The 144,179-nt window shown below is 39.5% G+C and overlaps 1 protein-coding gene across 1 annotated transcript; it reads left to right on the top strand.

The window, feature by feature from the left end:
* Nucleotides 1–72,700: 72,700 nt before the first annotated feature.
* On the top strand, nucleotides 72,701–143,732 carry tnmd (tenomodulin). The gene is made up of 7 exons (XM_080289565.1): nucleotides 72,701–72,855; nucleotides 80,045–80,179; nucleotides 123,862–124,002; nucleotides 129,952–130,059; nucleotides 135,443–135,605; nucleotides 138,587–138,681; nucleotides 142,660–143,732. The coding sequence occupies exons 1-7, from the start codon at nucleotides 72,808–72,810 to the stop codon at nucleotides 142,867–142,869; spliced, it is 900 nt and encodes a 299-aa protein (XP_080145691.1). The 5' UTR covers nucleotides 72,701–72,807; the 3' UTR covers nucleotides 142,870–143,732.
* Nucleotides 143,733–144,179: the final 447 nt, after the last annotated feature.

Raw genomic sequence — 144,179 nt, 5'->3', positions numbered from 1 at the left:
AAACTGTGGTATGGGGGTCACTTTTCTTTCTTGTGCAGCACTTTTCTATTTTTTCACTCATCTCAGAAAAACACTGTTTGTGTATAAGGATCATAGCTTCCTGGAAAAGAGAAATGGGAGAGCAGTTGCAGAATAATCTGTTCCACCATCTAGACACATGGTTGATTCCATGTGGTAAACCTTACTGACAGATCCTTGGAGTAAGAGTAAAAGGAAAGGTATTAGGCAATGACATGTGAAATAGAGGGCAGACTGTCGAGCCCCCTGCATTGCAGATGTACTCCACTGCGCAATAGTGGACAGACAACGCTGAACAAGGCAGTGTGAAGACACTGTTTTAGTGTATTTGGTAAAGACCCTTTACAAAAATCTTCTGAATTATAGCTTCAAGCTTGCCACAAGAGGAAACTTATAACCTGATATTAACAAAAATTTGTGTAAACAAAAGGACAAATGATAATGTGAAATGATCAATCTGACATTTTCTAACTACAAAGCATTCAGAATGTGCATTTTCTATACTGAGGAGGTTATGGCAACTTGACAATTATTGTTTTATTGCTGCAGTGATATAGTTCGCTATTCCCAGCTTTCTATTAGGGCAGAATAATTTCAAGTTGTAGATTTTTAGTTCAGTTTGGATTAAACTTTAATGATCCCTGCAGGGAAACTGGGTTGTTTCAGCTAAGGAGAATAAGATATAGCTAATAATAATAATGATGCAACAGAGAGCACTGGGAATAATTCAATAAGTCACCACAAGCTGAACTTGCAGAACATAATAGGGGGGATGAATAAAAATCATAGAGTGTGTGCAATGGAGGGTTGATGTGGATGTCCCTTGTATTGCTTTTTATTCTGACTATAGGCGAATAAGTGCAGCCACAAAGTTTTTTCAGGAATATAAATATGTATGTGCGAATATAAGTCAGTGTCATCATGTTTAAGATACAGTGTCAAAGAGGATATATTTTCTTTTTTATCAGAGTATCTCATTATGTAATGCACATCACAAGAAATTGCTGTAGTCTGCACAGCTCCAGTATAATACAAGCCATCTCTGGTGACTTGGGGAGAATGCAGGACGAGTGGGTTCTGTCTTTGGGATTTGCAACCGAAGTATCAGCCCTTGCTTTCTTACAGCACACTGTTGCAGAATCCCTCTCAATCCCCCTCATGGTGGAACAAAGATTTTGCAGTGCAGCTCACATTAAGTCAGCAGGAAAAACCAACAAAAAGGCACGGCTCCTCCAGCGCCTTCTGTCTTTTCTGCAGGAAACAGACCAATGGCTCTATTAAAGCAGCAGCGGCACACACCCTGGGTAAAATAGCTGTCAGATTTGTCACTTTCAAATGACATACCTATTAGAAGCTAATAAAACCCCTGAGCTAAGTTGAGCCAGCCGACACAAATCAAGGCTACAATTCAGCAGAAGGGTGAGATGTTGAGGTGAAAGAGAGGAGAATATTTCTTCGCTTTTGTGTAAGCTTTTGTTTGCCTGTTCGGTTGCTGTCAAGTTAGACAATGCAGTTCCCGGAGAGTCTAATCGATGCTGCAAATGTCAAAGACTGGCTATGGTTGCATGAGGCCAAAACATGACTCGCTGTGTGGTGTTGTTATCTGCTGGACAAGGACTTTGACAGCTGATGCCTAGTCCTGGGGTATGAGCCAACATCTACAGGCTAAGCTTTGTCTTATACAGTGAAGTCTTCTTATCCACTCGATGCCAGTGATCCCCCTAATCTAAAAGGTGCTGTTAATCAGGAAAATCTCTCTCCTCTGCCTTCTTCTCTGTGTGAGGTACGTGTATCAGTAACAGCAAAGCTTTTGTCAATAAGTGGCAGGTATGTTAGCCATGTAATTTGGCAAGCATTGGATTTACAGTTGTAGAGCTTTGTAATTACTGCTCAGACACAGTTGCTTTCATTTTGGTGGTAATTATGTTTGTTCTTTGAAATCTTCATCACATTGATTTGTTTACATAAGCTGGAATCTATGCACACATGCACGCCCATTCACAAACATACACGCTCAAATCCATTGTAATTCAGGGAGTATCTACAGTTTAGATTGCAGTGTCATGTCATTAAGACAGCCCCCTCCCAAGGGTACCATTATTGTACAGATGCACAGTAAAATACACACACACACACACAAAGAGAGTGAGGATACATTAATTGGGTTTACTCAAGAGAGTAGTATTTAAAATGCATTGTACTGAAGACCAAAATCGAACTCCCAAGCCTTCACTGTTGTGACGTAAGTTTTCAATATATCATTGTAGATTTTATCGCTGCAATAAAAGTAGATTGGTCACAGTACAAAAGTCTTTTCTAAAGCAAATAAAATTTCACTAGCATTGAATTAACAATGGGAGTATATAAATTTAATCAATCAATACATTGATTAGCAATTATACAATGGCGGCAGACCTGAGCATAAAAAGAGTGAGGACTAAACTGACCATGAAAATAGACGTGCAACAATGAGCTAGGTATTAAGGAAAATTAAGATTTTGTGATGCACTACTCCATAAAATTAAAGGAACACTTTGAAAACACATCATATCTCAATGGGGATATAATGATACGGACTTTACAATTCATTGTTTAATGAAAATGAATATGAAAGACACCTCAAAAATCGTATGGCAGATCAGTCTATTTTGCCCAAATTTCACTGCAGCAACTTAAAATTTTACTTGGTAGTTTGTATGTGCTTGTATGTATGCCTGACAACGCATGCTCAGTGAGACTAAGAGCATGCGTCCATTCCATCCCTCAAGAATGGATAGTGTCCTGAGGGATCTCCTCCCAGATCTGGACCATGGCCGCATGAGCTTCTGGAAAGTCTGAGGTGCAACCCGAGTATCAGATCGACCAAAACGTAATGTCTAGATTCAGGTCAGACAAACGCGGGGGACAGTCAAGTTGTATCAGTTCCTTCATCCTCAATATATGAGGCTGGGCGTTGTCATTCAGCAGGAGGAAACCAGGACCCTGACAATGGGTCCAAGAATTTCATCCTGATAACTAATGGCACTCAGGGTGCCTCTGCCTAGTGTCTAGAGGTCTGTGCCTCAATCCATGGATATGCCTTCCCTGACCGTCACTGACCCACCACCGGTCATGCTGAACAACGCTCACGTTCTTGTAGCGTTCTGGGATACTCAGTCTGTTGCTCCTTGAACAAAGGAGCAGAGACCAGCCCTTCTGATGGGTTTACTTACACTGAGACCTTGTTGCTAAGATGTCATTACCTACTAGAAAGAAACAGTGCAGCAACAAATCTTCCAAGCTTGAGTTCTTGGGAGTTAATGGTTCTACTACGGCATGTTGGGAGGAATAACAGAAATCAAGCTTAAAAACACATACATACCATGCCTTTGTCCTTAATTATATTTTATTTTCAAGATATATTAACTGAAAAAGTTAGACTACTGCTTACAAAACTTTGAAGTTACATTTCATTCTGTTTTGATTTGATGAAGTGAAAACCATTTACATGATTTAGATAGTTAATATAAAAGCTCATCATTAGCTCATCTTTATGTGCTTCTTTGTGTCTTTTAATGTATACTCTAGTTCAAAATATTTTTCAACAACAGTGCCTCGGGATTACCAAATACAACGAAAGAACATCCATTCTATCTCTATCTGTTCTATCCCAGACTTTTAGTGCCAAAGAGAGAAACAACTGGCCTGTTGCTATCCATCTCTTCCTGTACTTGAGGGGCTCTAGGTGATAAATTCAACTCTTACCAAAGCCCACTGGCAAGACACCAAGCACATGTTGTCCCAGAACAAATGCTTTTAAAGTGTATATTGTTCAGATTTTAGTGTTGTGTTCAGCATCTGGTACCTGCTTCAATCACTGGACTGTCATATTATTATCTGTCATTGCTTCCTCTAGACTGCAGGCTGGCTGATTACACCATCTCCTGCTACACTTTTCCCCCAAAAGTGAAACTTCAAGCTTTCAGCTTTGTGCCTAAATATTGCAGGGATTCTACAAATCAAAGAACTCCAAGAAACTGTCTTTCAAATAACGGTTAAAATGAATTTACTGTTATGGTGTGGTTATGTTTAACCTAAAAAGATTCCCAACATGTTTCAGCTTTCAGCTTTCATTAGGGACAGATTTCACTGAAACAATGGCAATCTTTCCTGTTGGTGTTCCAAAGATACCAGGAGTCTTGAAACATAGTTTAAAACAGAATCTATATGTAGAGACATTGTTTTAGTTCACAATATTTATCAAGTTTCCATAAGCAATAGTTTGTAATTAGTATTATTGTTTGGTCAAGGTAAGTCATTATTAAAATTCTTCAAATATTAAAATACATAGATTATACACCAGTGTTGTTTTATTAGGGTAGCATGGTGCTGCAGTGGTCAGCATTGTTACAAGAAGTTTCTGGGTTCAAATCGCTATCTGAGTTTATCAGGGCATTTCTATGTGGAGTTTATATGTTCTCCTTAGTTTTTAAAATATGACCTGTCGATGCCTAACTTTTACAAAACAGGTAGGAATCAAAGTGTCCTGCAAAGCTTTATTATAACTGTTTCGAATTAAGCCTAAATATGCCGATAGATTTTTTATTCATCTCACCTCACAGTTGTTCTTTGTTGGTAATAAAAACAAGCAAATAATAACTAACTTGTTTTCATTATTTTCATTTTGGTTGTGTAATTTAATAAAATGCAACAAAAGGTGTCACTGTGATGAAAATGGCAAGTTCATGTACTCAATATTCATAAGTAGCGCACTGCAAAGTAGTCGTATGTGGTAATTATTTACATCTATTAGTAATGTTAATGCTAGCTATGGTATCTTCATGAGAAGGTTTGAATATGTATGTATGTATATATGTATATGTATATGTAGGAGCATCAAGAAAATCTACCCTACCAGACCAGAAGATGGAAAGTGGAGGACGTGGAGGGGAAGAAAGAAATCAAGAAACCCAAAAACACATTAAACAGGGCCAGACATGAGCTGTGATCTACATCTCTTGCTAGGCCAAGTTTGAGGAGAGCATTCAAATATTCTCCAAAGGCTTGTCTTTTGCCCCAGCATACTATGTGTGAAGGAATCAGATAGCAAGATTGATTTGTTTTGCTTCTAAATTAATTTGCACCTCGAGGCTTGGTATAAGTGAACTCCCACTGCATCTACAAGTTCCATAGACACCGGTCAGATGAAATCTTTTAACATTAGACTACACTATCAAACTAAAAGTGCTTTTGCCCGCTTGACCAAAGAGCTGCGTTAAATACATTTGCAAATTAAGTTAATTTTGATATAGAAATTTTATTTCAGAACAAAAGGCCACCAAAATATTTTAAAGAAAAATGTGTCCTAGAATAATTGTCAAATGATGAAAGAATTTCTATCAAGAAAGCAGACGAAGCTAGCACCATTGAGGTCTGGATAAGGACATGTATATTCAGCTCATTGGCACTAATTAACACTGAATAAATATGTTGACTTAAATTAGGACTTGGACATCTCACTGCATTTTTATAAACCTTGCTTGTCTTTTGGGGTGCATTTATATTATTTGTAATTAGTCCTAATGTTTTTTTCATTCTTCTTCTTTTTCTATCTACATGTTGACTCTTTATACTTAGACTTTACTTTGTCTGAGATTGAAGACTTTTATCAGTGGAACGGCACTAGAAAAGAGTTCTATTTTCACATTGTGCATGCTGAAATCCACTGGAGTTTGTTTCTTTTAGGTTAAACAAGATTATGCCAATAAAATAAAGGCATTTAGAGTTATTTAAAAGCTGACTTTTAAGTTTAGATTTTCAAGTTTATATGAATCCCTTCCAAAGAGCACCAAAGTTTTGAAATGAAGAAGTCAGCAAATGTACAAGTAATTATAATTAGCCAAAAGTTCAAGTTTCAGTGTGGACCTAATGCTCAGTTTTCTATTTCCCCCCCTGCTCTTGGCTCTGTATAATGTCAATGAAAGCAGATATCACTCAAATGGACACACATATCCAACCACCAGTTTTAAATCTTTAGTTTAAAAGGGGCAGTCGATCACAAGAAAGTTGGTTTTCTCATTGTAATTTTGGGCTGTTCATTATTTTGATCCATTATTTTTCCAGGGTGGCATGATGGTGGAATGTACAGCAAACTTCAGGGATAGTCCATTAAATTTTAAGGAGACTCAGTTTTCTCAAACAAAGCAATATCATAAAATAACACAGTCATTATAATTCAATGCAATATATTTTGAAATAGCCTAATAGTTTTATCATTGTCTGTAGTCAACAACTAGCTCTCAAGTAAAGAAAACAACATTTAATTCAATAGTAATTCAATTATTTTGACTGTGAATTTTCTCTTATAATAAAATAAAATTATTTTACAGTCAAAATAAAAAAAACTTTGAGAAAGTGGTGTTGCATAATTTAAAGAAATCCAGTTTTCTTTGTGCCTAAGTATGTTTCACACGTACATGATCTCAGGATATATTACCGCTTTCTACGTATTGACGAACTTTTTTCCTTACTTTAAAAAACTGTTTCTCTTTCATCTCTAAATGTTCTCTTAATTTAGAGATAATCAATATTCTGCATACAGCCTTAAATATTTAAAAACATTCCCACTAATATCTGGTTAGATGTCCCTTAGCAAGTTCCACCGCGACCAGAGGGTTTTTGGTAGCCATCAGCAAGCTTCTGGTGTAATTCTGGCTACATAGTTGATGACCTGGCCACAGACAGAAGAAGATGGATGGATGGATATTTGAAGACTCTTCTTGGCACAATTTGCCAATTTCATTTAAATTGGTTTCCTGGCATGGAAACTCATCCCCATTAAAAATGGGGGCTTTTGAGTTTGGGGGCTTTTGGAAGTTTTTATTATAAGTATTCATTTTAAGCCCAGTTTAGATGTGTGTTTGGCATCATTGTCCTGTTGGAACATCCAAGCTTCAACCATCTAGCTTTTGATTTGAGATAAAGTTGAAGGATTTGGATGCAGTTCTTTTAATTCATTCTTCATTAATCTATTGTCTATGCAAATATTCACATGTGAACAATTGGCATTATATTGGCCAAACTACACAGGTGGGTCTCCAGGTGTCTGTGTCTTTGTCTGCAGTAGTATAATCACCACGTGAAGGCGTATTCTCTGACATGTACTTACTTATTTACCTGATACAAATTGAACTAGAATTTTAAGCATTGGATATAAATTTAGCATGCTCAACCACCCACAAGCTTTTAAACACAATAAATTCACTCAACATCTGCTTGATGTCTTTGCAAAGAGACCATCTTCTCCCTTGTCCATCCTGCATCAACCTCTCAGGAGACCCCTTGCCACCTGTGACAAATGCAAACACACACACACACACACACACACACATATTGCCTTTCCTCCACATGAATAATGCATATTCAGGCAGTTGGTAGTGAGCTAATGAGTCAATTGCTTAGCGAGCATGGAGAGACAGACACTGGTGCGCTATGATGGTTATACCAACCTGTCCTTTTGCTCAGATTGTACTCGGCACCAGATGTCCAAGGTGCAGGGTGATGAATTATGGGTCATCCTTCTCGCCCCTGTTCTGCAGTGTCACCACATAGGAGGCAAGAGCATGTGGTTTGGCGCATGTGGTTATGTGTATGTGTGTCTGTCTTTGCTCAAGAATGGAGAACCATTTGTGTGTGCATCCTACTAAAGGTTGGGATCATTTAACTGCAATTCTTTAGCTCTGCTTAGGGCTTATGCTATTTCCCTTTGCAACTGAAACTTAAGCATTTGTACTGCAGGACAATTGGGGAAAAGATGTCTGTGTTGGTGATCATACGAAGTAACCAAAATGTAGTCTGTAAGTCTACAAAGAAATGATCAGCTGTGAATATGTGATTATCTTTGATGATCCATCTGACTTTCCCCCCCCTCTGTTTTACAGCCTATGATCATGTTTAAAAGAACATATCTGACCTATTTAATCAAAGGAGCAATGCTTACAATAACAGAATGGCTTATCAACTCTTGACACAATTTGAGAGATAATAAAAGACACAAATGATTTCAGGATATTTATGCCAAGAAACAGCACAAGCCACGACCACAGATACAGTACAGTTAGAGGATTTAAAGTGTGACCAAAGCAACTATTGAAGTCACAAAGTGCTTGTGACAATTGAAGCTGATTCCCTTCCCAAGTCCACTTAGCCACTTTAACAGTCTTTCAGAGTAGAGAAAACTTCTTCCAGTGTCAGAGCGAAACACTGTGTAAAGAGCAAGATTTCATTAATAATCCTTTCAAAGTGAAATGTCTGCCTTTGCAGTTTTAGTGCGATCCTACTGACAGTCAGGGCAGACTTGGAGGCCAAGTTGTAATTGGGGTGCTTGAGCCAGGATATAATGCTGCAAGAAACCGTTAAGCATATTTAAACTTAGTCAAGTGCATTTTGTGAGGAGATTTTTCTAACCACACTATACATGGTTCATCAAGCAGCTACATTAGGTTTCCGTCATGATTCAGTATATTTTTCTTTCTCACTGTGTGCTTTTAGGGTTTTGTTTGAAATTACTGTAGTTGTACAAAAATCAGGAAGCACAGATGAGGCATGAGTTTAAAAATGTTAGAGACTGAAGCAGCTGTTTTCAAATATATGTCTAGAATAATCCAATCCTTTAGTTCTTTGTATCATGAATTATGTTTTCTTGATTTGTTACTTTTTGTTAATTGTACATTGTTCAGAAAGCATGAGCAATAACTCCAGTCCTATTGTAAAAGCATCAGTGAATGCCACTGACATGGCTTTTAGTCTAACCATACACAATACGTCTAATTGTGCTACCACACTAACAATTAGTGGAGAATCTCCCATGTAAATATGCTCTGCGCCACAATGTCTGGCTCCGCCTGACCGAGCTTTATTAGCTTTAGGTGCCAGGAAGATGTGAATATTGATTAGCAAACTGCTTCATTTAGCTCACTCCAAATATCTACATTCTCCTGATTCATAATTCAAAGAAGACATTTAGATGAGCACTGATAAATGCAAATATTCCCTAATAGATAGGACTGCCAAAATAATAATTGCTAACAAAATAATCCAACACTGGCCTTGGTTATACAAAAAAAGCGGTTACATACTCTCCTGCTGTAACCTCGACAGTTTTGCACAAATTAATTTAGAAAATTGTAAGGGTTTTACAAACCCACATAATGAGTCACTATTTGAAGAGATAGTTCTGTGTCAATAGAGATTTACTGTCGCCTATGATTTCATTATGCATGCAACAGTCATTCAAAACTCACACAATCAACATGGCCTTTATCTGTCTATTTACTTTGATTTTTGTAAATGGGGTTCTTGATGCTCCACCACCCTTCAGTCTGAGCCAAATCAATGGTAGCTAACATCATATGATTCATGGCTTCACTGTAGAACTTTATCACAAGGGTACTTAATTACTTAGCGCTTCCCACTGAAAGGACAAACTAGCACAGAAGATTTGTCAGTTGTCTCATACACAGTCATTGAAAAGTACTGCTAATTAATTATAACTAATTTACACTGGTGCTCTTGATAAAGCAATTTCAAAAAGCAGGTTTCAGAATAGTCCTTAAAAGCGTGGATTAGATTTGTTATTAGAAATGCAGGATGGTATTAATGAAAAATACATCTTTTGAAAAATGTGTATTATATGATAAATAGTCATTCTCACAGTTTTTCACAGTGTTCCTTATATATGAATAATTTGTGCAAGTATCATACCTTACTGTTTCTGGCTCACTAATTCAACAGAGGCTCTCCCTCTACTTAAGACCTTTGCTCCAGTGCTGAGAGCAGTTGAACTGGGATTCAGCAATCGTTCAACCACACTAAAACTTGTCGGGTTACAAATGCCACTGAAGGATGAATTATTGCCTTAGTTTGATATGCATCTCTGACCTTTCCAGGTTAGTTGGACTGCACTATATTATAGCTCTTTTTTAGGTTGCAATTAGAGTTAATATAATTATGCAATGCTATGTTTTGATTATTTTTAATTACTAAAACATTTTTTAAACAAGGAGTAATAATTGAATGCCACACTTTCAGAAGAAAGGAGAGCTTGGCATTATTTAAATATATCTATTCATTATATTTTTATTATATTTAGTTTAGTTGTTTGCTGTTAACATTTGCTGCGGGACAGTGTTTATGAACAAAAATGCAGTATGAGTCATCAGCAACTCCGTGAAGCCACACTTAGGTGAAGTGCTCCATTGAGTGAAATGCTAATGTTAGCATAACAATATGTTTGTAATGACAATGCTAATACGAATAATGGGACAAAAGGTGGTGAAACAGAATCTCCAATCCCTACAGTGGAGATTCACTGGGTGGTGATTTGATCCCCAGTCAAGTATTCTTTGGGGAGACAAATTAAAGTTGTACATTTGCAGAGTGATAGTTATTAGGTTTGTTTTTTTTCATTCATTTGTTTTCAAGTTTAAGTTTAGTTTCACTTAATTTTAACAAATTCTATGTAGACATTCTATTCTCAAAATCAAATTCATCAAAGCCTCCTGATGCTTGTTGTGCTGACCACACATGCCTCTGACTTTATATTGGAAGGTAAAGTCCTTACAATGTTGAAAACTCCAACAAACCATGTCATACAAACATTTACTTGACAAAAGTAAATGAAATAAAAAAATCCCCTTTAACAAGGAAAAATCTTCAGCAAAACTATGCTTAAGTGGGGCAGCCGTCTCTCATGACTGGTTGTATAGATATAGATATTTATTCATATGAAATTTAAATCTCAATGTTTCTATTGCGGCAAATGCAATTCATCTTGAGAGGTGCGTGAAAGTCTTCATTAATTTTCAAAGTGACACACATGCACCCACGTGGTTTTGCACAAAGAAAATTAAGTGGCTCACCGTTGTCAGTAGGCTTTGTCCTTAAGTTTCATGGCAATGAAAATGAATAGTTTTTTAAGCTATTTAATGAACTTGCAGGCTGACAAACCAACACATTGTGTAACCAACTCTCTTGTCTCTTTTGTGTGCATTGGACATGCCAAACAGATGCTTTTATGAAAAAATGACTGCCAAGTTTTTTGAACCACCGTCATGAAAGATAATCAAAGCTGCACCTCTAACCAGAAAATGAACAACTGAATTAAAATGTTTTGAATAAAAATGCACCCTAATACAAAGAAAGACCAGCACAAAAGGATGATTGCAGGAATCATATCATGTTGCAAATGACACCACAATGACAAGAAAAAAGTAGTTTCAATGAGCGGCCCAGTCAGTAAATATTTAATTCAAGTTCCTGAAGTGCTTTTTTCTTTTAGTTCTCAGAGTCATCAGATGATTCTGGGTCAATACTCGCCTCGAGCAGTAGAATTTTTGTCATACTTAATGACATGAAAAAATTGCTTTAACCAAAAAGGGGCTTACAGTTCCACAAATGCTCACAGTTTTACTTTGATATGCCCGCATGCTGTGGGATCAAGCTAAATAATTCATCATCAAAACATATATCATACATATGCTGAAAATCAATTTATTGTTTCACCAGTTAATTTCGATACATTTCAATGACCATCAATTTTTGATAGTGACAGTAATAATTACTGAAGTTGTCATTGCTGCAGTGTTTTGTTTTGCATTTCAAACCAGGTCCTTCAAAACAGTATTGCCACTACTTTGATGCAACTTGCCAATGTCCCTTATAAACCAGCACCAGCTTCTTGCCTGAGATCACTGAAAGAAGCAAAAATAATACAAAAAAACACAATTTAGGCCACAATTTAGGCCAATGGCAGGAGGGCACAATGTTTACATCATAATTATTAATCAAATATCTTTTTAAATGATATTACTGCTCATGGACGTTATCTATTGCTATCTATTACTCACCATATGAGTATGAGACACCACAATTGTGTCTCATTTATTTAATGAACAAATCCAACTGAATCAAAATGATTCATCTGTTTTGTCAAAGGTCAAAGGTTTTTAAATGAATAAAAATAATTTAAATACTTCGCATCTCAGATATTTATCATTGTATAATTAGAGTGAGCCTTATTTATCTGAGAAACTTTCCAAAGGCCCAGATTTTAAATGCAGTATTTGCATTGACATACCACCTTGCTGTACTTCAACATAGGTTTTTACAGTAGAAATGGGCTTGACGTGCTTGTAAGTAAACATAAAATACACAACAAGTCAAAATAGCTGAAAATCACTGATGACTTATTATTCTTTAGGATTATATTTTTTTTATATGATTATTACTTTTCCCCCGCATGCTAGTCTCATGCTACCTATTCAAATAACACATATACAAACCAACCTGTGTCAAAGGGTTTAGTGAAATCATGCATATCAGTTGTAAATGTGCTTTTTGTCCTCTAGTATATAAGGTGCAATGCCTTTAGGTCCAAAATTTGTTGGACAAAGACAGAATTTTTGTATTTTGTCTTTGTACGCCATCACAGTGGATTTTAAATGAAACAATCAATACATGTTTGAAGCTTTAATTCAGTTTTAATTCAAGGGGTTTGGACTTAAAGCCCTTTTTAACACAGTCTCCCATTTTCAAAATTGATCGGACAAACTAACTTAATTTTAAATATAACGATTGTTGTTAATATTTGGATGTAAATTCTTTGCATCAATGACTGTGTGAAGTCTAGAACACACAGACATCACCACATGCTGTGTTTCCTCAACTCAGATGCTCTGCCAGGCATTTACTGTAGCCACCTTCAGCTGCTGCTTGTCTGTGGGTCTTTCAGCTCTCAGTTTTGTATTTAATGACTGAAAAGCGTGCTCTATTGGGTTGAGATCAGGTGACTGACTGATTAAAGAATATCCCATTTCTTTGCCTTAAGAACCTCTTGGGTTGTTTTTGCAGTGTGCTGTTGGTTTCTTATCCATTTGCACTGTCCAGTTGATTTGGCAGCATTTGGCTGAATCTGAGCAGAGAATACAGAAATCTGTACACTTCAGAATTCCTCCTACTGCTTCTGTCAGCAGTCACATCATCAATAAACACTATTGACCCAGTTCCATTGGCCACCATACATGCCCATACAATAATGTTACCACCAATATGTTTGCCAGATGGTGGTAACATTTCCTCAGATCATGTGCTTCATCTTTCTTTCTCCATACTTTTCTCTTCCAATAATGTTAATACAAGTTAATCTGGGTTCCATCTGACCAAATAATGATTTTACTAAAATGCACAGGCTCTTTTAGATTTCTTCTGGCCTTCTTGTTCCTGAGCGTAACCAGTGGTTTGCGCCTGGTTGCAAACACTCTCCTTGATTGTAGGCATTCCTTGACTGCATCTCTTGATTGATTCATGAAGGGGTGTCTTCATTGGTTGGATGATTGGTTGTTGGGTTTTTTTGTTTTAGTGAGGGAGCACTTATTTGTACTCACATGCCTTTGACTTACCCTAATTTATAAAATTACAATGAAATCCTGTAAAATACACGTTCAGCACTTCATATATTATGTCTGCCTCATTTGTCATGGATTAGCAAGGGAAGTGACCTCACCAGACAATGAAACTAGTTGTCAGTCATGCGTCCAATTAAGCTTGAGCGTCTGAAAACGGGGGACTAATTCCTGAGCAGGAAAGTCCAGGCAAAAATGAAGTAAAACAAAATGACATGTTTTCCATTCAGGTATGTTAAAAGAATTTATTTTACAGTTATTCAAATATTAGAGTCCAGGAAGTAAAACTTGTTTTAAACAATGTTTTGATGGTGAATTAAATATGAAACATCATTAAAACATCAGTGCACATTATACACAAGATAGCTCCACTTTGGTAACATAAACCCGTCTTCATCAGTTTTGCTTTCTTTTTGACTACTGAGGTTTCATTTCCAGTGATACAAACCTCTCTCTAGTTATGTGATTGGCCTCAATCCAAGATTTTAAAATATTCATACTTCCCATAATTTACTATACCTGGTAATGTAACTTATTGGTTCATGAAAATAATCAAAAGTGTCACAGAACAGTTAAAAAACCCATGGGCCAACTTTTTTTTTTTTAATCAAATCTCTTCCATCCTCCCTGATATCAGAAGCAGTGACTTATCAGCCAGAATAAAAGGAAGAGACAACCTCAGCACTGAAATAGGTTTGCACTAAAGACAGAAAAACCAAGGCCAATATAGATATAAGTTATATGCATTTAAACATTGCTTTCACTTTTGGTTTAGGTCTTTTCACTGATGGTCATGAGGTAAAGTGGATGTATCCAACATTGGTAGTTTATATTTAGAGTCTATGTCAGATTTATATTTTTTACACTCCTCTACAAATGTCTTTTGGTCATTCCTAGCAAAACTTCCTCAAGGTAATATGAAGCTTCTCTATTGGAGCAAGAAAACCAACACACCCCAGGACACGGAGACAGAACCCGAACTTCATTCAGTTGATTTGAAGAGCCTGTTTAGCAGGGTGTGAATTATGGTCCAACAAAGGCAGGCTTTTACACTGACTTATTGACAAAACCTAGCCTTTTCCTGCATTTATGGAGCCAGGCCACACTGGGTGAAGCTGTTTTTATATCTCATCCTCCTCACATTGTTCATGAACAAGGTCATATGCTGCCAGCTCACTGGCCTGATTGGCATGGAAGGCAAATGGTCTTTTGGGGAGGGAATGAGGAGTTCCTGCACATGCACACTTGGCTCATGAACAAGGTGTGGAGCTTACCCACATTCTTTGCTGAGGTTTTAGCAAGAAGAAAGACTGTTTTGGCAGACGGCCCCTTTGACTAAGGCTTCCCCTTGGGTTAAAACGGGAGCAGACAAACGCTTCAAGCACTCAGAACTTGGCTTCAATACAAATCCCACAGAGGAACTCATAAGGCTTCTACCACCGAGTCCCTTTTAGAAAACAGATAAGAAGTCAGTGAGACTCTGCAGTTTGGTTTCACTCTGCACCATGTGGACCACGATGGTGGGCACATGCACCTTCGAGGCAGAGGCTGATCTATTGCCATCCTGCAGAGAGTGCAAAAAATGCAATATGATTATCAAACTCTCAGGAGCAGGTCCAGCTATTTAGACAAAAACACAGCCATGGAGAGTTTGGATCTGGATGAAAGGTTGCTATCTTTGTGTGAGATGAGTTTCCTACTCAAAGGGAGATACAGTATTTCTAAGACAATATGATCAGAAAGCATTACAGCCTCTTACATGCCATTACTTGTGTGAGCATTGGCTATTTACTGGTTAGCTCAGTAAAAAAGGTGCACAGAATGTGACTTTTTATCATTTAATAATTTAAATAATACATCAAATAATAAGATATATGCACAATGCATATATGTCGGAGATGTGAAGGTTTGAGTGTAATGGAATAATGCATCCATAAACAGAAAAGCTGTGTAGTGTAATTTAAATTCATGATGACTAAAGTGTCAAAGCATAAAGGTTTGGGCAAACACCAAAGTAGGGTAGGAATGTGTAACAGCCCTAAAAATAATAAATCAAGTAGAATACACAGAAGCAGTTGAATGCATGTGCTTTCTCTCCTTTTAAAAAAACAGTTCTTGTTCTTTCAAATTCATGACTTAGTTTCATAGTTTTCACAACACTGACTTTTTCTTCTAACTGTACAGGGAGTGCTACAATCCAATACACACCCACAGGGTCAATACAAACTCCCAACAGATGAAGCCAAAAAGATATTAAAACAAGTCCTTTCAACCCCATAAGATTCATGGATGGTTTAACTGCAGTGTGAGTACAGCAGTGGCAGAGCACTCAGTGAAGATGGTAGTGTACCTCCACCTCCAACACATTGGCAATGAAATTGGAAAATATAAACCTATGTATGTGTGGATGAATGGATGTATGGGAGATAGACAGACAGATAGATAGAGATAGAGACATATTTGCAGAATTATATGATCATATCATGTTGCATAGCTGTGGCTGTGCTGAAGAAGAATAACCCATATTGCACATAATCTAATTTATGGCCCAGACTTGAACTGATAGAACATTTCTGGTAGGATCTGAAAACAGCTGTGCATCAAGGTGTGCATCATCATACTCAAAAAGACTTAAGGCTATTAGTCTTGCTATGCGTTTAATATGGCTTTTGTGTTGTTAACATGTTTAATGTTTTGTATTTTCTTCTATTTAATCTCAAAAAGCTCCTAAAACAGTCAGTGATCACTGTTGACCTCCCTCGGCTTTTATTACCGCTAATCATTTATTTAAGCTCAGTTTTTAAAACCTTAGGATGTAACTACAGCCCAGCCCATGCAGCAGTATATGAATGACTAACCTCGTATTGTGGATGGATTATCTCAGTTGTTCTCCTGGCTGAAGTTTGGTCCTTTTACAGCATCCTGCCATGCGATTACATTTGTTCCTGACCACCGAGAACACTCACGTTAACTTTTATCGAGTGGAAAAAAAGTTAGCTTGTTTATATTATGCTAACATAGCTGTGTCGCTAGCGGTCACGTAGCATATCATTAGCTACAGCTTACCAAACTTCAGTAACCCTACAAACGTCACTGCTGTTTAGTTTTCTGTCTTCATTTATGTTGGAAGTGATAACAGAGCTGTACGTTTTAATTTGTTTCCAAAACCCCGCAGTCAGGACATGCTATATTGTATTTAGATAGAAGCTAGCGAGCTAACCTCCTGCTAACTTCTAACTCCGTTAAATGTCATAAATTCCGTTTTCATGGATGCCTGGATGTTAAACTCAATTGTTACACCTGATCATTTTATTAAAGATGAAAGACTTTAGACAGTTTTTCAACTCTCAGTAATGCCATAGTGATCGTTTGATATATGGACCTGCAGCGGAGTTTAGGCCCAGACACGGCTAGTGACCTCAGACTTAACAACCGGATTGGTGCTTCACCCGAGTACCGGGCAAAGGCTGTGATGTCAGAGGCTGGGTCTGTGACTCCCCGCTGTGTGCATATGTCCCTTTCTGTTCTCTTGTTGCCTCTCCTTGTGTTCCATGCCTCCCGAGTCTGTCATGTGTTTTACGTCTACGTGTTCCATGATCATTAAGCTTGTGTTGTCGTGCTTACGTCTCTCCATGTTTCCTGCTTTATTTTGTAAGGTCTATTGTTTCCATGATCAGTGTGCTTAGTTTCACTTACCCCTGTATCGTCATCTTCATTTGTGTCAGCTGTGTTTCCCCAGGTGTTTCCACTTCCCTCATTACCCTTTTGTGTTTTAAGTCCTCCGTCTTCCTCTGTTTATTGTCGGTGTGTCTGTGATGGTTCTGTTCAGGTCATGCTCATGTTTCATTTTCATGCTTTTATCATAGTTTCTTGCATGCTCCTGCTCTGAATCATGTTCATTTCTTTTTGTCATTGTCAGCACAGTCTAGTTTTTCCCAGTTTAGGTTTTAGTTTTAGTTTTTACCCCTGGTCATTTTGCCCTTGTTTTTGGATTTAAATTTTCGGGCTAATAAATGACTCACTTTTTGTTATACATAAGTTTTGTCTTTTCCACGTCTGCTCTTGGGTCCGCACCACAAACGCACCAGCTGCTCAGCGGTGACAGTACGCACTGATCATGAAGGACCAAGTGACAATCAAGAAAGAGATAATTCAGAAGGTGGAATCGGTGTGCAGTGAGTAGTTGAAGCTCCCTGGAAAGGAAGATTGATAGGAAATAGTTTGCCAGTTGAGGGTATGCGTGTCTAGGTTTCCCTGGTTATGGGAGGCGCTACCCCCCCGATCACGGACTTCCTCTTCACTACTTTCCGACTCCGTCCACAGCAGCAGCTGCCCAGGGTGCAGGCTGTATCCCCGCAGCCCTGCTGTCATGCAGTTTCCCCGTCTCCAGCTGTCTCTGAGCCTCGCTCCTTTTCTGGACTCTGGACTCTTCATCTCCACCTCGGTTGGACCTCCTGTTGCCTGCCTCCTTTCTGATGAAGATGTGGTCAGAGGACAAGGAGTTTGCCGCCACGTCACCCTTGGCTCCGGTGGCGTCCATGTCACCAGCACACCTCACTACGGCCCAGTCGGGGACATCATCAGAGCAACTGCCAGGGATGAGTGATTGTGTTTTTTCGTCTCCAGTTAGCTCCAGAACAGGGAGAACGGAGGTAGAGACTCATTTTCCCTGTGACTTGGATTTGAGGGTTACCCGGCATCATGTTCCATCTGCTGGAGGATCAACTGAATCCATCCAGCTACGTCAGCTGTACGCTCAGGAGAACCAGTCCAGCACTTATTCACATCAGCTGGAGGTGTAGCCAAGCCTATACAGCATCCTGTCATGCCGCCACCTGCGGCTGCCATGCCGTCTACAGCTCAACCACCTGCGCCTGCCATGATGTCCCTTGCAGCTGCCACTCTGCCATCAGCTCAACCACCTGCTTACCCTTCCGCAGCTGCATCAGCTCCACAACCTGCAGCTGCCACGCAACAACCTGCTCAGTCGGTTATGGTTTTTATACCGCCGTCTGGTCTTGCCACGCCCACACTCCTCCGCCACTTTCCACATGGTCGTCCTCTGGACCCCCTTTGCCACAGCCACCATCACTAGCCCCGCAGTCAGGCTCTTCATCTGCTCCGTCACCACCACTGGCTCTGCAGTCAGCCTACTGATCTGCTCCGTCACCACCGCTGGCTCTGCCTTCGGCCTCCTGATCTGCTCCGTCGCCTTCGCTGGTCCCCGAACTGTTTTATAATGGACTCTGGTGCCGTCGACCTCCAGGTTGACCTCTCGAACTATAGAATTATGAACTCTAGTGTCGTCAACTTCCGGGCGAACCTCTCGAACTTTGTGATTATGGACTTGTGTGCTGTAGACCTCCGGGTTGTCCCCTGGCATGTTGTTGTTTGGATTTGAATGTGAATACTTTTCTGTGTTCACAGCTTTGTGAATTTTGTTTAGAATTTTCAAGTGAAATATGAATTTAATCCATTTGCACTGGATTTTCTGTCTATGTAAAGGATTTGGCCTGTCCAATAACTCACATATGTTTGTATTAATGGGGCTATCACATTTCACAGGCAGTCATACTTGGCATCTAATTAATTTTTCCCTGGACTATTCATAACCCAGTTCAGCCAGAACTATGTGGGTGCAGCTCTCTCTAAGGACACTGGTGAGCTACATCTGTCAAACACAAACCATACATTTCTCATTACAGCACAATTGAAAATGAAATGGAAATTGCAAACTAAAAGTCACCTTTTCCAATATTTAACATGCTAGTTGGCTTGTCCACTGCTGCTTTAGTGAATCCCATCCAACTATATGGGGAGAGTTGCTGTTCCAAGATTTCCATTTTTGTGCCTGACTCCTTCAGTTCTCTCTCCAAGGACTAAATCCTTGGTCTAATTTATTACTGCTCAAACTCTGTCCCAATACATCACAAAGATGAGAGTTTATTTTTGTAATTTTTGCTGCATTTAAAAGAGCAAAGTGTGAGGCAGTGTGGCAGAACCTTTATGAAACCAGCAGAGGTGACATGTTCCTCCTGGAGCAGCGAGCGAGCTTTCTCAAGTTGGCTGTAAGCATTCGCCACATTATAACTCTATAATGTATGCTAAGCTGTGTCTTTATGAAGGCAGTATTAATGGGTGGGGTCTGTGTAACTGCCTTAAACAAGGGATTAGCCTGTCGCTGATGAGTCGGGACTCTGTGATGGGATTATTTACATTGCTCTGGTGGCAGGGCGCAGGTGTCATTAGAAATACAAATCCCCTAATAAATTTCTGAAATGGGGGGAGTTTCTGAAGTAAGGGGTGGATTGAAGAGAGCGCTCCCTGGAACAATGCTTGTGTCATCTGCAGTCTCACAGAAACGTTAATCTGGCTATATTATGAAGTTGAGAGTTAAAAAGTTTTGCTTCACTTTGTTGCCAGAGTGTTTCTTCATTGGCTGAAAGAGAGACTTAACAATGTTCTAATCAGAGGAAATAATAGCCTAGGCTTCAGATGCTGTGAGTGGCTGAGGCACCTGAGTTACAAACTCTTGAAGGGTAAATACAGTAATCCGATCAAATGACCCCGAGTCCTTTCCCTGTTCTCATAATTCCCTGCTTTTAGCCAGGCGCTGGCTTAGCATCACCTCCCTTGGTAAACGCATATATTAACATGCCTTTAATCCTTAACAGAGGGGTGATGATAACACGTGGACACTTCAGAGAGAACACTTATCCTTTTCTTAAGATTAAGCATCATCGCCTTGACTAATTATGTCCTGTCCATCCAGTAATTAGATATAATTGAGCAACCTTTATGAGATAAGCATATTTACTGGTTGCATTATCAGCTCACATAACAACGGTTAATTTATCTGTTACCATTACTCTCAGTTGAAGGCAGAGGTTTCTTTTATTACGCCAATGTATGAATGCTACACCTTTCTTTTGGTAAAATTAGCTATAGCCGATATTGGGCCTTACTGGACTGAAACTAATGATTTTTTTCATTACAACTAATCAATCTGTTATTTTAGAGTTAATTCACTGGTCTCTGAAATTATCTAATTATCCAGATTTGATTATCTAATGTCTAAAAAGATGTCTTCAAATGTCCAATAGACCAAACCACAATTATTTATCACATTGAAGCAGCTAGAATTAGGGAAAAAAAATTCCCCACAATCCACATTTATCTAATGAAAGATATAAATGATCTTGAAATAAAAAAATAAGCTCATTACTAAATATCAATACATTTATTACTAATAACAATTCAAATGTGTTATTAGTTATTGTCATACATTTAATCTACCGTCACCTTTTCTCTCAGAAATCGCATCTTTTAAAGATGTATAAATAAACACAACTAAATGGTCACACCATGCAAAAAACACATGCAAAGAGTGAAAAAGTTTATTGTAAGAAAAAGCCAGATTCAGTGAGAACATAACTTCCAGCAGTGATTCAGGGTTCTTGTTTTCTTTCTGCTTGAGGTGATGCTGCATTTCTTTGCTGTTCCCAGGCTGGATGGGGTTTACAACTCAGAAAGACACAGTGGGAAAATAAATACACTTCACAGGGGTGAATGGTACCTCATGTACTGAGGAAAATAGTAGGCAGGATATCAGGGTGTTTGGCAGGTAATTTAGCACTCTGTATACAGTGTCAAACTTTACTGTTGGAATAGCTCAGATGTCAGCGTTGTGAGGGTTCCCCCCCTTGCAATTCATGTTTTATTAACTACTGCTCTGCAGCACTGGGAATTTTTGTCATTTGCGCCAGATGATTTAGATCAAGCTTTCACTGATCAGAGCAACTAAATTTACTCGTTACAGTCCTGATGATCAGGCTGTGCTGAAAATCCTGCAGACTCAGCTCAGATCATTCAGAATTTCATATTCATGTTTCACTGTACAAATGTAATTTCTCCTTTTCCTGGTACATATTCAAATTATCCATGAAAGCTTGTGTTAATCAAAGGTCCACTGAGCACTAATGCAAATGGAGAGTTTAATTAAGCTCTACTGTGATAAGTGGGACATCCTGGTAATTAATCAAAACTGACATAATCTTATAGGACCCACAAAAATAATGGTACAAGTTAACATGGATTTCAGATTGTTGCTTAATGCAGTATATCTGTTGGCTAAATGTGATTAGATTTACCTACTTAAACATTTTGCAGACTGTGTGCAGGAGTTAAAATACCACGAAAACCCGAACAGACATTTTATGTATCGTATAATTGCAAAGATAATGGTAGTATGAAATCTCTCATATTGTTTTTAGTTATCACAAATTAGCTAAGGACTAATTCAACATGAGAACTAGACTACTGATGTAATTTCTCCCCAGGAAAATCAACCATACAGTCACTAGATATGTATTTAACAGATCCAAAAACATTTCTCTTGTTCTGCAAGTGGGACTGGATTACAGGATAAGAAAGAACGGGGTACTTTCACATAAATTTCACAGTTCTGGAAATCATTTTCAAAATGTGTGTCGTCATCAACTTGTCCTTTAAAGTAAAAGGAGCAGAAGAAAATCATTTTTTACAGTCAGACTATGAAAGGGATATTCTGTATCATTTATGTGACTGGAAAGAACTGGAAAATCAACCATGCAACATTTGGGTAAAGTGGTCAAAGTGTATATTCAGCAATCATAACAAACACGTTGCATGCAGCTTTACAGTATTTCTCAGTCGAAGAGGGTCAGATTTATTTTTTCTTCTTTTGTTTTCTTTTTTATAGCTAGTTTGTAATAATTGTATTTCTAAGATCAGGCAATGTGATTTTTTGGTGTTTCTAATCATTTATTAACCTTTTAATTATTATTGCACACTTGTTATAAGCGGTTAGATATTTTTGCACGTCCATGTTGTGCTTTAATTGTATTTATTATTATTATTATTATAGCAAAAAAATATAAACTGAAGTGATCATTTAAAATCCTGGAATCAATCATTTTCAGTTTAAAAGACTAAAGAATCTAAAACAGGAAACCTCTTAATCTAAATGCTAAACAGCCAGTCTGCCAAAAATAAAAATAATAGGATTCCAACAAAGACAGTATCTGTTAATATGTTTTATATGTTTTCTCATGAATCAAATCAAATCAAATCAAATCACTTTTATTGTCACATCACATGTGCAGGTACATTGGTACAGCACATGTGAGTGAAATTCTTGTGTGCGAGCTTCACAAGCAACAGAGTTGTGCAAAATACAATAATGTAAACAAGCAAAATACAAGAATGGCTACATCTGAAACTAATAAATATATGTACAATATATAATAGTATATGCATTTCTGGATGTGTATACTAAATATTTTTCTACGTGTGTGTGTGTGTGTGTACACATATTTTACAAATTAAATAGAGTAAACAATAAATAAAATAAATAAAATAAAATATACAGAGTTGAATATGTGCAAAACAGTGGCGTTACTGTACAGTGTGGAGTGCATAATGTTAAAGTTCTAGTAGTGAAGGTGAGGTGTCTATGAAGTGTTCAGCAGTCTGATGGCCTGATGGAAGAAGCTGTCTCTCAGTCTGCTGGTTGGGGACCGGATGCTGCAGAACCTCCTTCCTGATGGAAGCAGTCTGAACAGTTTATGGCTGGGGTGACTGGAGTCCTTGATGATCCTCCCCGCTTTCCTCAGGCACCGCTTCCTGTAGATGTCTTGGAGGGAGGGAAGCTCACCTCCAATTATCCGTTCAGAGCACCGCACTACTCACTGGAGAGCTTTGCAGTTGTAGGCGGTGATGTTGCCATACCAGGTGGTGATGCATCCAGTGAGGATGCTCTCAATGGCACAGTGATGAATGTACAACTGTGGGGTGCAATTGTCAATTATGCATACAGTCGGTAAGTGATCATGTGTACGGTGCAAATAGATTTAAAAAAGTACAAATGCAGCAATGTTGATATTAATAATCCAAAATTTAAATCATGTTTATGTTAATGTGTCCCCATTAGCAACATTGCTTTCGTGTTGTGTTGTATTTCTGATCCCCAAAGTAAACAATAAATATGGTTGGTCACATTAAGGTATTAAGTGCAACATTTTCCTCTAAAAAACAAAATCAAGAAAAGTACCTCAGTCTTGTACTTGAATACAATGACTGAACCCATTTACACCTGCAGATCCATTTAATTAAATGCAGCTGTTAAATGCAGTGCAGATATAGAGGATTTACAAATGAGCCCATATGGTTAGGAATAAAATAAATGTCATAGACATCCCATCAGGACTGTAGAAACAATCTTTGAGTCATCCACTTTTAATCTGTGCAAAAAGCAGTTTGATGTGAATTCTAAATATATATTTAATAAAACAGATGTTGTTATCAATAATTATGGCAGAATACAGGTGTTCGTTGCAAGTGTGGTGCACATTTGATAACCTTTTCATATTAACTTTTCTTGGTGCTAACCTTTAGACAATGTCTGACAGCTCAGATATGTCTCTACTTTTTGTGAGCTAACATTTCTCAGGCTGGGCAATGCAAGTAAAGAGGTAAAGAGATTTTGCTGCAGATGGAGCTAACTCAAGGGCCAAACTGTATTAAAAATGAAAGATTCCAATGCTGTTTCTTTTATGGAGCATCTTGAATGTATTATGAATGTATTGAATGTATTATAACTCTAGATCAGGAATGCTGGCTATGTTCACTCATTGTTTGATAAATTGAATATGACAGACAGTTACTTTATAATGCGGCAAGTATGAAACCATATTACGAAGTTTTTACTTTTTTTTTTTCATGTAAAAATGCTCCTGAAATAAAACAAAAACATAGTAATTAGAGTTTGTATTAAAAAAAATGTGATGAAGGCTCAGTTTGCTTCCCCAACATGATTACATGATATGAAGGGAGTATGTATAAATAGCAAACCACTTCAGGCATGTTTCATATGTCATCTCAATCTCTTTTTGTGTCATTTCGCAGCATTGGAAAAGGTTACTGTTGGGGTTAAGGTCACACTTAGCTTATCCTTAACACAATAAAAGCAAAAAAGTCTTTAAGACGCATGAAAAAAGTATCGACATTTGCCATTTTTAGAATTTTTGATACAAAGCAGTTTGTGCAGGATACAGGTGTGAGGTCCAACACTGATGTTGGTTGACAAGGCCTGGTTCACAGTCTCACTCTAATTCATCCCACAGGCATTCTGTCAGGTTGAGGTAAAGGCCAGTCAAGGTCTTCTACATCAAACTCAACTTATGGACTTCGCTTTGTGCACTGGTGTGCCGTCATGTCGGAACAGAAAGGCCCATCCCCAAACTGTTCCCATAAAGTTCAGAGCATGAAGCTCTGTACACTGTTCTTGAGCTAACAAGCAGGAAAGTAAGAAGGTCTTGAGTTCAAGTCCACCTCCCTATGACTGCATAGAGAATCCGGTGTCATGCATGTTAGCTTAACTGGCAATTCTAAATTGTTTGTCTGTGTGAATTTGAGTGTGAGTGGTTCTGTCTCTCTGTGTTAGCCCTGTGATCGACAGGTGACTTGTCCAGGATGTACCCAGCCTCCTGCCCAATGACAGCTGGGATAGGCTCCACCCTTCATGTGACCCTGAATAAGAAAATGTATGAATGACTCATAAACACATGCCTCTTACCTAAAAGACAGCAGCATTGTTAAAGCTTGAGTTTAGTATTTTTCCATATTTTTCCACACTCTGTCAAGTAAATAAAAATACACAAGCATCTAAAAGAGCTGATTCATTGCAGCTGATAAATAATAATAAAATGAATCTTAAAAGCGATAAAAATGAGGGAACATAACTAATTGTCATTATGGAAATAATAACTATGTAACAGCTTTTTAAATAAATATAAACAGACAAAATCAGACTGAAAATTATGTAACAGGGAATTAAAAAAACAAAAAAAGCATAATATTTAGGAAACATATATAAAATAAATGATAATCCCTCATGTGAAGGTATATACTGAAAACAGTGCACATGCTGGTTTCTGTATGAATGAAACATGGCTGCAATCGTGGTAATATTATGTAACCTATGTACCTTTAACCTCTTATTGAAGAGTAATGAGTAATGATGTTCTGCCGAATTGATTTTCTGTGTCTGCAAGTAAGATCCACTTTCTTAACTGTCCTCACACAGCTTTTACATTAGTGAAGCATACTTAAATTACCTTAAAGTAATCAGATTATTCATTAAGTGTGTTAACGAATAGTCAGAGAAGTAGTGATACTTTTTGGTGTAAGGTTTGTCATTATTTACCATTTCATGTTTCATTGAATAGATCTCGCTATAGCACTCGACCAGAAACTGTCATTGGTAGGTTAAGTAATGTATCAAATGTAGAGTTACTCTTGTCACTTTTATGTATTAAATTAATGAATAAAAGTTAATGGATAGCAATTAATTTTTAGACGTTTGTTACAAGAATATCCATATCTAATATCTAATAACTTCCAGGGTTTTAAAGCATGGCACTTTATTGTTGCTGATTTCTGGTTTGTCCATGCTGTGATCACAGTGTGGTTACATAACCCCTGCATTGTGATTTGCTCAATCAATAAAGCTTTTGTGAACCATCACTTCAATTCATCTGGGTATGTAACATATTAGATAAACCTGGTTTAATAAAGTTCCAGCTCCCAGTGGTTTTGTTGTACAGCAAAACCCATGCTTGATTCATAATTCTTGAAGTTTCTTTAATCAAATTTTGCCAGGAAATTAAGTAGGAACTTAAGCACAGCAGTAGATAATTTTTGCATTTTGCTGCCAATTAGTTAGTTATTACACAGATACCGTGTTCCCAGGTAACAAATCTTTTCACAGTGTTACCTTAAAATGAAAGAAAACATAAAGCACGATGAAGTTCAGAATTATATTTATATAAGTTTTGGAACATTATTATTATTGAAGTTTCGGGTGATTTTGAAAGCTTTAGGCTGATAGTATGACTAATAAGGTGTTCTAACATTACCTCTTTAGTATCATCTAATTCTCCCATTAATAGCACTATATCAGAGAGGTTTGAAAGCTCAGCGCGGCTTTAATAAAACCGCTTCACTGTTATGATACAGAAGTTAAGAAGGATTCGGTTACTAAAGGTTGCTGTATATTTTACTATAACAGTATGATGCTACAAATAAATTGTTTCAACACACTAAATGAAAGCTTTTTATACAACGATTCAAAATATGCACATTAAAAAAAGAAAGAGAGAATTTGGTTATGGTAGAGTATCGTTTTTAGGAGACACAGATCCTCATGAATTTGTCTATTCCCTCCTCTGCTCTTCACTCTTCCTTGATATTCTATCGGTGCCAGCAGTTGCCATAGAAACATAACTTTATTATCCAACTACCCTTTACTACCTTGTGGGAAATATCTTTGTCCGCTTACAATCTAATTATGTTTGTATGAATACTAAACTGGCTCTTGAAAAACTGGTGTCAGATGCAATAGCACAACTTTCCGTGAAAGTACAAATAAAAGAAATTTTTAATGTGTATTTTTAGCAGACTTGCGTCTTTGTCTCCTATTCCCTAAGGAGTATATAATTTTGATTTTAATCTGTTGTACTTCTTCTTTAATTTGATGTGAATAAGCTCCTCTATCATGCCATGCAGAAGGATGTGACCACTTCTGGAGGTTTTTCCATCTTAACACACCCACTTATCACCTGTAGTAACATGTGAAGTGTAAATAAAAAAACAAAGTTATCACTAGGATGTGGAGTAAAATTAATTCTTCCTTATTATTTCCAGATGAACAGAAATTAAAGTGCAGAGTCCTCCTTAACAGACAAATCACAGAAACAGCAACAGCTTTGCACTCCAATTGAAAAATATGGCAAATCACCAAAATGCAAACAGCAAAGTGTGCAGCGAATCCAGTAACATGGAGGAGGGAAGTGATAGACCTAATATGACCTAGAACCAACTAAAAGTTTTGCTGTTAAAGCTCATTGGCAGGCAGTGAGAAGAAACCAAGGCCAAGAGAGAAGAGCCAGAGCTTAGACATCCCAAGAGGGCAGCAGAAGGCAGTAGATGTGAAAATTCCACTTCTTCAGCCTTGTTCTCTCTGAGGCATTTCTTTCTGCCTCTCTCAACAACTGCTTTGCCATCTACTTACTACAACAATACAAAAATGATAATAAACTTTATTTACATGGACTACAGAAGTTTTATAAAAGTTATGTTTTAAAACTCGTGGATTATAAGGAAGATCTCTTTGCTACATTCATGACAGGTGTGTGCTGAAGTCCAAATACTTTCATTGGAAATTGATGGCTCAGCAAGAGACAGCCTGGCTTTTGATCAAAGCATAGCAGCTGACATCTCAACATATGCCGGATGAATTATTAAAAATACAAGTGACCCCTTGTGAAGAAATAAATTGCTGCTCCTCCCGCATACCCATATGCAACACGTCGGGTCTCGAGGCAAAGTAGAGGTTATTTTTTATTAGCTTAAATCAGAACGGCAGCCTGTCACTCCAAACGGATGTGCCATGGAAGGCTGATGCTTGGCTCGACATCTGTAGAAACATTTTACTTCCAATGGGTTTTTTTCAGGAGGGAATAGTATATAAGTCAGAATCATTAAAAACTTCAGTGACAGAGATGGACCACACATTATCACAGATTTTTCAAATGATTTAATCTGAGTTAAAATTGCAAATGTATCAAATACTAATGTAAATAAAAGTTCACATTACCTTGAGCTTACATTTGACTAAATTCAGTAAATACAGAAATGTACCGATTTTCCAAAACTAGGCGGATCTGGTTTGATAAACCTCCGTATCATTTGTAATAACCTAGGAACCTGTATTTGCGGAGAAATAATAACTAAAATATAGCCCCATTGACAGCTGCCCCCCACCCCCGGCTTCCAAAAACACCTTCCTAGGTTATTTAGATTTTATAAGTGCTAAACTTTATCAGGCTCGTTATTATTATTATTAGTAGTATAGTGGCTTTTTCTGTACTATGCAGCTATGCAGTCTACTTTTCATTGTGTGAACCGATGTGCTTTTCTTTCTCTGCCTGGGTTCTTTGCTCTGAAACCTAGAGTGCTGATAGCCTGTATTACTTTTTTCCTTTAATAGTTTTTTCTTCTGTCTGTGATTCCAAAGCAGACAGGTTGCAAAATAAAAGGCATTTCTTTTCTACACTTCTCTATGTATCAGTTTTACACTTAGTGATATTGCATTTTCTCTTTCTTGTTCTTTTCATTGCTGTGTCAAATAACTTACGGTGCAAACAGTGATTTTCTCTGCAACTGATGAAATTAATGAAATAAGGGAGTGTATGCATCCAATCATGGTCAAAAATGGAAAATGGAAATTAGGTTTGAACACTGTGGAATACTTTTATAAGACAGGGAAATCAATACGCACAGTTGTAAAAATCTGAATGTGTATACACATTTCTGTCGTTGTATGTACACAAGGTTTAGAGCCAGATTTTGCACAGTGATAGTGGTAATTTTCAAACATATTCCCATTCCCCCCTCTGTAAATCACCAACTTACTGTGGTGAGCGGTTTATGTGTCCCATTGATCCTGGGTGCTGTGTTGTCAGAAGTTTTTTTGCCCAGTTAGGGTCTCCAAAGCCAAATCAAGGGCCAGAAGAGCAATTCACAAAACTCCTAAGAAGAGAGAACAGTCAAGGGACCCATTTACCCTGCCTTGCACAGGGTTACAGGACCCTGCCCTGGAGCTCAAGGGAGAGCACCTGGTGGCTGTGCCTTAGCCCATGGGGCTTAGTGGCACAGCATGGACCTGCCCTCTTGTGCACACAGTAGGGGTAGGGTGAAATGTTTGTTGGCGATGTATATTTAATATCTTTTGAAAGCTGATGGGAGAGGCCCTTAGGGGTCCACTTGCCAGCTGGTGAAACTAGCTCTTAAAACAAGGGTTCAGGCTCCTTACCTCACTGGTGGGTAATACTTGTATCTGCCCCAGTTTGCTGCACCATCATCACAAGTAGTAGTAGTAGTAGTAGTACCATCATGGTAGTAATCCCCAAACCAGATGTTCGAGGTGTACAGAGCTGTCAAGCTGAAGAGTCCTATCAGATGTGGTTAGTGTGTGGGAGTTGGGAACTCAGGTAAAGTGAGACCCTGGCAGTAGCTGAAGAAAAAAATTTGAGTAGCAAAGGAGTTCGGTGAACAAGACTTTCAGTCAGTCTCGAAGTAATTCTAGCATTTTAAAAAAGTAAAGCTGTGATCTATTCACACTGTGTTCAGTCTGGGTGTGGTGCTGCTTACTTCAACTGAGGATGTAGTCCAGCATTAGAAGAAATACTTTAAGGATCTCTTAAATCTATAGGTTTCCATAGAGAAAGCATGGTCTCGGAGGGACGATGACTGGGGGTCAGGTCACTGAGGTAGTTAAGTCCCTGAGATAGATGGTGATCTCCAACCTTCCCTCTAGAGTAATTGCATTGGGAAGATCTACAGAGGAGAGTCTAGCTATAAGTGGAATTTCAGATTCAATAGGAGCAATGACAAACCCTGGACCAACTCCATCATCTCAAGGATATTCAAGAGTGCATGGGAGTCAGTCTACCCCATCCCTTGGTGTATCTTGTTGGAGCTGCTTCAGAAGATCGGAGTATTTGGCCTTATTCCATGCATGTCCTACCTGGAGGAAGCCCCATTGATGGATGGATGGATGGATTCTAATTATTTATAAGCAGTGGGTAGCATCATATAACCACTAGGGGACAGCTCCTGTTCTTGGGACTCCATCTTTGCCAAGTATTCCTTATGTCCAACGTGTATGTTATTTGGGGTGGTAAAAACAGTTTGAATAGCGTAAACAAACTCATCACTGAATGCATAAACCCAGGATCTTCTTGCTGTGAAACCACAGTGAGTCGTTGTACCATCCAATCCCTGCCTGTATATTTATACCCTCGTCCTGTGAGTGTGACTTCATGTGGAGTGACGCTCTGTAGAGAAGCTTGAGCAGGGGGAGACAGTTTTGGACAAGGGCCAGAGTCAGAGACAGTTGGCAGTTTTACAGTGATCACTTAAATATTCAGATAGTCAGTGCTTAAAGTTCTGGAGATGAAGTGTGTATGTGCATGCGATTACACCTATCATCGTGGAAGTAGCTAGTGGAATGGCTCTTTGGACTAATAAGAACACTTTGGCTGTCGTAGGAGTTTTGACTATGTCTGCTGTCTTTTCCATGCATATATCATAACTAAGTACTAAATACTTAAACGAGAAATGATTGTCCTGTCGGTATGCAGAAGACTGTATTCTGCACGAGTGGTTTTATCTCAGTACAAGTCAAGGTTATTTATCAGTGTTGATAAAATGAACCTTTTTCCAGGTCTCGAAGTTGCTCGATAAATACATATCTGAAACCCGATGTTGGGCATTAATGCAGTGTGGTAACTCTAGTGGAAGACCTCCAACACAGGCACAGAAGTGTACACGATTATAATTTATGCAAAGTGAAAAAATGACCATATGTCTGCCATAAGAGTAATGGTGAAGCCTGAGCTTGCTCACAGAGGGAATTGATTGCCCTTCTGTTGTTAATCAGCAGTTGTTTTAGAGGTTGTGTCAGATGGCACATATTCTGGCTTCATGCTGGAGAAAATATGGGTGTGCATATAAAGATGACTTCATAATCCAAACCAAGTGAACCTAGCAGGAAAATCAAAGGAAGCAACTGGTTTCGTGGATTCAGGATCAGCCACCCTGTCTTTCTGGCTGCCTTTGAAAAGCCTGGAACTGCTAAAAGATGCCTGACAATACTTCAGAGGGAGCTGCCAGAAGCACACCTGTCTCGATGGAGTCAGGCACACTGCTCTCAGACAGGATCAGACAGTAGGCTTCCCAAGATATGGGTGTAAGTGGGTGCAATTTGTAGCCTTGACTGCCATTAGGCTAGAATGCATTTGAAGCCTCCATCACAAATGATCCAGCTCGACTCATCAAATCACCCTTGCAAGTTGTGAAACTGGTGTGAGAATTGTTCACTTTTGCAGCTTCTCTCGGGGCCTCTGTAGGCGGGAAGGCACCTCAACAAATAGATGTGCTATAAATTGTGCGGAGAAAAGGTCTGACAGATGAACAGATGGGTTCAGTATATTACTCTCTCTGCCTGTCCACCTTCTGCTGATGAAGTGAGGTGAGAAGCTCAAGAAGAGGTGAAGGGAAATGATCTGTGTCAATGCATCAGACCAAATTGCTCCTTTACCTGAACATACAAATGAGGCCCAATGGTGTGAGCTATGCCATAGCAATTAAAAATCTCATGCTTTGGGGTTAGATCTCTTCCTGCCTCTGAACTCTCCTGAGTTCAGAGCCCCAGCACAGATAGAATGCAATCTCTAGTGTAACTAATATTTGCAGCCTTATTAAACCAAAGGACTTAAAACAAACAAACAGCTTTGCACAGTCCCAACTGCAAACATATTTGAGGCAGAAGTGTGTTTTAACCAACTTTGATGGAGGTTAAATTATTCAAAGTGAGATAGCAGCTGTTTGCAATTTATTCCTATCATTACCTCACTTTAGAGCTTCTGCTAGTCTCCCATTTTACTATAATTTAAATCTTATAGTGTATATATTATATTACATTTTAATACCAAACCATGTGAGCAAACAACTTGTGTATGCTGAGTTGTTTTGGTTTGGTTATTTGGATTACTGGTCCATTCTTTCTATGTGCTGGATCTTAACTACCATAATTCCCTTCCCCCCAAAAAAGGTTCCTTTTGGACAAGTCATGAAGTAATGAAGTACATGACAACAAACCTGCATAGACTCACAAAGTACAACAAGCAATCAATCATGCATAAAAACAACAACACCTGCCGGGCAGGAAAAGGAGAAGGGGGAAAAAATGCACACTAAAGCCAATTAATTAAAACATTCCCAACAGCACTGGAAGTATTGGAAGTTAGTGAAAGTTCTGCATTCAGTAAAAGTGCAAAACTACTAAAAGCCTAATGCATTGCAGGTGCACTGTCAAAGTACTCATAAAGAAGAATGACTATTGTCAGATTATTAATATAGGTGCATAACAACATGGGAATGTCAATATTGGTAAGATTCTATGAAATAGTCAAACGCTTTAAGTAAATATAACAACAACTATAATAAAAATAGGTATTTTAAAAGTTCAGGATTTATAACATGGATTATAATTACTGGTACTTCCAAACTGTATATAGTTAGAAGACTTGAGTAATTGTACTTGGTACTTTTTGCTACAACTCAATAGAAACTCAAACACAATAAAAAGGATGTGTCAACAAACCTCCAGTGAGAAAACATCATAAACTATAGCTTTAACTATAAATAATACAACAACACTGATGTGGCCACCTCCCCACGCATTTTTACTGTTGTTGGTTTGTTTGTGGGGCTTTTTTAGTTGCTTTTTTAATCTCAGTCATTTAATAGTGTGTCAAAGCCTTGTCCCATATTTTTATTTAATGACCAGTTAACAGCTATAAAGTTAATACGTTGATTGATTCATAATACAGCTATAAATTCAATCTGAAATTGATGAGTAGCAAGCCGTGAGGGAGAAGATGTATCACTCTGTTGGAGGTGCTGGAACTACAAAAACACTGCTGGCAATAGAGTGATGTCGCAGAGTAGCACTTCCTCCCTCCCAAACAAAGGCCCAGTACAGAAATCGGCTTACACAGAGAACAGCAGTCCATTTCATTTTATACAGTCAAGTTACAGACTCGCTCTTGTGCACCTTTAATTTTAGCTGGATGTGAAGCGATATGCTTTCACTCTGTGTTGTTTTAAGGGTGAATAGAGCTGCAACAATAGCAGGGATCATTGTTTCATCAGATTTACTCCAGCACATACTGATCTATTAAAAAACAACCGAATCATTCCTGAAACCAATCCTTGGCAATCGCCTGCATGAGCTCTACTGTTACTTGCAGCACTCAGCCTGATGAAAATAGGTTGGCTTTTTATTTTTTGGAAGTGAACTTGCTGATCTCACACAACCTTTTTCAGACTTGGCCTGCTTCACAGACACATAATGATGTACATTCACATCTGATTCACATCTGGGAGCTACCGTGCACAGAGACATCCTTCTTATATCAGCCACTGAGTCTTCAGTGCAGAGTAGTTAATTGCCTTGCTCAAGGGCAGCTCAACATTAGGTGGTGAGAAAGAGAGGGTATTTCTTGTTCATCCTCCCCTTCAAGGTGCTGGTGGTATCAGGGGTTTAAACCAATAACCTTCCAATCATGGACCTATTTCTATATACTTTAGGCTACTGCAGGCACCAGAAATCTCAGTGCAATTATTGGGTCATGACGATGTGCCTCACAGAATTTTGAATGAGAGCAAAATATGCTTAATTTTCCAACTTTGTCAAATCATTTAAGGAGATGAGGCAGTGAATTTAATCTGCTCGTCATAGGGAACCATTTCACTAATAGCTTCTGACAACTGGAATATCTGTAGCTGACTGAAGGGTTCATCATCAATCTTAAAGGATTGTAACAAACAGGAGGTTGTAGAAATGCTTTTATTTGGAAACGGGTTGAAGATGTTCTACAAATTTCTTCTGGTGGATATTAATGTTGAATATAAACAGTGCGGGATACAAAATTTGCACATGGATTGAGCAAAAAATGTGTTTTCTACGATATAATACAGCAATCTAAACTTGGAAATAGTCTTGCACAAACTTTAAGTAAACTCGCCATCACATTGATGGCTTTCTTATCGGGTCTTGATGAATATATTTCCTTAGAAACTCAGTCTGATAAAGAAAGAAACCGAGCCTATAGTCCGAGGTAAATTGCTCAATCGTGTAAACATAATGCAAATGTTTTCTCTCACTTGAAAACTGAAGCATGCAGTCCGTCTTCAACCAAACTCCATCTATTCAATGATGAAAGTGTGTCTCCCAGTGATGTAGGTGGCTAAGTGAAAATAAAACAGTTATCGTAAAGGTGAAGTGTAAACACAGAAAAATAAATATATGACTGGGTCCAGAACAACATTGTCTGTCATCGCTCGCCAGTGGGTTATGACTGATTTATAGCTGAGTGATAAGGCGAATCAAGAGTGCCAGTGCAGAATACAGCATCCTACCCTATCAGCAAACATGTCAGCTCGCCTCTGTACTTAACAGGGCATACTGGCAGTGAAATAGAAGTTTGTTTGTTGAATTTATCTTTGTACTCGGAGAAGGAGGAGAGAACTCATAATTTCTATACCAAACTGTTACTTCAGCTGACAAGGTCAACAACTACAACAAGACAAAGAAGATTCTGTGGGCTGTCGAGACAAAAGTGACTGAGTGATTGTTGCAGCTACAGTAAAGCCCTTGAACTAAGCACTTAATATTTAATTTGAATCTTTGCCTGGAAAACACATGATTTTCCAGTGAGCCTTTGAAAGCTCCAGATTACTTTTTTAATTACCATATCAGATTGATATAATCATATGCTGTTCTTAATATTTCAGTTTACAGCTGTATATATGTCTGTGTCATGGGGTAATGTAATAAGAGTCTTTGGGATTCACTTAGCTAAAGCAATAACTCAGTTTTGCAACTTAATATTGTCTCTGTGCTCACACGCAATGAGCACATTAAAAAAAACTACTTTTTCAACATTAATAGCACAAGAAGGAAAGCATAATGACTACGTTATTGAATTTGTTGGTTTAATGGCTGACCTAGGCTACGACATGCAGTAAGTTTACACGCCGCACACCGCTGAATTATATCCTGTTAAATTGTGTTAAATTGCCATCATTTAACACAAGATTTCTACCACCACAGATCATTTAGTGGCATTTATTAGCAGCTTTGTGGTGTTAACAATATATTACTTTTTTTTCTAATTGCAGTGTATGTCAGTCAGCACTAATGAATAATGATGTGTGGATGTGAAATGAAACTGAGATTGTTTATTCCTTCGGGTGACATTTACCCAAATGCCACATATCTGCGCTTCTATGAGACATGTGGTATGTAAATGTAATTTCCATATCACTGTACAAATGTCTGGCAAATATCACTAAACAGGACACTTTCTCTGGGGGGTTTTCACTTGCTATACTTAAAATGACCATAAGTGGGAGGTCTGCTTTCTGTATGTCATTTCATTAGTATTTATATGTAGCATGTGAGCACTTATTTATTTTTTGTTTGGTTTGCTTTTTGACTAGTTAAGATAACCAAGTTACATGCCTACAATCTCTGAACTATTCGGCTGGTATTTTGGTTTTATTTTATTGCATTTTTTGCTTTTAACCCACCCCCACAAATACAATAACAATTTACACTCTATAATATTGTTACAAGAATATATATGTGTACGTACCTATATTTTCTGGCATACATTTATGTAGCATTTTAAGCTTGTATTACTGTACACTTTGTCCTATGAAGACATTTTTGTTGATTACATCTGTGTTTTACTTGTTTATAATTAAATATTTCTTAATGAACACGCTTTCCCTTATTATATTGAAGCATATAGGAGGACTAACAGTGGTGGACACATATATTTTGATATTAAACCATATTAGAAACCAATTACTGACTGGTAATACAAAAGCCTGTGAAAGCTAAATAGGGGTTTCAGAGAATACTTCATGAGGAAAAATGTAATAAGCCGACTAAATAGTTCTGAAGATAATGGAAATTTGATTTCCATTATCTTCAGACACCTTGGATTCATCTTATGACCCTTTATATGGATCTCTACCAACATGCTGAGACAAAAATGGCTTTGTCACCTTTCATTACATCACAGATATTAAAAATCTTTAAGAAAACTCTGAAAGTGAAAAATATATTTTAAAGCTATACATGTTTCATTTTTAAAGCTTGTCTATAAATATCTTGTTAAGAAAATATTCACATTTGAGGTAAGATGCAAACACTCCAAAGCCTCAGCTGATGTGCTGTGCTTTGCCGCCCAGTGGCCTAATAAATTTTTATTTTGCTCCAACCCCTATCCAACCGAATAATGTGTGGTTAAATGAAGTAATCATTTTTACTGGAGACATCACTCACGGGAAGATAGCAGGTAGGTATATCACTTCCCACCATATGGTCATGGCTGTCAAGCGTGGGCCAATCAGAAAGCAACAATTTGCCACAGTGTTCCATGTTGTGATTAAATAGTTCCAAGGACGGCTCCGGCACACAGGAAGGCTCTTTGACCAGACTGATACTCATCTCCGGCTACAGATTGGAAGTGGTGGTGGCACAGCTACGTGGCTCTCTCTGTCTGGATTTGTTATGTTATTCTTTCCCATTTTCCCCCACAGGCTCACTGTGCAATAGACTGTTATTTTGGCTTCATGAATATAGAAAATTTCAACTTGACTCTCAACTCTGTTCAAATCATAAAAAGTACAGAAAGAAGTGAGGTATGAATATATTTCCCTGATGGTAAATCATAGAGAAGTGGGCTGTGAATAATACAGTCCCAGAAAATATAGGCTGTTACACAAGCACTTGTTGCAGGACTTTGGTTTAATGAAAAAATAGATCAATATCAGTGACAACGTCCCCCATTTTTACATATTTTACATATTTCTCCCTTTTATAAGAGCCTTTTGGAAACTGCATGTTGCAATTTTTAGATTTATCGTACAACGCTAAATTAGAGTTAATATTATATGACATTTATTTATTTATTTTTGTTGTTGCTGTTCTGTTTTTGCATCATAGTACAGCTAATGATAAGAGTGGAAATCTGAATATGTTGCTATCAGGTAAATACGAGATTTGTTTGTCAGTGACATTGAAAAGTTATTTTGAAAAGAATTTTTCTGCATATTTTCTCCTACAACCTTATATCCTGCCTTGAAAACTGCAGTATGGTGGGCTATTTGTCATTTATGCCTTTTCAGTTAATTCTTTCAGAGATCATGCATTTGTACTCATGCAGTTCAATAAACGCCACCAGACGTGATGTCAGGAATTTCTTACATAGTTTTTTTTTTCTTTTCTCAGTTCAAATTTTTAATCTACTGGAAATAATCTGGATATGTGAATACAAATATCCTATATTTTCCACTTGGTGGTGGCACTGTTGTCTCACAGCAAGAAAGTCCTGGGTTTAAATACGGGGAAATGTCTGTATGGAGTCAACATGTTATCCCTGTGCTTGCGTGAGTCATCTAAAGGTACTCTGGCATCTTCATACATTCCAGAAACATGTATTTGTTAGGTTAATTGGCAATTCTCAATTGGCCATAAGTATGAATGTGAGCTTGAATGGTTGTCTGTCTTTTTATCATATACTGACAACCTGGAGATGACTCACACAGAGGGTACACCTCTCACCTTTTGCCCCATGTCAGGTGGGATAGTGCTCCCCGCAACCCTGAATTAGATAAGTGGAAGAAAAGGAATGGATAGATGGATCTGAATATATTAAAGAGTACGGGATAAAAAAGGTGGTTTGGGAAACTTGCACTTTTTTGACATGCAGTCTGTGTTAAAGGGCTTAAAATAACAGTCCACCCTCACAGGTGTTTTCACACTATACATACAAAAGTACTGGGCCACCTACACATTACACCTACGGGAGCTGCTCAGCCATGGAAACCCATGCCATGAAGCCCAGTGCATGTTTTTGTCCTGATGTGTTAATGCCAGAGGAGGCTTCAAACTCTGCAGTTATTAAGTCACCAGATATATGTGCTTCAACCCTCGGTGACCCTGCCCTGCAACTTTACGTGGTGAGACACTTTGTGGCTGAGTTCCTGTGGCTCCTAAACACTTCCACTTACAGTAGATTGTGGAATATTTAGAGCTCCATTCGAATGACCCATTTTTTCACAAACGCTTGTAAAGGCAGACTGCTCGGCTAGGTGTTTGGTTTTTATACAATCAATGTATAAAATCAGTGGGGCTGAAAAGACTTAACTAAGATGTGTGAAGCATTACTTTTGTCCATAAAGAATATTTGCCAAAATAAATCTCGTATCAGGATATAGGAGAATTGTTCCAGCACTGAGAAATTGACACCTAAACTTTGTGTTGTTTTATCGGGAGTGTTTTTTCACCCTAAAACTACAGCAACACATGTTCTTGAGAGAATCAGTTAGTTCGCGCTTAGTTTTAGCAGTAACATGAACTAGAACCTACGACAGCAATATTCCTGTGTAATGTCATTTTAAGCTCATTTAAATATTGTTTCACAAAGCAAGTGCATAAAAGAATATAAATTGGTCGCCTAAATCTGCAGCTCTCCTCAGTCTTACTGTATGGTATTAAAGTCATTGTTTACCTGTGTGGTCCATTTTCTCTCTCTAAAGCCACATAATGTGGTTTTAATTTTCCAATATTGTTAACATGGTGAGGAATAAACACTATATCTATTACTTAAGTAAAACTGGTAACACCAATAAGTAGAAGTAGTTTTAAAAAACTGCCGGTCAGAATATATATAATATAAATAATATAAATATAATATACATGTGTAAACTGCGTTAACCTGCAAATCAATAGGTAACTACATGTAAAAAAAATAATCCACAAAATGTTATTATTGCAGAAAAATACAAACACATTTATTTAAGAGGAAGTAAATGCACCTAATTACTGTACAGCACGCCCAGAACAGCCAAAGGTTTAATATATTTTAGTTATTATTATTATCGTTGTTTTTGTAAACTACACACACTTTTCATTGTTTCAAGTGCTAAAAATACTGATAATGATCGGCTGCAAATGTTTTCTTATTTCCACCGTGCAATGCCCATTATTTTAAAAGGAAGCACTTGTGTTTCTGTATTATTTAAGTGGCATCAACATGGGATTATTGTGACACCAATAGATACCGGACAACCAACGACATTTTGTCTTCTGTAAATGAAGAGCTCTCTCATCGCCAAACATAGCCTTCTCCTCTGTCATCATCCTTTTTTCCACCACCCACGGGTAATAATCCTCTTCATGTACACTTTCATGTTTTAACATTTCTCAAGTCCTCACTGAAATGTCAGAGTCATGAAGCACACCGACAGTACGTTTGTCACCGCAGGAGGATGCTGCATTCACAATCTTATTACTTAAAATATCTCTGTGCCTGAACTTTGCATTAACCTCCTAAGACCCGAACTCTTCCACGGCATACATTTTTGATTTCTCTTTGATATTTGGGCTGATTGGGACCCAATGAATGTAAAAACAAAGAACGACCAGATTTTTTTTTACCTGATTTTTGTTTCTTAGGAAAAATGAGAGCCACATATAAGGATATTTGTTTAAAATTTCGATAGAACAGTAGCAGTATAATGTCCTCGTAAGTGGATATCAGGCCCTTGTAGAGCAAAATTGAGTATTTTGGTCTAAATAACCCAAAATGTGATGTCCACATATGTGGACGCCAGGAGGTTAATAGTTTGAAATGAAGGTCTCGAGGAGAACCAAAAGATGTATAATAAAACCAACCCTTCAAGATGTTGGTGTGATTGCCTTAATGACCTGCTCGCCCGAGACTATTCAACGCTTAGACTGTGATTTTCTGTTTTCTATAAAGAAAACATCTGTACTACACTGTGCATCATATTAACCGACAGTTTAGAAAGTTCACTGGGGAAAAAAATGTATCTGCACCTCACAGCAGCAAAATATAAATTGATGTGATTCATTGCGGTGATATGCACAGTAAATGATAATCGCTTAGTTCGTGGCAGCTTTACAATATAAGACCACATAAAATATGACTGAATGAAAAACACAGCCAGTATTATCTGTCTGTGAAATCCAGAGATGAGATTAGTGATTTAGTTGAAAGTGAACCCACTATACTCGCGCCCCTCTAAAAATCCATCTGCTGGATTTTTCAGATAAATGGGAGAAACCGTCATTGACACTAAGTGAGATGATTAAAGCGTTTATTGGGGTAGTCAGTGTGAATTTAACCTCTGAAAAGACCTTGCTTAATGTTTTAGGCCAGATAAGTAGCATTAGCCTGAGACAGCTTAACAGTTCAGACCCATGCATGTTATTGGAAATCAGTTTCAAGATGATAGGGGCTGAGAGGGAATATAGGGATACTGAATATCTTATCTGTGAACCTCGGGTGTTTAATGGGCTGCCTATAGGATTATCGCTAGCCTCAGCAGATGTTCATTTCCAAAACATATGTCAAGGCTTAAGTCTGGTGTAAACACTACCACTGGACAGAGTTTATCAGTTTTGGAACAGGCTCCATATTTATTGCCCAGAGCAGGTAAGCTGACTATGTCAGTCTCTGTACAAGCCCTCTCCAACAACTCCTCCATCACCTTGGCATGGGTTGGCATATGTCGAGGATGTTTTTAAGACCTCTTAATATTTTAAGTTCATACGGTTGATTTCAAGCTAATGATTTAAGACTATATTGTTTAGTATCTGAAACCAAAAGCTTTCTGTTTTCTGTGTGTGAGGCATGGATGTGTGTGAAGGCTACATTCCTGCCAGGGGTCAGCTACTGTACCAACTCCCATCTGGCTGCACTTCAGTGAAAGGCTAAAAATCTTCACACAACTGGTACTGCATTTCAGAGATTGCTAAAACGGTTCCACATTTTTTTCCCTACAAGAGTTTCCTCGGTCACATTTAAAAAGCCATTCTGGGGGGGGGGGTTTTCTTGGAAAACCATTTAATGATTCCACAAATAGTCCTCTTTTACAAAGCACAGCCATGCTGCTTCTACATACTACAGTTCATGTTACAGGGAACTTTTAATGATGCTTCAGATAAATTGTCTGCCTCTTCAAAACCTTAATAATACTTCTACTGCTTCATGCAAAGTACTATATCCTCTATCTGTTCAAATTCTAACCAGTGATAGAAACATACTTCATTAGTTACATCATACTGTGTTGAACCCCCTTTTGCTTTCAGAACTGCCTTAATTCTTTGTGGCATAGATTTAGCAAATTGCTGGAAACGTTCCTCAGATATTTTGTTCCATACTGACATGATACTATTATGATCATGATCTTATCTGCACATCCATGATGATGTTCTCCTGGTCTCTCTTTATCTCTGCTGGGTTGAGATCTAGTGGCAAAGTGTTATCCTGCTGAATTATAGCTTCAGTAGCCTTTAGAAGTGACAGGAGTGACACCTGGTGTTGTCTACTCCTGATATAGCCCATCTACTTCAAGGTTCAATGTGCTAAACATTCAGACATGCTCCTTAGCATACCTTGGTTGTAATGAGTGGTTGAGTCGCTGGTGCCTTCCTTTTAGCAGGCCATTTTCTATAAACCTAAAGTGATGGTTGTGAGTTACGTTGAAACCAAGCACACCATTGTTTTTCTTGTGACATTACCAATAAGTTTGATGTGTCACATGGCCCTCTTCCTATTGAAAAAACAAAAGTTGTATCCAAGATGGCCGACTTCTACATGGCCACCATGGTCACCACCCATCTGGAGGAGTTTGCCCCCTCACGTATACTAATGTGCCACAAACAGGACTTTAATATCACCAACCATTCCCATGTTATTACGGTGTATCCATATAAATGGCGCACCCTGTATATGTAATATATAAACCGTTCAGAGGCCACAATCTAAACACTGAAACCATTTACACATGAAATTGCATGTTGACAGGGTCGAACATCATGACAGTCCAAGCAGGAAAAATACAGAGCCCTTGAAACCACATCAAGGGTACCACTATACGTAACATGAACCTTCACACACATAACCCTGACAATTCACGAGTACTTTTACTTTTGCCACATGCTTATTCTTTTGCTTGCAGCCATTGTATGTCTTTAGGAAAAAGTCTTGGTCAGGTGTAAAAACTTCATGGACATGAGGGATGAGTAAAGGCAAAGTTGTTTCCACACCCCGTAATGTCGCAGTCTCTAATAAACCAGGAGAAAGAAATGGTATATGCGATAGAAACAAAAACAATTGGATGTGTCATGAGACACATGGATTATTGTGAATTTCATTGTTTGCATTTACTAGAATTTTTTGCTGATGCTGGCTTTGTTTTTTTCCTAGTTGATCCAACAAAAATAACAAACAGTCATTAAACAAGCTTCCCTCTGCTAGAGTCCATAAAAGATACTACACATTACATGAAGGACATCAAACAGATGGGCAGGACCGAGAGTTTTCGGCTCAGTTTTAGACTTGGCTATAATTTATTGATACTATTACAATGTAACAACCAGTATGGCTCCAAGGAACCGTAAGAGAATTGTATTATTTCATGAGCTTTGGTTCTGGTGTATTTTGCAACATGGTTGGTTGTCTCCTTGGTGTAGTATTACTTTATCTGTAACAGAGGTACCACCACTGAGTGATTCAATGGAAGTTTGAAAAAATAAGTTAAAGGACTGTTAATGAATAAATCTACATTTAAAAAATATGAATGTAATACTAGAACAAAAACAATTATGAATTGAAGCTTTTAACAAATATTATGAGGCTCTAAATGCTGATATAGCTTTTTCCACAGAGTCATGAAGCTCTGTTGTTGTCCAAAAACTATTAAAAAACAGTTTAACCAAACTGTTGCAATGGGACATATGCACCTTCAGTACCACTGCAGCATCTTTTGAGTCAGCCATTGCTATTCTGCTGCCAGAAATACTCACCAGGGTAAAGATGTGAGTTATTTTGTCACTCAAAACAGTCCCCATAATCACTAGTGACCCGTGTTTGCTAAAGCTACAGTCGATCTTGTTTAAAATGAAATTATTTATACTCATACTGTATGTCTAGGAAGGAAACTATGTGTTCTTGAAACTGAGAGACACAGACGCAGACATGTTGCATACTCGGAGCTAAATTAACATATCATTAGCTTTGATCTTTTGGGATTTGTTAACAACAGCAAAGAAGTATCTTTATCCTCTAAGGCTTTAAAATCAGCCTTGTGCAGACAATGAATAAAATGCATAAGCCAATCCCCTTATTAAGTGGACTTTGCATATATGAAGTTAAGCGCAAAATTAATTTCCGAGTACATCATAAAGTATACAAATTTAATGAATAAATAATTTAGACACCAAGAAAAAAATTGCAACGTTTTCAGTTTTATTTCAGAAGTTAGGCGAAAACAAGAATTTAAGTCCAGCACTGAAGAAAAAGCTCAACAGTGCCAGTGTGGTCACATGACATAGCGTTTGTCCAATAAACTTGACAGCGTCGTAGCGCAGCTCAAACACAGAGCGTAGTGGAGATCTTTCAGTCGCTTTGTGTTCTTGATGGCGCCATCGCAGAGCTTGATGTTGCAGTTTTTCCCTCTTTCAATCTGTCTTCCACCAAAGCATATGTTTCTGTCAGTATGACACTTTCAAAGATTTTGCTGCTCAGTAGTATTTCTTTTCAGTGTGCTGCCGAAACCCATGCGTCTGCGTATTTTCATTCCAATTAAATGCAACCCCACCTGACTTCACTAATTAGCACCTGCTTCCTGACAGAAGGTATGAAGTGAACGTTTGGTGTTAGGCTTCTGACAGCAAACCTGGTTACATATGGCCAAAGTCGTAACACAACACTGAGAAGAGTACATGCTTTATTCTACGTCTTGTGGCTCTGTCTTCTATTTTGGTGACAGCTTTAATAAAAATATGACTTGATGACATGAGTACCTAGATTATTATTATTATTATTATTATTATTATTATTATTATTATTATTATTATTATTATTTATAGGCGAAGTAATGACTCATTTCAGTGTTGGTACTGTTGGTACTGATTTAATAATTGATGCCACTGAAAGTCAGTAGCCCGCTCATTCACTTGTTAATTGCCAACATATCTATTCACCACATCAAAAAACTATTCTAAGGAATTTTATGAATATTTATGTTTTCATAGAACAAGTCATTTATCAGAATGTTTTATACCATTTACATTTAAATTGATCCCTACATTCAACCCCCTGCACCCCAAACAAACCTCTTAATTTTGAAATCAGCTCTTTCTAATCCCGTTGCCATATGTTTATAAAATCAAGCACCTAGCCATGCGTTCTGCTCTCACAAAGATTTGTGAAAGAGCGGGTTGTTCTAATGAGCTCACTGAAGTTGAGCGTGTGCTTTAATAGGATGCCACAAGTCAGTTCATGAAGTTTCTTCTCTCTTAGATAAGTACTATTACTGAAAAGTGGATGAGTTGATAGTGTATGTATAACATTATATAGTTATCATTTTCCTCAAAGTAATTTCTCACAATAACTAATACATTTTCATCAAAGGGGGGGATCGCTTGGAAGGACTGAAAATTGTTTACTGAGCTAGAGAAATTAATGTATATGGTGATTAGACTCCGATGACCATTCATGGCACAAAGGAATCTCTGCGGTGTTACGATTTAGGGCAGGAACCTCTGTAGTCAAGACTCTGGTGGTGTTGAAAATGAAGACTAAGGCTTGAATACAGGTCTGGCTGAGGGTGTCTGTGAGGTGGAGATGGGGAGGAGGTGGGTTGCATAAATGAGAATCTGAAAAGACTTAAACCAGGCAAAAGGGAGGCTGACTGACTCAAAGAAAGCGAACAGGAAGATAACTCGACGAGAGTAATGATGATAATATTGAGATTGACAGTGTGGGAAATTGGTAGTGATATAAAGAGCAGAAAAGCAACCTAACGCCCAGGAAAGCAGGCAGATGAGTGATTACAGATTTTCCTTTTGAACTTGCACATAAGATTCATATTGTAGCCAATAAACCAATATGATCAGTAAATTACCAAACACATCAAAACCTTTAATGTTACCTCAATAACAAGTCTATGAAGAGTCTAAAATAGATTAATTTTTGTCCAGCCGACAATAATTAATGAGAATATGATGGCCAAACATATTGCTGCCCCTACCTCTTTGTCAGAATGTGACCAGTGATCCTTAACAACTTCATCCTGCAGAGGCACAGTTCTTCAAAAACAGGCTACTTACTTGTGCGGCAGCTGATAACTCGCATCACCTGTCTTGCATGGAATGAGCTTTGAAATATTCCTCTCACTAGCAGAGCTTTAGCAACAGAATATATGTGGTGAAACACCAGAAGTTGTTGTTTGGTGTCAGTACTTCTGCCGTAGAACTCTATGAAAGGGTTGACAATCATTTTGACCTGTGCTGCTATTGCTATGACACCGGGGCTCAACGAAGGGTCAAATATATCACGTCCATTTTTCTTCATCTTCCAGTATGTGCTCGCTAAGTCATAAACCTGAAGTAATGTTTTCATTTGCCGTGAAATATCTTTCACCTTACACTGCCTCTCAACCAAAAGAGCGCCACTCATGAAACGAAATGACATGTACATCTGAAAGCACTTGGCCTACTTATGATCTTCCGTGGTCAGTGGGAGGATGTCAGAATTTAAATTTAGGTATAGATCTGAACTGATTTTTTTTTTTTGCATGTAAGTAGGCAGTGTACAGTCTTCAGCTACATTTAAACACATCAACAGAACCTGTAGCATAAAAACAGTTACTGTAATCATTAAAGCATCATTCTAAAAATGTGTCGAGCAGATTCAAAGGTCTTTTCACTACCATTCTGGAAAACATTAAGAATGTGATTACTTTATCCGATTAGCAGCTGAGGTCCACTTCAATTTTAGTGACAAATGGTCAGTTAAATAGGGAGATGTAGCATTAATAATATATTACTCCTGTATTAATCTGGGTTCTTTTCCTTTTTATTCTAGTATTTATTTCAAAGTCTCAATGTAATTCCAAGGTCTAAGTTGAATAAGGATAAAAATGCATACAAAGAAGCATATCTTCTGCATAGTGTTGCTATATTATGCCAACAGATTTTCAGAGCCAATCAGCAGGTATAGCAGGATGATTATTCAAATCCACAGAATTGTGGAATTGGACAAATTGAAGTGTCTTTTCACTCGGCTCAGTGCTTCTTATAGTGTCGGGTTAAAATTGGACTACTCATAGGCTAATTGAATAACAGCGTAGAGTGTCTGCACCCAAGACTTACGAAGAGAACTGAATGTTACTACGGACAAAGACGAATAATAATAATCAATTTCAGGGCAAAAAAGGTACCATGGTGCTGCTTTTAAATTCAAATTGAATGGAGCTCTCGAGAGTGGCGTGGTTAAGATCTATATAAACCTCTGTAACTATCTTCTGCTTAAAAAAAAGGCAAATCCTAAAACCTTAATCGAGATCTTTTGTTTGTTAAATCCAAACCTGCATTTTCAAATTAACTCCATATTGTTGCTTTATTCTCGAAGAACTGGACGAGAGCAAAGCAGAGCATCATGCAGACGATTTTATTGCAAATCATATCTGAATTGTCAGGTGCCTGTTAGATGATGTGTAGGTGATTGGTGGCTAGTGTTCAAATAAAAACTCTACTTTTAAGTGTAAAAAAAAGAAGAGAAGAGAATAACTTTTAAACACAAAGCAAACAATATTGTGATTGTTTAAAGCAGGACAAAGGTAAATGGAAAAGAAATGGAAAATGAAAATACAACAGTAGGGGTGTATCACTGGCAATTTATCATTCAGTTGAAATATAGTAAACATAATGCACAGAAAGATGTGACAGTGTATTCTATAAAGACATGAGCCATATAAATAACAAGGAATATGTATAAAATGTTTGAAAGTGTGTCTCTGAGCCAAATGTACGTCATACGCTTTAAATCAGATATCATTTCATATTACTGCATACAAATTTAGAGACCAACTACTTCATTACTCAATATCATTCTCCCTTCTATCTATATTTTCTGAAAAATAGCTAATTTGCAGAAAAAGCATGGAGCAAAAATGTTGCAACAAGGAGTGAGAAAGCCACTGCTGCTTTCCTTTTCTCTTTACAGTGCCAGCAGATGTGTTATTGCAGATGTTTTATTATACACTGTGTCTGATAAGTGTCCACAGTCATTACGATATCATCCATTGGTTTGGTTTCAAACGCATTATTATTGTCATCTTCATCTTGGGTTTTTTAGGGGACTGTGTGTGTGTGTGTGTGTGTGTGTGTGTGTGTGTGTGTGTGTGTGTGTGTGTGTGTGTGTGTGTGTGTGTGTGTGTGTGACCAAACTGAGGTGAAGGGTCCAAGCTGAAATTAACAACTGATGCTGTACCTGGCTTAGCAACCTGCATCATTGGTTAAAACAAAAACAAAAAAACACCTGCTCCATACCTGCTAACTTACAAAAGAAAACCATTACCCAATAAAATACCCAGTATTTATAAAATATATAAAACACTCAGTATTTTAGTACCCAAAACCGAGGCACCGACCTATTGTATTGGCTATCAGTGCAATTAACTGCTGAGCAACCCATGTAATTGTCAGGTAATTGCACTAAAAATGTTTGAAAAGACCACAACCATTTGAATTAGCTTGAGTGACACTTAGTTAACCAGACTGTTCCCACCTGTCCCTCAAAGTAGCTCATAATGATTCATAACTTTAAACATTAAAATAACTGGGGTTAGAAAGTCATGCTCAAGTTGTTTTGAAGAGTAGAGACCAAAACCATTTCTTGTCCCTGGAAGTAAAAATGTTTATTTCTCTCCTAAAGATGGATTTTTAATTTTTATTTATTTTTTAATAAGTGAGCCCCTTGAGTCTGGAACCAGTCTCAAGGCCATTCAAGGAACTATTTCAGGCACTTTTGACCTGTCTTCATCTTTTCATCCCCAGAGGTTGCCACTTGGTTGTCATGTACTGAATCAAGTCGAGAGAGCTAAAGATCCAGCGCATAAACAGTAATAACATTTGGCCAATGGCAGCTGGTTAAAAGGCACCCACCTATTAACACCAAAATATCTACTAGAATAAAAGCACATATATGGTTCACTAAAATCTAATATTCACCTGTGTTTCATGTGTCAGCAGCCCTGCAGTGTAATTGCTGCAGAATGTGTTTTCAACCCCTTTGTGAAAGGGTTAATATATCCGTTTTCAAAGAGGTGTTTGTACATGGTTAGGTATGCATTCAAAAAAAAAGTTAGGAAGAAATGCAATTTATGCTGCTGGTTGCTAAGCAATGCCAGTTTCATGTGCTGCAGCTATTATTGCACACAGAGATGTAGTGTTGTGCTTCAAGTCACGAAAAGAAGTATTGGACTTCCATACTATTTCAATTTGTAATTCTAATTCCAGGAGCAAATTGGTTGTACATGATATTTGCATCATCTTACAAGTTAATGTACCACAGGTGACATGTTTTTGCCTTTCGGCTGCTTTACCTTTCCATCAAAACTCCAGTGTTGATTTTGATTTTTTTAGCTGTATATGTTTTCGTATACACGGGTCCTCAAAAGGAACGCAGTTCTATTCATTGAGTGGCATTTCTATAGAGTGATATTATATTTGCCTTCTCTGCTTGGCCAATATATTATTAAAGCATGTCTCCCAAAAGACCACTCCAGCCACAAGGTTTCTATGGTTACCACCATTGTACCAATACCTTTTATGAGTTCTGTGGACATCGCCTCCTAATTACTTTCAGAGAACAAATCCTCATTTCAAATATATCCAGCTTTATATCTAATCATTATGGGGGATGAAAAAGGTGAGCGCTGTCAAAGGTGGGCTGTAGGTATCACAAAAACACTATGCCCTGTGGTGATTCTGAAGAGTGAGATCAGGAGTGACACAACAAGAAATTTCTCAGGATCACGAGTGCTGAGCTTTAAAATGTCTTTCATATAGTCAATGTTACACGAAGGCACAAGGCAGAGATGCAGCAGACATGATGTGTGTCCTGTGTGGCAACCTTTCTGAAGGAGGGGAAGCAGACTGCTCCACTTCAGTTTATAGAGTTTCTCTTTTCCTATAAAACTCAGCCACACTTGGGGGAAAAATATCTCCTTATCCTATTCGCAGCCAGCGTGACCCAGAAAACCAGACAAATGGTCGTGATTGATATCACCTGCCCTTGTTCCATATTCAAAGAGGGGTTTTTTGCACTCACACAAACTTGCAGTACCTTAACATATACTTGTGTTGTTGCGTATATGGTTTATATTTGTCACAGCAATATATACATGATTATGAATTGAGTCCTGGTGGCTTAAAGAGAGCATTGTCCATCTTACTCATCTTCATTCTTTATTATTTTTGTTGTCACAAATTAGATTACATGGATCATCTCCCTGATCTAGCAGAAAAGTGTTTTTTGACAAGTGATAAATGCATTTCTTTCTTCTCTTTTTATTTGTAGGCAAAGCTGAAAATAGCCCCTCAATAGTATTCCACCATGTGCAACTGTTTTAGACAATATTTAGCTTTTTTTAAAGTGTATGTGTGACCTGTCGTTGCAAAGGAGAGATATTTGTCTCTTTCTTCCCATATCTCATGTCTATTGTGTGCCAATAGACGTACAAAGACACAATACAAAATTGAAACTGTGGGAACAGAACCGTAGCACACTGTAGCAGCTGAAAGTATATATCATGTTTGCTTAGAACAAACTTTACTGACAATATCTTGCGTGACAATAACTTCGAAAGCAACAGCATTATCTAGTTTAAATTCAACCAATAGTCAGTCGATCCTGGCACTTGAACCTTTTGGAGCCTGAAGAGCTACAGGAAACACAATCAACTCCAACCTCAGCTGAGGTAGGAACAACCTGCATTGCTACTAATCTTCCTATACAAGATTTGGTGCGTTATATCTATAACAGCAAAGGTCACAACTCTCCACATTTTCACGTTAGCAAGAAAAGCTGATGGTTAGCCTCCTGAGTATCCAGTTGGCTGCCAACACGGTGCAGCAAAGTTCTGCTGAAATCTGCTGACGGTGCTGAACTTTGTAATGACTATTTTGTAGGGCTTCAGAGTTTGAGGGTTGCATGCTGCCCAGTCCCACTGGAAGAAGTCTGACTAGATCTCAGCCGTGCACAGAAATTGCCTCGCGGACCCACGGTCTACTTTGCTATAATACTGGTGCCATGCCACATACACAAAGCTGCCAATCTCATCATCAAAGCACAGTTTCAATTAAAAATGTCGGAGCACACTTTCCGTGGCGTTAAACCATGCATTCGTTTAGAGGTAAATTTACCCAGTGTGTGTGAGAAAATCAACAATCAGCTTTTTTTCCTTTTAATTAACAGACTCCAAATTGGTTTAAACATTTTCAGCTGTCTGTGTGTTTATTTACTGTGACACTCATAAGTTATCAAAATGAAGTTTGGTTGAAACGAAGATCAATCTGAGAAGGGAGTGATATTTCCTGTCCTTCCTCTGGCAGGTGTTGACATATGTCACAGCTGTGTCTGCAGCTGTGCCTCGTTGTTTCTAATGCAAAAAGACAAAACTCTCCACACCCTCCAACGTTCTTATCACACAGAAAGTCAATCACAAGCCATTATCTCATGAATATTAAAACCATGTTGTGCATCCTAAATAAAGGAATTAAAATGAGGTTATTTTTAATAAATGAATTGCATTAGGGGTGAATTTGTCATCATCCAAGGCCGATGCACTTTCAGGCTCTATAGTTTGGAGCCTGAGCACTTTAAAAAGGAACCAGTGCAGACGTGTGACAAACACACTTTGATCATCATGCTTCAAACCACACTCTAATGTATATTAACCTCACTTCAAGAGTCTAACATTACAGCAGTAAGTAGCGTTCTTAAATACCTGTCAGTACCAAGTTAACCATGTGTCATGCATTTCAAATGAGAATCATTGTCACTTCAGATGAAGTACTTGGAGGTAATGAGCTACAATCAAGATGTGTTGCAATCAGTCACCATTTGAAGGTTCGTTTTCTTTAACATTTCTTCTTTCTTCTTTTTCATTTCAAATTATTGGCTTTTTTCTGCTGTGTGAGATGGTGAATGATGTCGGAATATTTATGTTCTCTGTTGCACTATATACCTTCAAATCTAATATGATTAGATATGTTTCTCTCCTCTTCGCAACTGAACCTTTGCCTTTGTGAGTCTTATAAGACAGGTATTAAAGAATTCAGAAGTGTTTAACAAATTGTCATTTTTCACATGCCTTTATTTGATGCCACGTGTGGAAGTGAGAGCAAACATAACGAGAAATATTTGTATTGGTAATTATGATGTGAGGGCTAGCCCCTCAAGGAATAATAAATAATCTCTGTGGATAGGTTCAACCTGCTTCCTGGATTTTTAAAGAGCCCAGCCCATCTGCATGCGCAAGTAGACACTTATAACTGGCATATAATTATGGACCAAGGATATGGCAACCTTGCCTTGGAGTGTGTATGCCTGGATGATGTGAGACTTGTGAAAGTCAAACAGCTACTTATGAGTTGAAGGTGCATGCCAGCTGACATAAAAAATATGGTTTGTTGGCCTAAGGGCAGCGAAGAAATGTTGATGGGGGAAGCTGGAGGCTTGTGATTACTCCCTGAAGCATGCAGAGCTCCGCATGACGAGCTACCTCGGCATGACTCGGACATCAACAATGACCTCTAGACAATGGTCATACATTAAGACAGCCTCAGTGAAGCTGAGAGACAGAAATGTGCGGAGAAAGAAGGAGGAGGGAGAAGTACTATAACAAGGGGATCAGTTAGAAAAGCAGACAGCTCTATGCTCAATCCACCTCTGTGCATTCGATCAATCACTGTAATACATCCCAGCTGTACCCCAGAGAGTAAACAGTGGGCAAAGATTACAGCAGCTAATGATGGTACCGTTAGAAATATTTTTTTTCCGCTGCTCAATATTTGTTAAAAAAAAATGTCAGAACTATGTTGGCTGAAGTTTCAACACCTAATTTCAGTGGGATGTGCAAGTTTTCTTCAGAGAAAAACCTTCAGACTTGTGTTAAAGTAAAAGATAAACTCGAAATTCAGCATGAATCGGTATGAAAATTCAGTTAAAGTGTCAAATGCTCACTGCAACTTATCTGTGTGTGCTTTTTACTATTCTTTTCCACACTCTCACTTGTATTTCCTTAAACTTATTAAAATGCTTGGCCAAAAAAATACAGATTTAAAGACTGAATTTTTTTCTAAATGTGCACACACACACACACACACACATATATATATATATATATATAACTCTTTGCCTTTTGTGTCTGTGTGGGTATTTCATAATTTTAAGAACTTTTGCTGTAATTATGGTCCAGCATTATAGCATACTTGTGTTCACAGAGGGAGTAACTCAAATGAAGAGGTGTAGGGATGAAAGTAGAAAACTAGGTCGCATGAGAGTATTTTTGATGTTATGTGGAAGGACAGGGAGTCACAAGATGAATCAGTTTCCATACAAACTTTCTGACAGTAATGGCTGGAAATATAGGTCCCTTTCCTTGATATTTGCTTCCACAGCACTCCCGATGTGATTACATGTGCTTCAGCCTCATTTTCTAAGTGATTTTGTTCCTTTATTGGTCCTAAAATTGTTTTTGAGTATTGACAAGATAACAGCCAAAAAAACAAACAAACCACAAAACAGGTTGGGCTTTAATTGGCTTCTCGTGTGGTGTTTATGTTCTTTGGTCATACCACTATGTTTAACACAGTCAAAATAAATCTGAGAAAATTGTGCAAAAAATAAGATGACCAATAAATATCGGCAATATAATGCTAATCATGGTTTAATTATATCACAAAGTAATTACACAGCAATTATAGCTCCTATTATGTCTGAAGGAGGACATTTAAAAGAGAGAATACATATGAGTTGATTAAAATTATACATTAGGTGATTCAATGAGGAAATGTTATAAAGTAAATCGTTTTGTCCCTTTGCATGAAATATAGTTTAATCAGTTTAGTTCCATTTGATTAAATCCTCTGATAAATTGGGAGTGTGTTCCTTCTCCCATGTTCGCACTCTATCTTTGTACCTCTGCTGCACCAAAATTAACTGCTTTAACAGCAAAGTACTACCTGCTATTTCAATGCAACATTTTTCGGAGGTCTATGCACCATGCATTATTATTCTGTGTATACAAGCATAAACACCTTGGTCTGAAATTGGCTTTTCAGTGAGGGTTTTTTTTTTCTGTGCAATCTGCTGCAGGCAGCGAACAGTCAGCTGGTCATCAGAGAAGTCAGAGCAACAACTGCAATGAGGGAGAACTCGATGAAGCAAATTAATATCAGAGCTTCACATAACGGACCTTTGCCAAAAACATACAGAACAACAAAAGTGGGTTTTTTCAGGTTTTGTTTGTTGTTTTTTTCAGTGTTCTTCATGGATGCAGAGTGCCGCAGCCTCGGGCCAGATGATCTTTTATCAAAGAGAGTGACACGTGTCAGCTGGGAAGTTGACCAGCTGAGGAGGAGGAGGGCAAGACTAATAATACACATCCTGCCTCGAGGCAAAAAGCTGTTTATTGCTGTTGTAAGGCATTCAACAGGCTTTTACATCATTACGTTATAATGAGAACCATTATTTTGTTTCAACCAATTTATTAAACATTTTTAAGATGTATTTCCATTTATTATAATCTTTGGAGTATTTTCTTCATTAGCCAATCCATTGTTTTGCAATAAAATAGAAAATCTGAAAAAAAAAATCACACATTTTCTAAAATCATATCATTCAACAAAGCTTTATGTTGAATAACACATTGAGTTATTTATTCAATATATTATGCATTATCTGTTACATTGCTATTAATATTCTACATGTCCACAAGGACCAAAACAGCTATGAGCCTTTGGATCATGCTTGTTCTGAAACAGCTGCACACATCAGCTCTTCTATATCACATCTTCAAGAATCCCAGGCTTGGAACTGGAACATTGCTCTGTAATAAGATAACCACTGGTATTCACTTCACGTGTGTGTGGTTTTAATGTAGAGTCTAAATTAAATATTTGACAACTGAATCAGTTACACCTTGCCATGTTGGATCCCTTTCTACCTTCAAAACTGACTTAACTCTTCATAGCTCAGATTTAGCAAAGTGCTGGAAACATTCCTCTGGGATTTTGGTCCACAATGACATGACAGCATGATGCTGCAGATCTGTTGGTCAAACATCTGTAATATGAATCTCTTTTTCCACTACATCCCAAAAGTGCTGTATTGGATTTAGGTCTGGTGACTGTGGAGATCATTTGAATACCGTGAAGTTTATGATGATCTGACCTTAATGGCACAGAGGGTTATTCTGCTGGAAGCAGCCATCAGTTGATGAGCATATGGGGGCCTTAAAGGGATGGATATTGTTAGCAACAGTATTCAAGTAGGCTGTTGTGTTTAAATGATGCTCAGTTGCTGAATACTAGAAGTTGCTTTCAGCTCTATCTGATTTTTACATCAGATGCCATCCCTAGTGCAGCCCCAAAATATACCTGTATCAAAATAGGAGTCTTTTGGATCTTAAGTAAATGTGTAAACCAACAGACTATGGAGCTGGCCAAAGTTTCCAAAGAAAAGAGCAACAAAGTGAACTGCTGATACAAGGCAGGACAGATTTCTTTCATGCTGGTTATGCCAAATTCTGACCCTATCATCTGCATGTTACAACAGGAATCGAAATTCATCAGACCCGGGAACATTTTCTTCAGTGTTCTCTTCTCAAGTCTTGATGGGCCCGTGTGAGCATCGGTCTCCTATTCTTAGCTGACAGGAGTGATGCATAGTGTGGTCTTCTGCTGCTGTAGCTCATCTGCTTCAAGATTTGACATGCGGCGCTTTCAAAGATACTCTTCTGCACACCTTGGTTGTAACAAGTGGATATTTGAGCTACTGTTACCTTCCTCCCAGCTAGAAGCAGTCTGGCTGTTCTGCTCTCACATCAACAAGACATTTTTGCCCAATGAACTGTCATGCATGGAATATTTTCTCTTGTTTGGACCATTCTCTGTAAATCCTATGGCAGGATGGATCTATGCTTATATAACAAAAAATAACGAAAAAGCTGGCTTCCAGGTGTAGCATACAGCTTTCAGTTAAACAGCTATTATTTTAACATCTGTTCTTTCATTTGCTGCTTTTTCACTTGTAATTGAGATTTCATCAGGAGTTGTTTAGGATTCAGCACCTTGTTAGGCTAGCTACATTTAGAATAAAGATTGGATTCGGTTTAAAAGCAGCTTGGGTGAATGAATATGTTGTGCTGTCATCTAATGTATACTACCAGTTGGATTGCATTATTTTTAAAGTCAGGTTGCATGCAAGAAAAAGTTGTGTCTGTGTCTGCAAACGAATTAAACAGAAGCAGAATTTACCATGGGAGCAATAGGAGAAGGCTAAAGTTTACAAATGGGATATGAGAGCATTTGATGTTACACATTTAATGAAATGACACAAATTGATGCATGATATGTAACAGTTGTTGTGCAGCAAATTATTCTGCTTCTATAACAAAAATATCTTGACGTCAGTGCTCGCAGTCTTTCATATCTTAAGTGGGGGGTCCTGCAGCCAAGGTTCTAGAGAAAATGTTATTCACCACTGAGGTCTACTATTACTGCATATCTGCAATTACAGATAATATCGTACCTTTACTGCCCCTCTTGCAATAGCACTAAGGTCATTTTAATCAAATATTCAGAATCACTGTACATTAAGACTTTATAACACTTAAATACGGATATTAAACAATCAAAAGCCATGGTTAACCTAGCCAGACTATGTAAGTCTTAAATTGCTTCCTGTGTCTTTCTCAAAACTTCTACATGCTAAATTATGACTCCTTCTCAAGTTTTAGGTGAGCACTACAAGTTCAATTACAGACAATGTAATAAATGACTACAACAAGTATTAGATGAGGTTCCTTCCTTTCTGTCTTTGCCAGTGTCATCCATAAGTGCCTTTCCTAACCTTGGTTGGCTGAACATAAATACACAAAGAGCCATTATTTAATTTAAAACTGTAAGCCTAATTTAAAGCGATGAGGTGAATTATCCCTCTCCTGCAAATTAAAATATAGTTGTGTGCTGCCCATTGCTTCAGCTCATGAAAGGAAGAGAAAAATGACTGCATTAAAATAATTTAAAGCCCTTCCATGAATTAAGGTTCTTAGAAAGTAAAGGTCTATTTGAATAGTCCGTGGCCTCCAGAATACATTGATGTAGCGGCAAATCATGATAATTAATATGTGATGAATAGGTCTATTTTGTCCTACTGCTAATAAGCACAAAGATAATTAAGGCTTGTCATCTATTTGTCTTGTGTTACCGCCTATTTTTTTTCTATTACCAGAAACATGGTCACCATAAACCAACTCGTAAAATAACTTTATAAATGTTTGTCATTAATGTGATTTCACAATGACCGCATTATATTGGCAATTTTATCAGCTAAACCAGCCCATCAATTATCAAACTGTTTACATTACCTGGTATTTAAAATAAAAAGCGGACATGGTTTTAAATCAAATTACTCATGAAAATGGAGATTCATATTCTTTGACCACACAGAATAAATTGGCTGTGTTATAGAGGTAGAGGCAGAGTGCAGCTGGTATGTGTACAGCTGGTTTGTAGACTCTTTGCTGGACAAACCAGAGTTTCCGCAAATGCTTTCAATCAAAGTTGCAAGGACTCTTTCAACAGATGCTCTCATAAACCGCCACAGGATGACTGCAGTTTGTGCCAAAAGCAGTGCCCGGGTAATACAGGAAACAAATTCACTGTACAGAAACACAGAGTTCCAATTACTGAAGAAGAACCTTAAAAAAACAGAGCAATGGTAGGACAACACAAATATTTTGTAGTTCACTGCATGCAATATTAATGGTAGAATTCTGCAAGTTGTTAGTTATCCACTATGATCAAAACTGGGACAAACTTCCCTAATTAATACTAAGAAAAATATGCACAATCAGTGGTTGAACGTAACTACATACCGGGTGCTTGCATTGAATATAAACATGGGGTATTTGCTCCATTTAGCTTCATTATACGTTGACTCTGCTACACATCAGAGGTAAAATACTGTACTTTTTTGCTTTACTACATCTAAACATTTTCTGAACCAGTGTCAAGTTAATAGAATTGCTGGGGTTTTTACTTTGGAAGACTTCGATCAATAGATTATAGAATTATTTAAATAGTGGATTTCATTTTTGGGTGATCTCATAATAAATGACCTGAATGACTCTGTGATGAACGTGTCTTTGAGCTCCGTGTCTTTTCTTCTTTACCAACAGCGGAGATAGTGGGTGGATCAGATGAAAGGTCAAATCAGGTATGCTCCAAGTGTAGCTGTTTGTTCCTCTCATGTGTCTACCCTTGAATTTTCCCGTATCAAAAGACACATCTCCATCAACAGAGCCAACACCGTTAATCCATCTCTGCCACTTTTGTTTACTGTTCTGCCCTGTCTCACCTACGTCACCCTACCTCAAGAGACCCCGATGTTAAAGACAGAAACATTTAAAGGCCTTGTCACTTCAGCAGTAACACAGATCCAATTTGTTTCCTCTGATTCATTGCTAAAAAAAAATAAATCGTGGTTCTCTGCTGCTGTATTTTTCAATCTAGATGCGGAGGCTGTATCAGGAAGTACATATTGTACCTTGCCATGGCTGTTATACGTGGGATTTTAGAGGACATTTGGAATATTTAAGATTGACATGAAAAACGTCTTTGAGTCAACTGCTTGCTTCATTCTGATATACTGTGTTTCTGCCATTGTGCTTGTTAATATGTACATAACTGCCCAAGACAGAAAGCCTTTCAGAGTTTATGGGGGCTAATTTTCATAATTGTCCAGTTTTCCGTTGGACTTCTGCAGTCCCCTACAGCGAATAGTTGCTTAGGAACCACTTCCTTCCTCCCATGGAGCCCCTTCGCTGGAGCTCTCTGCATGGTCGCTACTTATCCTTTTTTTTCTTTTTTTTAAACCCTGCAGGGTTTAGTGTTCTGTGTGCTGTTCACCTAGCCCTATTTTAATGTTTGTTTCCAGGAGATTATTAGCATCACTTAGCTAACAGTTGTTTACTTTCATTGCTGAAGATCCAGATGGGTCCACTGCAGGGGATTAAGATTATAGGTATTGATAGCTTTGTGCTATAATCCAATTAAAGCATCACATATGTACATTTCCTGCCTTCATTATCTCATAGAGGCGTGTTTTGTTCAAACTATATGATAGCAAACCTGCAACAGATTGCTCACATTCATTAAAACTGTGCTCGTGCTTGTCATGTTCGATCTAAGAGAAATCGCGTTATCACAGTTATTACTGAATTGCCTGGATACTAGTAAAAGATCACAGTTTGCAAGACGCCGTGAATGCCTAGGTGTCACAGCCCAACAGGTGTAACGGTGATATCACAGCAGAAGATGCTTTCAAAGATCATTTAAACCACGCTCACTTGAGTGGCTCAGCGTTCCTTTTCGCACATTGTGCCAGCAGTGTCACATTGGTTTGTACTTGAAAAAGATCCCGCTCACCAAATTTCACACTTTATAATGTGTGAGAATTTAAATGGCTAAAAGTTGTTGCTCTTCTGCATGTGCCTTTTAAAGCTGATACCTTAGGAAGCTGTTGCCTTCTTGCCTTTCTGACTGTATTGAATTTTAGGGATTTTTTTTCTTTTTCTGTTTGCTTACAGTCGGTTATAATATTTAGTTATATGTCAGCAAAGTTGCTATTTATATAGAATAACTAACTTTTAAAATGCTGTTCCCCTATACTCACTGCTAAGAAAAAGATCTGGATTTTTCCATTAAGTTTGAGTGACTCGCCAGTGCATAGTGTTTGTAACTGTGGCCAGAAATGCTGTTGAAAGTGAATCCACATGAACCACAGCAGTACACTCTCAGAACAGGAAAAAACCCTGTAATAAGAAAGCATTAGATTATAGTTAATGACAAATTATACTAAACATTAAATAATGACATTCATCAATAATGTAAATAACAATGTGCATATGTATGTAGATTTATCATCAGATCCATATACATCAAAATTTCCCACCATTTAAGTGTTTGTTCAAAAAGAAATCCCATTATTTAGATATAGATTTCTTAAGAAAGCAACAGCCATGCAAACTGCCCTCATGCCGTCACACATGCAAATTAGAAATGGATCAAATGACGCCCTGGCTCTGCTGCAATATATAAGAAATATTTAACAAGTTTTATAAAAAGTCATGAATGGTTGACTTCAAATAATTTGATATTGATTGTTGCTGAAGGGATTCATTCTGTTTCTTTATTTTACCAGATGGATGCAGTTGAATCAGCATAATTCATAAGTAATGGAGCCGTGCACAGAATGAATCATTACACCCCTACTGATGGTAATTAATTTTATTAATATTTAATGACCGACAAGAAAATGGTCTCACGCTGCTTTAAGTAGGGAAAGGATGGGAAGTGGAATACAAGTTTTAGTTTAATGGGGTCTAAAACTCTTATGCAATGAAAAGTTGAACTCTACTGATCAGACAGGCTCTTATTTATAACTATTTAGATCAATTACTTCTTTGTTTCCAGTAACACATCAGATGAAAATAATTAGCTACTGATTTATTAAATCATTTATTAAATGAAACATAAATAAAATATTTTCAAATTCCATTTAGTTTAGTCTGTAACATGAGACACAGTGTAATAATTTCTAAACATTTGTTATAGTCAAGGTGTTTGCAATTAGCCTTCTGTCTCTCTCAAAGTTTATTAACCTTTGGTAAATTAGTCGGTTTAATTTCATAATACAAATTTTGAGCTTGTCAGTTTGGTGAAATGTACGTATAAATATGAAATGTGTCTCTATAATAAATGAAAGGCTGTGCGTGTGGGTGTGGATGTTGATGAGAGTTCAGCCAATTACACTCTAAGGTAATGGGAATCCAAAGAGTGGGAACGCTGAGTTTCAAGTCGTGCGGTGTTGATGTTGGATGGGCGGTGCCCATATATTTTCTTTCATAACCTCTAATCACACATGTAGTGAACAAAGGAAACCAGCAGCTGAAAGCAGCCCCCATGCCACTAAGGCTTCTTGAGGGCTGACAAACTTTTCTCCGCAGTAGAAAAATGTACTATGGCAACAGTTTACAAAGCTATTCAAGTAGGAAATCTCCTTAAAACAGTGAGTTGAGGCAGTCTGTATACATTAAGGCCTATGTGTATATTTAGCAGCTAATTCACTGACTTCTACCCTCAAAGTGTGTGAGAGTGCTACCAGATGTGGTTGTTTGAACGCAACCAGCTTTGTCAGTGTCTATTTAATCACTGCAGTGGTTACATGAAAGCAAGTGAATGATGACTTTCACTTTGATTATGAGCATTGGCTAATTCAGTTAGCATTAACTCTGCCCTGCACGCACAGCATGAGCATTTGCTGTTTATTATTGGTGCTATACTGTTACTGTGTTGAGTTTTCTCAAAACAGTGATCTTGTACAACCTGGGTAACCTGGGTTACCACCATTGTTTTGATGACGCTCCATCCATCCATTTTCTTTTGCTTATCCAATTCAAGGTTGCTCAGATTATTGCACTAGACAAAGCTAATCATTTTGCTGTATGTGAACAGCAAATGAATGCAATTTACATATATTTATAGCTCCTTCGGTTACTCAATTACATTTTCTTACTCATTATGCAAGCTTATCACTAAAGGAAAAAAATATTTTGAAAGAAAACTGCACTGGTTCTCCTCACTATTTCATTAAAAAGCATTTTTCTATGCTTTGCCATTATTGTTTGTACAGTGGACTCCATACAGAGCCTGTTTGTTATGTCAGTTTTTAGTTAGTTAACATCTCTTTTCCCATTTTATATAAACAAATATTCATTGCAGTCTAATTAATTGTTAATTTTAACTGCTTAAAATATTATTGACACATGATGGAAACGAATTCGGTTTAGTTATGTATTCTCAGTATACTGTCACTAGGTAACCAGCAATGATTAGCTAAACTGTGGTACTACTGGTTGTACTACACAGTCTGTGAAATACTGGCCAAATTTAAGCAGCAAAATTTCTAGTACTAGGCAGAATTGTGAACACAAAGAGCCCACAGAATAATAAGAGAGCGTAATAATTGAAGCATATCTTCTGCCCTATGTAGAGAATTTCCTATCCCTCTGCACCAAACAAAGCTTCTGAGGCCTGCCGCTAATCACTGCCCTTTACCTGTTGTCATTCATCTAGAGGAGTCAATTGGTCTGCTTCTGCAGGGTGCAGAGGTAATTACAATTTGGCTATGACTTGTGTTTGGCTCTATTGTCTGACTCTGCGGCACACATGCTGGGATATTGGGGGCTTGATGCTCAAAGCTCATTCAGGAGAGTTCCACTTTGACTACGCAACTCAATGTTCCCCCGGAGAGCTCTGCCACTAACTAAACAAAGCTCAGCCAAGATGAGTCAAGATCATCGCAGTGAAAAATACCTGAACCTATTTTTACCTTTCACTCTGAATGCTTTATCTGTCGAAGTACCATTTTCAATACATCCTTAGAAGCAGAATATTTTTCTTTCTCTGCTTCTGTTCCATTTATGGGTGATTGAAAAAAGTTGCATAGCAAGAAGAACAGTTTCACAATATTGCTGTCTAGATAATTTTGCCAGATCTGCCTCTCTTCAAACTCTGATTTGTATTAATATTTAATCGCATTATAAATTGGATGAGGAATACAATTATGTAAGTAAATACACCTGTCCCATCAAGCAAGAAATTGAGAAAATCCCCCAGCAAGTAGCTTTACTCGCAAGGTGAGATTTGGGAAATGAATGTATAAACTGGGGAAGATTTGCAGCACCGTAATCCACATTTCAATTCATCTAGTTCATAGGTATGTCAAATAAACTCCTTACAGATGCATGGTGATACATATATATACACACACACACACATATATATATATATATATATATATATATATATATATATATATATATATATATATATATATATATATATATATATATATATATACATACATATACACACACACACATATATATATGTATATATAACTGATGGGTGCATTTCCGATGACATAGCAGCTGGATAGCGTAGTGGTTAGACTACACGCCTTTGGAGCAGAGGATCGCAAGTTCGATTCTTGCCTGGGGCGTCTGTATCCAGTAAGGGTCCTAAGGCTAGACCCCCTATGCTAAGCAAGCCTACCGCAGACATGAGCGAGACAGATAAATATGAAGGCTACTGGAACAAGAAGGCATCGGTGGGCAAGAGACGAAAACAGGGCGTTGTTGGAATGCTACTATGCAAGTAACCCCGGCGGAAGGGGCTACATGAATAGGATGAGGGACCTATGGATTCTTCGATACCCAACATCCACAATGACGGCGAAACAACTAGTAGCTCAGTGTTCCAACATTCGAAAGAAGGGACTGCTCTCAAGAATACCAGAGGCGCAAAACACCAGCTACTGGTAGACAGAACAATCAGCCGAGACTGCAAGACCAGACTGACCAACCTGTGCACTGCCTGGATTGATTACAAGAAGGCCTATGACTCAATGCCCCACAGCTGGATACTGGAATGCCTAGAATTGTACAAGATCAATGGGACCCTAAGAGCCTTCATCAGGAACTCAATGGGGATGTGGCGTACAACACTAGAGGCCAACTCCAAGCCCATAGCACAAGTCACCATCAAGTGCGGGATCTACCAAGGAGATGCTCTGTCCCCACTGCTGTTCTGCATAGGCCTGAACCCCCTCAGTGAGATCATTAACAAGACTGGCTACGGATACCGACTACGGAACGGAGCAGTTGTACATGGATGACATCAAGCTGTATGCCAAGAGTGAACGAGACATCGATTCACTGATCCACACTACCAGGCTATACAGCAATGACATTGGAATGTCGTTCGGACTGGAGAAGTGTAGTCGGATGGTAACAAAGAGAGGGAAGGTAGTCAGAACTGAGGGGATTGAACTACCAGAAGGCAACATTGCAGACATAGAGGACAGTTACAAGTACTTGGGGATCCCACAGGCGAATGGGAACCATGAAGAGGCCGCTAGAAAAGCTGCAACCACCAAGTACCTGCAGAGGGTCAGGCAAGTCCTGAGGAGTCAGCTGAATGGTAAGAACAAGATCCGGGCCATCAACACATACGCCCTGCCCGTGATCAGGTACCCTGCTGGGGTAATAGGCTGGCCAAAGGAGGAGATAGAAGCCACTGACATAAAGACAAGAAAGCTCCTTACCATGCATGGAGGGTTTCACCCCAAATCCAGCACCCTGAGGCTGTACGCTAAGCGGAAGGAAGGGGGCCGGGGACTGGTGAGTGTCAGCACCACAGTCCAGGATGAGACAACGAACATCCAAGAATACATTAGGAAGATGGCCCCAACTGACCGAGTGCTCAGTGAATACCTCAGGCAGCAGAAACCCAAGAAAGAGGAGGGAGACGAGGAACCATCATGGAAGGACAGGCCCCTGCACGGTATGTACCACCGGCAGATAGAGGAGGTGGCTGATATCCAGAAATCCTACCAGTGGCTGGACAAAGCTGGACTGAAAGACAGCACAGAGGCACTAATCATGGCAGCACAAGAACAAGCTCTGAGCACAAGATCCATAGAGGCTGGGGTCTATCACACCAGGCAAGACCCCAGGTGCAGGCTGTGTAAAGATGCCCCAGAGACAATCCAGCACATAACAGCAGGGTGCAAGATGCTAGCAGGCAAGGCATACATGGAACGCCATAACCAAGTGGCCGGCATAGTGTACAGGAACATCTGTGCCGAGTATAACCTGGAAGTCCCGAGGTCAAAATGGGAGATGCCCCCAAGGGTGGTGGAGAATGACCGAGCTAAGATCCTGTGGGACTTCCAGATACAGACGGACAAAATGGTGGTGGCTAACCAACCGGACATAGTGGTGGTAGACAAACAGAAGAAGACGGCCGTAGTGATCGATGTAGCGGTTCCGAATGACAGCAATATCAGGAAGAAGGAACACGAGAAGCTGGAGAAATACCAAGGGCTCAGAGAAGAGCTCGAGAGGATGTGGAGGGTGAAGGTAACGGTGGTCCCCGTGGTAATCGGAGCACTAGGTGCGGTGACTCCCAAGCTAGGCGAGTGGCTCCAGCAGATCCCGGGAACAACATCGGAGATCTCTGTCCAGAAGAGCGCAGTCCTGGGAACAGCTAAGATACTGCGCAGGACCCTCAAGCTCCCAGGCCTCTGGTAGAGGACCCGAGCTTGAAGGATAAACCGCCCGCAGGGGCGTGCTGGGTGTTTTTTTTATATATATATATATATATATATATATATATATGTATATATAACTGATGGGTGCATTTCCGATGACATAATATTTGACATTGAGAATGCAATTCAGATACTGAGGTCAGCATATCCACATAAAGAAAAGCCTTCAAACTGGTCTAAACGTGACGCTTCCAGTGTGTGTGTATTTTTAACTTTTTTATGACATCAAAAAAGAAAATTTCCTTAAAGTAGCACGAGCTCTGGTTTGTGACCTAAAAGTTCTTGTACACTCTTCATAGAGGTTTTTCGAATGTGTTAAAGATACCATTATATTTTCCATATTTTTGGATGCAAAGGAAGCTTTATTTTATGTTGTTTAAGAGAACCGTGGATATCACTTTTTTTTGGACTGACAACAGCCAGGGACCAACTTGGGATTTTGTTTACTCCACAAAGGACTCTCCTCAACAAAAATCACTTTGAAGCTGGAGTTTCAGCTTGGCTAAAGCTTAAAAGAGGGGCTGAGTCAGCAGGGGCCCTGCCAAGGAGTTAAAAAACCGGAAGATCTAAGTTACATTATATCACTGAGTTCTTTATCTTGACAGTTTAACCAAATGGAGTTCCGGTGCTATTTATTGCTATTCAAGATCTCAGAGACATCATAGTGTAATGTTGATGTTTGTGCTGCCCACTCTCATACTCCCGACTGGACTCAGGCTTGGATAGGTACAAATGTCCCATCTTGTCTTTAAAATAGATATAAAGGTAAAGGGCCTCCTTTTTCAGTGGGTACAGTAAGCTGTACCTTAAATTGGGTAACCAGGTGTTACTTGAGGTGTTAAAAACTCACTAAAAAAAAACTACCATCAGATTCTGCTATATTTGATTTTGATACACTGCAGACTGGGCAAGGGTATATTATCATCGGCTTGTTGTTTAGCATACTGCCACATTCAGAGCTGAAGGTTGTCATAGCAGATTATTATATGTATCAAATTCTCTTTATATACAATTCTTTGGATTCAAATGTTGCTGCTGTGCGCACACGTATACTCATGGCGACCCTGAAATTATGGACCCACCCGACATAAATCCTTGTTTAACTCTTGGTTAGAATTATCCATGAATATGAGTGTGTATTTGCAGATGGACAGATGGAAGCACTCTGCAACCTTATAGTTAGGTATTATGAGACAGAGCACAATTGCTGTTGTCCCATGGAAAACCATCATGATAAAGCATAGAGTATGGCCCACTAAATTGCCATCCCCGTGCCAAGGTCTCCTTTACTTTTTGGCTTTAGTGTCGTGACAGACTGAAAAAAATGTTTCCTCAAATGTACAAGTCATTTAAACAATTCTGTTATATAAAGAAATATATGAAAGGGTTAATCCTACTATGCAAAATAAGGCAACTAGCAAACCAAAACAGCTACACTCTCCAATATGTGGTTAGCTAATCAGTTATTTAAAAGCCAGGTCGAGTCCATTAATATGGACATAAAAAAAGTTGCACCCATATTGACAATAAGTCATGGCAGTAACAACCAAGCTCAAGATGGTGATTTGGCTAATCTTAGCTCAGTTACCACTGCACTTCATCTGGACACAGTCGCCTGCAGTGATGTAATGGTGTAACTCAGGATACTGGCGATGCAGGTGCTAAGCGGCTGATGGAGTCTGAAATGTGTTCAGATAAATTAGGAGCTGATTTGCAGGTCAGTGTAAGTAATTAAAGTTTTGTGGCTTACATAGTTTTCACTAATTGAGTCATTGTGATACTAAACGCTCCAAATGCCCCCTCACCCCCGACCTTTACCCCCACCCTTTCAAGGTTGATTACCTGTTAAGTCACAGAGTTTGTATTTTGGTTTGTTGTTGCACTTTCCTCGATTAGTTCAGTTTTTATCCACTTTCTGCTTCTTTTTTTTGTTCAAGGACTAAATACTACTCCTTGGGTTTAGGAAAAGATCATGGTTTGGGTTAAGCTATGCCCAAGTGATGTGGTCCTGAACAAGCATACACGCTGGCTGGAAGTGAGAACATTGCCTTGACCCACTGCATCACAACAACAACTCCAAAAGCAAAGGACACCTTGTGCATTTTTCTCTGGAATGAGAATGGGCTGGTTGGTCTCACTTGAAAAGCTGTGTTGGAAAACAAATACAGACCTTGCTCCTTTGTATTGACAAGGCGAGTTTCAACTTTTTGCATACTGATGAATTTAGGATGAAAGACTCTGTTTGGAAAAGAATATTTTAATAGATGTTTGTTTTTTTATGCATTGCTATGGATGCATCATTTATACTACTTTTTAAATTTCTGTATTGACTGAATATAAATATATTGGACAGTATATTTTCAGATTTTAGTAAATAATGCTTTTTTTAAGTACAAGGTAAATAGCATTAAATACTGACACATATTTTGATGCTTATGCATTAAAAACAGCATCGGGATTTCATGCGTGAGTGTCGCTTCTTTTCTGGACCTCACCGAGCATTTTTCTCTTAAGATTTTGCAGCATCATATCAGCACAATGTGTCAGGCGTTTTCTACAGTCTACTGAAGAGCCAAGTGACTCCTGGGAAACAGAGTGCTGTGAAACTTCCTGTGCAGAGGTGCACTTCCTTCCCAAAGTCAATGAAGCATGAGGAGAATCCTGAAAGATGACGGACGACTGGAAGCGCTCAGATTTTTCATCTAGACCAAGTCAGAAGCCGTGACTGCCTCTCCACGATGAACCCGGTCTGCCCCACCTCTCCTTCCTCTGAGGTGGTATAGCTGCATCGAGGCAGGAGGCAGATAATGAAATCACACAGAATTATGTGTCACAATTGACCTGTATGGACCTCGTTTCTGTACTCGAAACTAGAATTGAATCCGTCGAGGTGTTTTTGCCTGTGTGAGACAGAGAAATGGAGAACACGAAAAGGGAAATCTCAGCCCTGCTCATTTTCCCCCTACATTTCAATCTCTCTTCAGCATATTCTTTTTGCATCTTTTTCTCCTTTAGCTGTGACAGTCTCTCTTCATGTGGGAAGAGGCTGCTAATGAATGTGGATGTGTGTGATGGAAATGTGTAGGTCTCCAACACAGCTTTCTCTCTGAGTGACAGAAGCTCCACAAGGGTTTAGAAGCTGGCTTAAGAGTTTTTTTTGTTTGTTTTTTTTAAAGCAAACAAGGAACATCTTTTTTCCAGATGGCCACTGCAAAATAGAGAAAACTGTACCAGTGGAAGCGTCTGCCTAAAGTACAAGTTCTTTTGAGCAGAACTATTGCTGTCTGACACAAAACAGTCCATTTATACGAAAAAAAAAGCCACACACAGAATAAAACAAAACTCCCAGAATCCAGCTTGGCCTGTTGGTTTTGTAACGGGCCTCACTGGTGGTTACGGCGCTCAATCTGTGTTTGGAAAAGTGACAAATACAAAATAAAATTTCTATCAAAGCTATCAGGATGGAAGCATGAGGACAGAGTAAATGTTTATTTTGCAAGTCTTACCGGTTTGCTAAGGCTGCTCCTATCAACCTCTGCTCTAATCTTTGAGTATCTGGTGTATACTCCAAACTAAATTGCTGTTTATTCTATTCTGTGGGTGTCAAAGCCTCCGTCTGGTGCTGAATGCTATCAGGGGAATGAGGGTCCCAGGATGCTCAACACTGCTGCTGACACAACACTATTCCTGAAAGCCCTGCCACTTGATTTGCCCAAGCAAAATGTCACAGTAATTGTGAAGATTTCTATCAATGGGAAAGAGCTGACGAGGTCCCACAGCCATCAGATCTGACAGACTTAATATGTGCTCAAATGTTGTCTGCCACACTAAAGGCTTGCAGGTTGACCAATTTTACCCGGAATGTTCCACCTCAGCTGGTATTGACCGAGCCGACGGTTTTCACTTCTGTAAATCTAGTGTGAAGTGGAGCTTTAAGGTTGTGAAATTGTGTTTTTAATAAAACGGGATTACTTCAAAATATTTTATCACACCTTTTAGCTTTTGCTTTGTATGCCATCTCAGATGGCATGAAAACAGACAGTCAGTTCATAGAAATCCCCAAATCATGGGTGTGCTTTGATCCTTCAGTCCTGCAGGATGAGTTCATATAAAATTAGTTGCTTATTTTACATTTTCTGGCATAGAACTGGGAGAAAACATCACTTCATAATGGCAGCGAAATGATAATAAAGCTGAGAAATTTGTTAAAATGTTACTATAAATATCACAACCTGCTGAATAGTTGCTAAGAAATAAGTGAGAAATCGCAACTGATTGGTTACTAATAGGCAGTGTTGGGTAAGTTACTTTAAATTAGTAACTTAGTTACATTACTAGTTACTTCTATCAAAAGTAACTCAGTTACTTCAAGTTACTCGTTACTTTCAAAGTAACTAGTTACTAGGGAAAGTATCTTTGGTTTTACTCAGACTTCTCTTGTTAATGTGTTGCTTCCGTAACTGGATACCCAACAAGATTGCCAGCTTGCTTACTTGCCACAGTGCACTGTGCCACCTACCAATAGAAAGGAAAAAATAATCTGCATATTTCCACGAGAGAAATCCCACGCCTGGACCGTCGTTAACCGCTTACGTCACAGCGTCATGTGCGCTTTTTACATCCAACACAAAAACTGCAGTCGTGGTGCTTTCGATTGTACTCAGAACTCTGAAATTCTGCCTTCTGAATAGGAAGATGTAGGTAACAGCAGACTGCAGATGAGCTGCATACAGAGCTGGACTGGGACAAAAAATCAGCCCGGGCATTTTGACTAGAGAGCGGCCGCCATTATAGGAAAAATCATAAAGCCTTTGAATGAAAATAAACACTGTTGTGACAGTGATGTACACTGTTCTGATGCATCAATCTATCAATCGTTTTTTGTAAGATTCAGATAATTATGTTTTAAAAGCAAGACATTTTAAATGAGAATAAGAAAGAAAAGTATTTCTTTGTGCCCACCTCTCCCTGTTAATACCCTACCTGGCCCCCTGGCAACACTTTGCTAGACCCGCCCCTGCACAGTTACCAGCTGTCAGCTACGTAAAAAAAAGGATCCTGGGGTTATTTGTCTCTCAGAAACAGTTCATAACTTCAACTCATTCATGTCACCTAAAAGGTAAACCTGTTTCTCCATCACCTGTTCAGCTCTGATGATTCAGTAAGGACATCTCCTGGTTTCATCTTCATGTTTCCCTCTCACCACATATCCAAACCGACATCATGACCAGCAGCTTTACAGCTGTGGCTCCAGCAAACATCAGCTGATACTAGAAATTAATATTAAATCAATTCTAACAACAGCTGATCAAGCTTAAACGTGCTGCTGTTGTTTAACGCGACATCCGCTGGTTTCTTCTTTCTGGCGCAAAGTGGGCGATAAACAAACAAGAGAGAAAAGCCGATCAGCTGATCACTGATCAGTCTCATGATTGAAGTAGAAACGGGAGAGGGAGGGTGAGAATGAGAGAAGAAGAGGCAGCTGTGCAGCTCCAGCTTTGTGTCTTTTTTGTTGTAGCTGAAGTACGGGGCAAATTGTGTTCATTTTCACCTCAAAACGAAACGCGTAATATTTTCTCTGAATATGAGACGATTCTGTTTTTTAGGGGACGGTTGGCAACTTTAATAATTAACCTTATGAACAAAATAAAGTTCAACATCAGTAACATCATAGCACCCACCCAGCTGTATAGAAACTCCGTCATGCTAGCTAGTACCCAGTACGAAAAAGTCAGCATAACAAAAATAAACTCCACCCAAACTTGGTTTATATCTGACCCAGAGAGACTGCAGGTCATAACTTCTTACCTGAAGTTCACTTCACCTGACACTCGGACCGGCGGCCGCCTCAGGTCTCTGCTTCTCCTGCCTCTTTCCCTCATCCACCTGCTGGCCTCCACCACTTACTAATGTTACTGAATCTGTGGAAGCTCCGCGATGCCACCACACGAAGTAACGAATAATGAGCCTATCTAAATCCCAGTAACGAGTAACGCGTTCTAGCATCCTCAGTGATGAGTCCCATCAGTGGGGTTTTGAAAGAATATGCTGTCCTGTAATCAACTGCGTACTGCCACTTGGATTAAATCATTTTTAAAGTTATCCCGACTGTCACAGAAAGAAAAAGGACAGTTTGTGTCTGTGTATGAAAGCAAATCAAACATAATCACAGTTTCTAGGGGCCTACGGGAGGAGCAGGAAGAACAGTCTAAAGTTAGTGTTTCCAAATGGGAAATGAGTCATCAGATGTTACAAATGTAATAAAATTATACAAATTATGTTTGCTGTGTAACAGAAGGCACGCAGCAGATTATTCTGTTTCTATGTGTTCACAGCTTTCCATGTGGATTTGTTGTTGTTGTTGTTTATTTGAGTTGGTTTGTTTTTTTGCAGCCACAACTCTGGAGCATTTTTTTCCACACCGTTTGTGGTTCATCTCTAAGGTCTACTCTTACAGCAATGCAGCAATTACAGAAAAAAATCAAACCATTAATATCCTCTTGCAGTATCATTAGGTCAGTTTAATCAAATATTCAAAACCAATGTGCATTAAGAGCTTAGGTAACTCTTAAATTCAACCATCTACAAGGCTAAATGCATTGAATTACCACCAGCTGGTTATGATATTTCCAAAAGGAGCAATTGAATAGGTGTCACTAATAAAATTCCTGATAAAAAGTGTCACTACTGGACATAAATAAACACACATTCCTGTAATGCTTCTCTATGTTTATTTAGGAGTTGAAACTGTTTTGTTTCCAACAGACTTTCAGTGTCATCAAATAATGGTGCTTACACCCAAGACACCTAAAATTGCATGTTTGAGTTCCAAGACTGAAGCAATAATGGGTAATAACAAAGCAAAAAGCTTTTGGTTTCATTTTTAGACCATAAAAAATGGAAAAAAAGTCTAGTCAACCGAACTTACATCCAAACTAGACAAGTAAACGATTTGTGAGTGTTGTTCTGTAGAAACAGAACTGAATGTGATGTTGCACAACTTAAGGTTATTTCTGTCCTCTCATAGACCCGAAATTAACTATTTTTATTAATGTTATTAACCACAGTCTTTCCCAAACAGTTTTGTAATGACAAATTCCAAACTGCCACTGAATGAGTTTGCAGAATACACTGGTTGGGATGGTGTTTTGTTCTTTCTTTGTGTTTATTTGAAGTAAGAACGCAACTAATGGTAATTTTAAAGATAAAAGCTGGGTATTGTATATGCACTTAAGCTCGAAACAAACCATGAATTACAGACAGGAAACTAAAAACCAATGTGAACTATTGACTCAAATTAAGTATTGTGAGCTTTTCCACCACAGCACTAACCAGAAAGCCAAAGAACCTGCAGGAGCAATCGCACACAGTCGCAGTGACACTTTCAAAAACAAATGCTATGGTGAGCCAAACGGCTGAGAGAAATAAATGGGTACATACACGATTATTAAGCACGCCAAGAGCTGTATAAAGTTCTAGGTCGTCCATATTTGAGTAGCTTCAGTTATTCAATAATGTGGCATTTTTAAAGGTGCTTAGTTTGTTATGTCACTAGCTGGAAAGTTTGTAAAAAATTATTTATGAGCAAAGTTTTCAGTGAAGTAAGAGATTTTGAAATGAACAATATTTGCATTTTTATAGACTGTGACGATTTCTCGGATGGAGGAACAGAAGTAATGCAGTGCAGCATGTCTTAAAACATGCCTCGAATCGACCTATGCCTTTGCTTCCTTCCCACTTTCTTTCTGTATGTGCACAAGTGCAAATTATTTTCATTTTATAGGGCTGATTCTTTCGTTATGCTGCTATTCAGTCAGCTCAGCTCTTGTTTGCTAAACCTGTTTTTTGTTTCAGACCCATGACGGGAAAAAAGCAGAGAGAAGGTACTTGAACTCTGTTTGATCCTTCAGACAATAATACAGAAAAAAATATAAATTGTACCAACAATGTACCTACCTACACACATACATTTATCGCCTACAAACTCTATGTCCTCCAACTAAGAATGATTTGAGTGAAACATCACAGTATTTTTCATCCCAGTGTAGTATGTAATTTATTTAACAGAGGGTTTGTGTTTCAGCTTGAAATCTTTTGTGGTTCTTCACCTTTGAAATGAAAAAGGTAGGGAGGAGAGACATCTGCCTTGCTTTTAATGGGTATCACAAATGTTTTAGTAATTCCACTCCATCTGAAACTTCCCTCCCCTTCGGCACCCTCCCAAATTATAGCAATGGAATGAAGCTGAGACTCTTTGCCTTACAGAGCCTTAGTGTTTTCCCCAGCTAAGAGGATCGGAAAGATTCATCCTGTGGCTTTGCATCATGGAGGGTAGCAGTCAATCCAGCAGTCAACAGCTTCTGTGGAAAGATGTGAGTCAGATTTCTTCTTGTTATTGGTTTATAGCAATTAACTGATTATGTTTAATAATTATTGATTTTTTTTTTTAACCCATGTAGAATTTGAGCTCTCTAAAGTCCAAAGAAAAGTTTTATTAGTGACTTCAAAAAAGTAATATAATCATTCAGTATTTCAGATTTAAGTTACCTTTTTTCTTTTTTTTATTCAAGAAGTGTGGCTTGATCTCTTGCTGAGTGATGAGAGTTTTGCCCTGAATATTAAATTTTTCATCTAAATCTTTTTGGATTGGCTTTTCACCTTGGCTTTCTTCTTTTATTTCCACTCTCATATGTAGTCTCATCTGGACCATTTTATTTGCTTTATATCTATAATATCTTTGCCTCTCAAATGAAAGGAGCATACAAATATACACCAAGAAATGTCTTTATTTCAGACTTTATTATAAAGGACCAAGACAGGCAGGATTTTCAGCTCTGAGATCTTTTTTTCTGCTACTTTTTTCTCACACACTTAATTTGTTGGAGAGAACTTGCAACAGAAAATGAGCACAGGGGTAAATACATTCATAGCGGTGTAATATTATATTTTTTTCTATATGTATGACAAAAGTAAACTCTTTTACCGTGCATCAAAGAAATGATGACATTTTGTTCTGCAGATATTCATGATGAATACACAGTACGTGAATAGTTATGATTAAAAGAAATCACCTGTGGCGTCTGACTTGTATTACAGAATTGCTTTAGCAGGAATTAAAATGCTCATATGAGTGTGGCCCAGTGTGATAAACCCCTGCCTCTGCTTGTTGCTTACGTGAGCTACCTTTTCTGTTGTTGTTGTGGGGTTTTTCTCATGAAAGTGCTCACTCTTTGCATGATAACAGCAGGGGGCTCCAGGCACTCTTCCTCACAAAGCTCAAGAGGAATTGCCTGGCTGATTCTGAACTCCTAAACCTTTAAACACTAGTTGGCGGGTGCTGTGCGCTCAGACTGCTTACTCTGTCTCCATCCGTGCCTTTATTTCTGTCTGTCTGTCTGTCTATTCAATCCTACATTCTTCCTCTGAGTATTCGATATTCAAAGCACAGGCAGAGAGGTTTGTCCTCTTGTTAAGTTTCCACTGCTTATGCAACCTGCCACAGGAGACCAGACGATTTCAGCCACCGTTTTTTGTTTTTTTTTCTTTCTGAGAAATTTATATTGCAAGGAATTTCTGGCTCCCTGATAGTAGCTCTCTGCTTTTCATCATGCCCTAGGAATGTGCAACACTTGCACCTCACATTTTTGTGGCTACTGTTTCTAATATGTCAAATAAAAACAGTGGCTATTCAATAATAGCAAAAGTATAATTTAGGTTTATAAGTTATCTTGAATAATGATTTCTGTGTCTTTCCTAAAGTTAAGCTGCTAATGCATTTAGCTACCAGAAATTCAATTCGTCTTCCCGTTAGTCATGCCACATGTATCCTGCAATTTAAAATAAGGAAATAAGACCAGAACAAATGCATTATTTGGAAGAATTGTGGCTAATCTTTTATCAGCATACCAGTCAAAGGTTAAAAAAAGCCATACCACTGTTATTTTTAAATAATTCCTGCATATTATACAGAACCCTTGTATGTTAAAATGCTACCTAATCTGCCAGGGTTAAATGCTATAACAACCACAGCCACAATAGAAAAAGAAAGCTGCTTTATCATCATTTAAAAGACAAGATAAGCAGGATTAATTTTGCAAACTGAAGTTGGTTCTTTTTTTTTGGACATATCTGCTTTTCTGTTGTCCTCTGAGACCTTCAAAAGGGCTCCAGTGTGAATGAGTAGCTTTCATTTTCTCCCTGCCTGAGCTCTGGTGGAACAAAAGCCTGTCTTTATTAATTTGTGGCCTTAAGCTTGGGGAATTGACTACTGCAGGCAGAGTTTTAATTTGAAGAAAAGTTTAATAATTGTAACCTTTCTGTGACATGTGTAGCAATCTGTTCTTCCCTGCGCCTGGCACAGGGATGGCTATATGTTTTTGTCATCAGAATCCTGAGAGGTGGATACATTTTTCGGAGTAGCCAGATGAAATGGCAGCTGTTTGGGTTAAATGCTGTACTTGTAAATAGGAAACTGAGACAAAGAAATGATAGTGGAAGTAGCAAGTTCAGGCATTAAAGCAGACAAACTGCTTCAGAAAATAGCTAGTTCTTTGACAAAAAAAAGGTTTAATGTGCAAACTGTGTACATAAAAATATTAGCAGGAGAAATCAACTCGAGTCCCAAACAGCCTTTTGCAAGAAATATCCAATTGCAGAGCTTCAGCTTATGTTATGTACACCTATAATAGCAGGTTAAAGTTAAGTGAAAATGAGCAAGGCCAACCTTTACAAAACACAAAGAGTGATCTGTTGATCTCAACAAGCTGCTGCAACTAAAAATTTCAGATGTGTTTTCCACCTGTGCTTGTTTCCTGAGCACTGCATAAATTACAACTCTCCCGAGGCCCACCTTCAATTTACTAACTGTTGGGATAAGTAGCTGCAGATTTTCAGTCAGTGACTAAAAAAGCATAGTAGGTAATCCACACCAACCACATAGACATCTCTTTGATCTGTACACTAAAGCAAACACTCTATCACATTTAGTCATTACGAGGGGTTAAAGTGGGATTTGGGAGGCGGGGGGGAGAAACCCTAAGATTGTGTGTGGTGGTGCAGCGTGGGAGAAAGAATCACTTAGAAATCATTCACATTGTAATTTGTGCTGTGAGCTCCAGTAGATTTGTGTTCTGTACAGACAGGCTGACCTGTACTGCTGCTCTGAGGTTTCCTGCTCTTTCTGGATTTAGGCAAATTAATTCAGCGAGCTATAAGTTGAATAATAAGCTGGTACATGAATTGTTATTAACTAATTAAACAAATCTAGCATGAGCTAGAAAATTATGCAAATGCAAATGTCCAGTTCATGAAATAAACGAGCTAATCGTTAAAAAAACACTCATCTTGCTCTCCTGTCATCTCTTTCTTACGTGTTCCCTGCCTCTGAGAGTGAAGTTATTACATATTAACTTCTTTTCTTACAAGCTGATATTATTTGAACTGTTTGCGATTTAGCAACTAGTTCGATGCTGAAGCACAGTAGCCACAACTTTATTGCCATCTGCACCATGAAGGCATGGCAGGGATAAGAAGAAAAAAGGATTTCCTGAAAGTGGGTGAGTCACCACTGAATGGCATTCGTTTATTAATGAGCAAGTCATAAGTTAGTAACTGAGCAGCAGACAAAAAATTAACTTACTCTGCTGTACTATGTATACAATCTGTCTGTCAGATTCAATTACGGATTAACTGAAGGTGCAGGAACAGCATTCCCTTTTTAACCCCCGATCATTAGAGACTGAGCTCAGCTAGGGCACATTTCAGTCTGTGTGTTCTCCAGAAAAGACATGTTATTGTTTTTATACTGTTTTTGACTAGAGTCTGTATTAATATCAAGTAAAAGAGGAGGTTATTTTCAGCCTTTTTCATTATTCTTCTTTTTTTGTATTATTTATATTATTTGTGGCTTATGCTTTGTATTATCAATGCTTCAGTGAAGCTCTGCTCAAACCGGTTTGAGTGGCCAAGTGTAGTGCTGTACATGCTTGGCCGGCCACAGGCCGGGGCTCTTTTGTTTAAAAGCTGGATCCAGGAGACCAAAACAGTCACTGACCTTCCAGCCTACTGGATGATGCCCACTGATGTGGACAAGGTCTACACTGAGGTGGACTACAAGACAGACTCGTCCTCAGGTACAGCTAAAAAAAAAAAAAAAAAAAGGCACATGGTAAGTGCATCTGTGTAGAGAATTGAATGTCAGGGATATGTGCTGGCCGCACAAGTCCGTGTGGGCACAAGCCCACACTTTCTGACCTGTCACCATACTTCAGATTTTGCTCACTCACAACCAGGCTGTTTTTCATTTAAGCCAATGTCCCTACTGCACCTTTGTGACAGTAACAGAGACAGAGGCAGGTGTGGTGAAAGCTCAGAGACAGGTATTCATGCCCTGTTTGGTGGAAATCAAGAGCTGGAATAATAGCATCTTCAAATACCCAATTATATTTGTCCACCACTGTTTCCAGAACTGCTATTGTTAACTGTGAGGAGGGTGTGGGCCCCTGTTAAAACAGCAATTGCCGTCACATTACCATTACATAGAAAGACAGACCTATGTTAGACTAAAAGCTTCATTCAAAGAAATTCATGGTATTTCAGGCATTGTTTGAGAAAGGCTGTTTTATTTAGTGCTGTAACAACTGCATTCTGCAGGCCCGTGCAGATAACAGCGACTTAAACTGGATGCAGAAGTACTACAGCTGTGCCCAAACACAAACTTGGTCAAACTGTTGTAACTTTGTAGTTTGGATGCCGACTGAATGTGTTGTGGTTTGTGTCTTACCAGACGTGGACTTTGACAGCAGCTCTGTCAGAAGGAAAAGCATTTTCACCAAGGTTTTTCTACAGTCTCCACAACACCACAGTCTAAGCCTTTAACCAAGTTACAACTGCAGTGTGCAATTGAGAGGTTCCATCACCTGTTCATAGGACCCAGTTATGCCTCCTCAACAAATGGTTCTAAGCCACATTCAGACTGATGAACTTTTGCATAGTTTGTGTCTTTTATACTTCTTTTGACCTTTTTTAAATTATTTGCCACTTCTTTTATTTGAATTGAAGTGGCATTATTAACCTTTCCATGTAGGTTGCTTTGTAACTTTAATTAAACCTGTTGTATATGTACTATATCAACAACTATAAAAAGATTCTTTATATGAAGGTACTATATGTAGCCTCAGTTCTTCAACCTAGTGATGGTTTTACAGCTTTTGGTTGCATTCATCCATACGTAGAAGAAATTTGATTTTTAACAATATCTTTATTCTTTTAACTAAAGCGAAACTCACCAACACACTCTTCTCAGCTGAAAAATCACCACACTTCCCTTAAAACTCAAGGAGAAAAACGGGTTACCCCATATTGGACCACCTGGTTTTTTGTTTTTGTTTTTTGTCTTTTTCTTTTCTTTTATCTTTTGTCATGGAAATTGTAGTAATGTGTCTGACAGTTTCTAAGGGGTAGAATTTCTTAGAATATGTCCAATAACAGCCAGTTATGATTTAATGATGATTTAACCATTTATTACCTTTTTTCATACAAATGATTGGCAGGCAGAAACACAAAACGCGGCCATGACAGCGCTGAAAAATTTGTCTTTGCTCTCAGTGAAGTAAGTCAACAAACCTGCTAATGGGATCCCAAACTTGTACTACATTGTTGCCATAAACCAGTCACATATTTGCATTTTCTGTATTTCATAAGACAATAATAGCTCCATGAATATATTTTCCCATTCCTTTAATATAGAAACACAAATGTTGCATAATGTTGTTAATGCAGCATATGCAGGTCACATTCATTCATATTTTATGTTATGGTTTTTAATTTCATAACAACACTGGAATATATATTAGCTGTTGCACAGCACAAAGATAATCCCTTCAAGGAAAATCAAAGAACACCATACTGACTTGTAAGGCCACGCTTGTATTTCCTGCATATGCATCGAGTCACCCTCTTTTGTTACTTCTGCGCACATTACTTCTACGCTCTCGCTCATGTCAAATTCATAATCTGCCAATAAAATCTCCAGGTAATAGTTTATGAAGAAGGCCACTGTTCTTAGTCACATGCTTGCCAGTGATATGACTTCCACAGCGTTAGGATGTGATGTCTCCTTGTAGTGTAATGCCAATAAGAAACATTAGGATGTATGTGTGCTTGTAGTGGAAAAAAATCTCTGCTCTAGCTTTCAGATCTGATGCTTTCTAAATGTAAATTTCAAGACAGTCCACAATAACTACTACATGATTGCCAAAAGCATCCACAAAATGATTTGATGTCTGTGTAGCAACTGCACCAGAGTTTCACAGCTGTAGCATCTCTGAAAGTGCTGGACACACTCTTTGTTTCAAGCATAATCCAGCATAAGGTTCACAGAGGAGCATCTATAGAGGTGTATTTTGGGGCCATCTGTGGTATGCAGAGAAGTGCAAACTTGATCTTGTCAGCTGTCAAGAAATACTCTTTATCTACTTCTGGTTGAACTTTTCCTTCAGTATCCTTCTCTCTAACAAGTGATTAATTCCAACCCACCTGTGGCTACATAAACTGTATTCCTGCTGTTCACTGGTGTTGCCCTTTGGTATAACACCCAACTGTGACTTCTGCAAAGATTCATCTGCCTGTGACCTCTGTACAGCTACATCGGGTGGCATGGCTTCATCCATCTTTGATCTCTGGCCAGCGATGTCTGGTGGCATAGCGGGTGCAGTGTTGTTCCCTGGGAGAGCTTGCTATGTATTTGTCCTCCAGTTAAACCGCTCAGTCTGTGTCGCTTTGATTTCTGTTACGCCAAGGTGCATTTCATCGGCTGGTTTGCTTTAAAAAGATATATATATATATATATATTTATGTAGCTAAAGAAAGACCCAGAAAAAACAATCTGTCAGCAAATGTTGCTGAAGTTGATGTTTGATCTTATTACAGCTGCTGCCCACGTTATGTAAAACCTCCTTGTTACTCTCTTACTTGCAAGAGCATTTATGGCATTTGATAACAAAATAAGTATTCAACACTCACATTCATTTGGTTGTTGTTTGTTGCATAATACAGGCAATACAAAAATATGGAATATATATATATATATATATATATATGAAAAATATGTGTTGCTCAAGGTTGCTAGCTGTCACCCTGTGAACTCCATCCCAAACAGGTTTGCATGGAAGACACTGAAATGTCTGCAAACACTCACCATTTACTCTCGAGTCTGTAGTGAAACTTGAAAGCGTGTGACTCAAACCAAAAATGGAGAATGCTCGTCTTCAACCAAGATGATGGGCTTCACCGCTGCAGCCATGTTTCAGTAGACACAACTTTTAGGCTGAAGGCCCACCCACAGCTTCACTACATTTTGCTGAGGAATAGTGGTGTGTGTTTGCAGACAGGTCTGTGTGCTCCATGCAATTTACTTTGAGCTTAGACCAATACCTAGGCCTTTGTTTTTATTCCAAATTGATTTGTTATTGTTCAGTTACCATCAGCAGGTGACTAATATTGCTAATATTTGGGGCATTTATAAATGCATCACATTAATAATCTTAAGTTGGTCTTTTGCAGGTTGAGGCTGGAAAAGGGAAGAAGGCGAAGTACCAAACCTACCAGCGAATTGCTCTGATTCTCGCTCTGGTCTTCCTGGTTTTGGCTCTCTGTGTTTTCAGCCTGAGATATCTGTGGGGCCCCAGCCTGGGGAAGGTAAGACTAAATATCATCTCCGTGATATATGCCAGTCATTAGCCTTATTGCCACCATCTGTGGTAAGTGGATTCTTCATGAGAGACAGATGAAAGCCGCCCTGAGTTTCCACATCAGGTTACATCAAAGAAAAAAAAAACTATGTGAGAAAGGAAAATGGATGGCCACACAAAAGAGCTCGAGGCAGTCTCTGCAGTCTGTATTGTATTCTTGTAGATTAAAAGATGTGTGGGCTATGGAAAAGACAGCTGTGTTTCGCTCTGCTCGTGTTTTGGCTGTCAGATCTGTAATTTTATGAATTCTTGGCCCAAACCACAAACCACTTTTTACTATTGTAAATGTTGCCCTGTTGCATTTATCTGCTTTCTGCTCACACTGTAAATATGGTTTCACAATGACAAACCGTGATAACTCAAAGCTGACCCTAATTGCTGTTGACCAGAGTGGCTGCAGCAGGACTGAAGCCTCTTGGCAATGTAATTGGGATAAACTCTTGTCCTGGCAATTCATCTTGTAAAATCCAATTCAATCACACTTGATGGAGAATATTTTTACTCTCCTCTTTTCCCCTGATTTTCCCAAGGGGCCAAAAAAGCTAATTTACTCGGGCTAGAAGGAAAAGTACAGTACATCAATAATTTCACATCTAGAAATTGGATGCTCTATACATTCTGAGCTCAGCTGGTAACGAGACAGAATGATTTAAATGAAATGATGGTTAAAAATTAGTACATATTTCAGACCTGAAATCATAAGGCTGCTTTGTGTGAACTCTAAATGGCATGAAATGAAGAGAGGGATGTATAGTCTGCTGCTGTTATACCAACATCTTTGTTGATAGCTAATAAACATTAATTCACAACATCCTTTGCCACTGTTCTTCTATGTCTGCTTCCATTGAGGTACAAATTTCAATTGCAGACAGTCCCTTCTAAGCTCAGGTTAAGCAATGTTCAGCTGCACTTCCTGTAAAGACGGTGTTGTCCACGTTCTCTCCTTTCAACATAGATATGAATCACCTTTGAGCCATCTCCTTTGTCCTTGTTAAATATTTCATGCCGGAGGTAGAGCAGTCATTATTTCCACTTTAATAAGCTGTGATCATTCTCACGTGGCACAAAATGTGTTGATGGTAGAGGTTGCCCAGGCGATGAATATCAAACCTGCGGACCCTGGGTTTTGCTTTAATAGGGTCTGGGGGGAGGCTCATTGTCTGGCCTCCGCATCAGGGAGTGAGACACAGTTACTTCAAAAGAGAGTCGCCTGTCTGTCAGATAGGAAGGAAGCTCCCTCAGTCACAGTACAACTCAGTTATGTGTTCATAAAAACAAAACTACAAACACTGCGCTGGAAATAAAGAAATTGATTGAAACAGTGGATTGATGGATGGATTGATTAATTCTCCTGCATCCTCGTAGCAGCCAATGCCTCGGTTCGTGAAAGGGTGTGAGATCATATGCAGCAGGATGCTTTTTGACTCACTAGCTAATCCTGAGCAGCGTCTGGCAGCTATGTGTATAGACCCTGGGCAGCAGAGCACAGCATTAGAAGCCGAGGGGAGGGATCCTAATCTATTTTAGGAAATAGTTGTGTGTGGGAGGGTGGGGAGGTTGTCTTATATGGGGCACAATAAGATCAGCATTCTGGGGATAGCTCAAATTCAGCTTAAGCATAAGGTTTATATGAGAGTGCCCATTTGAAATACATAGGTTTTGATATAGACAAATGCTGCACATGCTTGTACATGTAACTCTGGTTCCCCAGCTGCATGCATATGAGTTCAAATCAAGATTGGCTACAGAGTCTGCACATGCACAAAATTCGCCTCATATCAAATATTCGTGTTTTACCTCAGGCCCAATTTTGTTTTTATACACCTTGATTATTTTGTTGTGAGTTCCACATTTTTGGAAATATTAAATGTAGTGATATCACACACCTCAGGAATGCTGAATGCCACTTGCCTTTCGGTGCTCAAGTAACTAGAACATGCATTTGAATCTTGTTTAAACTCAACAGTGAGGTGAGCATTATCATGTAGGGTCTATTTACTTCTGTATCGTCTGTACTACACCTGCTCTAGGCAGAAGAATGCATCTACCCACAATAAGAGGCTGACATTCAAGACAGGAAGACAGGTTGTAAACAGTGATGGTGTCCCTCTCAGCTGTGCTGTAATGTAAGCTACCTGCATCCTTCTTTTGATTCGTTCTGGTTCGCAACTGCTCACAACTGCTATGGGTTCTCAGGATGTCTGCTGGAGACGGCAGCCCATAGCCCCAAACTTTGACAACACACACAAAGCGAATAAATAACGCTTTAGAGCATAGCAAAAACATCTGTATTTAATTTGGCGGCCTCAACTGTCAATAGTAGGTGAATCAAATCCCAAAGTCCTCCACAGAGATATAAGATTCCTTCTTACGGGCTCATTTTCCACTAATCAATGTTTTCATTAGGAATGTCTTAAAATGTTTTGGAGTTCTTTATCTGCCAACAAAGATACCAATATACGAAATATTAGATAATTTTTTCCGTAAATATTAGTAAGTGACATGTCTTATTTTTCACTATGGGCCAAATATCAAAAGATAAATAAAGCCAGATCAAATTATTTTTTAGGAAACTAGAGCCAGATATGTATTTCGGGTGCAAAACAGCAAGAGTAAACGACTTCCACGTCAACAAAAAGACAAGCATATGCAACTGTTTGACCACAAATTTGTCCTAATAGCTTCATAGTGTGTTAAGTTATCATCAGCTGTTGTGTCAAATATTCAATTAATGTAATTACCCAGTATGGGGGGGATTAAATAAAAAGTCTGATTGCACAGTGTCACCAGAAAACAGAAGTTTAATAATTACTCAGTTTTAAAGTGAGTACAAAACACATTTATGAGGAACTCATTAAAAAAAGATAACACTTTAAAAGTGTAAAGCAAAAGATTCACAAGCAGAAATCGAGTTGGTTGAGAACATTCCTGATGTGGTCTCTTCACAGTTTGAAACCTGTTCTCACTGTTTCCTCCAGCTGTTTTAACAGATCCTGAATATGAGAGGTGCAAAGTAGATGCTCGAATAGCGTCTTGGCGACAGTTAAAATTATACTCGAATGAAAAATACGGCGGAGCACATGATTAAAAACATGTTTTTACTTTTTAATAACCTACAGTGGATGCGCTACTCTTTGTTGGTCACAGCAACAGCTTTGCATTTAACCACCAAAGGAAGCTGAATGCGTGCTCAGATCTTATTGCTATAATACTGGGTAACGTAACTCCCTCACTGTATGTGCTCAGTCGGTAGTGCAAACTATGTACCTTTATTAAAAAAACAAATCCAAAAAGCTACTAAAACACGCATACTTATTACACACCGCATATTACATAGATCGCTGACCTTAGCATTGCAATTAGAAGTCAAAACCACAGCACAGCTTCAGCCATGAACGCTTATGTTGTCACAGTTCACCAAAGGATTGTGACCTTTATGTGGTATAAATAACCGCATAAAGGTAATTTGCTCTGTGCATTGTTTTTCAGTGTGACATGATAACCACTGGAGAGCTTCTTTTAATTACCTGCAAACATATGTTATTACAGAGGCCTGGGGAAGATACCCTGCTATCATTTTCTCTGCCTGTGTGAGCTTGTGTTTGCGATAGAGAGGGAGAGAGAGAGCGAGAGGGCGTGGTTGCGCTTGTCTACATGCGATTGTTTGCGTGTCAGCGTGCATTGTGTGTTTCGGTGTGTAGATTAGGTGCCTCTGCATTCTCTTTTGGCTTACGGCAAAGTTCTGTTTACTATGTGCTCATTATTGTTCTGGGCCACAAGTCTCACTGGGGGATTTTGCCTCCTTGTAAATTAATCCTCTGTTATTACCAGTTTACATCAGCAACTCTGTGAAAATGAAATCTGGCGGTGAATCCAACAGAAAAGTGAGAATAATTTGCCTTAATTAAATTATTTTTATAAACAGTTCCTCTGACAAAAAAAAGGGATTAAACCTAGACAGTGATGTATGCTGTGCATAAAGTCTGTGGCACATAGTATACAAAATCCACATTTTCATGTCATTAAAAGTGATATATTTGGTACTATTTTTAATTCATGAACCACTTTCAGGAAGATTATTTGCAGCCAGCAGCAGACCCAGAGTAATTGTGAGGCTGTAGACATTGTAAACCAGTTTTTCCTGGGGAACCTTGAATGGCTCGCAGGTGCTATTGGTCTGTATGGCAAAACTGCCTGAGAAATACATGAATGTCAAACCAGAGGAAAGTGGTCCATTATTCAAGCTGAAATTGCATTGCTCACCTTGATTCCTTTCCCTCTCTGGTCCCAAGGTAGCTGCTGAGTTGTCGCTCCTGATGGCCTCTTAAAGGCCTCACTGTCAGGACCGGCTTCTTTAATGAACACTGCTGCGCCTGGTGCTTTTCCACTGGTCACAGGTGTATGGCTTTTCAAGGCTGGCCCCCAACCCCCACCCCCTTTGTTTATTTATCGTTCGTAGGCTGTATACACCCAGCAGACCCCACAGTGTCCAGCTGTCAACATGCAGCAGGGGAGGACACACAAGATTTGATCATGATATGTTTTTGTCTTTCTGTCTCGCTGCTGCTTTTTTTCTTATATTTTCTCAATGAATAAAAGAAGACGATGCAAACTTCTCCTCAGGAGTGTAAGGAGTTTGTTTACTCAGTCTGATGCGAAGGAATTATTATTCAGAGGAAGCAACAGGGCTTATCTAAACAGCTGGTTTGGCAGGACCTTTTGGGAGGGCTGCTTCTCAGTCAGTAATCTTTTCTGATTTTACATGTCAGGCTCATTCATTCATTAGCAGGCCAGTGTCCACTGGTGTTTCTCCCTGGCTGTTAAATTAGGCTGCAGTGGGCTCCCTCCTAAGATGATGCATTATGCCTTCTACTTGGGTAAGAGGCGGAGGGTGGGAAGGGTGGCAGACCAGGAAAAACAAAAGAGAGTTGTTTTAAATTGTTTCCAGTGGAGTGCCTGAGGTAGGAAGGCTTCATGGCAGTTGTTACACATTCCTTTCTTCTGGGATGGTGACTGCAACAGAGAGCGTGACAGCATTGCAAAGCCCACCGGGAGTCATTCATTGTGCCAGGGAGCATTTTAGTGTGTTTGTGATTTCATTTTTAGACGCCTGAATAATATTTGTGTAGGAAAGATCAGCATCTTAATTGTCAGCGCTTTATTTTGCCAATACTTCAGCAGCTCATGTGCAGCATTTTGCATGCGCGCCGCGGTGAGTTAACAGACATAAATGCACGCCTTCTTTTTCCACACTCTGTTTCCCCTTCCTCCCTGTCTCACTAGTGTGACTGCCAAGTAGACTCTCTGCTCTGTTGTACAATTTAGAATGTGATTGAGCTTTCACATCCACTTTCACTCTCCCGGTAAGTCTGCATCTCTTCTAGGCTCAACGTGCATTCACAGCCACAATGCTAAAGCAGAAGCTGCAGACTGGAAACACACTGTTCATCTTTCCTTTCGTGATATATTTGAGACTGCAGATAGAGATGTTGCCGTTGTGTCATTACATACTCTGATGAATCATATTTTTAGAAATGAGTTAATCTCAAAATGTCAGCGTGCTCCGCTGTATTTCTGTCAGTAATTTAAAAAGTTGCATTGACTTTTGTAAGTTTTCCCCATTAATCATGCTCAATATGTGAAGAGAGAAGCAGCACCTTTAGGTCCCTGCCTGGTGCATGTCTTTATGTTAAAGAACATTCAAATAACATTAATTGATTGGACCTGTGAAGTGTGTGGAAACATTCAAAGTTGCTCATTTTAATTACATGCACATCTAGATCCACCAGGCTTGCTTTTCATTTTTATTTCGTTTTCCTTCATTGGTGGAAAAAAATGTGTAAAATCAGCAGAACACATTTTTTTAAATTAGGACCTTTCATCCTGTGACACTTCAAGTGTTGACACAGAAAATGAGTAAAGTAAACCAGGCAGCTCAGCTTTCAGGAATGTAATGAAGCTCATTATAATTAGATATTTATGCCAGATTTTATGTAGCCATAAGTCTCGATTTAAAAAACTAATATGCCATTTTACCAGCGGTCTTATGGGCTAACCTATTGTTACAGCTTTAGTTGCATATCTGACAGTTTGAGACCTTCATCTCCAAGGATGGCAGACAAAACTATGGAACACACACACACACACACACACACACACACACACACACACACACACACACACACACACACACACACACACATCTATATATATCTCTATCTATATATATATATATATGTATCTATATATCTAGAGAGACAGAGACAGAGGGAGAGATATACATAAACTTATATATATTATAAGGACATATATATGGGGAGCATGTTAGCAGCAAGCAGTCCAAATTAAACAACACAAATTACTTCATTTGTCAATGCCATCTAGAACAACACATCCAAAAAATTTTGTGATCAGATACTATGAGGAACATCATTTGTCTGTGCCTTCCAAAACCATTACAAATCACAGCTGAAGAATGGATCGCTTTTATGATGTGATAATGCAGTAGCTAAGGCAAGACACTTCAATGGAAAGCAGTAAAATTTTAAAGTAGTATAACACTTTCGCAGTTCGTTATTTGCCTTGAGAGAACATTTTTAGCATGTTTTGCACGCAGTATGAGGTACTAGATCACATGCATTTGCACTTTACCATTAACATTCTTAACACCAGGTTCAGGATACTGGTTTGATTTAGCTAATATGTATCTATAAGTGGAGAATTTGGATTAACAACTTGAAAGATGCTGTCGCCAGACTCAAAAAAAAAATCAATCACAAGTTTGTCACAGAGCCAACACATAGCTATGGACAGCTATTTACACTCACATTCAGACCTACAACAATTCAGAAGCACCAATTACCCTAACGTGCTATTTATTGTGAGAGGAGTACCCACAGAGAACCCACGCAGGCACAGGGACAACACGCAAACTCCACACAGAAAGGCCCTGCTGGCCTTCAGATTTAAACCCAGGACCTTCTGTGGAGGCATAGTGTGTTTGCACTGGTAAACAGTAGTTAGCACTATGCACTATTTACAGTAAATAATGTGTATATATAGCAATAACACAGTGAAATTACTCAGTTGCTTACATTTTTTATCATAATTCTTTTTTTTCTTTTTTCCACACTCTGATAACTTTGGCTGTCATTTTTCTCTCTGTCCTAGACAGACTCTATGTTGTGTGTGTGTGTGTGTGTGTGTGTGTGTGTGTGTGTGTGTGTGTGTGTGTGTGTGTGTGTGTGTGTGTGCTTGCACAATTTAGCTTTGAAAGACTGCACCTGCAGAATAGATAGACAGATATCTGGTAGACATACTTACTGTATTTATGTAGCTCACTATTGCTGTAGAAACACCCAGTGTCATAGGTTTGTCCCCATTACTGGTTAATTAATTATAATTGATACTTATGAAGACACTTGTAAGTATATTTATTAATTAAAATAAAGACGTAAGTCCTTTTGTGAATAACTAGACGTTTTCATACGTTTTATTTTGTAACATTGTTAGGTGTAGCTGTGTGCAGGCAGGAATTGGACCCAAAGTGCAGACTCCGGAGACAGAATTTAAACAAAAAACAGCTTTAATGCTGAACGCAACATGAAAAAACTAGAAAAACCTCAAAATAAACTTACACCGGTGAACAGGCAAAACACACAGCAAAGTAAACGGTAGATCGCGACCCAGACACTAAGAAACACAGGGCTTAAATACACAAAGGGAGCAATCAGGGAATGGGTAACAGGAGGGAAACACAGCTGGGTCAAATCAGAACTGACGAGACCAAAAGAAGCGTAAAGTGAACACACTGAGATAAGACACAGACCTTCAAAGTAAAACAGGAAACGCAAAACACAGACTGAACAAAGACACAGGCTCATAAACAGGCACTGCAAAGGGAACAGAGACGTGGGAACAGGGCAGACACAAACACTGACTGAACACGGGATATAAGAACTTAAGATACGCAAACTAGACAAGGGGATGCAGGTGATAGGGGAGACAGAGCAACTAAAGAAGACAGAGACATAAGCCATAATACAGAACTCAAAGAAACCAAAAGCTAGAAAGTATAAATAATATAATAAACTCAAATGCCCTGGGTCGACGACCCAGGCATCCTAACAGTACCCCCCCCTTAAGGGCTGGCTTCCAGACAGCCCAAACCAAAACATCAAAAAAAACAAAAACAACCCAACCAGGGTGGGCGGCGGGGGAAACAGGATGGAGGGCTCGAAACAAAACAAGGAGCCAGAGACAACAAAACAAAAAAAAAAGTGCAAACACTGGAGCCCGGAAAGCAACAGAACAAAACACAGAAACAAAGTCCAAAACAACAGCACAAAGGCCCAGGAATAGTCCAAAAATAAACAAACAAATGAGCCCATGAAAGGCGCAGAGGCCCAGGCCATAGTCTCAAAAAAAGTTCAGGGGGGCCGGCCCGGAGGCTGACAGCACGATAGTCCAAACCCGGGCAGTTCAGGGGGGCGGCCCGGAGGCTGATGGTCCAAGAGCCCAGAAAACAGTTCAGGAGGCCGGCCAGGCAGAAGGCACCAGTGGCGACGGAGCAGATCAGGAGGCCGGCCGGGCGGGAGGCAGCGACGGCGACGGAGCAGATCAGGAGGCCGGCCGGGCGGGAGGCACCGATGGCGACGTAGTTCAGGAGGCCGTCCATGACAGCAATGACGTCCAGTCATCGGCCGGAGAGGACGTGCAGGACGAGCAGGACGTGCAGGACGAGCAGGACGAGCAGGAAAAGACAGCATGGAGACCTCAGGAGCAGACGAAGCTGAAAACTCGGAGGCCGGACCAGGCGTAGCAGAGGCCGGACCAGGCGTAGCAGAGGCAGAAGGCTGAACAGGCTCCTCGGGCCCTCCAGCTGACGTGGCAGAAGGCTGAACGGGCTCCTCGGGCCCTCCAGCTGACGTGGCAGAAGGCTGAACGGGCTCCTCGGGCCCTCCAGCTGACGTGGCAGAAGGCTGAACGGGCTCCTCGGGCCCTCCAGCTGACGTGGCAGAAGGCTGAACGGGCTCCTCGGGCCCTCCAGCTGACGTGGCAGAAGGCTGAACGGGCTCCTCGGGCCCTCCAGCGGAGACAGGTGGCTGAACGGGCTCCTCGGGCCCTCCAGCGGAGACAGGTGGCTGAACGGGCTCCTCGGGCCCTCCAGCGGAGACAGGTGGCTGAACGGGCTCCTCGGGCCCTCCAGCGGAGACAGGTGGCTGAACGGGCTCCTCGGGCCCTCCAGCGGAGACAGGTGGCTGAACGGGCTCCTCGGGCCCTCCAGCGGAGACAGGTGGCTGAACGGGCTCCTCGGGCCCTCCAGCGGAGACAGGTGGCTGAAGCGGCTCCTCGGACCCTCCAGCAGGAAGAGACGGCTGAAGCGGCTCCTCGGACCCTCCAGCGGAGACAGGTGGCTGAAGCGGTTCCTCGGACCCTCCAGCGGAGACAGGTGGCTGAAGCGGTTCCTCGGACCCTCCAGCGGAGACAGGTGGCTGAAGCGGTTCCTCGGACCCTCCAGCGGAGACAGGTGGCTGAAGCGGTTCCTCGGACCCTCCAGCGGAGACAGGTGACTGAGCAAACAACTGAGGCGGAAACTGAGCAGGTGACTGAGCCGATAGGTGAGCTAATGTTCGAGCTATGGACAGAAGTTTAAGTTGTATTGACTGTTGTAACGATGGCAGTAATGGTGGGTGAGGTGGTGGATGAGCACTAAGCTGAGCTATGTCTTCTGAACCTACGGAAGACTGCTGGACGGGCTCACCCGAGCCTCCAGCGAGGACAGAAACCGGTGCAGGGGCCTGCTGGGCAGTAGCCGCTCCCACCCGCGGAATAGGCACGGGCGCAGAGACTAGCGGAGCCTCAGCTGGCCTGGAAACTGGAGCAGGGACAAACTGGGCCCTAGCCCCCCTCACCCGAGGAACTGATACAGGTGCAGGAGATGGCTGGACCACAGTTGCCCTGGGCGAAGGAGCACCGGAAGGCAAAGGAGCAGGCACACTGAAAACTGGCTCATCAAAAACAGGTGACGACCCTTTCCCTCCACGTTTAACAGTCTGTACAGTCTTCGGTTTAGCAGTGTTCACAATCTCAGAAAAAACAGACTCGGCAAACTCAGGTTTTAATTTGTTCCCACCCCAACGAGCAGACCTCGAACTAAAAATCTCAGACGAATGCTTATTGTGATGAACTAGCGCGGGAGGATTTAAACCAAAACTGGCCTCCCAATCCAAATCCTCGTCGAGAAAAGAAATCCCAAAAGTGTCTGAGGTGAGTTCATAATCTTTACTGATCAACGGCTCAGGTGGAGTTTGGAAAGTGTAGTCCTTTTGACTCACCACCGGAGGTTGCTCAGACGTGCCCATATGACGGCGACGTGAGCGCCGTTTCCTTTGGGCAGAGGTAGCTGGCGGCGTGAGCAACTGAGCCTCCGGTGCACAGAATGGTGACGCTGAGGCCGGAGCGTGAGCGCCTGAAGCCACGCGGAGGACTCCCACCTGAAGCGGCCGCATCTTGAGTGCCAGCGGAGCAACAGGTGGAGACTTCTGACAGCTCCGGGGACCGCCGAGAGCCAGCCGAGTTCCATGAAAAATGCGCCCGACGTCAGGGGTGAGCCATGGCTTCCAGCGGAGTTCCTCCTCCAGCTGGGCAAAGGCTGCTCGGCGTCGCTCCTGAAGTTCAATGTCTGCTGGGTCCATAGTATGGTCGCGATCTTCTGTTAGGTGTAGCTGTGTGCAGGCAGGAATTGGACCCAAAGTGCAGACTCCGGAGACAGAATTTAAACAAAAAACAGCTTTAATGCTGAACGCAACATGAAAAAACTAGAAAAACCTCAAAATAAACTTACACCGGTGAACAGGCAAAACACACAGCAAAGTAAACGGTAGATCGCGACCCAGACACTAAGAAACACAGGGCTTAAATACACAAAGGGAGCAATCAGGGAATGGGTAACAGGAGGGAAACACAGCTGGGTCAAATCAGAACTGACGAGACCAAAAGAAGCGTAAAGTGAACACACTGAGATAAGACACAGACCTTCAAAGTAAAACAGGAAACGCAAAACACAGACTGAACAAAGACACAGGCTCATAAACAGGCACTGCAAAGGGAACAGAGACGTGGGAACAGGGCAGACACAAACACTGACTGAACACGGGATATAAGAACTTAAGATACGCAAACTAGACAAGGGGATGCAGGTGATAGGGGAGACAGAGCAACTAAAGAAGACAGAGACATAAGCCATAATACAGAACTCAAAGAAACCAAAAGCTAGAAAGTATAAATAATATAATAAACTCAAATGCCCTGGGTCGACGACCCAGGCATCCTAACAAACATGAGGCTATTTTCCAATTCAGGGTCCCAGTAGTGATGAAACCTATCACAGCTTTCACACAGTAGGAGGTGGGTCATGTCATCAATCCATCACAGGACTGATGATATGACCTACGCATCACAATTTCAACTCATGCATTAACATGCATGTCTTTGGACTGTGGGGGGAAGCACACATGGAGAGAAAGGCCCCAGGCAGGCCTGAACCAGGAACCCTCTTCTTTTGAGGCAACACTGCACCACCTGCTTGCTGTGGTTTTTTTCCTAACTATTAATTAATTAAGTAGTAATGAAGTGTATTCATTTTAATTTGAACCGAGTGCAAAGTTCCAATATTCATTTCTGAAAATAACACCTTGATAAAATTTTAATCAAGGGTACTATCTTTAGATAATTGCCTGGAACAGTGGCTGCAACGCACTTCAGTGGTTGTTTTAATAATAGCCATCATTAACGCAATCAGTGACACCCGTACTTTCCCCACAATGACAAGTCAAAAGTATCTGGTTTAAAAAGCTCTGTGAGTTATGTTTAATTTGAAATGATGTAGAAACAAAAGTGTTCTCATGCTAGCGAGGATTTAAAGATTTGAATGGGCATGATTTATTCACAAACCAGAATGACATGTAAAGTACGAGATGAGCAGATCTTTGACAGTGAAGGAAGAAAAACTGGTGACGCTCATTAAGCAAACATGTCAGTCAAATCCAGAGGATGAAGAAGCCTATCTTTCTCTCAAAACCTCTGTCAGCCCTTCGTCAGTGTACTGCCTTTGTCACACACAAAAAAGAAGTCTGGCAGTCTGGCCAAAGTTTAACATGTATTTTTCATTTGTAAAACAGAAAGTAATGAGTAAAATGCATAAAAGATATAGTTGTGCTCTCAAATTCGAATTTGATACTTTTGTTACTACTTTGTTTTCTTTCTGATTGCTCAAAAACCTTGTACATTGACACATCGAGGGCCTTGATATCCATTATGCTTCTAAGGGCTTGGGAACCTCTTCCCTTTCAGTTCATTAGAAACTAAATGAAAACAGCCTTTAGTAACCTCGGACAATCCCATTTCATGCTATATGCACTGTATTTTCATGCTGTTAATTCCTCTCAAAATCCGTGTTTGACACACAGCATGCTGTCATTTTAAAAGAGCCATTAAAATTTAACATGCATTATATATTTCAAAGCATTTAATGCACTGAAGTATTTGTGATTTTTTTTTTTCCGCTTCTGAATGTATTCACCACAAGCATGATGGATGACATCTGCTGCTAGGCTGCTGTGTCTCATTTGCCCAGAAATTGTACTTTACTTTGTCAGCTGATGTTGATAGAGCTTGTCGAGATCCTTTTCCTGCGGCAGCAGGACTGACCCACCGACGTGCATGAGCAGTTGCAACATTAGTGGATGAAATGGAAGGTGACTAATTCATGTTAAATATTGGAAGAGTGGGATGGTTGTTTAGACATTTCTGCGAGTACAAACTTGACAGTTCTTTTCTAACTGGTTACACCAAGGCTCTGAGGCTTCTTAGAGTGCGGTGTGTCCTTTTGTCTCTTGCTGAGATAATGTGGCTCTCATTAGCTGTCTGGTAGGAGCAAATAATAGCCTGGGTGAAATGTTGCAGGGTTTAATTAAAACAATGCTGTCGTACACTAAACATTAATATCAAAACTCATTCCTGCTGTGAAAGACTTTTAGGCATGTGCACATGGTCAACTCAAGCTGCTGAAGTTCAAATTGAGCATCAGAACGGGTAAGAAAGGTGATTTAAGTTATTATGAATGTGGCATGGTTGTTGGTGCAGCACTAGCTGGTCTGAGTATTTCAGAAACTGCTGATCTACTGGGTTTTTTCCTGCACAACTGTCCCCAGGATTTACAGAGAATGGTCTGAAAAACAGAGAAAATAACCAGTGGGCTGCAGTTCTCTAGCCAAAATGCCTTGCTGATGCCAGAGGTCAGAGGAGAATAGCCATACTGCTTCTAGTTGATAGGAAGGAAACAGTATTACAATTTATTACAACCAAGGTATGCAGAAGAACATCTCTGAATGCACAATAGCTTCCTGCTGTGGTGACCCCATGTGAATAAGGGAACAGCCAAATGCAGCTTCTAGCATCATTAAAGCACCACAGCCTATCTGAGTACTCTTGCTGAGCGTCTCCATCCCTGAACACATGACCACAGTGTGCCCATCTTCTGACAGCTGCTAGCAGTAGGATGTGTCACAGAGCTCAGATCATCTCAAACTGGTTTCTTGAGCTACCACAGTCACCTGATTTCAGTCCAATAGATCAGGTTTGGGATGTGGTGGAAAGAAAGATTTGCATCATGACTGTGACGCTATCACGTCCATGTGAACCAAATTCTCTGAGGAATTTTCCAGCACCTTTTCGAATCTATGCCATTAAGAACTTAAGCAGTAACAAGGTATACCTAATAAAGTGTCCAGTGAGTGTATTTATAAAGGTATCTTTAAACGGCCTCGAATAAATCATCAATCCATGTTTATTGATAACTGAAAGAGTGGCCTGTCTGTGATTTAGACTCATGCTTTGAAGACGAATCCAAAGGTCGCTGGCATTCATTAATAATTCTCTCTGTCTGTGAAATCAAAGGAAGAGAACAATTAAAAAAACTTTGTAAAACTTGACACCATGACATTTTTCTATCCTAAATTTCAATAAGCACCTTCATTTTCTTTCAAACCATAGCCACGATCCAGGGTCCAGAACACAAGTGGTTATTACAGCACCGATGGCACTGAAGGTCTCATCAGCACAGTATTAATTTTAATCCAAACTGCAATCATTGCCTGGTATTTAGCACTTGTTTCATATGACCATGAGCATTTTCCATATTCTCTTTTTTAAACTTCCATGTCCTACCATGAACAAATGAGAAATACAAGTTGAAGGATAAGTTGTTGAAAATAGGATATCATATCCTCTTCAGGATACAGCATTCTTCCAAATTATACGGAGTGGATTCAAGTTCTGCTTTCAGCCTTAAACAGACAGACTTTTAATCAAGCATTACATGGATTTACTCTAAAAAAACAAAACATCTTCAGATTTACCATGTGGGATTTATCATCTTTCTGTCATTCTCGACAAACTATCAGTGAACCTACAATAGGTCAACACCAAAATCCACATCGGTGCACGACTCAGAGTAATCGGTAAGTTGTCAGCTCTAATTATTGTAAAACTATTCAGTAAGTCTCTAAGTAAATTGCCAATAAGTGTCTCCAATACTTCCAATACTTGATCTGAACTGGCCACAAACAGGTGGTTAATGGAAATGACATTGGCTGTTAGTCAAGCAGAGGCTTTTAATGTTTATACTTTAACCAAAGCAGCCTTTTTACCACAAATGACACGGAACAAGAACCTGATCATTTACCTCAGTCAGAGAAAAACAATCACCTGCTTGTTCCCATATAAGCACATCAAATTCTCTTATTTTCTGCTCCCAGCCAGTGGTAAAAAAGACTAAAAAGTGACTAATTTGCATGTGTTTCACCAGTGGCTAAACACGATTTGGGTTTGATAAAAGATTGTGCTGAAAAAAAAAGGCTGGAAAAAAAAAAACATGTCAAATGATGATGCCCCTGAGTTTTGTGTGTGTGTGTGTGTGGGGGGGGGGGGGGGGGGGTTTAATAGCATGAGACAATGTTAAGCTGTAAAATCACAAACCCACACCATTGGGAGCATAATGTGTTTTGTTCCCCCTGTGGGTCTTCAAAGTATTTTTCAGTGTTATTAAAAAGAAGGGCAGACCAGCACTGACATGCAACCCACACAGGGGCCATGGCAACAGACCAAGAGCTTCTCATCAGTACCCATAGTCTCAGTGTGATAGCCCAGTGTCTCTGCATAGGACTATCACTCCTTCTTTTATTGTGTCTTCAAGGCAGAAGCATGGTGTAAACAATGTTTGAACAATTATGAGCCTCTGTATCTCCCAGCAGCTTTGTTAGGAATTGTTCTAACATGTCTACCTTGTTACAGGCATAGCTAGCTTGATCTGTATGTTGCAAGGTGCAGATGAAGTAGTGCTGGGGGGATTGTGAGTATGTCATATGTGTTGTGATCATTAAAGAAAAGACATGGCCGTGCTCTTGTTGGCAGCACCAATTTGATCATTGTGACTGAACCACAAATGTCTGCCCGACTTTATGCTGTTACTATTTGTAGGAGAAAGAGTCTCTTTGCATTTTTGCAGGGAGCTGAATGTACACTGACTTCTTATTGCTTTCCATGCACTTTTTATGCATAAGTTGGCAGACAGATAAATGCACTACACGCACTACTGATAAATAGCAAGGCGACTATCTATTGTCATCAGCTGGTAAATTGCCAGTGAATTTAAATGTGTCACAACCTCAATACTGGGTGAAGCCGGGCAAATGGAAAGCATTTTTGCTCTTGTGTACAACAAGAAGTTTAGCCTTCATTGACTTTTAGTAGAATGCTATTTTGACTTTTTTTTAATGGCTTAAGTGGGTTAAAAACTTTCCAGGTGCCGTTAATGCCGTTCATCTGGCCAAATTATTGCCCTGCGTCTAAATGATCCAAAGTGCAGCTTTACAGCTCTCACAATCTGTTTCTTAAATGCCACTTAGCTGCTGGATCCCAGAGTGCATGCTTGTTGATTTATTAGGAGGTGGAATGGCTGAAAACCAGCAGGGCGACAAGGAGACGTATCCACTATAGAGGTCACTCCCCTTGTGACTGTCTGCCGTATATTCCAGAAGCTTTGAGTCCGTGCTCGCAATCTTTTGTCTGCCGAGGTCTGTTTCAGATACTGAGATATGCATCTGAATGCATCTGAGTCTCTAGGGGATACCTTTGATGAATATTTCATAAACCACAACAGCCCTTTTATTACAGGAGATTGGTCGTATTCAAATAATGTGTTCACCTCAACAATAAGCAACAGGATTCATTCAGCGCTCCTGACAAGCAGCAGATTGTTCTTCAGCTCGCCACAGTGGTTACTTGGCAGGGAAAGACATAAAGGGAGGATGCAACATTGAACAATGACAGGGAAAAAAAGAGTAATGGCACGATGCAGTCATAGCCCAGGCCTTTGTGTTGTTTAACTTCCTGTCTGTTTTTTACTACTTTTTCCTTGTTGCTGATACTGTGGAATCCATATCTATCTCATGCTGGCTTGTGGAATGTGGAGAAGGTTTCATCATTTGTCATGTCCCACAAAGGTGGTTGAACACAATCATTAAAGGCTGTGTGAAATCCGTCTATTCTCTCTACCATTGGCAGTTGCAGATAAAGAAGTACACCTTTTGGACTTTTTTTTTTTTGTGTTATTAAGATGAAGAGAGAGGAAAAAGGCAGCATCTTCCTTCTAGTTTCAAGTTTTGCTTTAAAGGTATTTTCAAAGTGCATCAAACTTCGGTTTAATCTAAACAAGGGTAGGGCTGCTGTTACATTTCACAGAACATTCGAGTGTTTTTTGAAAACCCCATGTATGCGGCATATTTTTAGAGCAGTAGATTGGGTGTTGTGGATTTTGTAACTGCAAAAACATATGAAATAAGGAAGGAAAATGTGCACTTTTATCAAAGAGTCCCGGAAAAGATCATATTCCCTGAGCTATTGTGCAAGGAAAATATAACCCTTTGTTGTTTTCACCTTGATTTTTATTGAGATCATAGAAACAAACAACACATCGAACAACAATACGTCCCAGTCCCCGAGTTTGTTTCACAATAGTGTGTTGACCAATACTACTGAATAGCTCCCAAAGTCCCCCCTGCTCTCTTCCCTCCTGAATGCAGCTCTACTATGGGCACAGTAGCAGGCATCATGGTGATTTATTGCCAGAGAGAGCTCAAGTTGTTTAAAATGACTGGTGTGATTAGTCATATATGCTTCAGAGCTGAAAAGGGGGGAGCACAGTGCTCCTGTAAATTAACAGCAGCTGCAGACTGTAGTGGTCCACAGCAAGGTGGTCAAATGTGGTAAGCATCAGAGTTGCTGGGGGGACAAGGAGAGAAAGTGGGTCATTACATCCCTTTCAGGTATGAGTAGGCTGACAGGAGCGAGGGGTAGGCTCCGTTCAAGATTCACAGGCTCTGCAATGGATTAAATTTCAGCAATGAAAATAAAGCAGGAGAAGTATGATAGTCTTTGACTTCTGCCAAAATTCCACTTGAGGTTCTGCTCAAATACTCTCCATGAACTATATTCCACAAGCCCTCAGATATCTTTACGCACCATTATTCCTGACAAAAAGGTGCTCTTAGAAGTACTTTTCATTTGGTAACCACATTTTTACATTTTCTTTAAAGTGTTCCTGTTTTTTGTTTGTTTTGGGGGGGCAGTTCAGCCTGAAAATGGGTCTAAAAACATTTCTTCTTCTAGCTGCCTTTATGTTAAATCAACAGAGAACAATGATTTTCATTCTGCTTGCAGTGTTTCTCTGGAGCAAGTATGCTTATTTACTGCATTTTGAAGGTTTAATGAGAAAACTAATACCACTCTTTTGTCTGTGGAATAAGTATAGATCTAATTGCAAGGAATTAGTTTAGCATGAAGACTAATGGCAGAGGGAAATCTGCTTTCCAGAAACACTGGTCATTGTGCAGTCTGCGAAAACAGGAATGTTGTTTGTTGTTGTTTTTACAGATTTTTACTACTAGAGAAAAAGTCATTTGTCTGCGTCTTTGTTTTACAATTCTATACGGCGTAAACAAACAGGATTTACTGGTGCACAAAGCCTCTCAGTATATGATTAGGATACCTATCAAGTTTTTCAATAGTATCACATCTAAGCAGATATATTTTTAGACAGTAGGTGTTGGCAGTGTGATTGGCTTTGGCTTCACACTTTTTTACTGATTGACAGTTGGAGGCCCTAAAATTTGCTGTTGACTGTCATGGGATACCAGCTAAAGCCCTTTCATGTAGGATTATTGTAACTTGGGGATCTTGTGTGATTTACAAATGACCCCATATGTCTGTGTTTCATGCAGGTCACTTGCACAGGATAAGCAAAGTCTGTGATTTACTCAAACCTACTGACACTATCCATATATATATATACACCAAATACTGACTGGAAATCGTCTGCTATACTTCTATAGTATCTTACTAATAATAGGCCGCTACATAATCACTGTTGAGTCTGCTGAAAGACAGCAAAATATTCCTTAATACATGCATGTCATCCATCTCATGGTTCACTCTTCTGATAGATTTGAGCTTGTGCTGTTTATTGATATGAGCATTGAATTTGCCACCAAAGTGCTTTGCAAACTTTCATTTGTAACTGCGAATCGAGCCCAATGGAGCACAAATGAGGCAGAAGAAAGGTGCAAAGAAAACAAAAGAGGTGGGTAAAAAAACAATCCCCTAATTATATCACCTCTGTGTTTGCTGCAATATGATAAATTCATTTGCAGTAGGACTTTTACTTTAAGATTACATCGCAGAGGACATATAATTGCTAAAGATGCCCACTTAATACTAGTCCTATGCAAATAGGAACAATGCACAATTTCAAACAAAAGAAAAAACCCGTTTTTAAAGGTTCAGCAGAAAGTTTTATGAAAAAGGAAATGTTTCATGCCGATAATCTTTTTTCTTTTTTTGTACAAGAACGCTCAATAGCACCCTTTAATTCCAAGACAAAAATTGATTTCACATTTTTCACACCAGCACTCACCATCTCTGCTGTTCTCTTCCAGTATGATATAAACTGATTACGGACATGATCTTGTAAAGTTTGAGCGTTTTTACTGCGAGTGTAAAAACAGCTTATTTCAAGGGGCTGTCTAAATCTTCCCTCAACCTCACACCGTTAAGTATCACAAGTTCGTCGTGTTTAATGACTTTCAGGAGTGTTTCTGCGACAAAAAGCCATAACTCACTTTTTGGTAAATGCACTTTCTATTAACCTTTACTTACACTAAGGTCTGGTTTGTTGAGAATCCCCTGAACGAGATGTATTTCATATCTCTTCTTCTCCCGCAGTGGATTTGTGTGATTATTGAACATCAGTGCAAAACGGCGAGACCAGACAGAAGCTTTTGCTCTTTTCTCCTGTGAGACTGACATTTATCACTTGTGTTTTTGGTTTTCATACACGTGTCTGTGATTAAGCTCCAAAGTAACTCTGCTGGAAATATCTCACAGTGGCATCGCGCTGCCTGTGCTGGCAAGTTAAAATGAGGAAAATGCCCTATCAGACAAGAGACATGTGAGATACATTGCCAGTAGCTGTTTGTTTTAATAGTGTTAATGTGCTTTGGGAAGATGGCTCCATTAAGCTGCTGCATCTTGACACATTGTGGCTTTTTCCTTTGAAAGGCTAATGACCTTAGCATTTTGCTTAACTGGCCTTTGGCACTGGCACCTGTAAAACATTTTATCATCAAATTGATGCTTAAAGTAATTGCTTGGGTAAATTCCCAAAAGCACTTAACACCTCGCGTCAACCTAGTTTTAGCTTTCGGTTTAGTGTTACCTACACCACAAAGCCCAGTGGTGATTTTTGTTTGGAGTAAAATAACATATTAAGTTATGAGTTCAAGCTCAAATAGGCAACAGCATCTAAAACTTCTGCAGAACCAAAGGGGTTATCATCACAATCTCATAGTAGTGAGGACAAGTTTAAACCTCCACTGGTGTTTGTTGGTGCTATTGATAGAACTTCCTGCCGATAAAGAGAAGGCAAGCATGGGCACTGTTACCTAATTACTAGCATGCCCCTATTTACCTCCACATATAACAAAACCGCAGAAAGGCCCATGCTAATTACAATGCAGCAATGTTGCAGTGCCTTACACATGTTTATATTTAGAGCCAGGCCCTAATTTTGCATCCTTTCATTACACACATACTGGGCACACGGATACGGCTTCCAGACAAAAATCCAGACTACATGCTTTGGTTTTCTAATTGGAGGATGGCATTCCTCTGATTTGGCTTCCAGAAAGCTCAGTGTGGCAAATGTTAAGCATATTTTAGAGACTAAATATAAAAACGGACAGATTTGCAACAAACACGCACTTGTTCGAGCCTTAAAATGTGGACAGCTCCCAGGGCAGCTTTTGTTTTTTGTGACCTGGTTTCACAGCACCTTCATAACACCGAACCGCAACACTTGTGCTGCTGATAATTGCTGCACATTTGTGGAGCATTTAACCAACGCTGGTCCAAACTTACTTACTGAAAGACAAAAAAATCAATGAATTAACTGGAAAATCTGCATTCTGGCAACACAAATGCCTTATGTCAGCTCTGGTGATTATCAACACATGATAATCTTAAGTAGTCTTTGACAAAATAGTCCCTGTCAATTAGGATTGTTTTCTAATCCAAAACTATGTGATTTAATAGTAATGTGTGTTATAAAAACAAAAAAGGTTAGATATTGGCTACTTGCTTTCCTTATGCATTTTTAGCTTTTTATATGAATATACATAAAAAGATTTAACAGAGGCAATGCTGATGTATTAATTATCCAATGAAAACAAGAACCTAACCTTCCCTTCAAAACAACTGATACGGCCAAATATTACTTTTTTTCTGTGAGACCAACATTTATCTTTCAAAGGGAATTACATCATATATCAAACATTACAGAGACATCAGAGTCAGTGTTAAATTACCAACAGGCTTTCTGAGATGAGACCGCTCTCCCTGGGATAACAACGGATATTGACATCTTAGGAGGCGGGCTGTTGGCTGCTAAGATGACCAGCTGGTCTCACCCGGCAAGTGAGTCCCTACATCTCATGTCAATGAGACATTGACCACAAATTTTCACAACTAAATGGTTTCCCTTTCTTGTCTTTAGAAAAAGCATTTAAAAAGTATGGTAACCACTACAGAAACAGTTCAATTTTTATCAAATCTTACACTTTGGCTGAGGATGCAAAATGTCCACATCTCTCATTTGAGGATTGTAGAATTTTATTTACAGAATATATTTTTGAAAAAGAAATGAATAGAAAACCTATCTGTTGTTACATTTGCATATGCAAAATGTACTTTCCAGTCCCTGGGGTAATTTGATTGATTGCAGTTTTACTTTAGGGTTACAGGCATCAACCCGCAAGCAGTCCACATACAGTGTGTCATGTATTCAGTGTAGCAAAAGTTAGATACATCCATCATTTTGTCCACCATTTCAAGTTTCTAGCTGATATTTTTTCCAGGAAATTACTTTTAATTTCCTCCCTACACCTCATGAAAAAATGTGTTCCACTGTGTATATCCCAAATTTTTAATTCATGATGTTCAGCAAATATCTGTCAATAAAAATAGAAAAGCACAAGAGTGACTGAGCCCAGTGGCACTGGAAAAATGTAGCATCGAGTAAGCTGAGAAAATACTCCATCAGTACTCGTTTCAGTTTGAAGTTCATTCTGTATATCCCCGTCATCCACTCATATTCACAACCTGGAATAGTTTCTGTCTTCAAAAGCCTAAAAATGAGAAGTTTTCTTGTTAGCTGTTTTCTACTACGCAAAAAAAAGTAAAACCCAATATTACCAAAGTGGTGATTAGGCCGATAAAGCCCTATATGTGGTGATTTTAACACCAGTTATTGGCCTTCAGATATAGCTTTTGGCTGCAGCAGCCGATGTTTGTCATCAGCCAAAAGTGACTCTCAAACAGCTTCATGTTAAAAGCATTTACCTGCCAAAATACAAGGGTTTTATTATAAAGTAATCACAAGATATGCAAGGTGTTTGTCAGCGAGCTTGGCATTTAGGGCCGTCATTAATCAAAAATGCATCTACACAATAAGGCGAGAGTCATTTCTGACAGATCAGTTCATGAGCAATAACACAAGAAGGAGTGGTCACAGCGAGCTGTTAAATAAAGAGCGGCAGGTGACGGGCCTTTACAAAATAACCAACTTTTCCTTTTACTGTGTCCTGCTGCTTGTGTCCTGTGCAGCATAAGATCAGATCACAGCTGCTCAAAGGATGATGGAAAAGGCCAATTATTTTCTAGTTTCTTTATTAAAACAACATTAGTTTGTCCTTCCCTGGATCTCCGACACCTGAAGTGCAAGTGAAGCCATACTCTAATTAATTCCTGTCAAATTTCCTGCTTTTGGCTTCTGGCCCTTTGATTTGTTTCTCTGCTGGTTGCTTTTTTAGTGTAGGTATCTTTAGGCTTCCACCAATTAGAAGGTGTTTCATGTCTCTACACGATGCCTGAGCTCATCTCTGTGGTATCCAGAGTATTTCCCTGATCTGGCCAATATCTAGTAGAGGGGATTAGAAAATCTTCTCCAGGGGGGCAAAATTGACAGGAATGACAACTGAGTTGAAGGAGTCGCTGATTGATGTTAAATCCGATATTGCTCTAAAGTACAGGTTTGCAGAGATGCCGGCAGCTGAATTTGGATATCACTGCGAGGTCAGTGTTGAGGACTCAGTCGTGAGATATTGAAAAGGAGAAAAAAAGATGACTTTTTGAAATGGATGTAATTTTGTGAATGCCAGACTCTGGTTTTATGTAGACCCAAACTTTGTCACAGCTCAGTCATATTTTTAACAAAATATTTAATAAAGAATGGCTCCTTCTTGAAACGCTGACCAGTTTCATAATATAACATAACAACATGACAGAATGACAGCGATGGAAGAAAATGACTCTCTTTTCAAAGCTATCTGCCAAACACCGGCTGCTGTTTATGCGGCTGAACTAATTAAATCAGTTCACAACTCTGGCATCGGCGGGTCACATTTAATGTTATAATAATCACAGCAGCAACTGATATTGCTGTCATTGTGTCGGTATTTATGCTCACTGTGTGTTTTTATCAAAGTGACAGAAAATCCCTTTTGGGTAAATTAAATTACCCAACTTAGGCGATTGGCGTTGAAATATAATTCGTGCATAGGCAGTTTGGGGTTGTTTTTTTATGTGATCTCTGTGGTGGATGTGGTGGTGTCTTCAAAAAAGTGGGGGTGCGCTCCCACCTTTGAACGCTGTACAGTAGGCTGCATGACCAGCGCCTTTAATTTGCGTTTACTGTAGTGGTGCTCACATCCTGTGTCTTGTGTGGTTAAGACAGCACAAGAACCGTGGCTGAGGCCAGTAATGAACAAGAAAACCCAGTCTCCTGCTTCATGTCACTGTTGACTATTTTTAATAAACTCCAAGACCTCCAGTCCTTCCAAAAATCTAATTATCAAGTGCAGTGAGCAACTAAACTCAAGCATAAAAGGCTTAATCATGCTGTTGTTTCCATGAGTGGAGTTTGTATTACAAGAGTGGATAATGGGCAGAAAGCAAATGGAATGCATTTCCAGGAAGCATGCGTTCAATCACATTTTCAATATGCTTGTAGAATTTGAAGCTTTCATACAAAAATACAACAGTAATGGTTGTATTACTTTATTGGGTTGGGGCTTTATTTTGAAAAAAGTCAAGTATGTAAAGCGCAATATAAGCTGCAAGCGAGGAATTATAAGCACACTGAGAAAAGTGTTTCAAAATCATGATTAAGAACTGAGATGATCGGCGCTGTAGTGCACATTTTTGCTTCTTTTGTGTAAAAAGTAGGCACAGCATCCGTCAGCCCACAGTATTTTCTCTGTTTAAAATTCCTCTGCTGTGTTTCATCCTGATTGTGCTGGTGCTAAAAGACTTCTCTCTTCTCTTCTCATTCAACTAAATTGTCATATACAGCATTAAGTGATTCCCATTATTTGCATGTGAATGTAGTAGGGACTGTACACCCACATACTGTATTTCTACTGTTTGCAACATGTTGCACTGCATTGTGCTGTGCTCCTTGTCAGGTTGTCTTCAGCGAGATTAATGTCATGCACTGCCAATGGGCTCATTTTAGCCTGTACAGACTAGGTTGATGACGCATTAGTGAGTGACCAGTATTTTCTAAATTGAATTTATTTTCTGTGCTGGCGCCTGTCCAGAACACGCTGCCTGTACTCGGCAGGCATCACCAAACAGCAGCCTGCATGTGTTTGGCAGCTGGAGAGCATTCCTACTTCATTTATCCAAATTCTGCAGACCTTGGGAGTTGACAGGCTTGCTAATCAGTGTCCACAAGCATAATCCCCATGGTCTCAAGACACCATACAATCCAATCCCCCCCTTTCTCTCTCTGTCTCTTTTCCTCCTTTCTCTATTTTACATATAAAATCTGTTAAAAATCACCTTGCGAGAGGAAATACATCCATAAATATGCATACCGCACGGTGTCTGTAAGAATGTGTTCATATCTGTGAAGGCCATCTGCACTGCTGTTTCTGGGTGAGAACTCCATAGCAGCTGTAATTACTTCCTTGGCGGATCCTCATTTTCAAGTAATATTTCCATAGGAACCAGTTTCTGCTTAATGTGTTTCTTAAGATTCTCCTTGGTTTCCTTTCAAGCCTTTAATTTTCTTTGGCTTCTATAAAAAAAACTTCAGTATATGTATATTTATGATTCTCTTTAATTGCCATTATTCAAGGGGAGGAGTCATTTTTCTGGCAATAACTGTGTTCGCTGTTTGTGAAAGAGGTCAGTTTCTTCAGTTGCAATTTTAAATGTATCTGAGATGTTCCTTTTTCTTTATTCCTGAGGGGGGGGGAAACAGCAGACATTCAGAGTGCTTGGAAGACATTAGCTGTTCTCACGTGATGGCCCCTGTGAGGAGATTTGAGCTCTAAAAAAATGTGTCTGGTGCAGGCTGCCGGAGGACAAAGACCCAGCAACAGAGACAAGGGAACCAGTGAGAGAAAGAAAGCTTCCTCTGCATCACAGAAGAGAAAGCCGGGGTGATCTGGCTCTGCTTTTCTATGCCCAGCTGTTCGAAGTTAAAGCTTTGCAATAAAAAAGACGAGGAGGAAGCCAGATGATTCCTTTTATACCTGAGACAAACACTGCTGTGAATGTTTTTTTCACTTCTGGTTCTTTTAAGCGTTTGCAAACTACTGCAAAAAATATTGACTAATGATAAGAAAATCCTAGAGATAAAGGTACGGACAAAACTTATATGAACTACAGTGAATGTGTGACTGAAATACTCAATCGTTTGACATTGTACAAACAACAGCTACAACAGAGAAGACCTAGAGATGTTAAAGTCTGTGTGACTCAGCGCTCATACAGAACAACTATGTGCAGTTTCATTGAGAGTGCTGCTCAGGGATTTTCTTAAGAATACTTCAAAAAATGTCAGCTTCTTTCAATAGTGAACAGTTAAGTGTTCCATTCAGAGTTTAAAGCAAGCACGGAAAGCATACCATCATTTTTAACCAGCTAAGGTTAGGCGGTGATGTTACGACCCAGTTCAAAAGGCGATAAAATGAAGACTGGCACAAGGACTTTATTTAAACCACTAGTTAGAATCCAGAGGCAATGTGCAAAGAGAAACACAGCTATCCATCCATCGAACCATTTTATGTCACTAATCCAAGTCCAGGTCACAGGAGCAGCAGTCTAAGCAGAGAAGCTCCCTGCCCACCTCTTCCAGCTCCCCAGGGGAGACACCAATGCGTTCCCAAGCCAGCCAACAGATATAATATCTCCAGCATGTCCTCTGTCTGCCCCAGGGGCCTCTTCCAGGTGGGACATGCCCTGTACACCTCACCTAGGAGGTGCCGGGAGGCATCCTAGTCAGATGCTCAAACCACCTCAAATGGCTCCTTATGTGGAGGGCCATATGTGGAAGAGTAGCGGCTGACCGAACTCATCATCCTATCACTTAGGGAGGCCCAGACACCATACAGAGGAAACAAATGTTTGGTTTCTCCTACCCACGATCTAAGTCACTAACCAGAGCTTGTGAGAGCTATAGAGAGGGTGGGAACATAGATCGATTTGACACAAAGCTCTGTTTTCACCACAATAGCCTGGCAGAGCGTCCACATTGCTGCAGACGTTGCTGTGTCTGAAAACACAGAACGCCTATTTTCAGGACTTTTTCTGATGCTGATTAATGTTTGTTTACTCAAATAATAATGTACATTCCTTCAGTTCAGACAAAGAAACTAAAAAAAAGTCAAACTTTTTTTATCACAAAAATTGTACGTTATATTCTTTAAAAAACACATACACTCAGCAGACACCGTTGAAATTCTGACGTCATCTCCCTGGTCCCAAGTGGTCATAGTATAATGTCAAAAACTGATGGACGTGCATCAATATTGTCTCCAGGCTGAATGGAGGTTGAGACAGATTATCGAATCATCCATCTTCTTCCATTTCACCGTCACAGTGGGGGTGGAGCCTATGTGAGCTGTCATAGGGTGAGAGGTTGGGTACACCCTGTACTGCACATAGAGACAGACAACCGTACACACTCACAGCCAATTTAGACTCACCAGTAAAGCTGACATACATGTCTGTGTGCTGTGGAAGGAAGCCACAGTACCACACAGGCACAGGGGGAACATGCAGAGCCCCAGAAGGCGAGTGGATTCAAACCCATGATTGAACGCACACTGTCAGGCAAAAGTTCTGTCACCCCCACCATGTGGACCACCAACACTGCTTTTTATTTAAAAAACACACTGGTATCCTGTCATCTGCTATTAAAGGCAACTTATTATGCTTTTCCTTATTTTTTCTCAAATAGAAATACAGTGAAATCCCATATTAAACGTGGCCAAAGTTTCAAATAATGAGGACGGCATGTGTGCAAGTAATCACTATAAGCCAAAATCCCAGGATTCAGACTGCCCTAAAAGCTCTGTTTCAGACAGCCTTAATAATAATAATGACTCTCCAGAACCATAGTGGCCAGATATTAGAAGATTATAGACTTGAGTTTAAAAGTTTTAATTACAAACCGAACTTTCTGAAGCGAAATTAAATAAATATAAAACATTTTTGCAAAACGGACATTAAAATGTATAATTTTTTGTAGCTGCAATGTTACTTTCTAATGAACTTTTAAAAATGCAACATGTAAAGTCTGCAAATTCACTAATTTCTTGGGCCTTAATTGACTCTTTAGGACCTGTAAGGCAGGTGTTAAAGAGCTGATAAATTCTTTTCATGCCTTAACACATGGGCCCCTCACAGCAGCTGACTGAAATGAAGCTAATTGATGCCTACAAAGCAGAGAAGGACTATAAAAAGATATCAAAGGGCTTCCAGCTTACACTTTCCACTGTATAAAATGTCATTAAGAAATGGTACTGAAGAGCAACTGTGGATGTCGAGGCAAGATCTAGAGGAGCAAGGAAACTGTCAGATAATACTGCTCATCTGAAAGGCAAAGCAAAACCCTCATATGGTGGCAGATGAACTCCCGTGTCAAGAAGGTTTAGCTGGCACAAAAGCGATGATGCACAAACAGCATCTACATGGAAGAGTCATCAAATGGAAACGTAACGAGTGACCTCGTCACAAAAAGTCAGCATGTGAAATATGAAAAGCAACATCTGGACATGCCAGAGAAATTTCAAAATTAGTTCTGTCGTCAGAAAGGTATGCTTGAAATAAATAAGTAGCCGTTTTACTGAAAAGAACACCTTGCCAAGTGGTGTGGAAATATGCTGCTTAAAGGGTACGGTAGTAAGTCGCTCAGAAAAGACGGCTGATGGAAGAAAAAAAAGGAAGCATGGAAACTGGCTGGATTTGAGTATGCGGCCCATACTTCACTTGCAGATCGCAGACTATCTCGAATCAACTTTGAATAATGTGTTCTACAGAAATGTCAAAGGGGTTTTTATGAGTTTGGGGGGTTGTTGTATTTTTTACTTTGAGTTTTAGTTTGAGTTTAACAGTAACTGTGACCGGACAAAGGCAGCAGCTGCTTTGCTTTCTCACTATTTTACAAATCACAGCCACATTAGTTTGAACATGATTCCACATCTCTACTCATAAGATTAGATTTAGGAAAAATCAGTTTAGCCAAGGCTTTTAAATAATGACATTTCTAGTGAGTTGTGGATGAAATGCACAATGTGAGGGTTTTTTTTTTTATTTCATTTTTTTATTTTTTTTGGTAATTGGTAATATATCTTTTGAAAATATTAAATATAAGATATATATAGATTATTTTTCATTTTACATGATTTCTTCATAAAGACCCATCAAACTGAAAGACCGGTTGGAGCTGCACGCTCGGTTGTGCGTAACTATTTTTAAATCTCTGTAGAACTGGAACCACATTTTGCATATAAAACCGTGGAGTTGTACTTACATCTTATGTATTCAGCTTGTCCTCGGTCACGGTTTCCTTCCACATATAACTTTGCAAAAATTGCATAAAAAGCACTTGAAGCAACAAAAATATAATATTCCAGAAAAAGGCTTTGCCGATCCGATCAGCTGTTTGTAACACGTCCTACGTTGGAATAGACGTCAGCGCGAACTATCGCGGAACTCAAATTGCACTGCTGGAAATAGTTTATTTTGATGCACATGCTGTTCTTTTGCAAATTTGCACTATAATATTTATTTTCATTTTTCCTGCAGTATATAAAAATTGGTATCTCAAAAATAAAACTATGAAGAAACTCAAAATAAATTTCCTGCTGTGGGAAACTATTTTGTGCAACTTTTTTGTATTTACAGTTTTGAGGGATAAGCCTCTTAAATTTCTCTAACTAGAAATATATGTTAAAAAAAAACAAATTGTAGTTTATTGCACTTTTTTGCAATTTATGTAGTTATTATGGACTTAATGCATACATATTATTAAAATTTGGGCTATAATGTACGTTGTATTGATGTATAGCAACTTGAAATGCTCCCAAAAATGGCACTACAGCATGTAAAAATATAAAGATAAGCCCTGGGTTTTAAAAGCAGAGACATTTGCGGTCTTGCTTTAACCAAGTGCATTTAATAAACTAAAGCAACCGATTAAACTGTACTATAGTGGTTCATGTATGTTTTATATGTGCATTTCAAATTTTGTCAGAATAACCAAATATTGTCAAGTAACATTTACATTATTTTAATTTTTGACATTTTTAGCATTTAATAGAAACCACAAAAGGACAACATTGCATTTCTCAGCACATGAATATATTACTATCACATGGACCCAGTTGAGCTCAAAGAAAGCACATGTCTGAATGCATATTATATAAAACACAATTCCATGAATTGCAGTCCTTGTCAAACTGAATTTTAAGCCAGCAGTCTGCTGGTGCTTTAAAACCAGCAAGGACTTTATAAGGTCCAGAACCAAAAGGACACGGTGTTCGCTGGTGTGAGTGTCTAAGCTGCTGCCCACTTCGATCTATCACTAGGCAGCCTATGGCTCCCAGGAGACCCAGTGCACTGTGCAGCCCCCGAGCCACCTTTCCCTCCCCGTCCCTCACCACCCACCAACATCACCACCCCGCCATGAGTGACAGGCATCCAGTTCCGCCTGACTGGAGCCCCTATCTTCTAACCCTCAAGGACAACTGAGAGGACATATTGTCATCATCTCATCTTCCTCATTCCCACGGCTGCCTCCTCCATAGGTGCACATATGCTTATGCGCTCTCTTCCCACGCATGCATGCACATACACGCACACGCACGCACACACAGAAACAACTGCAGCCCACTCACCTGTAACAACATCTACGTGACCTTTGCTTAATGTCCTCGAGTGACACACAAGAACCCATTCACACAAACAACCTGCAGGTCTGGCTGTGCCTGCCGCTTCTCATTCACTCCTTTCACTGTGAGTCTGTGTTTGAAACCATCTTGGTGGAGGCTGTTAAGAACCACTTCAGACAGAAACCTTGAACAGAGGAAATAAACAAGGTATTGTCTGTGAAGGCTTCCTCACAGATCGCCTCATGCTCCTGAGCTTGAATGTTTTTCTTGCTGTGGAGATCTGAATTCTTTATCGCTTACTGTACAAGAGTGTAAGGCATCTTGTGAAGTGAGAAAAGACCAGCTGGTTTGGAGGGATGTCATGCATAGTGGAGGGCTGTTTTTCAGATAAATAACAAGGTTTGGTTTGCAGTAATACTCCTTTTGCAATCAGTGTGTATTTCACTATAGTACCATTGGGTTGTTTGCCGTGTAACCTTTAAGGGTTCAAATGCACGTCTCAGTTTTGAAAAATAACATCCAAAGACGTCATCGTATTGTTGTCTCTGCTCCGCGCTCTTATAAAGTAACTCTGCGAGTTGTTTTTGCACTTTAGTGTTCTCTTAGAAGTTGTAACGCTGGTGAGACAACAGGGATTTGAGACTGAACTTCAGATTAGAGGTTGTTGCTTACAGCCACAGAAGGAAACTTCACATGATGACAGGAAACTCTTTTATATTTGAAAATGTCAAATCCCAGATCTCATGAAATAGGATTTCAGAGAGCTCTGTGTGTTTCAAAGAAAAAAAACTGCTTCATTAAGAAAGACAGATTTTTTTAAATAGTGGTCATAACATAACAGGGTAAGGAGAAATATACTTTCTGGGGATAGATGTAAATACACAGCCACATACACATAGACACAGACGCTGCTGTGCAAAAGTCTTGCACCACCCCTCATTTCTTTATATATTTTGTTTCCAGGGAGACAGACTTTCTTGCATTTTTTCATGAGCAATTGTTCCCGGGTCTTTTTCAAGTTTTTCTTTGGGGTTTTTTCTTTCACATATTCTGTTCAGTCCTTCTACCTGACCATTTCCAGAGGTATGTTTTTTGTTTTGTTTGTTTGTTTGTTTGTTTGTTAAGCCACTATTCACACTGACCTATGAATCATTCAAGCATAAAAATGGCACCTAACTCAAGGGACGAACCAGTGTTGTATCTGCATGTAACAGACAACCAATTTTAAATTTTATCTTTAGACACTTGCTGCTTGCTGCAAAAACATATAATTTGTTCCAATTTCTTAGTTGAATCAATGAAAAATGCCAAAAAATAACAGCTTTACAGGCAATAGACATACGTATTACAGTATTTTTGTACCAACAAGGTGATTTTCAAACAGCTTTTAGCTCAAAACTCAGCATGGTGTCCAGTGTGTCCTTAAAATTTTTTGTGAAAACTGAAAAAGTGAAGGAAAACAGAAACAGTGGAAGGCATAAAAGCCCATCAATACTATGTGAAAGTCATGTTCATCAGCAAAATCCTGCCACGTGACCTGAGAGATGCATCTGGCTCTTTAGTTGATCCAGCAACGGTTTGCTGAAGCCTCATCAGATAAGGTCTCACTGGTTTGATTGATTGATTGATTGATTGATTGATTGATTGATTGATTGATTGGTAATTTATTTCAACATGTGAACAATATACAAGTACATTTAGAAAAGAAATGAGAGAAAAAAAATATACTATACAAATTGCATACAAAAAAACATTCTGATTAATTTACATGTTGAAAGGGAGTGGGAAGAAGTATACACTTATTTAATCCCACCCCTGTCCCATAAATTATCAGTGAATATTTAGTCAGCTTCCTTACTGATATAATTTGTAATAAAAATAGTGAACAGATTTCTGATATACTATATACTATAATATCACATCATGAATTTTTTGTTTGTTTGTTTTTAAATAGAGACATTCACTTAATTTAAATATTTTCCTTTTCTTTATAGATCGAGAAGATCATATTTTTATAACTCTTTTTGAACAGTTTTATGTTTGGACATTGCTTTAATTCCATATTCAGTTTGTTCCATAGTTTCACTCCATGAACAGAAACACAAAAGCCTTTTCTTGTAGTACGTACCTTCCCTGTTTTGAAGTTACAAAAACCCCTTAAATTATAACTTCCTTCTTTCAAAAAAAACATACTCTGAATATTACCTGGCAGTTCTTTATTTTTTGCTTTGAATAGAATTTGTGCTGTTTGGAATTTCACTATATCGTCAATTTTCAATATTTCAGACTGCAAAAATAGTGAGTTTGTATGTTCCCTATAACCTGCATCGTGGATGATTCGAATTGCTTTTTTTTGAAGAGTAAAAAGTGAATGTAATGTGGTTTTATAGTTATTGCCCCAGACCTCTGCACAATAGCTTAAGTATGGTGAAACCAGTGAACAGTAGAGAATATGAAGTGATGTTCTGTCGAATACCTGTTTTGCCTTGTTTAGTACTGCAATGCTTCGTGATACTTTGGAATGAATATATCTTACGTGAGCTCTCCAGTTAAGTTTTTCATCTATTATTACCCCCAGAAATTTATTTTCACTGACTCTTTCAATATCAACACCATTTATTTGAATCTTTGCATTTGTATTTAAACTACTATTTCCAAATAACATAAGTTTAGATTTATTCAAATTTAATGATAATTTGTTTTTATCAAGCCAGAACTTCACTTTACTTATTTCATTAGTCATATCCTCCAATAAATTCTGCAGATCATCACCAGAGCAAAAAATGTTTGTATCGTCAGCAAAGAGAACCATTTTTAATACTTTGGACACTTTACAGATGTCGTTAATGTACAAGTTGAAGAATTTTGGACCCAAAACTGACCCTTGGGGTACACCACAAGCAATGTCCATACATAAGGAGCAACCACCATTTATTTTCACAAACTGCTTTCTGCCACTTAAATAACTCCGGACCCCGGGTCTTTTTCAAGTTTTTCTTTGGGGTTTTTTCTTTCACATATTCTGTTCAGTCCTTCTACCTGACCATTTCCAGAGGTATGTTTTTTGTTTTGTTTGTTTGTTTGTTTGTTTGTTTGTTAAGCCACTGTTCACACTGACCTATGAATCATTCAAGCATAAAAATGGCACCTAACTCAAGGGACGAACCAGTGTTGTATCTGCATGTAACAGACAACCAATTTTAAATTTTATCTTTAGACACTTGCTAACAGCTTGCTGCAAAAACATATAATTTGTTCCAATTTCTTAGTTGAATCAATGAAAAATGCCAAAAAATAACAGCTTTACAGGCAATAGACATACGTATTACAGTATTTTTGTACCAACAAGGTGATTTTCAAACAGCTTTTAGCTCAAAACTCAGCATGGTGTCCAGTGTGTCCTTAAAATTTTTTGTGAAAACTGAAAAAGTGAAGGAAAACAGAAACAGTGGAAGGCATAAAAGCCCATCAATACTATGTGAAAGTCATGTTCATCAGCAAAATCCTGCCACGTGACCTGAGAGATGCATCTGGCTCTTTAGTTGATCCAACAACGGTTTGCTGAAGCCTCATCAGATAAGGTCTCACTGGAAACAGGTTGGAAAGGCCAAATTGGTAGAACTGGACTGAAAATCAGTGGCTATACGTTTTATGGAGTGATGAATCCAAATCCAAACAGTATGCTAACGCTAAACTACCCAAGAACCCAGAGTGAGGTTAAAGCTGAGCCCCAGCCCAACAGTCAGACAGACCCTGAACTTCAACAGCTAACAAAAGGATGAGCAGTCAGGCCGCAGCTTCCGCTCCTACCTGTTCATGTTTCTACAGTAGAATCATTGTAGCGATCACTTTGAAGTCACTTTGTGCTGGTTTTGTGCTAAGAGAGGCTTTGTGTAATACTAATAGAAAGATCACATGTGTGTCCTCATCAGGATAGGGATTTGTGCTGGTGTCAGGGGCTGTAGCTTCAGGTTTATGTTTAATGGTAATTATAGAACAATGCATTTCAGGTCATTAACATAAAAATATTGTAATGAATAGTATAACAAATAACTTTTTTCTGGGAGAAATTAAGCAACAACATTACTTTTAAGAAAAGTGTTCTGTGTAACCTGTGCAATAATTACTTTTTAGAGTAAGACTGAAACACTGATCAGGACAAAGAGGGGAAATACCTCCAACATGCACAAACGTTTGACCAAACAGAATGCAATTAATTTTTCTTTCTTTGTGCTGCTTAGAGATGGTGGTGGCTCTCAAAGCAAAGTCAGTGAGAACCCATAAGAGAATCGATAAGGAATCAAATCAATGAGTGATATCCATAATGGAATTAAATTGCTGAATTCTTATCAATTCCCATCCCTGAGGAGGTCAGGGGAGCAGAAACACATGGTCGATGCTCTGTCATGGTGTGAGGTCGCTTTCAGCCAGTCGTGTTGGGGATCTTGTCAGAATTGATGGAATTACGAGCACGACGAGTGGCACTGACTTCATTTTTCAGTTGGATTCCTAACACACTGCCACTGCAGTATTCCTGGATAGAAAAAACATACCACTCAATCCTTCCACTCAATATCAGATCCTGAATAATCAGGGCCTACCTTATTTTAAAGACCTCATAGTCTTGTCACCCCAATAGACCAGTTCACTCTCAAACTGCAGGCTTACTTGTGGTTCCACGGATGGTTAAAAGTAGAATGAGAGGCAGAGACTTTAGCTTTCAGGCCCCTCTCCTGTGGAACGAGCCCCCAGTTTGGATTCAGGAGACAGACACCATCTCTACTTTTAAGATTAGCAGAGGTGTGGACTCGAGTCACATGACTTGGACTCGAGTCAGACTCGAGTCATTAATTTTATGACTTTAGACTTGACTTGAAAAAATGTTCTAAGACTTGTGACTTGACTTGGACTTTTACACCAATGACTTGGGACTTGAATTGGACTTGAACCGGTTTACTTGAAAAGACTTGATATTTTACCCCAAATATAAAATTTAACATGCATATTATATAGAGATTGAAAATGTGACGTCATTCACGGGTAGAACCGCAAAGGATTCTGGGAACTCGTGGCAAGCGGTACTAGCGCACGCAGGCTTTCAATTAAAATCAGTCACACAGCGATAAAAAGAAACACAAAAATGTCAAGAAGCTGTTGTATTATTAACTGCAATAGCCGGTCGCATGACAGCCACGGGAAGCCGACGGGTAAAGAGATCGGTTGTTATCGGATTACGTCGTTGAAGAGAAATTGTTCAAGCCATGTTTCCGAAGTAACACAGACGCGACGGATGGCCTGGATTGCAGCCATTCAAAGACCAAATATAACGTCCCAGAACACTCCAGCTCACAGGTTAGTCTGCTCCAAGCATTTACACGAAGGTCAGTCTGCTGTTGTAGTTAATGCGTCATTTTCATAACATAATTGGTGATATAGGTTACAAGCAAGTCTGGCGCTGAACAGAAATTGTCGCGCTATGCTCCTTTATTTATTGTGCATAAATAGTGAATTGTCCTGACACAATATTGCGTTTCGCTTCTGTTATTATGGTACACTGACAAAAACATATACTTTTATTCACAGGATAAAACAGGTTTTTTGTATCACTAATTGCCCAGTGCGATTACAGACTGCGGTAAAGTGAGCCGTCATTTGTGAGCCGCGGTCAAGCCAGCCGCCTCCTATCCGCGCGGTGATTACAGCATACAATATTGTTGTCACTGCTACATTTCTGTAACGCTACCAGAAATTATTTCCACTACTAATTAATTACCGTTGAGCTCAAAGGTCCTATTAATAAACGGTTAACGAATGTGTATTTATGACGACAATTTGTGAGACTGGTAAACTTATGATACGTACGATGGTCTTTCGTTCTACACTGTGCGTTTCAAGGTCCTGCACCCATCCGTCGGTAAACTGTACCTGGGCTTGTTGCAGTGACCTGAAGTTACTAAACTTCATGAGTGTATGCACTCACTCCAAGAACCGTATGATTATAAATATGCATATAAATATGCTAAGATGAGATAGCTGACTTCATCTAACTAGCAAATGTTGTCCAGGCTACGTTGGTGATACAGTTTTTTTTAATGTGTATGATATTTTTGTCATGCGATTTTAAAGCTGGTCCTACAACCACATCCAAGAATAACATGCAGCTTATCTCAGAACTGTCGGTGAAAATTATTCTTGGAGCTAGGTTTAATTGAGCTGCATTTTAAAGAGGTGCAATTTCACAATTTGTGTATATTTTCTAAGTTCACTATTTTGTCATGTGTTGAGAAAAACACAGATTTTAAAATTACATGGTCTAATATTTACATTTAGCATAACTGCAACATTATTTTTTCGTTTTTTTTTTTTTTTAAAGACTCGAAAGGACTTGAAATTCAAAGTTTCAGACTTGTGACTTGACTCGGACTTTTACACCAGTGACTTGAGACTCGACTCTGACTTGCCTGACATTACTTGAGACTTGACTTGAGACTTGAGGATAAAGACTTGAGACTTACTTGAGACTTGCAAAACAATGACTTGGTCCCACCTCTGAAGATTAGGTTTAAAACTTTCCTTTTTGATAAAGTTTATTGTTAGAGCTCGATCTAATATCAATCCAAATCCAAAGAAGAGCTTTCAAAAACTAATTTTTGTCCACTGATATCTTGTTTTTTGTTGTTGTTGTTGTTGCTGCTGTTGTTGCTGTTTAGCCAAATTTAGCATATGTGAAAGAAAGGGTGGACTGCTGTGTAATTATTTAGCTTGATTAGAAAAGTGTAAGGAAACCAATACCTTGTAGTTAGAGTTCCTTATGAAAGCAGTGTTCCTTTCTCCTGTTGACAATACCCAGTTCCCAAACATTATCAGCAGGGGTTGGGGTTATTGATTACATGATGAGTTTCTGTTGTTTATTTTGGTAGGTGAATCAGTCTGTTAATTAGACTGAGTTCAATTTTTTGATGATTGTTTTTACTCTTCACCTGTGTTTTTCTGGGAATCAGCTGTTAATCAGAGGCAGTGAAGACAGCTTTGCATGATTGAGGTCTGAGTAGTTAATTGAGGCGCAGTAACGGAGACCATGGAAGAGGTTTCTTTTAGTCACTGGCATTCTGTGAATATATGGATGTATAGAGTTATATATATTATAAATATAGCCATCTTTTGATCATGTCTTTCCGTTACAGGTGGAAGTGATGGGGTTCATGCAGGTGCGGCTGGAAAGGCATTAGTAAAGGATCGAATAGCAGCAGAGAGAGGAGGTGGCAGCTTGCTCCGAGGCTGTGTTTTGTTTTGTTTTATTGTAATTTCAGTTTGTTTGGTTGAATTCCCCAGGGGCCTTTTGTTTCATTAAGATTTTTCTTAATAAATGCCACCTTTTTTGTGCACATACTCCAGCCTCAAGACCTGTTTCTTAAATATCCTTTGAAACTTTCCGGTGCCAAACAATAACCATCGCCCCTTGCATGCAGTCTTGGCAGAATACATAGACTTTTTGGCCAGTCCATTAAAACAGTTAATTCCTCTGCAGGGCATATTGTTTGTCAGATAATTTCACTAATATGCACTGAAAGGGACCAACACCAGAAACAAGGCACAGTTCAGTGCCTCATATTTGTTGAGGTGATGGCTAGTCATTTGTGTTGACATCGTCCCTTCATATTAAGCAAACTATATTCCCAAGTTAAAGCTCCAATAATGATTTAACAGTTGGAATATATGCATTTTAAACTGACATACAGTTGTCTAAATGGGGTTTGAGCTTTAGAGCCAAAACTCTATTTTTAGAAGGCTATAAATATGTTTTGTTTTTTTTTTATATAAATTGAGCTTTTTAACATTGAAGCCTGTGATAATTAGCCTCCTAGCATACTGTACTGTTGTGGAGCTAAACAGTCAACAATTTTAAATTCAATATTGAATGCTAATGTTGTCTTGTGTCTGCTGGGTGTTCTTAGACCAGCAATTTTCTTTATGAAATTAAATGAAGTTAACAACGTTCTAACTTTAAAACTTGTGCTGTCCCATCAGGCTGAAATGTTAAATAGTGTTCAGTTTAAGGTTAATCTCAAGCAACCAACAGTTAAACAAAATAACCAAGGTTCATTGTTGTTTTCCACACCATGTCAGATGGAGTTAGCTCAGACAGCACTGAGCTGAGAACGCTTATGCGATGTGGATGAAGCAAAGTGGAACGTAGCGTTGTTCAGGCAGATCGCTGCAGTGGCGTTTGCATTAGCTGATGTGCCTAAGTTGGATCGTTCATGCGTCAGAATCGCTGTCTCACTCACAGAAAGCAGTAACAATGTATCTATAATAATGTATCATTTTCATGCAGGTGTACAGCACAAGCGCTATGAGACGGCAAGTCTCGCTGTTTCTCTCCTCGTGCACGTCCTCGATGTTCTTCTTATATTTTTGCTCCTTTTCGTTTATTGTACATCTTTGTTGTTGCTCATTTTCTGTGATATTTCCTTCAGAGCAGAGCCATTTCAACTAATTGTAACAATATAACCGTTTGCTAAAAATGGTCAACTTTGACAAGTGTCTCTAGCTCATGTAGTAAGACATCTTAGCCTCTTTTTTTTTCAGTCGAACTACGTGCCTTGCGTACTTTTGAATAAAAATCTTTCCCACTGCAGCTTTAATGTCACACTAGTATAATTGTCGAAGTGTTTCAAGTGCATTAAATGTCTTTGAGACCAAAATAGTCACACAGTAGCCTTTCACTGTCCCTGCACAGAGAGTGTAGCATAAATTGGAGCTTTTCCTATGTGCTGGCATTTTATCTGGCTGTTCAGTTTGACATGAAAAGCTAATTAACTTTCACAGCCTTCTTTTTTTTTTTCTATGAGAGTTGCTAAGTGATAGTTTCTATGAATTCATATTAGTCCAGAATTGAAGCAAGAAATTATGAGGAACAAGTTTTCTTTAATGCACTTTTGCTTTTTTATTTTTATTTTTTGCAACTAAAATAATGAGAGTGATCTGAAGCACTAATTATAAAGATCACCGTTGGTACGCTGAGGTGAAATATTATGTTGTGCTCCACAGTTTTCCCCTTATTGCACCATGTATCACACTACAAGTTTCCCAATGTACTGGAGCATCTATAAGTATCAAAGAAGGCCATACAGGGGCAATTCATTTCTATTTTCAGAATGCCAATTATTGTGCACAGCAGCAGCTTTGGCTATTGAGCCAGCCGAAGTCAAACTGTTGTAATACATTATTATCTATTTCAACCTGGTGCGGTGGGGAGATTCTCACTGCTGGATTTTCATCAAAAGAGATAGCCTGCTGAAAATGTAATTCACTGTTTTAGTATAAATCAATAAGCCTCGAGAATCTATTCCCCCATTCCACCTTTATGTTAATATAAAAGAAATGCTCAAATAGAACTTTAATTCACCACATGGACTTTCAGACTGTTTAATAGCCCCAATTTTATCCATAACTGCTCAATTGACACTTAAATCTCAAGCCCATCTTAATTTGGCTTCTCCTGACAATTAGAAGTTCTACTTCTCTTTAGCGCCAAGGCTACTGTGACCCATATTAATGGTGATTTATAGGCTATGCCAGTCTAACAGTGATCCATCTATTAAGAATTATATCCCATTTGATCCTTATTGCTCTGTTCTTCCTCCAAAAAAGAAAAGTCGTGCCTACATGTAACGCAGCATATTTGAATATCCTGGAAGCTGTGTATAAGTAAGCAGATGGAAAACATGTTAAAAAATGAACATGTGAAAGAGCTTAAAGTGAAAGCTAATTTTGTTAGAGCGTTAGAGGACACTCAGATGGTTCTGATGGGGGATATAAATCCTGATGGACTCCCATCTGAGTGTATTCATTAATCATGCGTCTCATTGGCGAGGCTCTGATTTGCCACTGAGACAGATGAAGATGAACTCAGCAATATATTTCTCATCATAACACAACCCTCGCATAAATATTAATAGCATATTTTCAGCTGGTGGGCATGAATCATTTTTCAGACAGGGAATTTTAAGAGCTATCCATGCGTGTCCAAGAACAGTATATAAGCAAGCAGTTGTGATAAACAACGGCGCTTTAAGGCAACAATGAAGCGAGAGTCCTAACTGTAAGGGAGATTTTAAATCTCTTTATCGTGCTTACTTCAGACAAACTTCTGTCGATACATTTTTTTATTTAACCTTACAGCTTGTCAACATAAACATCTTTAATTGCTCGAGTGCATGCTACCACTGAAGTTTAAGAAGCTGTCATTTTGAATCAGTTAGATATTGTTTTTGTTTATTTTTCAAGATATCTGGAAAATATTGCAGCCAATGTTTTAAAACTGATAACAAATGAAGCTAACTGGGAAGCTGTGATAGCTTTCTGCTACAGTGGATATTTTTATATTAACAATGGCTTATCAGGGACTGCGTAATGTAAAAGGAGTCATTTAAGCAGTTCTCTTTGGCCTTGCGGTTTTCATTCGGCACTTTTAGTTCGGTTTTTTTGGTTGCTGCACATTTCCTGCTATTTTGGTTGACTTTAATTGACCTCTTTTTCAGGCACAGCGGGCAGCCAAAACAGCACATTTTACTCCACCCAACACCCCCCTTCTCTCTCTCTCACATACACGGCCAGTTTATTAGATACACCTTGGTAGCACTGCTGCCGTCTGCTGCACACCCATGATACAAAGATCATCACAAAGGTGCTCCATTGGATTGGGATTTTTGGACTGTGGAGCTCATTTAAGTACAGTGAAGTCATTGTCACCTTCAAGAGAGCAGTTTGATTTTATTTTTGGCTTTGAGGCATGGCGTGTTATTCTGCTGCAAGCACACTTCTTATGATAGGTACAGTGTGATCGTAAAGAGAAGGACATGGCCAGCAACAACTCCAGGTAGGCTGTGGTGCCAAGAAAATATCCGCCAAATCCTTACACTGCCAGCCTGACCCACTGATAGACAGAATAGAGCCAAATGTTAAATGTCACCTCAGCAGACCAGGCAACGTAGTTCCAGTCATTTGGCTGAGCCTGTGTAAATTGCAGCCTCTGTTTCCATTTTTTAGCTGACAACAATGACACCTGGTGTGGTCTTTTGCTGCTGTAGGTAATCTGCTTCAAGGTTTGACATGTGTTCAGAGATGCTCTTCTGCATACTTTGGTCGTGGTTATTTGAGTTACTGTTGTCGTCCTATAGAATGAAGGCAGCAGTATCAGTATGTTAGCCTCACCTCTAACCCAATGGCAAGTGGGATAAGCTCATGATGGATGGATGGATGGATGGATGGATGGATGGGTGTTGTCTTCCTATCAGCTTTAAGGAGTCAAGTCATTCTCTTTTGATGTCTGGCATCCATAACAACAACAATTTAAATTTTATCGCACTTTTAAATTAAAAGGTTTTTCTCTTTGCACACAATAACAGATTGTTTTCATAAAAAATCATAAATTACCAGGGTCAGTATTATTAGCCCTCTGAAAAACTGATCCTTTTATTGAGCCACAGCAAAAAAAAAACCCACTGCTGTGTAATGATGTGCTTTAACGTTGCAATGCTCAAAGTGTGTAAAACCAAGTTAAAACCGATGGTTAGCGATCAATTTAAACTATAAAAGTATAAAAACTTCAACAAGCCATTTTGGACTTGAGAAAAAGAATTGTTGATGCTCATGAAGAAGAGATGGATATACAGTTATTGCCGAGTTTCCAAGTGTCAAGAACTGAAGTGAGAACTATCATCAAGAAATTCAAAGAGGGCCACACAGTACAGGATAAGCCTGGCAGAAGTAGGCAGCAAAAGATTTTAAAGATTCTGGAAAACAGCTAGTGAGAGATGTGTCTAAAGACCCCAAATTAACTTCCAAGACATTAGTGAATGACTTGTCTAAGTTGGGAATCTTAGACTCAAAGAAGACAATTGCTAGAACGCTGCACAGGAATGGACTGTGAGGTTGCAGACCGAGAAAACCTTCACTTGTGCAGAAGACTGAAGTACAATATGAATTAATTCAATTCAATTCAATTCAATTTTATTTATATAGCGCCAAATCACAACAAAAGTCGCCTCAAGGCGCTTCATAGATACAGAGAAAAACCCAACAATCATATGACCCCCTATGAGCAAGCACTTTGGCGACAGTGGGAAGGAAAAACTCCCTTTTAACAGGAAGAAACCTCCGGCAGAACCAGGCTCAGGGAGGGGCGGGGCCATCTGCTGTGATTGGTTGGGGTGAGAGAAGGAAGACAGGATAAAGACATGCTGTGGAAGAGAGACAGAGATTAATAACAGATATGATTCAGTGCAGAGAGGTCTGTTAACACATAGTGAGTGAGAAAGGTGACTGGAAAGGAAAAACGCAATGCATCATGGGAATCCCCGGCAGCCTACGTCTATTGCAGCATAACTAAGGGAGGATTCAGGGTCACCTGGTCCAGCCCTAACTATATGCTTTAGCAAAAAGGAAAGTTTGAAGCCTAATCTTGAAAGTAGAGATAGTGTCTGTCTGTTAAAATTATGCATTCTGTAATCGTGTCCTTTGGTTAGATGACATGAAACTTGAGCTCATTTTTGTGTGTATAACCCTATAGTGAAACACGGTGGTGGTGGTATTATGCTGTGGGCTTGGTCTGGAACTGGGAATCTCATGAAGATGGAAGGAATCACAAAGAGAGAAGGATACGTGAAGACTTTGAAAGGAAACCTCAAGCATCCAGTAGCAAAACTGGGTCTGGGTCGTCGCTTTGTCTTCTGTGACGACAATGGGCCAAATATACGTCACTCCTAGTGAAGGACGACATCCAGAAGTTCAAAATGAATGTTACTGACTGGATTGAGCATCCAACGTCCGTGCCAGAGGACCATCAAAATTGAAGGAAGTTCAGAGATGTGTTAGACATGTTGAAAGGTACAACAAATGACTAAAGGTTGTTATCCAGCAAAAAGGATAAACAACTGACTGTTAGCATCAGGGGAGCTAATAAGCTCGACCCTGGTAGTTTTTTGTTTCTGTGTGTAAAGTTAAATGATGTAATCCTCCGAAATAAAACTGGGATGTTTGGAAAAGCTGTGTTACCTTCCAACCCTTGACTTTTAACCCCCTCTGATACTGAGCCAGCTTACTGCAGCTTCAAGTATTTAAAACTCATATTTTTTTCTGTTCTTATCCTTTCTTATGGGAGCTGGTTTGTCATTTGACCTCATTATTCAGTCTGATGTTGTAGTCGCGTCACATGTTTTCTGCAGGTCTTTTGTATTCATCTGTTGGTTTTTTGTAATTATGGATCATTTTGATCTCCGTTCAGATGCGGGTGACATATGAAAACATATGTTTATTTAACGGTTGAATATTCTATAAACCGGCGCTCAATAGCCTGTAAATATGTGTCAATCTCATTCACACTTCTCACCATTTTGTGACAATTATTCTGCGGCTGTTGTGTTTTTTCTGGTTTTGGCACCCGAAAATGAAATTCCAATTCATAATCCTGCATTCGGTGCCACCATTGAGTCAATTGTTTTTTCCTTTCAGTGAAACAGCTGTCAATGAGAACAACACCAGACCTGCTTGAATAATTGAAAAAACTCTGAGATGTTGGCAGCGCAGCATTGTTAAATTGTAAAGCACTGTTAAGCCTTTAAAGACGGCTGAAAAATTCAGAAAATTGCTTCATTTTTGATGTTTTCACTGATCTATATTATTGAGCGCATAACAATGATGCAAGGAATGGCGAAAGCATCGCTCGTGCATTGATCAGAGGGGCGTGTGGTTGTTTGTGTCGTTGCAGGTGTATGACCACGAGTACAAAGCTGTGGTGGATGGCGTGGAGACAGACAGTACAATGGAGATAGACCCAGTTCACCGCGTTGAAATATTTAAGATGGGAAATGGGAGTGAGGAGATTCTCGAGGTCCACGACTTCAAAAATGTAAGTAAAGGTTAAACAAGGCCATGTAAGCTATTTTTTTTTCTTTTGATGAAAAACTGAAGCTGTACCCATGTCTTCTCGTCAGCAGAGGATGTTGTATGATGTTCACATCCTGCCCTTTTTTAAGAGACAATTGACAACATTTATCCTTTCTTGAAATCCTATTTTTCTTATTTCATCCTTTGTCACTCTGGATGGGAAAAAAGATGGTACAAACCTTTGAAACATCACACAGACAGAGTGATGGAAATCATTCTCACTGAGGTGTTCACGCGAGGATCAAAAACACAATTGCAAAAATACAGCACTTATGGTATCAGTAATTGATACTAAAGCAGCAGCGCACAAGGAGATTTGTTATGTGACTTTGTGCACACACACAGCAACCCAGAGCGAAGAATTCAGACCCCCATAAAAAAATCGCTTTCTTCCCACTAATTCTATACACCAACTTTTTCACAGTACAGAGACAAACGCTATTAAGAAACCCGTCTCTATTTGTTTCTCGCACCTTTTTCAAATGCAATTTTGTCTCCAGCCGAACTCATTAACTTACCTTTCATTCCTAAATCCTGCTCGACTGTGCAGGAGGTTACACATGCTGCACCTCGGAGTAGAGAGTGTGCTGCTTGGCTGGGTAATGAATGCTCTTACTCTCACACCATTATTTACTGTGAAATGTTGAGTTGCCAGGCTGAATGTTACAGGATACACCTCATCCAAAACAAAAACCTACGCTGAATCGTTATTGTTTTTGTTACAATGGGCTTTGTGAATCTAAAATGGCTATATGACAGAAACCAGCACAGCACCGGAAAACTTTAACCCCTGCAATCAGTCTCTCTATTTCCTTCTCTCCCTCCCTGAGCCCACTCTGTGTTTGCGTGTGGGTGTATGTGTGTGCGTGTTTGTGGCCCACATACATAAACATGCGTGCCTGTTGCTTGTTCCACTTCCTGTTAGTGAAGCACATCCCCCGAGGAGATTTGTTTGATTCAGTGCTCCACCATGGAAGACTAAGTAACAAGCGAGTGAGCAGAATAATTCAAACCTCATTGTGACAAAAATCTCAGAGAAAATTTACAATTGGTTATACTAAGTGGAAGCTTTTGCACTGATGTTAGAATTGATTTTGTTTAATACAAAAAAGGGGAATGTCACATGTTATTACACAGACCAAAGCCACCTTTAAAACAATCTCCATCAAGCCCGAGGGCTGTGTGATGAATGGAAAATGAGGGGATTATACCACCAGGACTGTGAACCATTAGACTCATTTTAACAGGAGAGGAAGGAAAAATGGAGAAAGAGACATCCTGAGAGGGAATTACCAGGGTCGTTTTCACGTTAAAACGAAGTGAACAACTGAACCAAAGAACATTTAGGCAAACAGAAATTTGTTTCTGCACAAGGTTTCAAATTGGTGTTTCAATTTTATCTGCACAACAAAGCAAAGGTATAATAAAGTGAGAACAGAGTCAAAATTGGAGCATGTTAAGTAGCCATTGTGTTAAAGTTAAGTTTACTTTCTGTTGGTTCTGTTATCTCTCCAGTTGCATGATGTGTGATTGCTTTCCTTCAAACTCAACGACAGAGTTCCTTAAGAATTCTCTAAATTTTTGACATAATGATGCAAAAGTCCATCCATCCATTCACTTCCACGACCCTGAAAAGGATAAGCGGATGGATGATGCAAAAGTGAGGCTGCCCAAGTTTTCCAACTACAAAGGCTTCAAACAATGCTCAGGTAATGTGGCCTTGCCTGTAAAGAACAAAGAACCACGCTTATTGTTTCCTGACATTTAACAAGAAATTTCAACAAATCTTTAATTTAATTCATGGAAACACGTGTGTGTGTGTGTGTGTGTGTGTGTGTGTGTGTGTGTGTGTGTGTGTGTGTGTGTGTGTGTGTGTGTGTGTGTGTGTGTGTGTGTGTGTGTGTGTCAGATTGATCCTGTTGTTTGTTAGGTGTAGATTTACAAGAATAAAAAGGTTTTGTAAATACATCAGAAAATATCAGCAGCAATGTGAAGGTCAAGCAGTTCAGCAGTTCAGCACTGCAGAGACCTCTACAATCCTTCTTTGTTAAAGCACCTTTGGCAGCAATGGCAGCCTGGAGTCTCGTTGGAAATAATCCTAGAAGTCTGGCACACCTTTCTGTTAAAAGTCACTCTTATTCTTGCAGGCAGAATCTTTAAAGTTCAACCAAGTTGGATGGAAGGAGTTGGTGCGCAGCCATTTTTCACGTTTCTTCATAAATGCTTAGTTCTATGCGGTTCTAGCCTCAGCTCTAGTTAAGCTACTTCAGGACTTTCAAACTCTTCTTGAAGCCTGCTTCAGGTTGTTGTCTAGATAAAACATAAATCTTCGCCCAAATTTGAGACCCTGAGGACTCTGGAAAAGGCCTTCACTTAAAATTGACCCATATTTTCTACATTAACCTTTTCCTTTTGCCTGACTTGTGTTCTACTCCCAGTTGCAGCACAATCCTACGACCACTGTGTTTGATAGCAGCACGGGCAGGTGTGCGAATTTTCTAATTACGTCGATTTAGTTCACAATTAGTTCAGGTAATTACAGTGGACTCAATCAAACTATTGAAGCAGCAATGATAAAAGTCAACTGTGGAGCTCAACAGTGGTATTACAAAAGATCTAAATGCTTAAGCAAATGGGATATTGTGTTCTTAATTTTATTCTCGTGGGATACTGTGTGGGGAACTGAATTCACTCTGAGATTATTCCGAGCCAACAAAATAATCTGTAAATCTTCCAAGCGTCAGAAAACTTTAAGAAAGCACAATATATCCCTAGACTGTGAGAGGAAACCATAAGCAGAGCCGTCTGAAACAAGGGTGAGCAGCGTTTTTCCCTCATTTACCACCTGACCTTCATCAGGCAATGCACACCCTAAGCTATAACTCCCGCCAGCTTCGCAAGTATTTCCACATCTGACTTGGCTCAAGTTCAGACTGCAGAAGTTGTCAGTCATATGTTTTACCTTCTTATTTTCAAATAGTACTATCCTAGTTCAAGGTTGCCAGCATCCATAAATCACCACAGATGCTGGAAGCAGCAGCTGGCGAGTGCAGCCATTCTGTAATATTTATGTTAAAGTTGTGTTTTTAACAGACACTTTCTCTCAGTGTTTACTTTTTCTTTAATTCCTCTGCAGTTAACCATCAACGTCCCAGTCAAAACCTAATCTTGGTGACACTGTCCAAATGACTGATATATTAATATCTAACAATAATGCCAGGAAATCAGTACCCTCCATCAAGTCTGATGTGGATGTCCTTGACTTCACTTGAATTCGTGCTGGCTATGGCAACAACATGACTGTTTCATTGCAAATTTGGACCAGTTTGACAGAAGTGTTCTTATTTGGACAAATATCTGCAAAACATGTGTTATTGTACTACTGAAGGCTGAATCACAAAAAGAGTCAAATGGGCAAAAGCAACAAAAACGATGGAGAAAGACAGATCAATCATAACTTGTTGAATTTGTAACCAATTTTCGAGAAATTTGTCAAAAAAGTGTCAGATATATATTTATGCTAAATGATCTATGTGTCGTCATACAAAAATCTTAACTTGATAGTAAAAGTAATATTTCTCTAATGTAATCCTTAAAAAAAAAATGTTCCGCAGCTGCTTATTTTTTGTGATATATTTCTGCTTCATCAACTATAAAATGTCCAAAAAAAACCTGACAACATCAAGCCCCTTGTTAAAAATTAGTTCTCTTTTTCAGGTTCGACTTGAAAAGGCAGCTTTAGACGAGCCATTTGGCTCAAAGTTTCGTGTCCTCACTGCTGCTGTCCTTGAATGTCTTCTAACGTCTATCTTTTGGCAGCCTGCACACAGCAAGTCAGCCTCAACAGTCCTGTAAAGCTTCTGTGGCTAAACTTCAGGCACATACCACAGTCAACATTTTGACAGATAATTTAAATAATTTAGGAGTACTTTACACAATAAAACACGGAGCAACATAATCACATCCAACCTTTCTGTTTATAAGATGCTGTTTTGTACGTTTTTACTTCTTTTGTTTCATGTTAGCCAGTCGTCTTTGCAGATAGCCTTTAACCACGAGGATGTGTTGGTCAGAGGGGAATTTAGAAGAAAAAACCTGTCTTTTTTTTTGCTATACGGTCTACTGCCTCCTCTTCTCACAGCAAATAAAACGGAAGCATCAAACCTCGCCTCCAGCACTCATCCATCGAAAATTTCTTTGGAGCACTTTTGAAATTCATGACTGCAGGAAAACTTTTGATGAAGTTGAGGATAGCCTACGGTAACATAGCATCCTGCTTGGATTTCTGTGATTGACTGTGATGTCCGGATATTGTGAGGTGGACTATCAGTAACAACAAAACGTGAAGAAATCTTTAAAATTTAGAGGTTTCTTTGTTTTAGACTCATACAGGTCCACCTTGGATAGTGCCACACTGATAACGTGTAATGTATTGTGCAGGCTGTATTTAATATTTTAAACGAGATATAATTGTCATGCCGTTTAACATTTTCATGTTCCATCTCGTAAAAGGAGAGTTGCATAGTTCATGGGTAAGAAATGTCACATAATTACAGACGTTTTTGCAGGTAATGTGAAGGCATCGCCCAGACTAATGCCAGCTGACATTTGAATGAGCTGAATGATGCATGCTGTTACATGTTCTCTATTCTCTTGATAAAACTTAGATGAGCATCTTGCACGTGGATACACCAAGTGGATCTTTCAATGTTGTCTGTTAAAATGGCATTGCTTTCCCATTTCTCAGCCCTATGTTAATGTGTCTTTCTTCATTTTCTGGTTGACCAAGCCCAGTAATCAGTGTATCTCATCACAACATCGCCCTCTTTTCTAGCGCTGCAGCTCCCCAACACAGTAGATCCAAATTAAACAGAGACTCATCACAATAAAGCCCGGCATAAACATAATGCTTTTGTGCTTGAGACTATTATTGCCCCATCCTTTTTCCACACAGATGAAATTACATGCAGTAGATTATGACAGCCATCACTTTGTATCGTGTCTCGTACAGCTGGTATCTGGCTCTCAGAGTGACAGCACCGCTGAAAATATAGAAATAGCACCCACATGGTCAAGTTAACCAATTCAAAGGAGATGTCATAGCAATCACCGTGTAAGTGTAATTAAATTTAGATTGAATCAAGTCCATTTTCATGGTACGGCTCATACAATTTTTACTTGATGCGAGTTTAAAGCAGCTGTGGCAGATGTAGATCCCGCCGTCTGTTCTAATACTGTGTGCTGAACGAGCAGCTCTCTGCAGAAAATAAATTGGATACAATCTGATCTACTGAAAGTCTTTCAAACTTATTCTGGCTGAATATCTTAGATTAACATACAATAGCGGCGAGAGGGAATTAACAGATCTTTCTCGCCTATTGAGGCTCTGTGTGTCAGACTGAAAAGAGCCACGGTCCACATGGTGGAGGATCATCAGTGGAGCTGAAGAGAGTGACTCCACACTTGACTGCGCAGATTAAGAGAGTGACAGGGACCTATGACTGGCTAATTCAATGGCAGTCTCTGTAGAAAACACTTCATTCTCAACAATGTCACTTGGCTCTCCTGTGCGATATATCCTGCTATAAAGCATTACCGAGCCACAGTGGAACACCCGCTACCTTTCTATTTCATTCAGCTTGAAAGCAAAAGCTGCGTTGCAAGAGCCAAGCAGACATCAGTTTATGCCATGACATAAAAGTTAAAAAAAAACATGAAGAAGAAGATCAAAACACACCTCTTCGTACTCATTAGGTTTTAACTTTTTAACAGCTTTGATTATCGGCAAAAAGCTGAGCATTTTAAAATGATTGCCTCAGTTCATATGAGATATCCACATCACAGACGGCTACTGAATGATACATATATCTGAATTCCTGAGTATCCCTTCATTTCTTTTTCTTTTTCAAAGGGAATCACTGGGATCCGGTTTGCTGAACATCAGAGGTGCTACATCAGGGCCCAAACTAAGAAACTACCCGCAGTGGCAGAGGTGGAGACTGAAGACACGGAGTTGCTGGTATGCCTCCTCTCTCTGTTGCATGTAGCTCGGACTCTCTTCGGTCCCGCAGAGGCTGTCATGCATACTGCAGGGAGATAACCAGAGTTGAGCACCGCAAGCGCCACACAAATCCTCGGCCTGTCCATCTTGTCCTATCTCCCCCAACCCTCTCACTGAAGAAAAACCTAGGGTTTGTGGTAACTGTAAAACCGCCTGAAAGCTACCCGAAAACCCATAGTCTCTTTGTGGCTCACATCAAATGGTGTTTGCTGTCAATCCTGAGCCAAATATTAATTTTTAATCATCTCCTCCAAAGGCTTTACCCAAATAGCCTAAAGGGGGAAGGGTGGAAGAGAGGTCTGAGGGAGAGGTAAACCATTAAAATTATATATTTTTTAAAGCTGTTTTCTTTGCAAAACTCACAAGGCTCCCTCTCCAGGTTTAGAGTGATTTATTTTCATTTTCGGGATTCCTACAGTTGTGTGTGAACTTCAGAAAAAGGAATGGAGGAAATTCAGTCAATCAAAATTCCCATTTTTTCAGTGTCACAGTGCAATTCACAGAGTGGGCTGCATGTTCAAAGAGAAAATCCTCCTCTCGAATGTCTCTACTGCTAGCATACTCTCATTTACATTTCACATTGTAGCTGAGAAGAAGTAGCTGGCAAATATCTGACGCACCCCACTCACTGCCTTATTTTAAAAACAGAATAAGGCAATTGTCAGACCACTATTGGTTTTAACTTTAAGAACACAAGCTGTTACACCCCAAAAAAACCAAACACTGTTTTGTTTTAAATTCTTCTCATCTTTATAATGTCTGATCTACGTTTACAGATACTAATTGCCCAGGCAGCACCATATGTCCGTGCCATCTCTAGCTTCTTTTGTGCACTGTGAAGCCTAATTGGCTTAATTCACAGCTCCAAAGTAAATCATCTAAGGCCAGCAAAGTGATAGGACACATACCAGTAGTTAAGGAAGCCTTTCAATAAAGTAATGATTCGTTTCTAAGCTGCGGCTTGCATGAAGGTCTAATTGTAGTCTGTTCCAATCTTGCCGTAAGAGATGACACACAAGAAGAAAAGAGCTTTGACTCAACTTTCTAAGTAGTGTTAACCTGGCAGCAAACACACAGCCCTGCCCCCTACAAAGCGTTTTTCTAAACTACAACCACAGCTAACTAATTTCATATTGCGTGTTTTGAGAATGCATTATTCTCGCTTTGATTATATGAAAAGGAAACATTTATAAAAGTAAACACAGCATATCGCTGCACTGCAGGTGGTTAAGGTGGACGTTAGTATCGCAAAATCCAACATGATGCCATGTTTACTCACTGAAAAACCCCTGAAGGAATAAAGATTTAGTTCCTCCCTATAGCTTTTGAAAAACAATTGTAGGACAATAAATTAAACCGTTTTTCTTACATGCTGGTAAAAACCACAAACAAGCTGAAAACATATTTAGTGTTGCAAAGTGGCATGTAAATATAATTCTCTTCAGCCGTGGACTTCATAATCTCTAAAGATTCTGGTGTTTGAAGGAAGATTATTGTGCTGAGAGTGAGCAGAGGAGACTGATTCCAATCTCATGTCTGCGCATTTAAATTGATGCGACAGCCAGGCGCTCGTTAGCTTACCTTAGCATAACAACTGGAAACAGGAGGAAACGGAGAGCCTGTCTCTGTACAAGCATGCAAATGCCTGCACATTCAGAAATGTAGAGCAGATTGCAAACATGGCACGTTTTACCTGGAGGAACATTTTCTCCTTGTGCTTGTGCTGCTCGCCTGGTTACCTCAAAGCAATAACTAGAAGACTCCGGGAAGGTCACGGAAAACGTGTTTTTAGCTTGCAAATTTGTAATATGTGTGTAAACTAACATGATAAGATGCCATAAACATTCGTGATCTGATATTGCACACTGATCTTTTCCAGCTCACTGAAATGAATCTGTAGCTGCACACTCTGGCACGTCATCAGCTGACAGACACGACGCCGGGACTCAGCTTATCTAACTCTCTGCAAGAAGCCGCATAATTAGTCAATTCACATACATATATATATTCATCAATCAATACCACATAAATGCGATACATTATTCTCTTTATGCTCTGTCCCCTCTGTACTTAAACCACTTTACACTGTGGCTAATATTTCTGCAGGTGATGATTTTATCACAAAAAAACTAGATTACACAACAAAAATACAGTAAATACCAGGGGGGCATATTGAGGTAATAAACAGTGACCTTGGCTTGACCCCACCAAAGTCTATCCTCACATTAGACAGCAGCCCCTGCTCCATCCTCTGTGAAAATCCACCCACGTGTGACCCTGGAAAAGATCAGCACAAGTTCCTCCTCAGGTGGTGAAACACATGAAGCTCACAGGGGTGAAAGCCAGCTGCTAATGGTTCCTAGCTTAACCCCACCACAGGCTTTTAGGAAAAAGGGCTCAGAGCAGCCGTGGCAGGCTTTAGAGCTGAGGTGAAAAACAATGGAAAAAACTGCGGTAAAACTGCAAGCGGCTGATAAGAAAATGCAGCCCCTGCGAGGGAGAACCAGGTGACAAACATGAATTGTTTGCCAGGATTTTTTCCTTCCCTTTTCAATTTGCCTTCTCTATGAAACGTCTGAGGGAGTAATCCCTGAGCTTCATTCCAGTTCCCCCAGTCTGACACAGGAATCGCCATCAGCCTCCCTCACTCCCCTTAAAATTGTGAATGGATGCCGTTTGCTCCATTAAACAGCCACTTAATATGGATGACCAAAGCTCGCCCAGCAACCAAAAACCTCCCACTCAGACGACAACTACAAACAGAAAAGCAGTGTGATGAGGAAACAACACCGCTGCAGAGGCTGCGAATACGCCAAAGTCCTGCGAGCGCACAGTGCGGACTGTTTTGTGTCATTTTTGTCAGTGAATGGCAGGGTGGTTTTGTGGCACTGCAACAAAACGTTCGGTTCCTGCATTTGCTGTGTTCAGTAATAAGGTCGTGTCAAGCCAGAAAATGGGAAAGCAGAATTCATCCTTACGTCTTTGCAAAATATGGGACTCGGTGATGCTGTAACAACTCACATGGCTACTGTAGTTATAGCTGGTAAATGAACCACTAACATGCTACCCAGCCGGGAACTCGCTGACACAGGAGCTTCCTTAGTCAAAAGCTGTATCATAAAATCTACTACTGTGTCATGACTTTCCTCTTTGGGCACACTTTTTTCCCCAGCAGAGAAATATTTCATATTGCAAAAATCTCCCATAGAGGCCATTTTGGACTCAGGGTTTCGCACTATCAGGACCGTTTTGTTTGTCAGTGGCGCAAAGTTGCATGGCAAAATTCCCCAAAGGTGAACAAAGCTGAATTTTTTTCCACTCGTTTACTTTGCCACATCTGCCAAAGCAAATCCACCTGGAGAGTCGTATTTATTATTGCTGCAGAATTAGCATTTTTAAATGTTGGTGTGATCGGCACCTTTAGTGCCCTTAAGCAGGCAGCAGCACAAACATGGTAAGCTGCCTGAATATGCCTGTCAACTGAAATTCCCCACCAGGTATGTTAGATTAAAAAAGAAAACTGCCAGTGTTAGGTGCAGCGTGTGAAAGCCATTGGGTATGGCGAGAAAATCTTTGTTGATCTCTGGCAAACATAGCACACACTTTAAACAATGTGTCATGTCAACAGTGTTTCCCCCCCTTGGGACACAGTGGCAGGAGAGGGTAAATTCATTAACTACAGCACAACTGGTGTATAATTAAGTTGTGCACTGTAGGCGAAAAGCATACATACACCAGGAGAGGGCTGAACAAAACAAATTACCATCATTCCCAAGGTCCAATACTTGATAAAAAAGTTGCTTGTGTCCTAATAATATATCATTTGTCAATAGCAAAATGGAAAAGCCTTTCAAAAGTGTGTATAAACTGGTGGACTGTAATCATGTTGTCTTTGTGCTTGTCAACTGGCATTTAGAAATCCCTGCCCCATGCTAAAATGCTGACCTTTACTACCTCCCCCAAGGCGCTCTCTCCTACAAGTTATTGGAGTCGTTTCTCAACTGTGAAGTCAAAGTCATGTTGCGGGCCCCGTGTCGTGACCTCCATTTACTTTCCAGAGAAGTCTGACTTGGCTTCAATGGTTAAGAGGTCCAATTAGAGAGGGCTGTTTGTGTTGCTCGAGTTTGATTTTAATTTCTGCAGCCACAGGAACGGTGAGCACACCAGCTCTGCGGCAGAGCAACCTCTCTGCTGTAACACCACCACCCCGCTACACAGTCTTCCGAGTCATCATTAGTCTGCTGGCCGGCGCTTAAAAGTGAGGGAAAGTGTGTCGAAAGCTTGGCTGAGCACCTCCCGCACCCAAACACATTCTTTGATGTGACAGAATGCGCTTAAGCCGCCTCTTCTTCCTTCTCCTCTTCTTCGTCTCCGCAGGTCACAGCTGTGTCGTTCGAAGACAAACAAGAAGCAGCATGAAAAGCAAAATTCTAATTCATGCGAGAGTGACAGGGGCAAACATGAGGGAGGGGGCACGACCCAATATAAATGATTCTCGCTCCCACTATAGCCCCAGGATTCTACATCAAGCTTAACTAATGTGCAATTAAGCTTTAGACTGGAAGAAAATCACCTTGTAAAAACATTTGTCAAGTGAACAGTTTTTCTGTTCTGGGCTGCTAATTAACAAGGGAATGGGAAGAAGGGTTTGTTTGTGTGTGTATTTACATATACATGAAGAAAATAAATATCCTCACTGTTAAGGGAGAGCATTACCAAATCCCCTTCATATGTCTCTATTAGACAACACTGACATGTAGTCCCTATCATTAAGCAATAATAGTTTACTTTACAGCTCATGAACTACAGTATCAACAAATTAAGCCCAGTGATAGTGCTTGGTGCCAAGCGAAGCATTGTGGCGGAGGGGGAGGGAGTAAGGGAGCGTAGTTGGAGGGGTTGGTGAGGTTGTGATGTGGGGGGGGGGGGATGCAAGGCTTTATTGTGTCTGTCACATTAAACGATATTGCAGCCACACTCGGAGTAATGAAGACCACTTCTAAAGTCATTTAAAAGTCAAATCATCACTGTCTGTGAATTTCAATGATGTATAATAGAAAGAGCATGCCGGAGGCTTGAGAAGAGGGTGACAGAGAGCAGGAGGAGGGAGTCGGGGCAGTGGGAGTCAGGAGTCGGGAAGTTGCTGTCCTCTCAGCAGACACAAAGGTGATAGATAAAATGACAAGGCTGGAGCTGCTGCTGCATGGCTCAGGGGAACAGAGTGCAAATGCATGACTATACATCGAGTGGGGCGCAGACATTTTTGCAGGGTCCGACGTGCTCTAGCTTGTGTATACATAACATATGTGTGAGTGTGTGTACTGTATGTGTTGTTTTCTAGCAGGTGGATGAGACTGGGGCCATGGATGTGAAAGTGGACGACTCCCAAGTGTGGGTTCCTGCTGAGGAGCCCATCGTTAACCCGGACTTCCTCCTTGACTCCAAGATCTGGGAGATTTGCCAGCAGCTGCCCATCCACTGGATCCATCCTTCCCCCCTGAGCGGTGAGAGCAGGGGGCATCTCTGCCTCTAAATGCAGACTATTAACACTCTCGCTGGAGGACATCTCCACAGGCCATAAGCAGGTCCATGGAGACAGCATGAGTTCCTAACCATATGAGCAGGTAGCCCAGGCTTCTCTGTTCGTGTTAGAAAAGTAGAGAGGCTGATGGTCGTGGCAAAAGGAATATTCTGATACTCTGTTTCTACAAAATTATCAGTGCAAACACAGTTTATTAAATGTATGCACTTGAAGTCTTACAGTCACCGAAAGGCTACTTTATATGATATGGTATCATACTTTACATATAAAGGTTGGATTTGGCCACTGTGATGGCACTAACTGATTAATATTTTGAGGCCTCGAGTTTGGCATTTTGCAATATTTGGGCCTTTTGGGATGTAATGGTGGACTGCTAGGTCCAGCTGTCTTCATACACTATATAAGTGCACTGCATGGCTACAGAAGCCTGTTAATTAGTGCTAACATAAAAAATAATACTAGCATTTCATTCACTAAAAGCAAGACAGGCTTTGCACAGGCTTATCTGACAGTCTGTTGTTTTAATTAATAGCACAACAGACCACAGTTTTAACAATGCTCCAAAAGAAATCAACACCACATACATCATCGTCAGAAACTTTTCACGTAATGTCATACACACCTTTCTTGAGATTTGTCCATCCTATTGGACATGGCACAACCATTGATAGTGAGGGGAAAAGCATGCCTTCTCAAATTGGTTGGTGAGCGGTTTCTGGAGGTTGCCTGCAGTGACTAGACCAAAAACATCCTTATCATTGCCTTGGTGTAGCAGGTTGCTGCGGTGATGTAGTTTTGCTGGAAGACGCTGATTTGTCTGCAAACACTTGTTAGCTGATAGTCTTGCAAGAGTGTTTGTCTTCAGAGTAAAAGCTGTGCCTCTGTGCTGCAGCAAGCACATTTTAAAAGTTTTACTGAATACTGACGGTATCCAGTTCTGGTTTCTTTCACACTTCAGTTTCCCAACTGCTTGGAGAGTAGTTGGCAAGTGTTTGCAGACAAGTCAGTTTCTTCCATGCAAATTACGGGTAACTGCAGCAATCTGCCAGTGCAGCTGTGGCTCAGCAGGTAGAGTGAGTTATCTACTAAGATCAGTGGTTTAATCCCTTGTCTGCATGTCAAAGGAAGATACTGAACTGAACTGTCCCTGATCCATTCACTGGAGTGTTTGTGTGAATGTTAGATAAAAAGCACTTAGGCAGAGGAAAGAGTTGAATGGGTGAATGCGGCTCGTAGTAGAAAGAACTTTGATTGTTCAAATAAAGTAGAAAAGTGCTATGTAAGTACCAGTCTATTTACCAATGCAATCACAAGGTTTTTGCCAACTAATCAGGGAATATACATTTTTTTCCCTAGTGACCAGTGGTTGCCAGGGAAAGGTTCTTTTCAGTGACTTAAATTAGCAAATTGACGGCTAGCAGACAACTAGCAACTGTAGCAATCTATGTTAGCATCAGCTGGCCAGTGACTCTAATAATGTCATTTATATACAACTTCACCCTCTACAGTTCAACATATGGAGAAAATTAACTTCAAAGGCCTAAAATGTTTTTGTGCCTGGCTGTAAACATGTTTATTTCTGCTTCAGCATAAAGATGGACTCACTTTCAAAGCCAGCCCCGAGAGGCCATTACAGGAACTGCATGTTTTTCAAGCTTCCGACAGGTTTATTTTAGGCCCTGGAGATTAGTCTACATTGCAGATTATTTAAATGTAAATTAATGCACTGTTAAGCTCACACGTAACATATATATATATATATATACATATATATATACATATATATATATACATATATATATATATATATATATATATATATATACATATATATATATATATATATATAAATGATATATATTTATAAAAAAATCTCTACCTATATAAAACAGTAACTTCAAAATAATGTGAAAGACAGCAATTTTCATGACAAGCATACCTTTTCAGCTTCCCTGCAGAGCTTTATAGCGAATTTCAGCTTGTTGTCTGACCCGCAAAGTTTCTCTTACATGCTCCTGTATTGTCTTAAAACTCAGTCTATCAGCCTTGAACAACATAACAGACGGGTACAGACAACAACCAGCAGCTGCTCATAGTAAAACATTCAGGAGCTATAGAGCCAAGCATTTACTTTCATTAGCTGGTAGAGGTCAAAAACAATGTTAAAGATGTTTAAGAACACAACTCAATGTGAAAAGTAATATTAAACTGCAGACTTGATGTGTAAATAAGTTATGTTAGTATAGAAAGTTTTCTATACTAACATACAAGGTAATGTCAATGTTATATCAATCACTGCTGGTTTAAAAAAGGAAAGATGAATAGTTTTAACCGAGAACACGAACACGTACGTATTGAATAGTTTGCAATTATCTTACTAAAGCGGCAGTTTTCCATGTGCTTTGAAAAATAAGCATTCCAAGAGTCGGGCTTTCATGTTAAGATGAAGATATTTGCAGCATTTGCAGTATATGAGGTGTCTACAAGGTAACAATCAGATAAATGTAGTAAAAAAAATAATATTTTCTGGGAAATGTAGTGGAAACAAAGCATGCTTTAGTCGCAAGTACAACACCTACATATATATACCTCAGTAAATGTAGCCGGTTACATTCAGCCTCTTGTTTTGGTCATCTGGAGAGGGGGTTTTGGTTTTTTTCTTTCTCATAAAGATGCCAAGGCTTTATGAACTGGCATCTGTGTGTTAGTATCACAAAAGCAATAACACCATTGTTTGACAGAAGCGTGAAAAAAGCCTGGAATTAATTTCTTTTGAATGCTAGTAAGTAACATCAAGCCACTGGGAAAACACAGTGTTCAAGCCAAAATTGAATCTAAGAGCTTTCTTATTTTAATTCAAACAACAGAAAACAGTTGGAAGTATATACAGTAACATCTCTCTCTCTCTCGCTTTTATTCTCTCCTGCTCGTTCTGTTACTCAGACGCTGAGGTTGTAAATGTGGATACACCCGATGCCGAGGTCACAGGTCAGCGTTTTGCCCGCGACGTCCTGGACCACCTTCCCGTAAACGACTATGTAAGTGGGGCCCTCTCTGCCACGTCACCCAGGGACCACACCACGAGATACAGTAAAGTCACTTCAATCAGCCGCAGCTCTTGCCTCAACTCTTTCTGCATATAAATCGCTCACTAATTGATGTTAAAACTGACTTTGTGCACCAGAGGGCATAGCAATTGCTCTATATATCTGTTTAAGTAAGGCCAGTTCAATGAAGACTCCCTTAATGTCTCTCCATTAATTGAGAGGAATATCCAGCCTTTCAAAGGCAGCAACTTGTGCCTTACAGCCCTAGTTAGAGACTTTTTTTTCTACTTCCTTTTTTTCTGAGGCACTGGAAAGCACAGTACAAAGCAGCACTTTCAAGGTCACTCATCGCTGCACAGATAAGTTACATTTATTAATAATGCTTTAATTATCAAAGCGTATAAAATAAATGGAAAGGCCAAGTGGCATATTTTGGTGTACAGCATGTAAACCACTCAATACCGTATGATTAATTATCCCTGACTCTAGGGGAAAATCACATTGCATAGTATATTACACAAGACTTATACACTCTTATACCAGCACAAAAAGCTGCAGTGTCACACTAAGAGACACCCTAAGAACAGGTGCAAGGATATATGATATATGCATATACTTGCAGTGAGCACTTACAGGTGAACAGCCACTAAAGCTAAATTCAAGGATAATGAGTCAGGCTCAGTCTCCTCCGCAGGGCTCGGAGAAACGGTGTGAGACATGCAGAGAAATGAGACATCCTATAATATTGACGTTTATCAGGCCCATCCCAGAAACAGCCTCCTGCTCAACTCTTCAATTCCCCCCCCCCCCCAGCTCCTCTGTCCTCTTCCTCATTGTCTGTGGCAGGAGATGCAGTGCTATGCAATTAAAACATACCAGGGGATGAAAAACTCAGCTCCACTTTTGAACGTTCTGCCTCTATCAGCGGAGTAATGCATACCATTGCAATCCATTCCAGCAGCACGTCCAGGCGCTGTTTGTGGGTCCAGTGATAACAACGGCCTTTGTGGCCGGGCACAGGGCAGGCAGCAGTCTGTAATTGGGAGTCTGAACTCTCACTGCTGCCAGTGGTATGCCACATGTGTAAGTCTATTTTTTTTTCTTCATCTAAAAGTCATGCAAATGGGCACAGTATAAAAAACAAGGAAGCTCACCCGCAGAGTCTGCTACTCACAGTTTCTCTGCATTCACTTCATCTGCATTTCATAAGTCTGAATTTGAGCACCAAGCCTGTCCACAGTGCACAGAGACTGGCAGATGTATATTATGCTGAACTTTAACATGGCTGCCATGTCAGAGTGCAGTGTGTATCAGCGGTGGCCCTGGAAATTTCAAACTGAATAACGACCGCCTGACAGGCCTGAAGGGATTGCACCGCCGTCCTTGACCCACATAACAAGGATGGGCTTTCTATAAGAATTGACCTCACTCATACTCATGTAAATATGTTTGTACGTGTTGCTGCTTGTGTCCTGGGATTTGTCTTGTGTCTGGGACCTATCCTTACAAACCTCTGGCTGCTACATCCAGGGTCAGGCTAAGTGGCTGTTCATGCATAACAGAGGTGCAAAAAGCTGAAGGAATTCAAATTCCGTGAATGCAGAAGTTGTTTGTGCCTCCAGAGGAATCTTTACACTGAAGCTAAAGCTCCTTATCACTTTGGTAAAGCAGCAGAGTTTACTGAAATACATGACTATCTGCTTATTCAATTACATCCAATTTCATTGTCATTCCACGTCACTGTAGAGAACAGTAAGATGAAAATCAGAGATCAGGACACGCAGCAAAGAATTTCATATGTTCCACTGTCCTGTGTGTCTACATAAAAAGACCCTTTTCGAATACAAAGCAGAGCGTGAAACAGAAATGTTATCTCTGCTGTTTTGATCCCCGGATGAATGTGATGAGCTCTGCTTTGAGATTTAATAACACATCCAGGCATGTGCTTCAAGCTCATGAGGAGCGGGGATCAGCGTGTGTGAAATAATACCAACAAGTGTGGAGATTAGAGGAGTCATGCTTTGATTCGTTACATCTTATTGAATGACTGACGCAGTTTTCTACTCTGCAGACTCATTCACATCCAGCTCCTCATAATATGCACAGAGGTGTCTGTGTTTGTGTGCAAGTTTGCATGTGTATGTGAGAATGTGTGTGATGAAATCAGATCCAGCAAGAGGGTAATGGCTTTTACTCTTCATTAATGCTGCTTGTTTGTGAGTGACTGCCTCAGATTTCCCAAGGTGAACCATTCTTATCACCGCGGCTTCCCACTAGAGACGGCGACTCAAAGCCAGAGTGATTAATATGTACCCTCCGTTTTAAAAGGATAGCTCTGATTAATTGTCTTTAAGGTACAATGCTGCCTATTGGCTGTTTGTTTTGATAAACACCGGCGTCATTTGAATAAAATATTTTCTTCATTTTCCACGCCTGAGCTCCAGATTTCGTAACACCCCAGTTTGGGCTGTGAGGAGCTGATAAGATTATCGTTGGTCCATTGACAGGTTTCGTGTTGTTCATATAACCGATTGTTGCCTGGGAGCCGATGACCTGAAACCTGCCTAAAGCAATAAATCATTAAAAGCCTACCTGTGACTGTCATAGTAATAAATCAAACCTACCTGGATATAATGCATTGCACTCTATGTGTTTTGAATATGTCTAAAGAGCAAGTAATTTGACTCAGTTTACATCAGGTGCATAGTTTTCACAAGCCAGTCATGTGGTGGATTTATTGCAGTGAGCTGCTACGTACAAGAAAACAATGTGTGTAAAACCACCGTGATTGAATGCTTACTGACGAGTAGAGGAGATGCAAGAAATCCCCAAATTCCCTAACTTAATGCAGTAGGGGACCAGAGGGACTCAGCCATGTGGTCCAGCGGGTCCTGTCCTCTTAAACAATTCACACACATTTTCTTTTCCCAGCTGCGGATGTGTTTTGTTCCGCACTATTGCACGTAGCTGAGTCATTGTAAGTGCTCGCGTTTTTTCCTGAATGTGAAGTCAGCGGAGGCCGTTGACTCCTGGAACCGAGCAGTTTAACAAGATATCACCGGATTGTCTCCAAGGATTCATTTACTAAAAGAGACTGAAATGTGGTCAAATGCATACTGAGGGCGGTTGCTACTTCAGCTCACACTGTGAGTTAAGTGGCACTTCTCCGAACCCCATTTGGAGTTGCTCTTGATCAAAGGCATGGCACTCAGCCCCCACGAGTCCATGAGGGCATGAACCAACCAGCACAATGGAAAAATCCAAGGGCCATTAATTCTACCCAATTTACCTTTCGTTTGGGTTTCATTTGGCCCCTCTATAAATTCAGAGGCAGCCAGCAAGAGCAAATGAAAGAATCCTTGTTAGGCGATCATTACTCTGCTAATTGCTTTAGGAATGTGCCATGCACTTAAAGTCAAGGTCAGGGGGAGGGCGCCAAGATGTGAGGAGCTCTAATTTGAATGCTCTATTGGAGGAGGGGCAGTCATTTTAGTGCAGAGTGTGTGCTGGGGTCGAGGGAGTTAAGAGGTCAGGGATGAAAGAAATAGTGTAATTATGCTGGTAACTTCGACCGGAGATAGTGACAGTAGAGAGGTTGCGAACGCTGGATTCAAAGTAGGGGCAGTGTGCAGCCTCCAGTCGTGCTTTTTGTGCTGCAGAAAGGTCAAGGGTATTATATCATGTTTTATGCTCCCGAGCTTAAATCAAGCTCGTTCAATCTCAGCTCAAACCGTGATCTCTTTGGCACTGCCATCAATTGATGTCACCGTTTTGCATTTTTGCAGACATCAATTCACATCTTTTCACTTTTGTTTTTGCTTTTACATATATTGCGATGACCCACAATCAAAGCTGCCTCATCAATTCATGTCAGCCCTTCCTCTTCCTCCTCTCCTGCCCTTGCCTCAGGAGGACTGGCATTTGTCATGTGTGTGATTGTAACCCTGCCCGCTCTTGTGTCCTCTGCAGAGAGATGTTGGAATCGAGCTGGATAACCGTCTGGATGAGGGCGGCTACTGCTGCCAGTACTGTCGCCGTGGTTACCGCTTCTGCCGCCGCTACCACGAGCCCCTGGGTGGCTTCAACCCCTGGCCATACTACTACCAAGGAGGCCGGGTCATCTGTCAAATTGTCATGCCGTGCAACTGGTGGATCGCCCGCATGCTCGGGAGGATCTGAGGCGCTGAGTGTGCTGTCTGGTTTTGAATCTGTTTACGTTGTAGGTGCAAATTTTTCCTTTTGATAAATATTCAAGACCACTCGTGACACCAAAGCAGTCTATTGCAGGCAACTATTAGGTAGCACTTCTAGTCAGTGTGAGTCAGTGTAAACAGTCTAAATTATGTTTGAAGCATTTTGATTCCTTCTTAAAAAGCATTGGTTGTTTACAGGTGTCTAGTTTTCTCTCCTTGTTATTTGATCCTGTTCAATGAACGCATTTAGTTTGGAAACTGAGCCACCCTAAAAAAAACACACACACACACACACAATCTGTCCTTACCTTACCTATTATGTCATACATTCATTTTTACTTGTATGTGTATACATATGAAAAGCTACAGCGAATACAATGCAACAGCAATTAACTATGTACTGTATGTAACCATCTGTGTGGTGCTATCACATTAAATGTGTAACAAGACATACACTTTATTAGGAAAATCATCTAGTGTAATTTAAAGCAACAGCATGTTCCATTATTGCATTATTATGTTTTCGCAGTTTTTGTTGACATCTGTTGTACTTTATGCTTATTATTGCCGTCCTGTCTGGTATTGTTGGTATGCTGGACTGCGTGACATTGAAAAGTGTTCTTATTAAAGTGGCAAAATTGTTATTAAATCACCACGTACCTCCAAATAGTGTAACCAAATGGGAGCTTGTGAGCCATTAATGCTTAGAGGTAATTTTTCCAATTTACAAATTTGATCTTTTTGTGCAGTTTTCCCAACACACTTATTAATATAATAAGCATGGATTGAAGCTAAACTTGTGTTTTCCCTTTTTCTTTGGCAATAACGATTAAAAGAATGTTAACTGTTGTTTCGCCTTTCAGTTCTGGCTGGTGATCATCTTTGTAGAGCAACACAATGCTCTTAAAGCCAAACAGGCTTCTTGTGAGAAGCACTTTAGTTAATTTTTGGAAACTAGAACTAATCAAAATGTGAAACGGTGTCTCAATATGTGACAGTGATACATGTTATGTGTAGCCCTGCATAAACTGGGACACCTGATAAGCCTATTTCTGAGTGAGGTAACACAGCTGATTGAGAACGTGGCCTCCAAATGAAAGTACTGAACTGGGCGTAGTAACAGTCTCTGGGTAAATGTTGTATTGAGTTTCTGCTAATGCAAACCAAACATTTCCTCCTGCTGCAGCATCGCATTAAAGCTGAGAAACACGAGCCATCTGGTATCACGATTTAGCTTAGCACTTATCAATTTATTCTTGACAAATCGTCTTCAAAACAAGACAATGGCTATTTTCA

This window comes from Astatotilapia calliptera, chromosome 2 (genome assembly GCF_964374335.1).
Source record: "Astatotilapia calliptera chromosome 2, fAstCal68.1, whole genome shotgun sequence".
NCBI classification, from domain to species: domain Eukaryota; kingdom Metazoa; phylum Chordata; class Actinopteri; order Cichliformes; family Cichlidae; genus Astatotilapia; species Astatotilapia calliptera.
The sequence above is the reverse complement of the archived record's forward strand: the minus strand, read 5'-3'. Positions and strand labels throughout refer to the sequence as shown.

Excerpts from the sequence above, each read along its gene's own strand:
- tnmd (XM_080289565.1), top strand. The coding sequence starts at position 72,808 with ATGGAGGGTAGCAGTCAATCCAGCAGTCAACAGCTTCTGTGGAAAGAT. Across the intron at positions 80,180-123,861 it reads GGGGCCCCAGCCTGGGGAAG|GTGTATGACCACGAGTACAA; the intron begins GTAAGACTAAAT and ends GTGTCGTTGCAG. Across the intron at positions 138,682-142,659 it reads ACCTTCCCGTAAACGACTAT|AGAGATGTTGGAATCGAGCT; the intron begins GTAAGTGGGGCC and ends TGTCCTCTGCAG.